Here is a 144179-nt window from a genome sequence, read left to right on the forward strand (position 1 = left end):
CTCCTCTTTTTGCTTAGGAAGACTTGCCCTGGGCTAACATCCATGCCCATCTTCCTCCACTTTATATGGGACGCCACCACAGCATGGCTTGACAAGCTATGTGTCGGTGCACGCTGGGGATCGAACCAGCGAACCCCAGGCCGCCGCAGCGGAGTGCTGGCACTTAACCGCTTGCGCCACCGGGCCGGCCCTCAACTTTCCCTTTTGATACATCCTTTTCAAAAGTTAAAAAATAAAACAGGTTCCAGTTTTAGAGAATTTTTTGGCATCTTCTGAAGTAATTTGACCCATTCATCTATTGATCTTAGTAGCTTTCTTATTAATTTGTATTTATTTTTAACTGTATAAAATAGTAAGCCTTTATCATATTTGTAGAAATAATATTTCTTCGTGAGCTGTTGACCATTTATTTTGGTTGTTACATTTACTGAAGATATTTTGTCATTAGCATGTGGACAAATCTACTTTTTTTTCTTTTCCTTGTAATTTCTTCTCTGTCAGATCTGAAAGTCTTTCCCCTTTCAGGGTGGTGACAAGTATTTAACTCAGTCACTCTTCTTGTTTTTAAATGGTGTCTACAGTTTCTGTCTTCATCTCGATGTTATTTTGATCAAGGAACTAAGTTGATTTTTTTTTTTTCTTAAAGCAAGGCAGACATCTCCTCTGCCTGAATTTATAAAGTGTGTTGATTTGGTTAAACTGGCCTCTTTCCTTTGCTGCTTTGTCCAGGGGATTCCGTTGACTCCGGCTCTTCACTCGGTGTGACGGGCTTCGCCAGGGGGCTTAGCTGAGGGCAGAGACTGCTGCTGGTGGTCTCGCCCGGGGACCGAGGTGCAAGATGCAGGCTGAGGCGCACTTGGTGGGGTTTCATCCGGCACCGCCAGGCACCTGGACAGCGACCCAGGGTGCCCCCACACGATGTGGAGAAGGGCGGGGGACTATTTTAAAAACTAAAAATAAATCATCCCTCTCTTATTATCGTTTCACCATCATCAAAGATATGAAAGATATGCCCTTCTCTTTTTCATGCATATACTTCTTAGCCTGCAAGCTACATCATTTAATTTAACTTGAATTTCAAACAAGGGCAGTACTGAGCACTGAGTCTTTTCTAGGGATGTTGTTAACCATCACAGCAATGCACACTCTTATAAAGTGTCAGTGATAATAAAAGCACGGCTTTTCCCCATTTTCTTTCTTTGAATTCCCCTTTTCTACCATATTTATCCTGTGAGCAGACATGGACAAAGTGTTCTGCTGTTTAAAATTGCATCTGGCTAGATTTAGGCTAGATATAAAGAACTTCAAAATGACGAGAAGGGAATAAACTTGTTTTGAGCACCTCTGCCAGGCACCATTCTTGCCTTTCTGGGACTCGTGGCCTAGAGTGACAGGCAGAAAGATAGGATGATAAATGCCAGATAAAGACAGACAAAGGCAGACAGTAGATTTACAAGTCTAAGATGTCTTCCATGTGTGTTGAATATCTTATAGTGGTCTAATAGGATGCTTAAAATGTTTGAACTTGGGGACCAAAGGGAAGGTAGCGGCCACTTTGGATGAGAACAAAGTCAGACTCAACCAGAAGGATAGATGACAGGGACCACATCCTCTCCACTATATATCTCTTTGCTCTTACAATGACTTGCATATAGTAGATAATGAGTAAGAGTATGAATGGAACATGAATTTCCCAGTCGAAGTGAGAGGGAAGGGAGAGTAATGCTGCCTGTGGTATAAAATGGGAAGCTAGGAATAGGAGTCAGTTAGAGACAAGAGTATTTCCATTTATTTGTAATAGTTGAATTGGTGAGTAATGAATACAGTTCAGGGTCCTGATCCTGGGCTAGTCCATTAACCTCTAAGCATCAGTGTCCTTATATGTAAAAACAGTGAGAGAGATTCATTTCAGAGTTGGAAAAGATGGAGAACCTGGCTCTTTTAATTCTTGAAATTCTGGGAAAGAAATAGGTTGTCAAAATAATTTGGAGCTAAACCTGTAAACAATACTAATATGGGTAGTGTAAAGAGAAACAAAAGGGACTTATGAGCTTGCTAAGACTTTATTTAGGGGACAGGTTCTATTTAGGGAAAAGCATGGAGAGAAGTAAATATAAATAAATAAAGCTATAGACACCTATGGGTTAACAAAGCATATATGTGGCCTCAATAAATTAGAAATAATCACCAGAAAGATTTTTTTTTAAGTATATAACTTTTACATAAGTAGAAATAAAAAGGAAGCAGGGTAAAATACTGCCAATATCAGGACAGAGAAGTCAGTCCTAAAATAACAATATTTAAAGTAAATGTTTAAAAAATCCATCAATGTATTTTCTACAAGAGACACTTAAAATGCAAGAAAGGATAAAAATGAAGAGATGGAGAAAAGATATGTCAGGCATATATGGGCTGAAAGAAAGAAATGGTAACAATTAAATATCAGACAAAATATATTTTTAAAGCTAAAAGCATCCTACAAAGAAGAATGTTGTATAAAGGCTAAAGGGAAAATATATCAAAAAGATGTAACAATTATGAACATAGAGCAACATATGACAAAATAGTGAGAAAAAATATATAAATCAACCACTGTAGTTATTTAAAAAATTAATGAGGTAAAACACACATATTAGTCAAGTCTATAACACACCCACTTAACTCCACCCTAATGAAAATATAGACTATTTCTAACACCCAAGAAGTCTTCCTCATGCCTCCTTCTACAAAATTAACTTCTATCATCGTGGTTCATTTGTCTATTCTCAAACTTCATATAAATGGAATCATTCAGTATGTATTCTTCTGTATCTGTCGTTTTAAAATGATTTTTGTCTGCGATATTTCTTCATGTTGTTGTGTGCATCAATAGTTCATTCTTTTTTGTGTGTGTGTGAGGAAGATCAGCCCTGAGCTCACATCCGATGCCAATCCTCCTCTTTTTTGCTGAGGAAGATTGGCCCTGGGCTAACATCTGTGCCCATCTTTCTCTACTTTATATGGGACGCTGCCACAGCATGGCTTGACAAGCAGTGCGCTGGTGCGTGCCTGGGATTCAAACCTGTGAACCCCAGGCACTGGAGTGTGCACATTTAACGGCTACGCCACTGGGCCAGCCCAATAGTTCATTCTTTTAAATTGCTACATTATATACTACTTTGTGAATATACCAGTATTTATTTATCCATTCTTTTATTGGAGAGCATTTGGGTTGTTTCTAGTTTTTATCTATGAACATTATTGTATACATCTTTTAGTGAACATATGCACTAATTACTCTTGGGTAAATACCAAGAGTGGGACTGCCGTGTCAGTGTAGGAGTGAGTTTAATTTCAAAAGATACTGCCATGTTTTCAAATTACTTCCTACCTGCAGTATATAAGAATTCCCATTGTCCCACTTCTTTGCCAAAACTTGGTATTATTAGTCTTTTGAATTTAAGCCACTCTAGTGGGTGTGTAGTGGTACCACATTGTGGTTTTGATTTGCATTTTCCCGATGGCTAATGATGTTAAGCACTTTTGCTTATTGGCCAGTTAGTTATTCTCTTTTATGGAGAACACATTCAAGTCTTCTGCTCATTTTAAAAATTGGCTTGGGCTGGCCTGGTGGCATAGTGGTTAAGTTCACACGTTCCACTTCAGTGGCCCGGGGTTCACAGGTTCGAATCCTGGGCGCAGACCTACACATGGCTTATTAGGCCACACTGTGGCAGGCGTCCCACATAAAATAGAGAAAGATGGGCATGAATGTTAGCTCAGGGCTAATCTTCCTAGCAAAAAGAGGAGGATTGGCAATGGATGTTGGCTCAGGGCTAATCTTCCTCACCAAAACAAATAAATAAATAGCCTTGTCTTTTTCTTATTGATTTGTAGGAGTTCTTTATGTATTCTAGATACTAGTCCTTTGTTGGATGCATGTATTGTAAATATCTTCTCCCAGTCTCTGACTTGCCTTTTTACGTTATTAATGGAGTCTTTTGATGAACAATAGTTCTTAGTTTCAATGAAATCCAATATTTCAATCTCTTATTTTACTTGCTTTTTTTGGTCCTGTTTAAGAATTTTTTGTCTTCCCCAAGAAGAAAGCATTTTTCTCTGTTTTCTTCTAAGTTTTCTTGTTTTACTTTTCACACTTAGTTCTACGATCCATTTCAAATACATTTTTCTGTGTTTCAAGTACATTTTGTGCATAGTATGCAGTCAAGGCCAAGGTTCATTTATTTTCCATCGGGGACCTTTTATTAAGAAGACCATCTTTTCCCTACTAAACTGCAGTGGTGCCTTTGCAGTAAATCAGGTGACTGTATATATGTGGGTCTATTTCTGGACTTTGTTTTCTTTTCCATTTTATCCTGTGAGCACAAATCAGGACTGGATTTGTGAGGCCAGAGATAGTAATTTCCCAAGATACTATTTTTAGGTTGAGACACGAATGCTTCTGCCTTGGTAGAGTTCTTTTGATTCTTTCCCCTGACTGACTTTCCATTCCTTTATAAGGACAAAGATGGCAGTGAGCTCCAGGACATGCACTGGCATCGGTGACCGCAGAAATTTTTTACTATAAATTCTATTATGTCTACTTTTTCTAATAGAAAAAGTTTCACAATATAAAATTTAATATGTTCTTTAATCCAATATTCAGAAAATAAAATTACGTGAAGGCCTAAGGAGCCTTTATTTTGCATTATTCGTAAGTCATTTTCCATATTCCCGATTGTATGTATGTATACACCTGCGAGAAATATTCTACAAATGTTTTGAGATCTCAGAGAAATAACAGAGTGTTACAATCTGGGATTTTAACTTTTCCTTTTCCTATTTTTATGCATAAAGAAAAATATTACATCAATTTACCTTTAATCTTGGCATTTAATATAATAATTATATTAATGCATCTCAGTATTTGCAATGTATAATATTTTAAATTATCTTTTAATTAGAAAAGTACATTTTTAGCTCTTGCTTGTGAATGGAAACATCAGCTACAAGAAGAAATATTTATGTACACTTTGGCTGTGATATTTTTATAAAATGAAATTCCATATATTCTTCATACACTGACAACTAAAAAAGAAACCTCCTGATCTAAGTATTGATCACAGTTTCTCTGATGCATCCAGCGGAACAAGTATACCAAATTCAATTCTCTACAAGTACTTGGTCACTGAACATTTAATGCCTTATGAAAATTTCTACAGTCCATCTCAGAATGCAGCTGGATTCCATAAAAATAGGTCCAGTAACATGTGCAGCTTTAATTGTGGAATTATGGATTTCTCTTTTCTCCTCTCCCTAGATTCACTCATGCTTCCTCAAAATGTTAGGTGAGCCCCTGTGAGGTCCCGTCTAACACGATAGCTTGTTAATAAACAACAGTTACTTGAATCGTTCAGGCAAGGAAGTTTCTGTTAAGAGAATAAACCTAGAATAAATGGGCCCATAAGCCAATTTTGCATAATTGGCACTGTGGAAAATCTAGTTTGTCTGCATGTACAATATATAGAAAATGAAGACCAAAAAGGGACCATGTTTTTGCCTGAGAGCGTTCTATGAAGACTTCAGTTTGTGAAGATAAGCCAAATAGAGCTAAAGGACAGACACGTGAAAGAGGTGGAGCTGACCACTTTCCCGGCTCAATTATTTTTGAAGCATGTAAACTGACATAAGAAACATTTAAGAGGCATTTTTGTATCAGTCCCAAAAAGGCTCATTTAAATTTCAAGATGGTTAATAAACTTCTCTTATTTAGAAATGAAAAAATAAATTTGCATCTATACTTTAATCCTTTTACTCTGTATTATAATTAGTTCTCTAAAATCTTTAATTTCTATGACAAAAACAACTATTTTTCATGTCATGTTTTTCATGAAAATTATACTTCATTTTAGAGAAAAACAAAATTTAATTGTGAAAATAAAATAGGTTGTATCTAACAAATGACAAAACTGAAACAGATCAAAATATTTAATATATTTGCTAAAATTATTTTAAAATACAAAATACTGATATTAAGTAATCTGGAAGCACTGTTACACTATTAATTTCGGAATGGAAATTTAAATATTTTATTTGTAAATTGTCGTAAAATCTTTATCCCAAGGAAAACATAGGGAAAAGAGCAGAGATATTTTTTTGTGCCTCTTTGTATACTTAAATACATGAATGTCATCTGCTATGTATGTCTGAGGGTGCTGTGATTTAACTTTGGTGGGATTTTGGTGGTCAGCTGGTGTTAGGGTGGGGTGCTTATATACATTTTTTTGGAAAGGAAAACAGAATAACAGCAGCATTGATGTAGATGCCTAGGAAGACCACCCTGCAACTCCTTATTAGTGTTTTGAAATCAGTAGCATCACCTTTTTGAAATATTTCTAGGTATGTATAAATATTTGCACAGCACTTTTCAATATGCAAAACACTTTCACTTACTTTCTCTCATTGCGATCATCAGAACGAGCTGCGAGGTTTCTTAGACAGGGAAATCGAAGCTAAAAGTTACATAGGTTAACCAGTGATTTACTTTGGAGTTGTATTTGAACCCAATTTTGTGAACTAAAAATGTTCTGCCCCTTGTCAGAACGTTACACTGTACCATACCTACAATTCTAAGCAGCAGGATCCGCATAAAACATTGGAATTTCCCAAGGAAACAAGTTCTAAAGATACATTTAAAAGACTTATAAGGATGGCTATGTTCATGTCATGTATTTTGGAAGTTTGTATGGATACTGATGATGTGAGGAGGCCATTGATAAACTTGGGTGAGGTGCAGTGTGGAAAACCTAACATGGACAGAAAGTAGTTGTCTGCAAACACTGGACACAGGCAGCTGTGTCGCCCTCAGAGTGCGCAGGCACTGGTGAATTATCCTAGCGTCAGGCCTCAGTATCCTGCGGACTACTGGGTAAGTGTAATTGATTCATCTGATTTGATAAGGTTCAGAATTTTTCCTTAGAGCAAAAGGTGTATTTCTTTCAAGTACAAAGCTAGATTCAGATAGAATGACAAAGGTCAACCTTGCACACTCTTAGTTTCTTGGGCCTTATCTTTGAAAACGTGGACTACTTACTGTTGCAGGGCAGCTCCCTACAATAAGAGGCCTACTGCAGAAAATAGTCAACACACTCCTTGTCTAACGACCCATACCCTTTCCAGATATGCTTATGCTGTCTCTTACATTAATGTGTAGAACTTGCTCCAGGAAAGGTTGACCAGTAATAACATCAGTAACATCCAACTTTGTTATTACAGTAACCTTGACTATATGGACTCCCCAAAAACTTTGAAAAGAATTTGTGAGAAATAATGTGCAATCTAGTTTTAATGAATTGATATTCTACAGTATTAATCGTTTTCCATTTTACAATTACAGCCTTTGCAGTAACGCTGCAAGTGCAACAGGAGGCATTTTGCTTCGGCCCTTCTAACCAAAATAAAACTTTTGGATTTCACTGTGATGTGAACACACAGAATCATTTTAACATCAGGCACTATTTAATGGAGACTTTCTGATCATAAATTTTTAGCGACAAGCTCTGTAATTAAAAAATTAGAAATAATACGGTAGTGAGCACTGAGCAGGTATTTTAGTATGTCAGAAGTGTTGGAATTTTCAAGATTTATGTAAATAAGCTGGGTATTTCCAATTCCAGGTTGGCTTATTCTAATAAGCACTACAGAGAACATATGCCAGGAGGGACTCAGGAACCCTCTAGAACTTGAGTAAAATTTTAAAAATCTAAAGAGATAATTCAATAGTCATCTGGAGAAATAGTCCTAGAGGCTGTGGATGTATGGCTGGGATTTTAAAACAATGAGTAGTCCGACTAAGACAATAAAGATTTGGCTATAGTCTCAAGGAGACATGACTAGAATTTAACTATACTTTTAAAAAAGCTAACACCTGAACAATTGAAAAAGGCAACACTACCTGAAGGTGGACAAGAGGAGAGCTAGGAATGGGAGCTGGGGGGAGGATGTGCCAGTGTGAGTAGCAATAGACCACCACAGCTGGACCGCTCAGCTATCACACAACTAAACCTTGCTTCAATTTCCAGCTCATGAAGCAACCTTTTGATAACTCTGCTTTCCAACAAGAGAAAGAATTCATGTATTAGTATACTATATTCCCTCGGCAACTATCTTACTTACCATAAATGAGCATGTTTTGGTTTATACCAGAATCACACTCCCTGTGATGTGGCCTGCCTTTATACAAAAACATGGAAAAATTAGTACTACTGATTATGAAATTTTTTTTTTAGGAAACAGTTTGAGTGAAGATATTTAGGCAACAGAGCCACACTGACATGCTTGTAAAAGGAAAGTGGTAATGCAAGTAATGACAACTTATATTTGCCCTGAAAGTGACGAAATTGCTTTTTGACATTCCAGTTACATCCACAAGTCTTACCCACCTCTTAATGTACTGAACTAGGAATTCTCTTAGTTCACAGTGGAAGATTTCAACTCTCTCAACTGAGAATATTCTGATTATTGATAACAGTAAACAGCCAGTTAGTTTTTCAATAAAATCAAAATTTCATTGTTTGCAAAGCCTCTCCGATGTTTTAAGTAGTTCACAACTGCTTGTAGTTATCACTGGTTAATGTGGGGGTGCTTTGGGAAATATCAGGCTCCAAAGCTGGAAGGTGGCCTCTGTCTGGCACTCCAGATCCCCAATGAAATATCAGGATCCAAGTGATGAGAGAATTCTTGTACGGAGTAGAATTTTTGAATGCTCTTATATAATGATACTATTATTTGTAAGGCATCTCAAAATATCTTAAATTATGCACAACTGTTTTTTATGCTAGTTGTTAATAAGAAGAGCCCTCTGGTAAGATTTCTAGAGTATAAATTGCCATTGTCACAGTTGAAAAATTTGCTCACTCATGCTCCCTTGTATTCTTCAATGCTACAGGCTAATTCTGAGGAATATTCATGAAAATGAGTTCTTTTAAAAAGGATCTAATTAAGTATATGGTGGCATAAAAACAGAAGGGAAAAGTATACATTTGTACTAGCTACGTATAACTTGTTTTAAAAGGAATACCTGCATATATGCTGACGTCTCCAGTAATTATACTTCTCAAAAAGCTTGTACTATATGATCACCACTGAAATTGCTGAGAGAATCCAGGTGCTGTACATATTTGTAAGGTTAGGCTTTACATTTTTGTAGAAGTTTAAGAACTCATTCTTTAAGAAACTAAGCAGTTCATGTTAGAAGCCTGAGCTAGTTAAGTAGACATCCACTGGTAGAACAGAATTCCAAAGAGATTACAAGTGACATCTACATTAACTATTCACTGAGTAATATTATTCCTATGACTAGTGGAGGAATTAATTGGTGGCATTTCTAAATCAGTCTAAGAAAGGAGAATTACAACATCAATTTGGAATTAGACTGTCAGAAGTATCTTTGCTATTAGGTTCCACAAAACTGGAGAGATCTTTTTGAAGCAATACATAACACTTGTAAAAATAGCTCCTGAAAACCACTGAAAGTGTAGAAAATTCCTAAATTTCCAACATTAAACTATAGCGATAGTTTACTTAGGAATGGAGAGATTCTTGCTTCTAGCAGGCCTAGCACTCTGCTCTGAAGGAAAAGGAAAGGGTGACATCTGTTAAAAGAGTTTGTATTTTAATGGGCCATGGACACTAGATACAGAGATATCCCTAGGTATATTCTTATGTGACACATACATACTATTATTTCTTTGATTAGAAGAAGAGCACATGGAAGACTCATCTTGCATTTTATTATATTGAGGCTTGCCACCTGTTTCCAACATTAGAACTGATATTGCTACTAAGCCATATCCATTTTAAGGTGGGAATGAAAACAAACATGTAGAGCTCAATCTAAATGGTCTCTGAATCTGAGACAACTAAAAAGTATGTAAACCAAATAGCTTACAGCTGACCGTATAGTCTCATTACCACTGTTAAGAATTGTTTGAAAGAATTTCCATCTTACCCATAAAGATTATAAATTATACAAAGTATTTTTAAAAATTGGCCAAAGACAGCTTGTTTATATTCTAAGAGTATGACTAACATAAAAGCTATCAATTAGTGGACATAACATTTTTAACTGCTTTCCAGTTATCACTAGTAACTGTATAAGTAAAATAGGTAAATTTATGAAAATTAGATTTTAAAGTAAACATTACTCAGTTTTGTGACTTTAGGTATCATTAAATCACGTTTTTTTTTAAATCTTCAAGGATATCTATATCAAATTATTAAAGGGCAACAGCTATTTTAGACCTACTTCAAAAAGAAGTGTGGTCGTTTAAAAAAGAATCATTTTTTCTGTAGCTACTCCTACACTTTGAATCTGAGTCGGCTCTGACTTACTTAGACCAATAGATTGTGGCAGAAGCCTCTGACTTCTGCTGCCAGTCTTTTAGGAATGCTGCTGCCACTGTTTAGAAACCCAGGGTATTTTGACAGAGGCCACACAAGGAACCAAGATATCCCTGATGACAGCCCTAACTAACCTCCAGACACTTGAGGGCATAAGGGAACATCCAGCCTAAGTTGAGTCAATAGATGACTACAGCCACATGAGAAAATAAATGCTATTTTAAGCCACCGGTTTTGGAATGAGCAGTTACACAAGATACACTTGATACAGAAATTGGTACTGAGAGTGAGGTGCTGCTGTAACAAAAACCTGGGACATTTGGAACTACTTAAGGCTGGAAAAATAGCCAACTGTCTATAAAGGTTGGAAAAGAAAGAAATTGATATTGGAAGTTGAAAAGATGATGACTTATGTTTCATAGTAGCAAAATAACTGGCAATACTAACAAACATGTGCTTCTAGCTAAGAAAGTTTCCAGGAAATGTTCAAAAGTGTCAGTTGGTTAACTTCAGCTGTGTATAATGAGGCATGGGAAGAAAGATGAAACAAAGAAAGGGTGCAGTTTGCAAGAATTTAGCAAAAATACGAGACTCAGCACCTACGGGGTTGTGTCCACTCTCCAGCAAGTTTAAGATTTTCAAAGTAAGAAACAATTTCAGGGTCATGATTAAATCAGAGCTGTGACTGCCAAGCCCTTTCTTAAGACAAGAGGTTTAAGTCAGTGCTCATAAATCCTCCTACCTAGACCAAGTAGTTCTTATGAATCAAGTGTTTTCCCATAGCACTCTACCACTCCAGACATAGGTCTGAGTAAATTATGGTTTAGCTTTTAAACTGCATGTAGAGAATTCTAAAGTTTTATAGGAAATCCACAAAACTCTTAAGGGCATTATACTTTGCTGAACACATATACACAAAGACATTTTAAAATGAAAAACACCTCTAGGCCCCCAACTTTGAGCAACAGGGAAGAGGATATAATCAATCTATTGCATGAGTCCACTTCAGAACATTTAAGGTAAATACTGTAGTCTCAATTTCCAGCAAATGCCTATCTTTTGGTGTGTTTTAGTCACACACACTATTCTAACAACAGGAGGAAATCAGGCCATAAACTCAGGGGTTTTTGTCCCTTCCTTAACCAGAAAAACACTATGCTACAAATCAGCAGTGATCAATCTGATTCCCAGCTCAGCTCCTAATTCTGAGACATTGGCCAAATCACTAATCACTAATCACTTTGACCCTGTTTTCTTGTCTTTAAAAGAATCAGGTTAATAGTGATGTCATAAAAAATGGTGGATTAGACCCTCAGAGAATGGATCCCTCCACTTAAGCAATCAATGATGCAAAACTCAACAAAATACTAGCAAACTGAATTCAGCAGCATAGTAAAAGGGTTATACACCATGACTAGGAGAGATCTATTCCTGGAATGCAAGGATGGTTCAACACACGAAAATCAATGTAATACATCATAGTAATAGAATGAAAATAAAAAATCACATGATCATCTCAATTGAATACAGAAAAAGCATTTGACAAAATTCAACTCCCTTTTGTGATAAAAACAATCAACAAATTAAAAATTGAAGGGAACTTCCTTAACATAAAAGCCATATGTTGAAAAACCCACAGTGAGTACCAAACTCAATGGTGAAAGTCTAAAAGCTTTTCCTCTAAGATCAGGAACAACACAAGGATGCTCATTTTCACTGCTTCTATTCCAAATAATATTGGAAATTCTAGACAGAACAATCAGCAAGAAAAAGAAATCAAAGGCACCCAAATTGAAAGGAAAAAGTAAAACTATTTCTGTTTGCAGATAATCTGATAGTTAAGAAAGCAATTCCATTTACAACAACATCCCAAAGAATGTACCTAGGAATAAATTTAACCAAGGAGGTGAAAGACTGTACACTGAAGACTACAAAACATTTCTGAAAGAAATTAAAGAGAATATAAATAAATGGAAAGACATTGTGTGTTTATGAATTGGAAGACTTAATACTAAGAATGACAATACTACCCCAAAGTGATCTACAGAGTCAATGCAACCCTTACAAAAATCCTAATGGCAATTTTTCCAAAATGAAAGTCAATCCTAAAAATCGTATGGAAACTCAATGGATCCTAAATAGCCAAACAATCTTAAAAAAAAAAAAAAAGGCCAAAGTTGGAGGACTCACACTTCTAGATATCAAAACTTATTACAAAGCTTATTATAAAACTTAATACAGTAAACACTGTGGGACTGTCACAAGGAGACACATGCACACAAACCAATGGAACAGAATTGAGAGATCAGCAATAAGCCCATTTATCCACAGCCAAATTATTTGACAAGGGTGTCAAAACTATTCAATAGAAAAAAAATAGTCTCTTCAAGTGGGGCTGGGATTACCGGATATCCACATACAAAAGAACAAAGTTGGACCCCTACCTCACACCATATACAAAAAATAATTTAAAATAGATCAACAATCTAAATATAAGAGCTAATACTACAAAACTCTTAGAAGACAGAGATAAATCTTCATGACCTTAGATTTGGCAATGGATTCTTAGATATGATATCAAAAGCACAGGCAAAAAAAAAAAAAAGATAAATTGAACTTCATCAAGATTATAAACTTCTGTGCATCAAAAGAGATTATCAAGAAAGTGACAAGAGAATCCACAGAATGGGAGGAGATATTTGTAAATCACATGAGGCTGGTATCCACAATACATAAAGAACTCTTACAACTCAACGATAAAAAGACAACTGAAAAAAATGGGCAAAGTGCTTGAATAGGTATTTCTCCAACAAAGATATACAAATGGCCCACAAGCACATAAAACACCCATTAGGATGGCTATTTTTAAAAAAGAAAAATAACAAGCACTAACAAGGATATGGAGAAACTGGAACCCTCATATATTGCTGGTGGCCATTTAAAATGGCCTAGCCACTGTGGAAAACAAATGGGCAGTTCTCAGGAAGGTAAATATAGAATTACCTTATGTCCCAGCAATTACGTTCCTAAGTACCCAAAAGAACTGAAAAGAGGTACCCAAATACAAGTACATGCATGTTCACAGTGGCACTATTTTAACAAGAGCCAAAAGGTGAAAACAAAGCCAAAGCTCAACCACAGATGAATGGATAAACAAATTGTGGCATGTATCTCCATAAAACAGGATGAGGTACTGATATGGCTACTTTAAAACAAGAAAACACAAAAAGGGCTAGACCAAATGATTTCAAGATTTCACAAAGGCTTAAAATTTTTCTCTATTTTCTGGATGGGGTGCAAGGAGGAGTCAAAAACAGAGTTCACAATCAGCTTTTTAATGCTCTACTCTTGAATGTGAGGGGATAAACAAGGAACATCAGACAATTAAGAAATGCTTTCAAAATGATATAAAAACACCAAAATTAATAAGAAAAAAAAGTCTTGGCGACAACAGAAAAGACAGAAGAGAACTATAGGAAAATAACATATCTTCAGAGAGATTTTAAAACATAATGAACCCTATCATAAAAGGTAATCAGAACTCTTGGAAGTTAAACCATAATTGTCAACATAAAAATTCAATGAAGTGCTTTAAAGGAAACATTGAGGAAACTCACAGAAAGACTAAAATATCAATCAGATAGAAAATAGGAAATAAGAACACAAGGGAAACAGAGATCTAAAAGGTTTAATATACAGTACGAGTTTCAGGAGAAAACAAAAAATTAAAAAAAAATTTCCCCTAGTGCTATAGGACATGCATCCTTAGGTTGAAAGTGTTCACTGCTTGCCTGGCAGCAAGAAAGGAGATTGCGAACTGCAAGACATTATTATGCCATTTTATAATACTAGGACTAAAAGGAAGCTCCTACAGATTTCTGGGGAGCATAGGGGTGGGGCAGGAAACAGATAATCCATAACAGAACACAAATGGAATGGCATTAGTTTCCTAAACAATAACCTGGAAGCTAGAAGACAATCAAGTAATTTCTGAAAAATTCTATCTTCAGTTAATCTATCAAGTGTGAGCCATTTATATTTGCAGCGATTGAGAAAACTTGTCTCTCACTGATTCTTTCCTAGGAAGTTACCTGATCATAAGCAACAGCAAGAGCCCAAGAAACAATGGCTTTCTAACAAAAATGTTAACATGTTACTTCGTATTCTTAGAATATGACATCGTAGGCTTAGAGAGCAACCAGATCAATTTGAAGAGCTAATGGTTCCAAAATGGAGGTCTCCAAGAAAATGTAACTTGATAGACTAAAATATGAAGCATTTGAAAAGATTAAAGCCATGGTTATTACATGATAATAGCGCAAGAAATAAAAAAAAAAACCAGAAGCCTCAAAGACTGTGGGTGAGAAAGGAAATGTAATCATAGTTTAGGACTTGACTCAGCAGACAATATTTACAGAGTCATGATAATCTAAATGTTAATGAACCAACTAGAAAGTAAAATATTATATAGTAAAGATAGAAGCAGAGACAGTTCTTATGCAATAACTAAATCTTCATATCACATGAGAAAGTAAATTAATAGTATAAATTGATTTATCAAGAAATGGCAGTAGAGTCATATAATTTGACACCTAAGATAAAAATGGCTAAAAAGTAAAATTATCTTTAGGGCACATTAATTTTTTTGAAAGCATGTACATGTTTTACACCATGATAATTTTTTTAAACAAATAAAAATAAAAGTTTATATAATTTTGGCTCATTCTGTTCTTAGTATATCTAGGTACCTTTGCCAAAAAATATAAAACTATCCACATAATTCATGTATGCTTAAAGTTTACTTGTAGTAAAACATGATTTAAATATTCATTCTTGTAATAAATAAAGCGACATTTCTATTCGAGTTTGAACAGTGAATTTACAGGTTTTGATTATACAAAGAAATCTTTACAATACTTGAGTACTTAATCGGTTTCTTTGAAATTGTTCAAAGCACTTTACAATTTTCATCACTTAATCTTCAAAATAACTCTGAGGTAGGTCCTATTATTACACCATTTTATACATGAGAAAACTGAGGTTCAGAGTTTCTAGAACTTGCCCAAAGTTAAAGTCAGATCTGGAACTGGACCTCGGGCATTCTGATGCCAAAGCTCACAGTACATTGACTTTAACCACCAAAGTAAGGACTCAACTGATGAGTTTTGATTTCCAGGTTTCATTTTTCTTCTTCTTTTTAACTAAAAAAATTGCATTTTCGGGGCCAGCCCGGTGGCACAAGCGGTAAAGTGCGCACGCTCTGCTGTGGTGGCCTGGGGTTCACAGGTTGGATCCCGGGCGCGCACCAACGCACCGCTTGTCAAGCCATGCTGTGCTGGAGTCCCATATAAAGCAGAGGAAGATGGGCACGGATGTTAGCTCAGGGCCAATCTTCCTCACAAAAAAACCCAAAAACAAACAAATAAAAAATTACATTTTCTTTTTGTTTGCTTTATAAAATCATATGTGAACACTGACGGGATAGATATAAAATAGGATATAAGAAAAACTATAAGCAACGAAATCCAATATTAAAGAGCAACATTAATGAGATGATGGATTTGATGTCATGCACCAGCCCATGACAATTCCACAGCACAATGACCACATATTAAATTTGAAGGGCACCAATTAAGTCAAAGTGGCCCACCTGGCAGATTCATTTAGACCCAACCAAATCTGCTTAACAAAACCACTCTCTATATAAAGTAATTTATTGCTTTGGTATTCTTTGCATTACTGTGTCATGGAAGGATTGAATAGAAACATGTGAAATCATTTGTTCATTTATTCATTAATATGTTGTCAAATTCAGTTTTCTATACACTGTGGTGTTTATTCCATTTTCTGTAATATTAGATATACATACTTAAAAAAATATTTAACTTATTTTTATGAAGAAATTAAATATTTTCTGAAAAAGAATTATTTTATTATTGTTCTCTAGCAACAAACCTGAAACAAGTCTCATCCAACTCAACTAACTCATTTAAATACCTCTGCTCCACGGCAATTTGTCTAAAGATCTAGTTTACACAACTCTATTCTACATAACACTGTTTTACCCTGTTACATAATATATAGTTAAAGAACATTTTTGTAATAAACATGTTTCTCTTTTGATATGATACAGAACAAGTTTTTCACACTTCCCAGTAATCACTCAAATATATTAAAAATGTATCCTCCTTTAAAAGGCACACACATTTACAGGTTCAAATCTTTATTGTTTCAAAATTCTACATGTCTTTTACATACAATATTTTGTTATTTAAATGACTTTTAAATGGTTAATGTACAATGAATATGTTTTTTTCTGAAACTGAACCATGAATTATGATTTCATCAATATAATTATTCTAAACAGAATAATAAAGATGCTGGGAAGGTTTGAGTACTGCATTTGAAATTGTCAATAGCACAGACTCTTCCCTTTAGAACCTAAGTGACCAATCTGTTGAAAGTGCTTTTGAAGATTGCAGATTATGGCTGACCTTAAAAATCAGTCAATCAAATTAGAGTTCCTTTTTGTTTTGAAACATCAAAGGGCATTTAAAAAAATAAATGAAACAATTTGCTTTAGTAATCTACAGAGGCAAACTCAAATTTATGATTATCTGCATGCAATACACTCCTCTTTAAATAGTTTTGAAGAATTTATACATTTTATAAAGAATGTGTTAAAGAGTGCAAGTTTTCTCATATTGATTTCACAAAAGGACAAATGCTGGTAATAATAACTAACATTTAATATCTAGGTTCGAGCTTATGTATATGTAACAGGCAATTAATATGGCTAATCATAAGCCACAATGTACAGGGTATGCCCTTTGAGAAAATGAACTAGTTTGGTCCGCATTTCTAGAGTTATTTGGATAAAAAAAACAAAAACAAAACCATTTTAATTCAGCCAAGGGTTGTGATGAATTTATTGTTCCTACAATGTAGCCAGTTAAAAAGTAAATGATGTACACCAATGAAGTATATTGTCATGTTGACTTTTATATAAAAAGATGGCCTGCTGTTTCTGGAGTGAATAATGAGCACTGTAGGACAAATCAGAAAAATGTCACAGAATGTATTAATGTCTTCCATATGTTATACTTTCTTATTCCATGATACCGCTTTCACTCTGTAAAACTTTGTCCCCAAAGGAACTTTAAATCTGTTTTGTGCCTAAGAAGGAAAGAAAAAAGAGAATCACTTACATGATTAAACCAAATTATATAGGTATTGTCCTATTATACTACTCAGTGCTAGAGTATTGGGGAGCAGGGTAGAAGTCTTTATCAAAATACACAAGATCCACTCCTCACCAGGTGAGAATACATTGAGCCACTAAATATTGATGGAAGAAAAGAGCTGGCAATCATTGCTCAAGAATACAGTATAAAGAGAGCCCTAAGTCATTATTTTAAGTATCAAACAAAAGTTCTATTATTTTGGAGCAGAAGGGCCCAAAATTACAGTGAGTTAGAAAGAATTCTTACTAAATTTCACCGATTCTATAGCATTGACATTGCTGACATTACAGTCAGGTGCATTTTTAGCCATCAAATATTTTACATTATCTTTCTTCAATGGGGGTAACAAATGGAAATAAGAAAACATCAACTCTATCTACAAACAGATGCCCTTTTAATCACCAGTTACGCTATGTTCTTTTTTTTTGCAAATGAAAATGCCAATAACTTAATAATCACAGAACAGAAACTTGTAGTAGTTCTCCTGTACAGGTTGATGGATTGTTAGTAATCTACCTCTACTATCTAAAGATAAATAACATAAATACTTACAAAATTGCTGATTCAAACTCACACTCATTAAATTCAAGGTCTAACTCAAGTCAGCTAAAGGCCAAGGATAGCACTATTAACAATTTCTATATAAAGCACTATGAAAATCTTCTTTATAATTCCTAGGTTTGTATTATATGACGTAGTTGTTACCTTTTTGGCTTGACAGTATTCCTTTTCCATTACTTTTCCAAGTACCCAGGGTCTTCTAGATGCACCTGAAGCTATTGAATCAAATTCGTTAATTTCTTTTTGAAAGTACACTTACAATTACTCATGAAAACATAACTAACTGCCAGAATCCAAACAGACTAATAAAGTTCACAAGAATGAAAGAATGTCTAAGACTTTTAAAACTGCTGAAATCACTGAAATGCATAACAATTTATAAAACAAAACTAAATTTATTTTACTTTTCAACCAGTAATTTTGGCTTTATTTACTCATTAAATTCAGATGGCTAAAACACAGAACTAACAAAGTTCAGGAAATACAAATAATCTAAATACAAATCCAGCACATAAATCTAGGAATTCTAGATTAGCTCAATAGTGCCATCTACCGAAAGTGCTAACACAGATGACCTTTTCCATTTCTGACAGCAGATAAAGTTACATAGGCAAAATTTATTTTCTAGGTTCAAAATAAGGGGCAGTGCTTCCATCACCAGTGCTCAAGGAGCAGGAACTGCATCTTTCTCACAGCTATACTCCACAGTGCCTGGCACAGCAATGTGAATGTAGTCAGTGCACAATAAATAACTACTAAAGGTTAAGAACCAAAGAAAGTCTAGAAGGGTAGTACTTGTGTGAAGGGGAGATAGAAAATGTGGAGGAGACAGGATGAAAAAGCTAGTCCTTACAGAGCCAAAGTGTGACAAGCTAAGAAGAGGTAAATATTCATTTTCTTTCTAAATTCATGAGAAGAGAAGCTGTCATAAAAAAGGTGACTTGAAAAGTATTTGGGCAATAAATTATCTGTTCAGGCTAAAGCCTTTGAGATTCCCAAAAGAAGCCAAAACTGATTTTTATTCCATATACACAATTTGACAAGATATAAATGAAAGATATTCTGAATAAACCATCAGAAATGAATAAATCATCAGAAATGAACATATAGATACTATCACATGACAGAAAGATAAAAGCCCCAGGATATGGAAAATATGCTGAAGAATAATAAAGCACTTGACAGACAATTCATCATTTCTGAAAAGAATCATCGAAAACTAAATCCTTATGTTTTATGTCTGAGGAGTAATGAGTGCCACTGTCACAGGCATAAAAACATTCTGGTAATCCACACATTTCCAGGCAATGAAACAGGGGTATGGTAGCATTGGTGTCCTCTGCTCTTTATACCTCAAAAAAAAAGGGGGGGGGGGTTCCAAGGTAAAGTAAGATTGTTAAATAAACTCTTTTCTGCAGGACTTTTGAGAGCCTTTAAAATGGTAATGTGTGTTGTAAATCTCTAAGAATATGAAGTGAGTGTTTCCTAGATTTAAACACTGAACTCTTCCTATTCTTAGAAAATGTACACTGAAATATTTAAAGATTAAGGGCCATGATATAACTTCGCCTCGTATGGTTCTGGAAACAAAAATGTGCACACATTTGTGTACGTAGTTATGTGCTGCCTAAAATGTTTTGTTCAACAACAGACAGCATATATGACAGTGGTCTTGTAAGACTACTATCATATAATTTAGCTGTGTGGTAGGCTATACCATCTAGGTTTGTGTAAGTACTGTAGGGAAGGAAGAAATTTTCCTCTACCCTTCTAGGTTCTTCTGGCTGCTCTAAGAATTAAACTGACATGAGACAGAACAACAGGAGAAAAACAAACAAAAATTTAATAACATGCACACATGGGAGAAACTCAGGAAAACCGAGGAACTCACCAAAATGGCCAAAAGCCTAACCTTAAATACCCTCCTCAGCTAAAAATAAAAGAAGATGCTGGGGATGGGGAGAGTCAGGGACTTCAAAGGGAAGGAAAGCTATTCACAGGTAGGTGAAAAAGAGGAAACATTTGGAAAACAAGTGTTTGGGCGCACAGAAACAGAAGAACACAGAGGGGAGCCCAACAAACAGGCTTTGCTAGGTTCCTCCCTGTCTACCACCTAGTTCATGTTATGTTAATGTGATAGCTCACTTCCTGAGACTGGGTTTTTACCTGAATACTTTCAGGGAGTTAAGGGGGAGTTAACGAGAAAAACTTTTGAGTCCTTTGTTTCTTAAAAATAGCCTAAAGTAATCCTCATGTTAAAGAGATACATTTTGGGGTGGCAAATTTTGTTCCCCTTCTGTACACTCTATAATGTTTGAACAACGGTCAAATTGTCTAATGACGCATTTCTTAGAACATGTCCCCATCGTTAAGTGATACATGACTGTATTTATGTATTTGTACGTTTAGACAGACACATGTAGAGATAATGCAAATGGGGCAAAATGTTAACAATAGGTAAATCTGGGTAAAGGTATATGGGGCTTTTTTGTATGTTATGTAACCTTTTGGTAAATTTAAAAATCATTTTTAAATAAAAGGTTTAAACAAATGAAAAACAAAAAAATCAAAGAAATCAAGTTGTTTTCAAGATACAAAACCAATTAGTTGTAAATTTATCTTTTCATTTTTCATGGTTACATAGAAACTGTACATATCTATAGACATTCTATATAACCCCCACCAACAGCCACGGAGTAATCACGTGACATTGGCCTAGTTCAGGAATTGGTATTTGACTATGTTGGCAAGTCATTCCAAATAGGAACGTCAATCTAAATGGACAAATATTGTCCATTATTATTTTGTAATAATTCTATTTAGATTAAGTATTCCACGGTATCTATTCTGTTCTTTTGGAATTCTTTAAAGATCAAAGTAATACAAAACAGACATTGTAATTTAGTATATTTTAACAAACCTTATTGCCATTTTTATAAAAATGATATTGACAAGTTTAATGAAAAACAAGGTAGGAACACAGGATGATAAATAGGATAGAAAAGACATTTTATAATTTAAGAGAAATTTTTGTCTTTTTACCAAAAAAAAGGTAATGCCTTTATAAACAAACAAGCATGTATTAAGCTTAAAGAGGTTGTATTTATATGAGAATTTTGACAATATAATTCTGCTACTGCTAGGGTATGAGATATCTGACCCAACTGCATTAGCTACATTCTAATTTTGAATTGTCAATAGAATCTGGGAAAATAATCTAGACATGTATATTTATAAAAAATAAGCAAAAACAATAGATTAAGCAGAGTTCCCTCTTAGTGATTTAATTCTGATATAATTAGACAACAGGGGATAAAAATCTTTAATACAGTCTCTCCATTCCAGGTTTATTATTTTAGTTATGGATGTGACACTTACCACCCTCACCTGGTTTGAGATCCAGGGCAGGCAGAGACTCTGAATGCAGAAAATATAAGGTTGGACTAACAGTAAATAATACATAATTGTCGTGGCGTTCATCTAGGATGATGAGTACCAAATCTCCCACCTGAAAACTAAAAAAAGGAAAGTAATTTTATTGCCCTAAAGAGTTACTATCACCCTATTCTGAAAACATTAAGTATATATTCTGCAATGTTCAACTATATATTCAAATATCAATGCAACATTAAATTTCACATTTACATGATATATTTTACTCTCCCCAGCTCCTAATGGGAGTGACGGTCATATACAGTAGATGTCCGATGCCAGCGACTGTGAAAGACCAAAAATATTTTAAAATAAAATTTCCAATACTATCTATCGTTTAAAAAAACAAAACAAAACAAATACTTGGATGAGGGGGAGAAAAAACACCCATTATAGCTCATCTAGTCATAGAAAGAAGGTATTCATCCTAATCTTCCATTTTACAACAAGAAACATAAATTCAGAGGGAGTGGACTTATTTATAGTCACAGTGGCAAAGAAAGAACTATATGCTATTTTTCCAGTCTCCAAGTATAGTGTTCTTCAATTTGAAAGAAAAACCAACTGAGCTAGCTTCACGTACTTCTAATCAGATAACAAGTCAATGGAAATTACTGGTTTGGGGTGAAGGCCTGAAAGAAGGGAGCAAGAAAAGAAGTGGGTACAACTGCCTATGTGCTTTAAGTGGTGTCTGTCTCTTCAGAGTCTTTTATAGAAATGCTGTTCAAAATATCAACAGGCCTTGAAAGTTAAAATCTCAGATTTCTTAGTTGTCGAGATAACTTAATTTAATAGGTCCTACACCTGTTAACTCATCAAAATCACTGGAGAAGCTTTTAAAAGATAGCAGTGTTTTATTCATTAAATGTTTATCCAAAAATACTTGTTGCCTACCTAACAAGATGTGGCAGGCACCGTTTTGGCTAAACACCAGATGATAATACCTTAAAAAAGGTAGATGGGGCCTCCCTGAGGCAGTTTTTTTCTTAGCTCATCTCTCCCTAATCTTTGAAAGACCATGATTTGACTTGATTTGACATACAGCTGGTAGGTAAAGACAGCTAAAACCTAGCCCTTTCAAATCACTGAGAAAAGATAAAAATCTAATGAGAAGTTAAAGGTTAGTAACCACAGATATCATACAACCAAAAGTTTGATCAACAAATCTATTATAGACAAAATAAAGGTTCTTTTAGAAATATTTAGTTTACTAATTTTTGTATCAGTCCTGACAGGTATAGAAGACTGACCAGTATTCATGAGCTGCCAACAATGCTTTTCTTTATTATTCCAGAGACCCTCCTTTCAAATAACCCATGCCCCAAACCAATACATTACTATGGAGTAATTTGGTCTAGGAAGACTATTAAATTATTCAACTAATGAATTAAACAGTGTATTATGAATTTGTAGCATATTAATGAAATGAAGTCTGAAAAACAAAAATGAGGAAACCCTGCAACTTAAAAAATCGAGACTCTCCAGTCTAAAATGAAAAAGACTACGGAGATAAATGGGATTTAAAAGAGGTGGCACCAGGTGAAAGTGAAACAGAGTCAAAAAAGCTTTAGGAATACATATGTGTAAATGATAATTAAAGCTGTAATAAGAATGACTTGGAATACAATCCTAATGTTCCCCGAATAATTAAGAAAAATGCTGCTTTGCAATAAAAAATTTCACTACCCACAAGTACACAACACTCAGCCCAATGAACCTGGATCTGAACGATTATAACCACTGAAACACACTTTCATTAACAATTCAATACTATCCAATTCAGTAAATTTTTTTTTCACAGAAAAAACAAGAAATATAAATAAAATACTTACTCTCTAATAGCTATCTTTTCAGAATGCCTTGAGGATACTGAAGACATGCTCTGAGACATCTAAAAAAAATGAACGGTTCAGAAAGCTTATACAATTAAAGCACTACCCGTATTTACAGTTATTACCTGTATTTTACAGTAAAGACTACTAAGTCTTTACTGTAAAAATTTCTTTCAGTGTTACACACATTCACGTCTGTGTCCCAGCTTTTTTAAGTCTAAACTTATATGGTTCATTAATACAATTCCTTTCCTTCAACAATCACTTTCAGTGGACAAATTTACCTACATTTTTACTTATGTTATTTCCTTAATCAAAGTTGGCTAGATTAAAAACTGAATAAAGAATCATATTTTATTTATGATTACATATTCAATGTTAAAAATATCACATGGAAAGAGACTGACATTTTTCAAGAAGAGTTTGAAAATTCTAACACATCAGTTTCGAATCTTTCCTTTTGGCAAAAGAACAAACAAACCAAAAAACTCTTTAGAAAAATCTTATTCAAAATCCAATATCTAACTAGGAAAAACAAACAGAAAATACAACACTACTCTGGTTGAAATAGGGGTGGGAGGATCAAGTTCTGAGAGTTGGTAAAGTTCCTTCTCTCTCACTTCCAAGGTAACTCCTGAGATGCCTCAGTTTAAAAACCCACTATTCTGAGCAAGCACTAAATAATGAAAGGTGTGATTTCCACCCATTTCCTCTCCTGATGACAAGCACAGTAGAATGGGTACATGCTAACTTATCTGCTGTTGCCTTAGCTCAGCTGGGACTGCTTGCTCTTCAAACAGGCTTCCATCTATTTCTCACACCATCACATGATACATGGGATACTTGTTCCAGGTCTTGGGGCCAGAAAGGATGGCAGGGACCCCTATACTTCCTAAGCAGAGTGGGCCCAACACATGGTCAGACAAATCAAATTCAGATAAATGGAATTCTCTTTGTTTAAGTCTAATTTTGATGCTCAGAATTTCTTCCACTTCCCTCTGAACACTATCTGGAAAAATGTAGGGTCTCAATTAGTATTTAAAACAAAAGAGAAAGAAAAGAACAACAACAACAACAAATACTGAACAGGAAGGCCTAAAAGTATATAGCAACTTATTATCAAAATCATCCAAATGGCATATATGCTGCAAGTGAAGACCTTTTGATCAACCATTTTCCAGACTATATTCAACTTTATTTAGATTTTTAAAAAAGCTTAAGTTTTTCATATATTTACCATAAACGTGGGCTTAGATTTGAGGAAACACTATGTGAATACAGTTGTAAACTGATATATATAAGCATGATTTACATTGAGATATCGTTCCGGGTGGGAGTGGGATCCTCTTTGGATCTGAAAGGGCAAAATTCTTTCATTCATAAGTATCTCCCAGGCATCTACTGTGCACCAGTTACTATTCTAGGTGCTAGGAACACAGCAGTGAACAAAACTGACTGAAACTCTTGCCCAATAAAGCTTATATTCTATTGCTGATACTGCATAAAACACAATATTGAGTAAGTCTAGGATAGGCAAGTCTTCTTCTAAGTCTTCTTGAAAAATGGTTTGTTCTACTTACAGTCATAGCAAATGGTCTTATGCTTATTTTGGTGATAAATTAATGATTGACGGTCTAATGACTACAGGATATGTAATTCTGGCACAAGAAAGGCATCCGAAAGAAAGCAGATGTTTCCCTATAAGATATTTTATTTTTAAAAAGCTCAATTCTAATCAGTATCTTAAAACTTTTCAAAAGTACTGAACACACACCTTAAACTGTTCCTATTTCCTTATAAATTAAATGATAAGAATTTGAAAAATGAAGTAATTGCTTTATTAAAGCATGTAAGATTGATTATAAAACTGACTGTTCAAGTAATTGGTTAAATTCACAGGTTAGAGTAAAGCCAAGATAATTTAGAAGACCATACAGGGTCTCATGCAAGGTGTCAGGTTCAAATACTTTCAGTTAAAATAAAAAAAGATTTGTAAAAGGATATATTAAGTATGCACACTTACGAGTGAACACGTGAATCTTCAAAAGGCTTGTGAAGAGTAGCTCTAACTTATTTACTGACTTAAGAATCCTAACTTGAGGGGCCAGCGCCATGGCTTAGCGGTTAAGTGTGCATGCTCCGCTACTAGGGGCCTGGGTTCGGATCCTGGGCGCACACTGTCGCACCACTTGTCCGGCCATGCTGAGGCAGCGTCCCACATACAGCAACTAGAAGGATGTGCAACTATGACATACAACTATCTACTGGGCTTTGGGGAGAAAAAGGGAAAAAAAGGAGGAGGATTGGCAACAGATGCTAGCTTAGGGCTGGTCTTCCTCAGCAAAAAAGAGGATTGGCATGGATATTAGCTCAGGGCTGGTCTTCCTCAAAACAAAACAAAACAAAAGAATCCTAACTTGAGGGGCTGGCCGCGGTGCAGCACTTAAGTGCACACACTCTGCTTCGGCAGCCTGAGGGTTCTTGGGTTCGGATCCCGGGCGCACACCTACGCACAGCTTGTCCAGCCATGCTGTGGCTGCGTCCCATATAAAGTAGAGGAAGATGGGCACGGATGTTAGCCCACGGACAATCTTCCTCAGCAAAAAGAGGAGGATTGGCATTGGATGTTAGCTCAGGGCTGGTCTTCCTCACACACAAAAAAAAGAATCCTAATTTGATAGTACAAACACATATAATTATGGAATCCTAAGAGATTATAGCTTATTAATAATCAGAAAAGATTGTCTTGATTTTATTGAGTGCTTTTAAAATTATAATAGTAAGGTCGTCCACTTGGTCAGGTCTACAGGCACAGATGGTAAGTCAGACCCAACGTTATCACTCTAAGAATCAACAGTCATCAATGACCAACGTGGCTCAACGAAAACTACTAGAAATAAATCAATCAAACCATACATTCTTCTGATGGTAGATCTTTATAATGAAATATAATGCAAAAATTTTTAAATGTTAAGATCAACTGGACAAGAGAAAACCTTACCAGTCTTTGATTTAACCGCTTGTTTTCTTCTTCTTTCAATTGTAATGTCTATGGGGGAGAAAAAAAGGATCTATGGTTTATCCTTATATCTATTCAAATCTAAACATAATGATTGTCAAATTTTCTTAATCTTCAGATTAATGGTCGGTTCTAGTATGAAAGGTCAGTGGGGATATTCTTTTTTATGGATCCTTTCTGATTGTTTTAATTATTTACAGGCTAAAAAGAGAATTAGAATAATTTTAGGTACATTTACCTCAGCCAAGTGTTCTCAAAATTAAAATGCATTAGAATCATTTGAGGAACCTGTAAGCATGCAGTAAATATCTGAGATCTATCCCCAAAGACTGTTATTAGGTCTGGCCTAAGAGGAGGAATCTGCAGTTATAACATACACTCCAGTTGATTCTGACGTAGATGATCACACAACCCTTTAATAACAAAAGAATGCATGCTAGAACACAAACTTTTACAGTTCTGACTTTGGATTCTTATTAGACAAGCTTGTAAAGAACAAAAGATTGTTGATAATCTTAAAAGCCTAACGAATGAAAAACGTTCTATGAACCAAGATATGTTAAATTTGAATCAAAATTACGTATTATCTGATAGTATGACTGGGAGGAGACCTCTTACTGCCGATATTTTCCTGTTTATTTCAATTAATCTCTATAAAAAATAACTTTTCTTCTTCATTTTCACATATTCTATTTTTGTCCAATTCTAGAAAATATTTAATACATTATTTTTGAAATAAATATGTAAAATTCATATTTATAATGTTTTGCTGAATTCTGAACTGCACTGAATAAAATCATTATTCTATATTTTTACTTTATAAAGACCACCACCATTTTTCTCTAATACAGACTTCATTTATTGGAAAGATATGACAAATAAGAGGCCTGAAATACTATTGCCAATTGTTTAGCCACCTGAATCGAAAGTGACCGAACTTCTCAAAACATCAACCACAGAAATAACCATTAAAAAAAGATCCAATTTATAAACACAGAGTATGTTTTCAACATAAGGTTTATTTAACTGCATCCCCAGAGTGAACATATTAAACATTGTATGTCAAGAAAACAATTTACTCACTCGTTCTAACAGCATTATCCTCTGTTTTTCTTCAGATAGCATATGGATATTTTCTCTAAGAGAGAATGATTTATTTTAGTTTAAGTCTTTTAAAATTTTGGACTTTACATTCTTCAATAAGATTTTGGAAATTTAACTATTAATACAGAGCACTTAAAAAATTTAAGGGTTTGTACTAAATTTTCAAAAGCAATCTGTTTAAGTCAGGATACATTTCAATGGTGTATATTCTTTGTACCAGAGGTCCTGAACCTAGATTTATAAACCTTTTAAAAGTAAAAGCAAAACTGTGTGTGCATTTTTCTAGGGACAACGTCTTTTAAATTTCAAGTTTTTTTTTTTCAGGGATTAAGAACCACTCTTCTTTCTATGCGTGGGTAAAGCCATGTTACCAAAAAAGTGGTTGTTCTTGGGTGGCTTCACCATTAAAACCAAAAACAAAAAACGCCACACGTCCTTGAGCTACAGAGCTCAAAGAGTCAGTTTACACAAAAACAAACCAAATCTCAATAAAGACTTCAAACATATTACTAAGTGGCTATAATGTGCTAGTTACTGTGCCACGTGTGAATTTGCCCATCACACTAAAATATTCAAAAATTAATTAGAAAGAAAAAAGGAAATATTGTGTAGGCTTTTATTTTATATTTTTATTATTATTTTTTATTGAGGCATAATTGACAAATAAAATTATAAGATATCTAAAGCGTACAACTGCCTGGGGAGGGAAGAGGGCAAAAGGGGTAATAGGGCACACGTATATGGTGATGGATGGTAATTAGTCTTTGGGTGGAGAACATGATGTAGTCTACAAAGAAATCGAAATATGATGTACACCTGAAATTTATATAATGTTATAAACCAACGTTACCTCAATAAAAATAAATAAATAAAAAAGGAAACAAACCATTCAAAAAAATAAATAAATAAAGCATACAACGGGATGGTTTGATATACATACACATTGTGAAAGGAGTCCCTCCATCAAGTTAATTAAGACATCCATCACTTACCTTTTTGGAGGCTAGGGGAGAGAAAACATTGAAGTTCTGCTCTATTACCAAATTTCAATTATATAATAGTGTTATCACCTATAGTTACCATGCTATACATTAGATCCTCAGACCTTATTCATCTTATAACTGAAAAGTTTGCACACTTTTACCAACCTCTCCCTATTTCCCTACCTGCCAGCCTCTGGCAACTACTCTCCTACTCTGTTTCTATGAGTTTGACTTTTTTTTTTTTTTTTTTTTTTTTTTTTAACATTCCACATATAAGGGATATCATGCAGTATTTGTGCTCTAGGTCTGGCTTATTTCACTTGGCATAATGCCCTCCAGGTTCATCCATGTTGTTGCAAAGGGCAGGATTTCCTTTTTTCTCAGGGCTGAATAATAATCCATTACATATATATATATATATGTTTATATGTTTATATATGTTTTCTTATCCATTTTCTTTATAAATTCATCCATCAACAGACACTTAGGATGTTTCCATATCTTGGCTACTATGAATAATGCTGCAATGAACATGGGAATACAGAAATCTCTTTGAGATAAAGGCTTCGTTTCCTTTGGAAATATATCCAGAGATAGGCTTGCTGGATCATATGGTAGTTTTATTTTTAATTTCTTGAGGAATCTCCATACTGTTTTCCATAGTGGCTGTATCAATTTACATTCTCGCCAACAGTGTTCTCTCTTCTCCACATCCTCTCCAGCATTTGTTATCTCTTGCCTTTTTGATAACAGACACCCCAACAAGTGAGAGGTGATTGATATCTCATCATGCTTTTGATTTGTATTGCCCTAATGATTAGTGATATTCAGCACCTCCGCATGTATTTCTTGGCCATGTGTATCTCTTCTTTGAAGAAATGTCTATTCTGGTCCTTTGTCCACTTTTTCATTGGGTTATTTATTTTTTTGTGAGTTGTGTGAGTTCATATATATTTCGGACACTAACAACTTATCAGATATATGATTTGCAGATATTTTCTCCCATTCCATAAGTTGCCTTTTCATTTTGTTGATGGTTTCCTTTGCTGTGCAGAAGATTTCAGTTTTAGTCCCATTTGTTTATATTTGTCTTTGTTGCCTTTACTTTTGGCACAAAACTCCGAAAAAATCACTGCCAAGACCAATGTCAAGGAGCTTACCCCGAAAAAATCGCTGCCAAGACCAATGTCAAGGAGCTTACCCCTTATATTTTCTTTTACAAGTTTTATGCTTTTGGGTCTTATATTCAAGTCTTTAATCCATTATGAGTTGATTTTTGTGTGTGGTGTAAGATCGGGGCCCAGTTTAATTCTCTTGCATGTTGGCTATCCTGTTTTCCCAACCCATTTTTTGAAGAAACTATCCGTTCTTGAGTATTCTTGGCTCCTTTGTCATATATTAAATGACCCTACATGTGGGGGTTTATTTCTGGCATTTTCATTTTGTTCCATTGAGTCATGTGCCAAGACCATACTGTTTTATTACCATAGCATCATAATATAGTTTGAAATCAGGAAGTGTGATGCCTCCAGCTTTGTTCTTGCTCAAGATTGCTTTGGCCATCCAAGGTCTTTTGTAGTTCCACATGAAGTTTAGGATTGTTTTTTCCTATTTCTGTGAAAAATACCATTGGAATTTTGAAAGAGATTGCATTAAATCTGCAGATGACTTGGGTTAGTATGGAGATTTTAACAATATTAATTCTTCCAATCCACGAACATGGGATACTTTTCCATTTATTTGTGTCGTCTTCAATTTCTTTCATCAATGTCTTATAGTTTTCAGTGTACAGATCTTCACTTCTTTGGTTAAATTTATCCCTAAGTATTTTCTCCTTTTTGACACAACTGTAAATGGGATTGTTTTCTTAAATTCTCTTTCTGATATTTCATTGTATAGAAATACAACTTATTTCTGTATACTGATTTTGAATCCTACAAATTTACTGAATGTATTTATTAGTTCTAACAGTTTTTTGGAGGAAACTTTAGGGTTTTCTATATATAATGTCATGTCATCTGCAGAGAGGTAATTTTACTTCTTCTTTTCTGATTTGGATGCCTTTTGTTGTCTTTTCTTGCCTAATTGCTCTGGCTAGGACTCCCAGTACACTATGCTGAATAAAAGCGGCAAGACTGGGCATCCTTGTCTTGTGCCTGATCTTAAAGGAAAAGCTTTCAGCTTTTCACTGTTGAGTATGGTGTTAGCTGTGCCCTTGTCACATATGGCCTTTATTATTTTGAGGTACATTCCCTCTACACCTGCTTTGTTGACAGTTTTTATCATGAAAGGATGTTGAATTTTGTCAAATGTTTTTTCTGCATCTATGATCATATGATTTTTATTCATCATTTTGTTAATGTAGTGCATCACACTGATTGATTTGTGGATGTTCAACCATCATTGCATCCCTGCAATAAACCCCACTTGATCACGGTGTATGGTTCTTCTAATGTATTGTTGAATTCCATTTGCTAATACCTTGTTAAGGATTTCTACATCTAAGTTCATCAGGGATCTTGGCCTGTAATTTTCTTTTCTTGTAGTGTCCATGTTGGGCTTTATTATCAGGGTAATTCTGGCCTTATAAAATGAATTTGGGATTGTTCCTTAGCCTTCTATGTTTTGGAAAAGTTTCAGAGGTTTAGTTTTAATTTTTCTTTAAAAAACATTTTGTAGAATTCACCAGTGCAGCCAACTGGTCTTGGACTTTTCTTTCCTGGGACGTTTCTGATTACCAATTCAATCTCCTTATTAGTAATGGGTCTATTCAGATGTTCTCTTTCTTCATGATTCAGTCTTGGAAAGTGGTGTTTCTAGGAATTTATCCACTCCTTCTAGGTTGTCCAATTTTTTGGTGTATAAATGTTCATAGTAGTCTCTTATGATTCTTTGTATTTCTCCGGTATTAGCTGTAATGTAGGCTTTTAAACACTTCTGCAGGTATAATTCTCCAATTATATTTTAAGCAACTTGACTGAAGGCAGAAACTGTGTTTTCTTCTAAAAGTTAATTCTTGTAGAAAGACACTTTTCCTAGTCTAAGGTTATGAAGATTTACACCTATAAGAGTTTTAGAATTTTAGCTTTTACATTTAGGTCCATGATCCATTTTAAGTTAATTTGTGCTGTATGCTAAAGATCCAATTTCATTCTTTTGCATGCGGATATATAGCTGTCCCAGCACCATTTGTTAAAAAGGCTGTTCTTTTGCCCATTGAATTGTTCTGGCACCCTTGCCCCTAATGCAAGGGTTCCAATGACTATAAATATAAAGGCTTATTTCTGGAATCTCAATTTTATTTCATTGATCTATACATATGTCAGGCTAACATCAAACTGTCTTGATTATCTTAGCTTTGTATTAATTTTTGAAATAAGGACATGTGTGTTTCCAACTTCATTCTTCTCTTTCAAGATTGTTTTGGCTATTTTGGGTTCCCTGCATTTCCATATGAATTTTAAGATCAGCTTGTCCCTTTCTGCAAAACAGGCATGTTTCAATAGGAATTATGTTGAATCACAGATCAATCTGGGGAGTAGTGGATCTTAACAAGATTAAGTTTTGCAATCAATGAACACGGGATGTCTTTCTAGGTCTTCTTTAATTTCTTTCAACAATGTTTTGTAATCTTCAGTGTACAAGTCTTGAACGCCTTTTGGTAAATTTATTCCTAAGTATTTTTGATGCTATCATAATGGGTTTTCTTAGTTTCATTTTTGGATGGTCCACTGCTAGACAACTGATTTTTGTATACTGTTCTTGTATTGTACAACCTCACTGAACTAGTTTACTAGTTCTAATAGATTTTTAGCAGAATCCTTAAGATTGTCTATATATAAGATCATGTTAGATATGCAAAGAGATAATTTTACTTCTCTTTTCCAATCTTGATGCCTATAATTTCTTTATCTTGCCTAAGCGCTCTTCATAGAATTTCAAGTGCAATTTTGAGTACCAGCAGTAAGTGGACCATCATCTTCTTGATTTTAGAGGAAACGCATTCAGTCTTTCACCATTGAGTATGATTTTAGTTGTGGGTTTTCATAGATGCCTTTTATTAGGTTGAGAAAATTCTCTTCAATTCCTAGTTTGTTGAGTGCTTTTTATAATGAAAGGCTGTAGTATTTTGTTAAATGCTTTCTTTTCATCCACTGATATTGATCCATCCATACTGATACGACATATTACATAAACTGATTTTCAGATATTAAACCAATCTTGCATTCCTGGGATAAATCCAATACAAATTCCTTTTGTATGTTGCTGGATTTGGTTTATTAGCATTTTGTTGAAAATATCTGCATCTATAGTTATTAGAGATATTTTTAATGTAGTAAAAATGAATTTATTGATATGGAGTTTCTGATTCAGTAGGACTGGGATGGGTCCCAAGATTTTAATTTCTAAGAAGTTTAATGGTAATTTTGATGTTGCTTGCATAGAGAATGAATCTGAAAAATGACTGTGCTAATCTATTGCTTCTAATTTTTCTAAAATGAACAGTTCTGTTCTGTAACTTTAGAAACACAAAAAGAAAATTAAGGGGGATTTCTAAACTAGATTGAAACAGGTAGAAACTCAGCACATGCAACAAACAATCAGAAAAGGACCAAGTCTGCATTACTAGCCCTAGCTTTTTTTTTTTTTTTTTTTAGCTCTATTGAGGTAAAAATGATATACAAAAAATTGCACACATTTAATATATACTTCTTGATGAGTTTGAATATATGCACACAGCCGTGATACCATCACCACAACCAAGGAATCCATCAAATTAAAACATTTCCTTGTGTTCTTTTAAAAAAAAAAAGATGGGGCAAGCCCATCTTTTGGTGGCACAGCGGTTAAGTGCGTGTGCTCCACTGCGGTGGCCTGGGGTTCAGATCCCGGGCACTCAGTGACGCACCACTTGTCAAGCCATGCTGTGACGGCATCCCATATAAAGAAAAGGAAGTGGGCACGGATGTTAGCCCAGGGCCAGTCTTCCTCAGCAAAAAGAGGAGGATTGGCATTGGATGTTAGCTCAGGGCTAATCTTCCTCACACACACCAAAAAAAAAAAAAAAGAGATCTTTTCTTTTCTTGTGATGTATTTGTTTGATATCAGTTGAGAAGAGTTCTCTCCTCTTCTGTTTTTTAAAAAAGATTGTGGAGAATTGGCATTAATTATTTAAATGTTTAATTCTTTTATCTTTTATTTGTTTAAAATATTAACCACTAGTCTTTTGCACTCTACGGTATCTTTTGTCGTACTCAAGTTTTAAATTCTGATGTAACAACATTTATTAGTCTTTTCCTTGTGCTTCCTTACCCCACATTCCGAGTAGTCTCCTATTTTAAGAAATTCTATAGGTTAAAAAATTTTTAGTCTTTAATATATCTGTAATATTTTTTGGTATATAATGTAAAATATGAGTTACCCTCCACCAATGGATAAACAATGACCCCAATGTCCCATTTCTTTTTCCAAACTGATTTAAAATGCCATAAATAAATTTCCAAATATCCATGGGTTTATTTCAAGACTACCAATCTCAGTACTCTATTTGCCTGTGACTTTATCAACAATATATTGAATTAATTACGATCTATATAGCTTAGACTATATCTTAACCCCTAACAGGAGAAATTCTAACTCAGTTATTTTTTTTAAATGTTATTAACTATATTTGCACATTTATTTTTCTACATAAATTTTAGCACCCAACATCAAATTTTACCTAACTTATCCTGGTGAAATTTTAATTGGGTATAGATTAGATAAATGAATAAATCTCATGAAAAAATGGTATCTTTGCAATACTATATTTCCATCCATCTTTAACTTTCAGGGCTTTTCATATATTTCATAACATTCTATAGTTTTCTCCACAAGGATCTTGTATATTTTTTGTTAAATTCATTACTAAGAAATTATTTCCTTAAATTTTTATTGGGTTCTTTTATATATATATTCAAATCAGCTTTTGCCAGTAAATACACAAACTGCTCTTTTTTTGATATACCTATGACCTACGCTGTGATGTAGTCTTATTAGTTTTAACAGTTTTTTAGGTCTTTGTGGGCTGAAAAGGATATTACCTTGAAATGATGACAGTTCAGACTTTACTTGCCAATTTTTATTGGATATTTATTGTCTTGCTGAATAGTGAAGGTGACAGCTGGCACTCTTTTGTTCTTCCTAAATTTATGGAAAATGCTTCTAAATGTTTCAACACTGAATACGATGTTTGCTATAAGTGTCTCACATATACTCTCAAACTATGCAAGTTGCCCTCTTCCTAGTTTGCTAAGTTTTTTTAAAATAATATTTTTAATGAATGGGCACTAAATTTTATCAATTGCCACTTCTGTATCTACTGAGATGATCATAACCCTTCTCATGTGATCACTGAATATGGTTACATTGAGAGATATTCTAATGTTTAACTATCATTACTGCATTCCTGAAATACTCCACTGAGTCATGACGACAATATCACCTTAATACTCCATTGTATCTGATATACTATAATTGTCCTTAGGATTTTTTACATCTACATTCACAAGTGAGATTAACCTATATCTTATTCTCTATAATTTTTAAAACCACACCTGTGGTTATGATTCTATTCATTCCACATATTTATTTTTACCTGCTTTTTACTTGATCATATTTTTTTATCATAGCTCATTTACTTTTCTAATAAATACACTTGAGGTTATACAGTTCTCCAAGTGTACCACCTTGATTATATCCCTCATTTTTTGATACTTTTGTTTAGTGTTAAGTAACTCAATTTCCATTTTCCTATCAATGCCTATGTATAGATATGAATATATAGGTATCCAAATTTCCAGATGGATAAACTCCTATTTTTGTTACTAATTTGTAATAATATTGGTTATGTTTCATGGCCTGAATTATATCAATATTTAGAACTTCTGAAACTTCCTTTGTGATTTGGTATGTAGTTAATTTTCTTAACTGTTTCTCTATTGCTTGATTTATTTTTTACTTCATTGTTTCCTGAGAGGAAAAAGTGTCCTAGCCAAATTGTGGCTCTGGAAAGTTCTCATTCTAGTTTTTCCTCTTTTTGCTTGAGGAAGACTGTTGCCAAGCTAACATCCGTGCCAATCTTCCTCTATTTTGTATATGGGATGCCGCCATAGCATGGCTTGATGAGCGGTGTGTAGGTCTGCGCCTGGGATCCAAACCCGCAAACCCCAGGCCACTGAAGCAGAGCGTGCAAACTTAACCACTATGCCACTGGGCTGGCTCCCCATTCTAGTTTTAATCCATTTTTAATTCAGACACAACTGACCCAAGTCACATTTTTAAGCACCTACAAGTTAACAACTAATTGCTTATGGTCAACTGGGCCCTCTCTCATAAAAGTTCCTCTTTAATTTTTTAAAACTTTTTGCTCTGAATGGCTTATGTATTTTTTCCTCATTATTTGCCTTATATATCTTTTTCAGTCACATGATATTAAAGGTTCTGTATCATTTTTCTTTAGGTGCTTGTCTTGTACACAGAATGCAGTTGGATGCTTTTTTTTTCCTGAGAAGTTTTGCTGTGATAGGTTGGTTTACTTTTTCACACATATTTGGACTTATTTCTGTCATTTATGTTTTCTAGTTCCCATGGTCTCTTTATATGTATACGCCTTGCCTTTTTGAATTATTTTATTTGTTCCACTTTTCCTAAACATTCTTAAGCCTTTTATCTTTCCAAGACTCAAGTTAACCAATTTCTAGTCCTTTCTTTGAACTAAACAGAAACCTACTTACATTTTTACTTTCAAAAAACTCCTCTGCCTTGCCCCACCCAACACACCCTCACCAAAATGAATATATTTGTTGCTGTAGTTAACACCTTTTCCTCCCATGTACTGAACCTCAAAGTTTAAACACTCCCTGTAAATAAGAATAGCTCAACACTACTGCAGTGATCCTTATGCTGGCAGCCTATGAAAATTTTGGTGCACATATAAAGTATAGTATGAAAACATGCCAAAGCGATTCATATAGACACACAATCTGTAACGTTAAAATATTTCTCACATTTATAGCTTAAAGAATTTAAATGGCACAACTTCCAGATATACAATCAGTAGTGCTAAATGTATTTCCTATCTTCAGAGCTTCAGGCTTACAGAAGTGCACTAGTGGTTTAAAAGCCTCTGTTCTTTAAGACAGTTGAAGACAGATGTACTTACTGTACAGACATCATGCTTGTCTCCATTGCTGAATCCACTCTTCCTTCATCTTGTGTTTCCACGGCTGATCTCTCTGTGTCACCTGGGAGTTCAGGGGCGCAAGCTCCATAAAGCTCTGGGGCTGCAGCTACACACGGTGAAGGAACAAAACTGCTGCTACGCAGCTTACTGACTTCTTCTTCAAGTTTTTTCTTTTCCTCAAGCAAACGAGCTCGATCTTCAGACAGTGACTCTATCAAATCTGAAGCCCGCCCCCAAATTGAAATAAGCATTACAAAACATTTCATATGATTTTTTTTAATTTTAAAAAAGAATTAAAAATATGGTATTACAAAAAATTACTAACCTTTATCTCGCTCTTGCTGTTGCATTGTACTTTTCAACTTATCACTAAGATCATTGATTATGTTTTCTTTTCTCATTTTCTCTCTTGTTAAAACAGTGTTAAAATTGGTCTGGAACAACAGAATGACAACTGCTTAAATTATCTGCACATATACAGCAGCTAGGGCTAAAGAAAATAAACTTGCAAATATTTTTGCATGGTGCATTTGTATATGGAGAAGATAAAATTCACAAATGATGTTTATTTTTAAATAAAAATGCTATACTGTGGTAAATACAGTGTGGTTGTATTTTCCTATTTCCATATTAAGATATGTTCCCATTTAATATCTTGAAAATGAATTCTATTTCTCATTATTGCCCACATATTTATTTACTGTCAAAGGAAAAGCATTAGCAAATGATTTTAAAATTTTAGGAAAGAAAGGAATAAAATAATCAACTTAACGAGTGGTGTTATACACTTTACCTTTTCTTTTAGTAATCTTCCTGCCTCTGGAATCTTCCTTTTGTCTTTAGCTAAATCATAAATACCACAGTAACATTATAGTGATGACTTTATCCCATTGCCTCCACTTATTTGGACTTTTGTAATGGCCACTGCACCTCTGGTTTATAATGGCTAGACTTGTTACTCCCCAGCTTTTATAAAAGCTGTCTTACTGCAAAGCTCATATATCCAACTGCCTGCACAGATCTCGAGTCAATCTGACAATAGTGATGGCACAGTTTCTTTTATAAAGAATGATGAACAGTCAAAATTTCATTTATAACCTCTCCATTAAGATGTTCTTGAAACTTAAGAGCAATAGATGAATGAGGAAATGATCTAAATTGACTCTTCCCATCTACTGAGCATTTCTATTTCCAAAATTGGAGTCTATCATCCTTCAATCAATGCATTATGCCAATAATGCCAGAAACAGGGAGACTGAACAAGAAGGTGGCATTCTTAGATGAAAATTAGTGAATTTATTCAGTATTGAGTTAAATATCATTTCTAGCCAGAAAGCATACAGGAAGATCTCTCAAAAGGAACATTTATGATATGTTTTTGTATTAAACCATTGCTATATATATTATGTATAGAAAATTAATAAATATTCATAATGGTATATTAGTCATTTTGCTCATTTTCATGATCTTTGCTGTTTCTGTAACATGAAATGAATGTTTAGAAAAGTTAACACAATTTATAATAAGCACATTAGAGACAAGGGCTAGTTAAGATAGGAACCAACTATGCCCAAGTCACCCATATAAAACCAGCTACAAATCAAGTTAAATAACTACGACTTAATATCCAAACTATTTAAAATAGAAAGGCACCTTAGAAGTTGCCTCTCCTAATCTCCTTTTAAAAATATTAAAAGAGGCCTTAAAAGAAGAAGAACTAAATTTAAATTAGATACCTGTCCATTTTATGCTTTTGGTTTCCATCAGCTAATTCATCCTCTACTTAATTTTGGAAATCTGAAAGTGCGTATGTGCTCACAAAGGAGCACACCAAGAGAAAGAAGGCAAGAGAATGAGAAAGAAAGCCTGTTTTATGTAGAATGAATCATACAAAAGAATGGACAAATTCAGATTTCTAAAAACATCATTACTGACCCTGTCATTGGTAATTCTTACTTAAAACTGGTGGCTATTCGCCCTCTCTAAACTTGGCTTCTATGAAGCCACACTCCTCTTTTTCTTGGTTACTCTTTCTCCTTCCCCTTTTTCAGGCTCTTCTTTCTTTTCGCAGGCCTTTAACTTTAAAGTTCCTAAGGGTTTTGAACCACACTTCCGTATTTTCTTTCCCTTCCCTGATTGACATTTTTTCTAAACTTTAAAAAGACATTAATCAATTTAATCATACCATTTTAGGAAAAAGAAAACACCAGAAAATGTTGTGTACCAGTTTCAGAAATCTATTCCTCAGGATAAAAAAGTATGTCAATATTATCTCCAGCCTGAGTTACAACAGCGCGCGTTCAACTGCTCCTACACCTGCCTGGATCTTGCAGTCCTCTACTCTTTCTCCACAGCCCAGTGGGCAATCTTGGTTAAGGAGAAACCCAATCCCTTTATTTCCTCTTCAACTGTTGTCCAGTACTTTAGGCAAAGTACAAGCTCCCTAACAAGGTATCCTAGTCCTTAGTGGCCTGGCCCCTGCTTACCTCACAAGCTTCACCTCTTGCCACTGGTCAATAGTAATAAGTGAATCAGCAAACTTCAACACTATTCCTCCTTAATCTACCACCTGCCTATCATAGGGATAAGAATTTATACAAAGTACGAGAAATTTGTACTGATCAGCACGTAATTTGGAATAATAAATTTTTAGAGCTTAGGGAAAAAAAATACAAATATCATTTATGTAGTAGTATAAACATTTTCATTTTACAAAAAACTAATTGGAATTGTAAAGAAGTTCAACGATGTAACCAGCTCACACAGGTAGTTAAGAAACCAGAAACAGAATTCACATTTCCTAATTTCTAATCTAGGACTATTTCATTTTGAAGCACCTGTCTATGTGACATAATGACCATTAAAAAGAAAATGTTTTTATCATGAAGAAGATATTGAATAAATATTAACAAAGTCAATGTAGGAAAATCACATTGAAGATAAAAGAGACCCTCCGCTACACAAAGAAATTATATTTGTTAATTTATGTTTACCTTTTTTTAGGCCTAAAACAAACGAAATGAGGGCAGGGGAACATACCTGTTGCTCAGCAATCAAAGAGGTTCGAACATTTTGCATTTCTTCATTCTTTCTTTTCTCTTGCTCTTCAAGTTGTTCTAGAAACTTAGCTTTTTCTTCCTGAAGCTTTTCTTGAAGTTCAGCAACTAGGCTTGAAGAATCTTCTCTGGTAGATTCAACAGTAGGACTTGAAAATTAAATACAGTATTAAAATTTTTCTCAAAATTACAGATGTAATCACAAATATACCAAATATCATAATTCGTTAACATCAAAAGGCTATATATCTTCCTAAAACCTAACAGTAGTTACTTTATGTTAAAGATATTTCTATGCGAACCCTCTCTCTTTTTATCTACCAAGGAAAGGAAACAAGTAAAAGGGTAAAGTTTAATACAGATTATAAACTCTCTGACACCAACAGGATTAAATGATTTAATCTGATAAATTCAGGATCTGCTTCCAGCAGCAAATAGTAATGTTTTCAATATAAAAATCAATATACCTGGCAGGAGCTTAGCTTCAAATTTCAGTTTTGTTATTCCTACAAATGCAATATACATGATGACTGAGAGGTGAAAAAAGAAATACCTGAAGATTACATATGTTAACAAGTTTTTAATTTTTTAAATAAGTTTTGGTTCATTTTGTTAGCTAATGAATAAATAACACAAACCTAAAGCTGAACTTAAATGCTCAAACACAGCATACACAGATGTTCCTGAATTCATATTCACTTCCCTCAAAACTTGCTAACGCCTAAGGTTAGCACCAGAGAAGTGAAGAGGACAAGGCAAGGAGAAAAGCACCAATACAAGTTAATAATTATTTTAGCTTCTGGTATAGAAGTTAATCTTACCTACTTTCAACCTAATAATCCTTTACATCAAAAAAGTTTGTCCAAGAAGTAGATAATTAATCCCATCAAAGGTGTTAAAAATATGCTAAAACCACAGGAAAGAGACTGCCATGCTAGTAAATATTCCCAAACTATTTTAGCAACTAAGTCAACAGATTGTTTTAAATGTACATTTATTCCATTTTTTTTCTTTTTATTGAGAGACGGAGGGCACTTGCAGTGCCAAGTGCTTTGGTTTTTGATTAATTTTGTTTTGTTTTGTAAGGCTATTTGACTTAAGCTTGTTTATTTTATTTTTGCAGGGGAAGACTGGCCCTATGCTAACATCTGTTGCCAATCTTCCTCCTTTTTCTTCCTTTCCCCTGCCCGCCAAAGCCCCAGTACATAGTTGTGTATAGCTGTAAGTTCTTCTAGTTTTTCTATGTGAGCTGCCTCCACAGCATAGCTACTGACAGACAGGGGGTATGGTTCCACGACTGGGAACCGAACCTGCACCACTGAAGTGGAGCTTGCCGAACTTTAACCACTAGGTCATCAGGGCTGGCTCCTCTTTTATTCAATTTTAAATGACACTTTAATGTTTTTGGAATTAGGATACATTTTACAATCAACATGGATATTAAAAGTGTTTGCTCTATTTATTCCATATGTAATTTCCTCAACTAATTATAAAATGATCACACTATTAATATTGTAGCAATTGATAATCATACGGAAAATTGTTAATTGTGATTCTTTTATTCATACTTCCAAATTAGATAAAATCTAATACTTCAGATAAACTTGCTGCCTGTTTTCTCCTAGGGGATCGCTTTCCATGGCCAAATATGGAATATGCAGTTTGAGACACAATGCCTCTATCCAAGTCTGAGACTTCTTGCTTTGTTTCCAGAAAGGCTTGAATGGGGAAACCCCTATTCCATATCACAATTAATTAAAAGGACAAGTTAAAGAATTTGTTTTCAAAGTTTCACCTTTAGGGGTAGAGGTGAGAAGGGTATGCAAGATAAAAACTATAGTCCAGATGGAAATCTGACAGACTGCATAAATCAAAGTGTTACTGAGGAACTAGAATATAGAGATTCAGTATAATAACAATAAAATGCTTCAGATAAAATTAGGTAGTCATGCACTGGCATAACAATGTTTGGGCCAACAATGGAGCACATATAAGACAGCAGTCCCATGAGATTAGTACCACATAGCCTAGGTGTGTAGTAGGCCAAATCATTTAGGTTTGTGTAAGTACACTCTATAATGTTCAAACAAGGACAAAATCACCTAACGACGCATTTCTCAGAACGTAACCCCATCCTTAAATTACACATGACTGTATGGGCAGGGTTATAAATTAGTTTCTCTTCAATACTGTTTGGCTAATGTCTACCTTTTGCAAGTAAGAGACACACCTTGAATTATCCCTATAGTTACAAGGTAAGCGAAGTGGTATGGGGAAAAGAAAAAGCCAGGTTCAAGGCAGGTAAGCAAGGCAGAGCATGGTATGGAATGAGTTAGAGAAGTAGGGGGAAGTCAGACCATGAACAGTAAACGTTTTGGATTTTATTTTAAATACAGTCATGCACCACATGACATTTTGGTCAACGAGGGACTGCATATACAAGGGTGGTCTTATAAGATTATGATGGAGCTGAAAAATTCCTACTGCCTAGTAAAGTCATAACTGTCATAATGTTGCATATCTGAAAAAGAGTCAAGAGAAAAGGAAATTGCAGAAGAAAAAGAACCCTCCAAAAAACTGACAGGGAAGGGGTTAGCAGAAGCTTTTGCAGACCTCACCAAACTCCTTTAAAAATTTAAAACATGGACCCCAACGCCGAAAGGTTTTCATTAATAGAGAGGAATGTTCATGGTGCATTATCTGCTTATAAGCAAATCTATGATGAAAAAAGGAAACAAACCAAGCAAACCACCAGCGACATATTTCTGAAAAGAGTGACACCTCCTCAAGAAGCTCAGACAGGTTCTTCAGGAGGTATTCCAGAAGAGGGCATTGTTATTATAGGAGATGACAGCTCCACGCATGTTACTGCCCCTGAAGACCTTCCAGTGGACAAGATGTAGAGGTGGAGATAGTGATAGTGATGATCCTGATCCTGTGTAGGCCTAGGCTAATGTGTATTTGTGTCTTAGTTTTCAACAAAAAAGTTTAAAAAAATTTCAAAATTTTAAAAATAGAAAAAAGCTTATAGAATAAGAATATAAAGAAAATATTTTTGTACAGCTGTACAATGTGTTTGTTTTAAGCTAAGTGTTATAAGAATCAAAAAGTTAAAAAAATTAAAGCTTATAAAGTTATAGTAAGCTAAGGTTAATTTTTTACGAAAGAATACTTTTAAATAAATTTAGTGTAGCCTAAGTGTACAGTGTTTATAAAGTCTACAGTAGTGTCCAGTAATGTCCTGGGCCTTCACACTCACTCACCACTCACTGACTCACGCAGAGCAACTTCCAGTCCTGCAAGCTCCATTCATGGTAAGTGCCCTATACATGTGTACCATTTTTTATTGTTCATACTGTATTTTTACTATACCTTTTCTATGTTTCGATACACAAATACTTATCATTGTGTTACAAATGCCTACAGTATTCATCACAGTAACATGCTGTACAAGTTTGTAGCCTGGAAGCAACAGGCTATACCATACAGCCTAGGTGTGTGGTAGGCTATACCAAATAGGTTTGTGTAAATACACTCTGATGTTCACACAAGGATGAAATCACCTAACGATGAGCGTATGCACATCATTAAGCAACACATGACTGTACAATGTAAAGTCATGAAGAATTTTGTCTATAGAAAAAGATATAGTGTGAATTTAGGTTTTTAAAAGACTACTGTGAGGATAATGGTCAGATCACTGGAGCACAGTAACAAAGTCTGAAGGAGGTTTCAGCATGAAAAAGGACGCTAAGAATCCCATAAGAGAGAATGAAATAGTGTGGTCAAATTGCATGTGTGTGCGCCTATGCATGCACAGGTAGGTAGTACTTATAATTTCTAGATGTCTTGCATTTTTGATTACCTGGTGCACTCTGGGAGAGTGTTGTCTTTATTTCAGGGTCAGTGCTATGCTGCGATGAAGCAGGTAGGGGAGGAGACAGTTCCAGGCACGTAAGAACGTACAGACTCCACTGTCTTAATAAACACAGAATCATCCCCCATACTCAGAATGAGCACATTAGATGGTTAGCACAGAGAATATGCTGAATTGTAAGGTAAAAGACTTACGGTAGTAAAAGCAAAAAGAGTTTATGACATGAAGAACAATCGATAATCATGCTGTCCTGGGGACAGGGATTTCTTGTGGTTACATTATTAGTCTGACCAAAAGTCCATACTATATCATATTGTTTGAGGCTCCCACTAGAAAATGTTCCATGTGATCATCAGCCACGTCATTGTTTTATTTTACATTACTCTAAGACCCAAAACGGCTCTGACATCAGGGGGAATGAACCCTAGCAATGAAACAGTAACAGCTAAAATAAGTTTTGTTTTTTATAGCACCACTGCCTGCCTTTCTTTAGGGAGTAAACAGCTATGTGTGTGTTGTGTGGGAGGGAAGGCATGAAGAAAAGATTACAGTATCTCACAATTCAGTTAAAAATATATTTGATCTAGCAATGCTAGCACAGAAATCTAAGAAATTTATCAATCAATTTATCAATAAATGCCCCCCCAAAAGAGAAACTTAGATAATCCTGTCTTTGCATATATTGATTTAATACCCTAAAAGGCCTAGAGATTGGAACTCAATTTGTTATCAGCTGGGAATTTTTCATACCATTACATAGAACTTGAAATAAAGCATCTCTGGTTGATAGTTCTCCCCACCATTAATAAATTAGTGTGTGCTAGCAAAAGGTTCTATTATACCCAATATTTCTAGTAACTAGAAAATTTGCACTGAATAAAAACTTGACTGTCTTGATGCCTGAACTCTCTCCTGTCAATGACTATATTAGGTGTGGGCCTAGTAAACAAATACTGTTTATCATGGGTTTTTTAAACTCTTCTGTTGAGATTAAAAAAATAAGAGATTAAAATTACAAAATTCAAATGCTCCATACTCACTCAGATCCACATCAATTACTCATTGGAAGCATGACTATGAATAGTGTAGTAGGTAGATTTCCAGACAGATGCAAACCACAGACATATATTCTGCACTCATTTTCTTTGTACACAAGTGTATGAGAAAGTTCTTTCCCCTAAATTCTCAAAAATAATGTATACTATTGATTTAATTTTTCCCAGTTATATAAAGGAAAAAAGGTATCTTAATTTTGCATTTCCTTAATCCCAAGTAGACTGAACAGCTACTCACATATCTGCTATTTGTATTTCTTCTTTGATCTGTCTGTTCATAGCCTCTGCCCATTTTTCTAATGGATTGTTTGCCTTTTCCTTATTGACATGTGGGAGCTCTTTGACATTACAAATATAATTAATACTCTTATTTACATCTTACAAATGTTTCTCCTGGGCAGTTGGTCTCTCAATGTGGCTTCTGGCATATGTACCACCAACCAAACTGGAAGGCAGGGAGATATACTGGATCATGTGTCATCACATCAGCATCATTTCTTTTCAAAGGTTTCCTCATTCCTTTTCAAATGTTTCCTCTGCATGACAGAGAAGCCAAGAACTACATTATCCAGAATCCCCTTCCCAGTAAGCTCTGGGTTCAAGTTTGCCAATGAAAGATACCCACACAAGTCCTGGAATGCGACAGAGAAAGAGAGAGTCTATCAATCTCCAGAAGTGGCTGTAGTCAGATATTTGGGAAATGTTAAGATTCACAAAGGGTTTCCAAGTGAACTACCTGCATTAGTGTCTCAGTAGACAACTGGCAGGAATCTCTCAAGAACTGCAGCCATTTACCAACAGCCACCAGCTTCAGTACTTCAGATGACTGCTCAGGTCTTTGGCTGCAACTCCCTTACCCTTCACTGCCCCAGCTCTCCCCAAATTCATGTAAGTTCTAATTCTAATATTAAACCTTTTAATTGTGGAGTATTTAAAATAGGTTCTGTTTTCTAAGCTCAATCCAGACAAAAACAAATATAATCCTAGGGGAAAAAACCATAAAGACAGGAATCTGGAACTGATTCTCTGATCTGCTTCAACCTGAAGGCAGTAATGACCTTACCACCAGTGCAAAATAAAACTCTGGTAGACCAGGGCATTCCACTGCAGAAGAGCTGACAATTGTAGTTGTCTGGGATCCAGTGACTATAAGAGGCAAGGTTTTGGAGATGTCCCAGCTGTCCCTCCAAATCTCATCAAGCCTCCCTTGCCAGCAGCAGCAGCCTCTTCTCCCTTATCTGAGATTAGTGTCACCTTGCCTGAGGTTCCCTTCTCAACAAGCTGATCCTTCTCAACAACCTCTCCCAGCACTGCATTACTCACAGACCCACTGCTACTTTCAAATCCCCAGATCCCAGGGGAGTTAAAAAATCTACCCAAGGAGAAATTGTAGTTGCCAAGATTGCACTTATTTTGGCAGAAACGTAGTAAATATGTAAGGGAATGGATCCAATGGGAGTCAAGAACAGGAAGGACAAACATAATGCTGAATAAGGCCAAAATTATTTGTATGGATGTAATGACTAGAGATTCTAGACTCAATGTTAGCTATTAACAGTTTGCTAGGTTGACTGTCTGAAACCCGGACCTGAAGGCCAACGTTAAAGGAACATAAGATGCCAAGATGAGACACTGTAGACCACAGGAAGGCAAGTAACAGCCTGCAGGCCAGATGTAGCCTGTTACCTGTTTGTGTCAAGTTTCACTGGAACATAGCCACACCCATTTATTTATATTGTCTCACTAATCTTTTGCTAGGATAGTACGGTTTAGTAGCTTGGATAGAGACCATTTGGTCCACAAAGCCTCAAATATTTACAATGTGGCCCTTTACAGACAGTTTGCCAACCATTCTCTACACCAATGATTTTCAATCTGTCCTCCACAGAATCCTGGGGATGACTGGAACACTTACAGAGGATTGGTAAGGTCTAAACTATTTTCATAATACTAACATGAGATTTGTCTTTTACACCTTGTTGAAATTTGCACAGATGATAACATAGTTGAAACCTTAACATAAATTAAAGACAGTATCACCAAACTGTAGTTTTAGTCATTGTATCCTTTACTTCAAGGCACTCAAAGTGAAAAAGAAAAAGGCAGGTTTATTTTGGAATATCCTTGATATAGTAATCAAATCTTGACCACTGAGTACATATCTTTTTAATATTCTTTGTGACGAAATGAGAAGTACATATAAAGCACTTCTGCCACTTACAAAGTATGTTTGTCTCATGGAAAAGTACTTGTACAATTGTTTTGGCTGTGTGCTGAACTAGCTACTCTTTTCACGGTACATTATTTCTATCTGAAAAATGACACTGTGGTTATTTAAGACTTGGGTTTTTGACATTTTCTCAAAAATGATCAATGTGAGCCTGTTACTTCAATGAACAAGTGACAGAATTTGTTACCTATGATAAAATGTGACTCTCGAAAAAGAAAGTAAAACTTTAGAACACTTGTATCTGCCACTATAAGCTTGAGAGCTTCCCGCAACCTAGGATCTTTCTAATAACACTGGTAGCTATATTAACAAATGTGATTTTTCTATTTTAATAAAATGTATCAACATTTCCAAGATGTGCATAATTCAGTGAACAAGTGCTTTTCAAATGATCAATTCAATGGATACTAGCATAAAGAGTATGAAAAAAATTCATTCACACAGTTCCATACTGTACAACGAAACTAACATTTAAGAAATTATCATTTGTTGGCTTTTGATTTAGTATCAAGGAAAAATATCCATAAGTATCTGAAAAGGCTATTTAAATATTCCTCTCTTTTCCAATTACACGAGTGAAAGGCTGGATTTTTGTCATATGCTTCAATCAAAAGATATTGCAACAGATGAGACGCAGAAGCAGATATCAGAATCCATTAAGCCAAACATTAAAGATTTGCAAAAAATGAAACAATGCCCCTCTTCTCAATAACTTTCATTTTAGAAAATAGTTTTCAATAAAAAAATCTTATTTATGCTAACATGTAGTAGGTTTATTATTTTAAAATGACTAAATATCTCAAATTTGTTTTAATTTCTAACAGAAAATATTGATAGATATAATCCATATAAACAAAATCACTTTGGGGTCCTCAATACCTTTTGAGTATGTGAAAAAGGGTACTGAGACCAAAGTTAGAGAACCACTTGCTCCTGGTTTTTACATGTTTAAAGGGTGGTAACACACATGCGCATGCGCGCGCGCGCACACACACACACACACACACACACACACACACACAGGGAAAAATGTGACAAAGACTGCATGTGACCAGCAAATCCTAAAATATTTACTATCTGGCCCTTTAAAGAACAAATTTACTGACCATTTAATGATGCTGAATTTAGTGACCTTTGAATCACCCAAGAATGACGGTGATGATAGGTATACTGGAAGGGATTTATTATGTATACCCTGGGAGGGTCCAGAGAATACTCCCTTCACCAAGGCTTTGAGAAATACAACCTCAAAAGGCTCTGTAGTAGTGCTCTGCAGGACAGGGAATGAAGACAAAATTTAATGGAAATGACAGGAATCGGAAGTGGCTGAGGTCAATTAGCAGCACTTAACCAGAGACGTGATGTGGTGCCATTACAGGCAGCAGAGCCAGAGGAAACAGAAGGTTTGACCCAGAAAAAATTTTGGCAGTGGCTGCCCCTAGGGCTATCATAGAACGGGCCAATAATGGCTTATTAAAACTGTTTTTTTAAAAAACAATATCTACCCACACATCTATGGACAGCTTCTTTTCAGCAAGGGAGCCAAGAACGTACAAGGGAGAAAGGCAAGTCTCTTCAACAAATGGTGTTGGGGAACCTGGTCAGCCACACGCAAAAAAATGAAAGTAGACCATTATATTACACCACACACAAAAATTAACTCAAGATGGATTAAAGACTTGAATAAAAGACCTGAAACCATGCAACTTCAGAAGAAAACATAGGCAGTATGCTCTTCAACACTGGTCTTAGCAACATATTTTCAACTACCATGTCTGACCAGGCAACGGAAACAACAGAAAAAATAAACAAATGGGACTATATCAAACTAAAAAGCTTCTGCACAGCAAAGGAAGATCAACAAAACGAAAAGACAACCTAACCAACTGGGAGAAGATATTTGCAAACCATATATCTGATAAGGAGTTAATCTCCAAAATATACAAAGAACTCATACATCTCAACAACAAAAAAAAACTAACAACCCAGTTAATACGTGGGCAAAAGACCTGAACAGACATTTCTCCAAAGATATACAGATGGCCAACAGGCACATGAAAAGATGTTCAACATCATTAACTAGCAAGGAAATGCAAATCAAAACTACAATGAGATATCACCTCACGCCTGTCAGAATGGCTATAATTAACAAGACAGGAAATAACAAGTGTCGGAGAGGATGTGGAGAGAAGGGAACTCTCATACACTGCTGGTGGGAGTGCAAACTGGGGCAGCCACTATGGAAAACAGTACGGCGATACCTCAAAAAATTAAGACTGGGGGCCGGCCCCGTGGCTTAGAGATTAAGTGTGCCCGCTCCGCTGCTGGCGGCCCGGGTTCGGATCCTGGGCGCGCACCGACGCACCGCTTCTCCGGCCATGCTGAGGCCGCATCCCACATACAGCAACTAGAAGGATGTGCAGCTATGACATACAACTATCTACTGGGGCTTTGGGGCTTTTATAATTTATAAATAAAATTATAAAAAAAAAAAATTAAGACTCGAACTACCATAAGATCCAGCTATTCCACTGCTGAGTATTTATCCAAAGAACATGAAAACACCAATGCGTAAAGATACACGCACCCCTGTGTTCACTGCAGCGTTATTCACAATAGCCAAGACTTAGAAGTAACCTAAGTGCCCATGAAGGGACAAATGGATGAAGATGTGGTATGTAGACACAATGGAATACTACTCAGCCATAAGAAATTATGAAATCCAGGGATTTGTGACAACATGGATGGTCTTTGAGGGTATTATGCTAAGCGAAATAAGTCAGAGGGAGAAAGTCAAATACCGTATGATCTCACTCATAAGTAGAAGATAAAATCAACAACAAGCACACAGAGACAGAGACTGGATTGGTGGTTACCAGAGAGGAAGGGGGCAGGGAGGATGGGACAGGGAGGAGAGCGAAAGGGGTGATTAGGCACGTGTGTGGTGCTGGGTTGTAATTAGTCTTTGAGTGGTGAACATGATGTAATCTATACAGAAATCGAAATATACTGATGTACACCCAAAATTTATATAAGGTCATAAACCAATGTTACCACAATAAAAAAATAAATAAAAGCCTACAAAAATAAAACAACAAAAAAACAGTACCTGGTGTTCAGAGATCCAACTTAAATCAAGAGAATCACTACCCCTCACCCAATTCCAAGACCTGAGTCAGTCACCAACTACAATGCTAAAATTTTATATTGTTACATATACTTTCTAGTCTTCATCAAAGGGACCTGTGGCCATTTTCCAGGCTATGTATTCAGGGAAGGTAACTAACCACTTTTTTGGGATTACTGAACACTGGCTCGGAGGGGATTCTAATGCCATCCTGGAGCACCAGGAGATTATTGATAGTCAGGTCATAAATGGACTTTGGGCCCAGTAGGTCTCTCACCACAGCTAAGAGATATATCCTTACACCCAGAATCTCAGTGGAATAGACATAAAAGCAACTGTTGGGGAATTCCTGTTGGTCCTTTTACCATGGAATGAGTATTATTATGGTAGATAGAGCCAAGTGAAATCCCTCCAACTATCTCTCATTCCAAATGACAAAGGAGAGGAGATTCCTATTGCATTCTCATTCAAGTTAAATATGTGTCCTCTAGAAAACATATAACAACAATCAATGGATTATCATCAATTTAATCAGGTTGACTCCAATAAAACTGCTATTTCACCTATGATCTCTTTGCTGGAGCAAACCAACAATGTCACTACTATCTGACATGTAGCTGTTGATTTGGTGATTTCTTCCCCCTCTTTTCCTGTTAATACTGTATAGACCAGGGGTCAACAAATTTTTTTTGTAAAGGGACAAATAGTAAAAACATTAGCCAGATGATCTCTGTCACAACTAGTCAACTCTGCCAAAAGCAGCCACAGGGAATAGGTAAAGGAAACGGCATTGCTGTATTCCAATCTAGCTGTATTTATAGAAATAAGTGCTGGGCTGGATTCCCACAGGCCACTTTGTCAACTCTTGGTATAGACCACAGGAAGCAGTTTGATTTTACCTACAGGGACAGTAATATACTTTCACTGTCTTATCTCTGAATTATATCAACTCTCTAGTCCTCCGTTAAATCTAGTTGGCAGGGATATTGGTGTTCTTGCTATTCTTCAAGATATCACACTAATCCAGTACATTTATGGCAATATGCTTCTTAGCCCTAGTAAACAGGAAGTAACAACAACCTGAGCTACCCAAGCAAGACACATGAGTGATAGAGGGTGAGCAATAAGGCCCATGAAAATTCAGGAGCATATCAGCACAGTAAAATTTCTAAGTATCCAGTGGTCTGGGCATGTGAGATGTCCCCTCTAAGGTAAAGGGACAAGCTGCTGGTAGGTGAGTATCTCTGAATTTTGGAGGCAATATATTATATATGGGTATGCTGCTCTGACTCATTTACCAAATAACTTTTAAGGCTGCCTGTTCTGTGTAAAGTCCAGACCAAGAGGCTCTCTTCCAGAAGGTCCACACTAACATGCAAGTTGCTCTGCTATCTGGGTCATATTTCCCAGCAGATGCATGAAGTGTATGCAGAAGAAATGGATATTGTATGAAGCTTTGGCAAGTCCTAAAGGAGAATCATATCTGGGACCCTTAGGATTTTGAAGCAGGTAACTATTTTCCTTTTGTAAAAGAGCTTATGGCTTGCTACTAGATCTGTAAAGAGAATGAAAGAGTGAATGGTCTCCCAAGTTACTGTGTTACCTGAGGCTGCCCATCATAAAGTGGATATTGTCTAATCCATCAAGCCATGAAGTCAGGTACAAGAGGTTCAGGTTCACAAGGTACTTACTCCTGCTACATTGCATCCTTTTCTTCCATCACAACTCTGGCATTCACTAAGAGGGGAAAAAACTCGCAGGCCTGGTTTCCTGATGACTGCACAATATGCCAACACTATTCAAAAGCACAGCTGAAGTATTAGAGCCCCACTGAGGGTTTTGGAAGAAATTAGATTAAAACCTAGCGACAAGAAGATTTGCAGAAGAGAAATATAGGTGAACATCTCAAAAACGGGCACAAAGTATGAGGATACATAAGTCTTCTGAGTATATACGTCCCACTGCAAGGAACCTCTTAATCATCACATGGGCAAGCTGAACATTCTGAGAATATCAGTCAACTTCCTTCCCCAGCCTCACCAGTCCTGTTCAAAAGGCTAAGGAACAAACTGTTCATTGCGGCAGGGAGTGAGGTTATGTATGGGCTCAGCAATACAGATTTCTATACATCTAGTAACTAACACTGAGCCCCTGATATTGCAGTGCTACCTCGGGTGACTAGCCAGCCACTTGGTGGCAGACTGATCATAATCAACAACTTCCATCATGTAAAGGACAGTAATCTGTCCTAACCAGAACAGTCCATTATTCTCCATATATATTTACCTGCCATACCCACAATATTTCCACAAAAACCCCAATTCCTGAACTTACAAAATGCCTTATTCACTGCTATGGTATTCCACTAGAATTGCTTCTGAACAAGGGCTTTCATTTTACAGTGAAAGATGTATAGCCATGGCCTCATGCCCATGGAAGTTACTGATCTTACCAAATATGCCAATCTCTAAAGCAAGCTGTCCTGATACAACCGTGGACCAATCTACTGGAAATTCCGTTACGGTACCAGATGGCTGACGTTTTGCATAGCTAGGGTAAATGCAATACATGCTCTGAACCAGACACCACTTTGTGAGACTAATTCTCCCATAATGAGAACACATAAGTTGAAGAACAAAGGACAGAAATTGGAATAACTACTCTATTACCTCAATGGGCCATGAGCAAAAATTTTGCTTCCTGTCTCTAGAATTTTAGGCCATGTGATGTAGACAGCTGACTTAGTTTCCCAAAAAAGAACTCCTTTACTAGGAGACACAACCAGGGTCCTACTGAACTGGAAGCTTAAACTACCAGTTGGCTACTTAGGGTGCCTCATGCCACTGAACCAATATACAAAGGAGGAGGCTGCTGTATGTATTGATAAAACTGAACTTAATTACTAAGGGGAAACAGTCCTATACAATGAGGGCACGGAGGAATATTACTGGAAGTCAGGTGCTTTTCTAGGGTTTCCCTTGGCACTGCCGTGTCCAGTGATAGAGCCAAATGAAAAATGAGAGCAACTGTATTACAAGAAGGATCATTAATGGCAGCCTCTTCAGGTGAAGAAGTAAAATCAGCTGAGGCAATGTCTAAGGTAAAAAATGGAGTGGGCAATAAAAGAAGGTGGAAATACTTACTAGGATTGCAAGGATAGTTATAGAAATAGACTATTAAGCCTGTACATATTAATTAACTTTTTATCTTTATCCCCTTCTCCCATTCTTCTAGTATGTAATATTTGTTGTGATAATGGTAGTTAACCCTATATTTCAGCATTCAACCGACAGAATATCAAAGAGAGATTGCATCTGCACAGAAAGATGAATGAACATCAATATGTTCATTCTAGAATGGCTAGAATGACATGTTTCAGTCTCACCTTTTGAAGAGAGGGTGAGGATATCTGAGGTGATGTGAGAAATAGAAGCTGAATCATGTTAGACAGAAACATATCGTAAGGGTCTTTATTTGGAAGTTCAATAGGGGCAAAAGACATACATTAAGACTGCTGAGTTTAAAACAGGGTGTACAGTGCTGGATTGTCTGCTGTCATCTTGCCATTGTTCTCACCCCTCTTCTAGAATCTGATCAGCACTGTAATGCAGAGATTCTATATTTTCCTGAATCCCCTTTATAACTTCAAGTTTGCCAATGAAAAGAACAAGTGCAAGGTTTGGAGTGTAGAAAAGCAGCCCAAGCTTACTCTCCAGAGGTGTTTGTAGCAAGATGCAGTTTCACGGTAGCTTCCTGTCAAGTAATTGAGAACTACCCATTTCGTGCAGATTGAGCCACATCATTGGGGCTTTGAAGAGACTCTGGAGTGTTGCAGCAGCTTCCTAGTGAGCCATGGAAAACCATCAGCTTTGGTGGGTGCTTCAGCGTCTGTTTTCCTGAAATTTATTTAGAGCTTTCCTGGCTTTCAGCAGTGACTCCCTTGACCTTAGCTACCCCAGCTCTCTCAACATTCATGCAGGCTCTAATTCCTATATTAAACCCTCTAATCCCCTCAGAATACATAGAGTTTCTGTTTTCAAAACAGAAGGGGAAGTTTAACTGTACACCAATACATGAACATTACACAGCAGAGAATCAATCACGAGACTGTAAACGTGATAAGGTAAGAAATGGAGGTCAAAATATATGATATATACCTACCTATAATTATATTTACTTGGAAGAATTAATGATAGAACTGATAATATTCTAGAAATTGTTTATTAGGTCACAAAACCCCTCAATAAGTTTTTTTTTTTTTTTTTAAAGATTTATTTATTTTTTTCCCCCCAAAGCCCCAGTAGATAGTTGTATGTCATAGCTGCACATCCTTCTAGTTGCTGCATGTGGGACGCGGCCTCAGCATGGCCGGGAGAAGCGGTGCGTCGATGCGCGCCCGGGATCTGAACCCGGGCTGCCAGCAGCGGAGCATGCGCACTTAACCGCTAAGCCATGGGGCCGGCCCATCAATAAGTTTTTAAGAGTAGAAATATTGAAGACTATTTTTTCTGATCAAAAGGCAGTAACATCAGACAGTAACAACAATAAAAATGCAAAAAAATCCACCAATGTATAAAACTTGGAATTTAAAAACATTATCTTTTGAACCACAGAAGAAATAACTAAAATTTTAACATCAAGAAAATAACAACGATGAAAACTATATAGCCCCAGTCTAGGATTTAGCCTTTACTAAGCAATGTTCAAAGAAAACTGTTATCTTTCAGACATACATACACAATTTAACAAAAATAAAATAAGTAATTTTCAACTAAAGAATTTAGGGAAAAAACTTCAAATAAACCAAAAGAAAGAAATTTATGAAATAAAAAAGGCAAAGAAGCTCCTGAAAACATTTTTTTTTTTAAAAAATCACTTCTCTGGAAATCTAAAATACTGATCCATTTTTAAAAGCCACTAATGGACTTATGTAGTCTATGATTTTTAAACTGTTCATAAGAAACATTGATTATTTAAAAAGTAAAAGTTTTTACTTCATAAAAATATCTCAGTTCACCTAAGATAAACGAGTAAATCAAGGTACTGTGATTACACACATAATTAAAATTTGAATCATCTTTTCACTTTTATAGTTACAGACTAAAGTTAATTCTTACCTTTTTGCTATTTGATTCTCAAGAAGTTTAACTTTTTCTAATAACTCTTTCTCAACAGCTTCTCTCTCCAATTTAAATTCTTTTAGGGCAGTCTGAATAGCTTCTTCTTTTTCACAAGTAAGCTTCTGAATTAACTGTTCTCTGTCCTGTTCCCAGCTCAAGACAAATTTCTCTTTGTCTTTCTCAAGTTTCTGGATAATAGCTTCATACGTCTCTTCTTGTTGAGTGATTTTTTCATCTTTTTGTTTTTCAAGAGCACTCAATTCTGAGTCCAATTTACTCTGCAGTTCAACTATTTCCTCTTTCAGGTGTTTTTCTATTTCAAATGCTTGGTGATGCAATGATGTTACTCTGTTTAATTCAGCTTTAAGCATATTAGATTCTTCTTCATGTCTACTAATTAACTCTGAAATGCACTGATCTTTTTCAATTGTCATTAAAGTTCTTAGCTCTGCCAAACCCACCTGATAACTTTCATTATTATCCTGAATCTTCTGGTTTAGATTACTTATCTCTGTTCTCAAATTTTCTGTCTCTTGTTCAAGGAGAGATTTTAAGGTATCCTTCTGCTGGGCTCTGCTTTCTTCAAGTAAAATTTTTATTTCATCAGTTTCTGCTTCCTTCAGTGCAAGTTCAACCTCTAACTTACATCTCATGTCTGACAAATCAGAAACCTTGAGTTTTAATTCCTGTAGCTGTTGTTCTTTTTCCTGGATAACTGTGGCATGAGACTCTTGTATCTGATCAATTCTCTGCTGATTTTCCTTTTTTAATTTCTCCAAAGAAATTCTGTGGTCTGTCATAACTTTCTCAAACTCCTGTGTGTGCCTGACATGCAGTGTGTCCTCTAATTCCTTTAGATGACTTTGCTCTAAGCACTGAAGTTCTACCCTCAACAAGTGGATCTTCTCATCATTTTCAACATGGAGTTTTTTTAAGTCTTCTAACAACATCTCTCGTGACTGTTTCAGTTCTTTAATTTCACGATTTTGAGTATGCATTATATTTTCCATCTCTAACAACTTCTGATCCTTTTCATTCTGCAGGCAGATAACGGCTTCTTTTTCATGTTTAACCAAAGCAAATTCATTATCTTTATTTTGTAAAACCTCCTCAAGGCATACTAAGTCTCCTTTCAGCTTTTTGATTTTGTTTTCATTTTCTTCACTTTCCTTTATTAGTGCATCAAATTTGCCTTCATATTCACTTTTTAAAGACTGTAGTTCTTTTTGATGTTTTTCATTTAGTGTTATTTCCAAAGAATATTTTACTTTTTCAATAATGTTTCTTATTTCTACTGCTGTACATTTTAAAGAATTTGAGAAGTCACATTGTTCTTTTTGTACAAATGTTCTGAAGTGGCAAAGGTCTTCCTTGATGGTTTGTATACTGAAGTGCGAGTCTTGGGCAACAACTCTACATTTTTCCAATTGGACATTTAGAGAAGCATGATCTCCTGAATCCTCTTTACCACATATATTTGTATCCTGCATACGTCTACTGTCTATTGCATTGATAACTGACGAATAAAGTGATTCTACCATCATTTCTGGACTTTGTGGATCACTTATAGGATTAGGAGATGATAAATTTTCTTCTATTACAAACTCATTCACAGCAGACATAAAATCTGATTCAGGACTTTCTGCTAATGAATCCAAATCTAATGAAACTTGGTGAATAGTCTGTTCTATATTTGGATGAGGGATAGTTTCAAAATCAAATGTATGTGCATCGATGCTATCTGGAGATAATTCTTCTAAGGGACATACTGCAGGACATAAAGGATCCTGAACAGTGAGTGGAGGAGGCGTTCTTGGTGAGGTAGTAGTTGTAATTCCTGTTGCACTTTCTATTCTTGGTGAGGAAGCCGACTGTGGGGATGTCTGACTCATGGATGCCTGAAAAAGAAAGAGACAGGGTTATAGAGCTGTAGCAACATAAACATTTTACACTAATGAACGAAACCATTTGAAAGAACTTAATTTGCCTTTTGTTCACTCAGTAGATCTGTAATGGTCTGTGACATTTCATCCAAACTTTGTGCTGCTTTTACCAAATTATGTAGAGCAAGTACATGCTGGTGTAGAGGTTCAAAGTCACAAAGTAAGGGAACCCTGAAACAGAATGCAATAAAATTAGATTTGTGATTTCTTAATGAAGATTGGTAACTACCACCAAATATTTTAATCTATACCAATAATCACTAATTATCATCTTTTCAATCAATACCAGGAATAGTTTAAGAAGCCTAAGACATAATCTTTTTCTTTTTGTGAGGAAGATCAGCCCTGAGCTAACATCCATGCCAATCCTCCTCTTTTTGCTGAGGAAGACCGGCCCTGAGCTAACATCTATTGCCAATCCTCCTCCTTTTTTTCCCCTTTTTCTCCGCAAAGCCCCAGTAGATAGTTGTATGTTACAGTTGTACATCCTTCCAGTTGCTGTATGTGGGACACCACATCAGCATGGCCAGACAAGCGGTGTGTCGGTGCACACCCAGGATCTGAACCAGGGCCACCAGTAGCGGAGCGCACGCAGTTAACTGCTAAGCCACGGGGCCGGCCCCAAGACATAATCATTAAAGTGATAAATCAGAAATCTTCCACAGTATGCAAAGTCAGAGTAACTACTAGAAAAGAATTAATTGCATGTAAAGCATTAATTTCCTTCTACTTAATCTTCATTTTCTGATTATTTTTACATTCCCCAGAAATTTCCTAAAGGAGCCACTGGAGAGCCAGTCTATCATAAAATAATTCTCTATTCTGGGCATCTCCTAAGAGTACTGGTGCTACTTTCCATACCTCCAGAATAATGAAAACATTAACATGATAACTAATGACAAAGTTAAAAATACTAATGACATTTACCTGAGGAATGGTTGAACTTCTGAAGGACAAAATGATTGCAGAAACTGTAAATCTTTTAATGAAATATCTGGAAGTTCACAGTCAAATTTTCGAGGCTTCTGTGTCTGTACAAAAAAAATAATTTACCAAAAAATATACAGGACAAATTTATAAAAGGTTTCTTACTATAATCAGATTCAATATAGCAAATAAGAAAAAATGCTTCAAATGATCTAGTCACATGTAAGAAAAAGAATAAAATAATAAAATCAAATGAAAGACTATTCCATGACAACATGGTATACTATTTTTTTGAGTCTTAAATAACTGAGACACATAAGCTGTTGGTGATTAACTGATGTGCTTGTTCCTCCCCTCTCTGTTTATGGGAATTCTAATATTCCTATCAACATTAAAGGAATTCATTTGTTTCACTAGTACATACAGCTATTCCCAAATTTTTCTTTGACCTATATAGAATGATCATGAAGATCTCTCCAGCCTTAGCTCTGTATCTATTCCTATCACCTATTAGCATGCTTTCTTGTTTTAACATGGTAAAAATCATTTTTTCCTATGTAACACACTTCCTTGCCCTTCATTTGATCTTTCCATTACATATTTTCCAAATTACAAACTATTAGTCAATTTCAGCTTCCTTAAAAAATAATTATCTAGTGAGTCCTACCATTTCTTTATAATATTACCAAGAAATGTTATCTTTTAAAATAACTCCAATTGTTTCAATCATTACTTAAGTAGATTTAGAGATGTCAAGATGCTCTTCATTCAACAGGGTTCCCAAATAAATGAGTGTGGGAAACCCTTCCTATGACATGGCTGATTCTCAGATATTAAAAAATATATATATTTAAAGCCCTAAGAAATCCTGCAGTACAGAAACATGTTTAACAGCTAATTAATATGTCTGAGGAGAAATAAAAAAAAAACTATAGCATTTCCCAAACTTCTATGACCGTGGAATCATTTTTCTCATGTAATAAAATTAATGGTCCCCAGATAATCCTGGCTTAGAAATATACTATTTTTCATTGTTTCAATGAAGACTACCTGAAGAATCACCCTATTCTGACTTGTCAAAACACGAATGAAAGGAAGGGAGGGGAGGGGATGATAATAGAATGAAAAAGGGGAGGGGAGGGGAGAAGACAGGAGGAAAAGGAAGGGCAAGGAGAGGGAGGGAAAGAGGGAGGGGAAAGGTAAAGAAAGAGGGAGAGGAGGAGGGGAAGGAGAAAGACAAAGTAAGAATAAGAGAATGTATTCCCATCAATCTTAACAGTGTAGTATGACTTATCCTCCTGCATTATGAAGACTCTTGATCAAAAACTATGACTATTTTAAAGCTTTACGACAACTGGCTTTTAAAGTCAAAAACATTTTTATGTAATAAAAAAAAACTTCTGTAAGTTTATGATAAATATCTCTATTTCTGAAATAAAGGTTTGAATACATACAGAATTTAGTCATGGTTAGAAAATAAATACATACACAAAAGGATGGGGGCCAGGAGTCCAATCCCCTAAACAGACGATTTCTTAAAAAAGACTTCCCTGTTTAAAAAAAAGAAATGATACGGTTATTTTACAATTTTATTTAAGGTAAAAAAAAATCTCCATTAAAAAAAAAAATTTGACAATTCTTCATATTTAAAATTTAACAAAGAATTTAATCCTATAGACTTCTTTTTTTTTTTTTTGTGAGGAAGATCAGCCCTGAGCTAACATCCGTGCCAATCCTCCTCTTTTTTTTTGCTGAGGCAGACTGGCCCTGCGCTAACATCTCTGCCTATCTTCCTCCACTTTATATGGGACGCCGCCACAGCATGGTTTGAAAAGCTGTGCCTCGGCGTGCGCCCTGGATCCGAACCCAGGCCACCAGCAGCGGAGCGCGCGCGCACTTAACCGCTACGCCATGGGGCCAGCCCCAAACCCTATAGATTTTGAAAGGAATGGCTCTCTTGCTAATTAATAGTACACACATGTTATATAATGCTACATTCGTATCTATGAAATAAAAAGAGCATTTTTTCTTTAAAAAATAAATTTAAGTTATTAATGAAGAACACTTACTAAATAATTTCCCAAAGGATTCCCTTTTGGACTTTTCAGCTTCATATAATCGCTTTCCATCTTTGACTAAAGCACCAGCCCACTAAAGGAAGAAAGCTTATGTTAATATCACACACCAATCATTAAGGCTCATACACAATTAAAATAGAATTCAACTTGCATACCTCCCTGTAGTGTTTTATGAACATTTTTCTCCTTACAACCTCAACAACAGCTAAGCAGTACATCTGAGGAACTGTACTAAGAGCTTCAACAATTTTGACTCTTTCTAAGAGCTCTATTACGAGGCGTAGCAAAGCTTGTAATTTCTCTCCATCTTGATCAGCATGAAGCATTACAAAGCAACACCACCTATAGAATGAAATCAAGACATACAAACTCTATAAAAATAATCTAATGCCAAGTTAATCAACCAATCAAGTATTTCAATATAGTGACTAGAGAAAATTACTCTATCACTTGGGAGAAATAAAAGCATCAACTCTAAACACCCTAAATTAGATATAATAGAATGACTTACTTTAGTCTGACATGTAGGTTATTTGCTAGTTCTTGTTTGGCAGTGGTACACTTCTGTTTAATATCCAACAGTTTTCTATGATTTTGCAACATAATCATCAACTGATTTGCATGACTCAGGCACAAATCAGGTAATACAGATGCATCCTTCAAGTTTTCAGCTCTCATCTGATTAGCTAAAAATCCCTTTGAGAGAAAATATTTTAAAGGATATTAACTTTGTTTCATGAAAGACATGAACATTCATTTAAGAAGAAAATCTTTATGTTAAACATAAACCGTCCTACTTTCAAACAAGATTTTAAAATCTCCCACTTTTCTGAATGTAGTAGATGTGTTCATAACAAAAGACTCAGAGTTTTTAAGAAATCTGTGCTCATCTAATTCTGTTCCATTTTCAGGCTAGGAAAAAAATGAAACCTAGGAAGATAAAGTAACTTATTTAAGGACACACTTCATAGCCAAATTAGAACTAGAACCTATGTATCTACCCTCCCACTACAACAGCACGGGTCAGTCAGAGCATGACATTAAATAAAAAATGATCAATGATTTTAAGCCATGAAAAAACATAACTAATTTAATCTAACCAATGATATTCAATAGTATATGATATACCCCCCCCCAAAAAAAATCAATCAATTGACTTTGCACTATTTATGGAAAAGTCATTCCCCTCTCTAGCATTTGTGGACTATATTTTGTTCCACTGATCTGTGCTCATATCTTCAGAACAATGACTGAATTGTGTAATTTTACAGTACATTTTATTATTTCACAGGAAATATTAGACTTTTTCTTAGCTATCCTTACTCATTTATTATCATAAGTGGACTCTGCATATTTTGTTAAATACGGATTGTGTTTACTCTATAAATTAATTTAGACAGATGTGCCATATTTAAAATAGTCTTCCTCTGTACACTCAGCCAAACAAAAACTCAACAGCAAACACTTTAAAAAAAAAAGTCCAAAGACACTTTGATGAGGTTATTACTAAGTATTTTTATCGTATTTATAGGGTTTTTTTCCTACTCTATTTACTAGTTAATATGTTATAGAAGTTTTAGGATTTGCACATCTATCTGACTGCCATACTTGCTACTGTAAATAATTATCTTTCTAGGGACCCTAGCACACCATCAGCAAAGGACAGCAAGTGTGTCTTCCTACATTCTGGTAGCTCTCACTCTCTCGTTTCTATTCCATGTTTCATGCTTTTCTAAATATCATGAAAATATTTAAATTTAAATGATGTATATTAAAAGAAAGTCAAAACGGTTCAATATCTGAAAAATAAGGCAATTTCAATTTTATATCTTATTTTTCTTTCAATATGCTACACGTTCAACTATATATGTACTTTTTCTGTAATTCAATCTATTTAAAAATAACTTACTGCTTTTATCACCTTTCTTAAAGTCTTAACAGGTTTTCAATTACTTTTTACTGAATCCAAGAAAAATTTAGACTCAATCCCCAAATCTAAATTCTAGAACACTAATAAAAGGATTTCCTGACACCAAAAGCACATATTTTATGTGTTGCCAAAAGAAAAGATGTAAATTTATTTCCAATAAAATAAATTCTATATTTGTTAAATCATCCTCAGTATAATTTATACGAAACAGAAAACTCTTGATGTCATTTAGTACTAATATTTTTATGTGTAAATAAGGTTAGCTACATGATCTGAAGTTTAAAAGAAAAATTTCACAGCAGACTGAGCGAAGATTGAGAGCAGAGCTTCAACTATACCATATCCTAATTCTGAATTTTGCTAGATTATCTAATAAGAATTAAATAATCATGGCAGTATTATAAGAAAAGTTTAACTACTTGCTAGTTACTACAGTACTCACAACTTCCCTCAAGATGCCTTCTGTAAACTTCTAGTTTAGGAAGAAGATTCCCTGTTATTTTACTTTGCTGATAATCCTCAAGGATAAGAAGATGACTAGAGAAATAAGACATATTGAATAAATTTTCTGGACTCCAGTATTACAAAGCTTCCTAGGTTTGGTGAAGTTTCTCTGACAGAGCAGGTAGAAAGGTCTTCAAACATCCTCATAAATGTTGTGGTTTAAAAAAAATTACTCTCTCAAAGCTGTCTGAACTGGTCTTTATCATATAAGATGTTCAGATAATAAATCTCTTTCCATTATTTCTTTTCCCTGCTCTTTAATTAGGACTGCTTAGAAGATTTCATTACTATGTAAGTAGAATGAACAACACAAAATTTTAAGTGTTTATGCAAGATTTAAAATCAACTCCCAAAATTGACTGTCAATTTATCTACTTTCACCAACTACATTCTGAAGGAAATATTGATAAGCAAAGAAAATAACTGCAATGGAGAAAAAAAATAAGCAGTAACAAAACTAACCGATTAGACTTCTGTAAATAATCAAATGTGACAGATTCCAGACTAGACTAAAGTGAAGTCTAACATTTCTCAAACTCAAGGCAACACTAACCCAAATTCTTGTTCTATAAGGATTGACTGTGTACTTACTAAGTGTCAGGAACTGTCGTAAGGTATTTTGGATAGAGCAGTAAGGAAGATAGACTAGAGGCCTGCCTTCTTGGAGCTTATACTCTAAGAGAGGAAATTGTATAAAAAACATGTAATTGTTCAAATATAGTTATGACACAGGGGAAGTACAGCATGCTAAGAGAAAATAAACCTGATCTGATCAAGACTCCAAGATCAGAGAAAGCTGGTCTGTGGAAATGATATTTCTTAAAATCCGCTGGCAGCCAAACACAAAGATATAGGAGTGAAAACAGTCTCCAGTGGCCCCATGCTACCTAACTTCAACAGGTTATCTCCCGTCTCTCATGAGCATAATCGTATTATTCATGAGAATAATCTTATTATACCCAATTTCTCTCACAGCCAGATTTACTCAGGCAAGCCCAGCTGTAATCCATCTACCTTAGGGCTGCCTCCCAATAAGTAACCAGGTCATCAAGATGATTTCTAAACACACTCATCTTAAGAAGTACATAGGGATATCAAGAAATATTCACCGAAGAATAATTAAATAAGTATTTAACAGCCTCTCATTGTCTAAAAGGACTATACTATTTCAGGTATCAAAATCAAAGAAAGGAAAATATTTTTAATAAGTAAGAATATTATCTTTAGTTAGGATAAGGTGTCCTAAAAGTTAAACTCTATGAGCTACTACTACAGTTTAAAACATTAGCAAAAGCTACACATAAATTAGGGGAAAGAAGATGTTTCTATATTCACAAGACATCAAAAACTATTTTTTTAATTTCTACATGAATAGTATAAGGGATGTCCACTGAATTTTATTTCAGTTTGGGTTCAAGAAGGTTTAAGGATCAGTCCTGGAAAGCAAACAAACAAGGCTCAAGTATAAAAGAAATGCTTCTTTTATTATTTTGATAAAATAAAAAAGTAATACTATTACCCTCTTCATCACAGCAACTATACTCCCAGAAAAATGACTTCTCCTTGTATGACAAAACTCTATTTGCTGAATCCAATGCAGCTTTTGAGGATAACATCGGCAACAGACTTTATAAAAAACAGGATCAAATGTAAAACCATTCAATGTGGCCTGACTACAGTAGAAATATTAGCAATATTTTTTAAAAATCAAGTGATTTGCAGGAGCAAAGAAAGAAAACAGATTATCTAAGATAAGAGAATTGGAAGTTCTGGTTTATTCAATCTGAGAAACAGTTATAAAGAAATCTGGAGGGGCCAGTCCCGTGGCATAGTGGTTAAGTGTGCACACTCCGCTGCTGGCGGCCCGGATTCAGATCCCGTGTGCGCGCCGAGGCACCGCTTGTCAGGCCATGGTGTGGCGGCGTCCCACATAAAGTAGAGGAAGATGGGCACAGATGTTAGCTCAGGGCCAGTCTTCCTCAGCAAAAAGAGGAGGATTGGCATGGATGTTAGCTCAGGGCTGATCTTCCTCACAAAAAAAAAAAAAAAAGAAAGAAAGAAATCTGGAGATTTTAAAGGAATTATGGGTTCATAAAATTAAATATGAAAAAATAACTAATATATTTGAGTACATCAAAATTAAAAGTTTCTGTATAACAATCTTTATAATACTATCAACAAAGAAACAGTATATGTCTTACTCATAATAGAGGATTATCCAGACTATATATAATAAATTCTCACAAAAACATTACAATAAAGAAAATTTGGCAAATGACAATTCAGATGAAACATATGGCAAACAATGATAAAAGGAAAATTGCTCTTCTCATTAATTACTGGGAGTGTTCACTGATTTTTCCTTTTTCCTTTCCTTATGGAGCTACTAATTAATATTAAAAATGCACAAACAGCCTAGTCCAGCAATTCAATTATTAGAGATTGTGCCTAAAGAAATACTAGAACATGCATGTAAAGATAGATGTATGGGGACATTAAAACAATGTTTGTAATAAGGAAAAATGGAAACAACCTAAATGACCATCAAAAGAAGTATGGTTAAATAAATTATGTTTGATTCATTCTATGGAGGGTTAAAAAAGAATGACATTGAAGAAGCAGCAAAAGATCAGGAATTCAGAGTTCTGTCTCTAGTAACAGTAGACTGTAACGTAAGGATAATGCAGACCAAGCTTCCTGTGGCATTGGAGATCTAAGAAAGCAGTGAGGAGTCAGGATCTAGCAGGAAACCTAGAGACGTAAGTTAGACAACTGGGAATGCTTTGCCCTAGAGACAACTGCTGATGCCTGAAGAGGACCCCAAAACTAAGAATAAGATCAGCAATCCTTCTGATATTCCCATGGAGCTAGGAAATAAAAAACTGGAGACCAGGGGCTGGCCCGGCGGCATAGTGGTTAGGTTTTTGTGCTCCACTTCAGTGGCCTGGAGTCTGTTTGGATCCCAGGTGCAGACCTACACACTGCTCAGCAAGCCATGCTGTGGCGGCGTCCCACATACAAAAATAGAGGAAGATGAGCACAGATGTTAGCTTAGGGACAATCTTCCTTAGGCAAAAAGAGGAAGATTGGCAACAGATGTTAGCTCAGGGCCAATCTTTCTCAAGCAAAAAAAAAAAAATTGGAGACCAGTGCCAGCCAAGGGAAATGACAATGGAACATACTATGCACTACTACTCCAAAAAGCTATAGCCTAGGAATAAGAGTCTACAAAAGTAGACTGGCCATCACAAGGACTGGAGGACCAACTTGCAATCACCTAAATCTCTGACCTTGGACTAAGGTGATCTAAGATTGTAACTGCCCCTACCACATGCCAGAAGCAAACAAATTTTCTCTAGAAGAAAATGTCATCCTGGGCTTCATATTTCTTTGGTTTTTCTTATCAAATATAATCAGGCACATGAAAAGACAAGACTATGCGAATTAAAACTATAAGAAACAAGAAATATACACAGGCACACCAGCATAGATAACAGAGTTAAGAGATATAGACTTATTACTATATGCTTAACGTGATTAAAGAGATGATGAATAAGATGAATATCTTGGGAGACAATCTGAAACTAAACAAAAGAACCAAATTGAAATTATAGAGCTAAAAAATAAAGAACAAAAATAACAAATCAATAAATGGGTTTACTCACAGCTGAAAAAAGAATTAGTCTGAACTGTTAGGTCAAAACAAAATATCTAGGGCTGGCCTTGTGGCCTAGTGTTTAAGTTCAGCGTGTTCCGTTTTGGTGGCCCAGGTTCGGCTCCTGGGCACGGACCTACACCACCCGTCGGCGGTCATGCTGTGGCAGCGGCCCACATACAAAATAGACGAAGACTGGCACAGATGTTAGCTCAGGGCAAATCTTCCTCAGAAAAAAAAAGAAAATATAAGAACGAAGCACAGATAGATATAATGACCGAAAATACAGGAAACAAGGGTAAATGGAAAAGATGAAGTAAAAGGTCTAATACATGTGTAATTGGAATCAATGAAAGAGAAAGTAAAAAGAAGACAAAGACAAGATTTGAAGAGAAGCTGATTGGGAATTTTCCCAAATGATATTAACTCTTTAAGCCACAGGTTCAAGTAGTACTACAATCCCAACTCAGGAGAAATACAAAGAAAGCTGCACCTTGTCATAATCACAGTAAAACTGCTAAAAACCAAACCAAAGGCAAAGTGCTAAAAGTACATCGCTAAGAGCCTACAATTATACATCAAAAGAAAATATCCTTCAGAAATAAAGGTGATTTAAAGAGATTTTCAAATGACAAAAACTGAATTTGCCACTAAAAGAAAATACTAAAGGAGATTTTAATGTATATTAGACTATAACACATCAAGGATGCATGTATTACTTAAAAGGAAAAAAGCTAATAGGGGGACAGACTAATAAATAATTAAAAATAAAATAACACAATTTTTAAAATAAAAATAACCCAAAAGGCAAAAGCAGAAGAAAAAAAAAGACACAGAATTGAAAGAAAAATAGAAGGAACATCAGAAATGACAGATTTAAAGACAAATAGTAATTACCTTAAATAAGTGGACTAAATGTTCCAATTAAAAGATTTCTCAACTTATTTTGAAGCCATCATATCCCTGATGCTAAAACTTGACAAATACATAACAAATGAAAAATATATACAAACAAGTCAATATAATTCAGTTTGCCAATATGTTAAACTAAATCCATGGGGCCGGACCCGTGGCATAGCGGTTAAGTGTGCGCGCTCCGCTGCTGGCGGCCCAGAGTTCGGATCCCAGTCGTGCACCGACACACCGCTTGTCAGGCCATGCTGTGGCGGTGTCCCATATAGAGTGGAGGAAGATCGGCACGGATGTTAGCTCAGGGCCAGTCTTCCCTCAGCAAAAAGAGGAGGATTGGCATGGATGTTAGCTCAGGGCTGATCTTCCTCGTACACACACACACACACACACACACACACACAAACACACAATAAATAAATAAATATTAAAAATAAAAAAACTAAATCCAGAAATACATAAAAAAAAAAAAGACAATATATTATGATAACATTGAGTTTATCCCAAGAATCCAAGGATGGTTCAATATTAGAAGTAGAATGTAACTTTCTTAATCTGAGAAAGGGTTTCAGTTAAAAGAAGCAGAATTAAAAAACTACTACAAACATTATAATGCTGGAACGTTGACCAGTTTTTACAGATCAGGAATTAAACAAGGACACTCACTATCAGATCTACTCAGCATTGTACTGGGGTTCCTGTCAGTGCAAAAACACAAGATAAAAAAATTCAGTTCACAGTAATGTAACTGGGATCCAAAATCAAGAGAGAAAAGGAGAGAGTCTGGGAATTAAAAGATGAATTCAATTAGGAAACTATAAAAATGCAATGAATATTGTAAACTTATTTAAAAAGGACAAAGCAAGGCTATACACATTTATCTACCTACACCACACTGTATATACTCTGCCATGCAAGTGAAATAAAACATTTGTACCCATTAAAATGATTATTCATATGTTCTTATGAAAGAACATTTAGAGGGAAAATACCAGCAAAGGAAAGCTAAACTAGAAAAGTGTGTGTTAGTCAAGATAAGTCAACTCTTCTGCTACAAGATGTTTTACCAGAGTACTTGCTAGGGTGGGTGGAAGACAAAGCAGTTATGAATTAAAGAAAATCACCACTGTGGAGGAAAACATTTAGGTTAACCACTCTTCTCAATTCCATCACCTTCTTTTGGTTATAAATCTAATTTAATGCAGTGTTCCAGGAACTTTGTTATTAAATTAGACCTAAAAAATAAGTATTAGTAAAGTCTTTTAAGATTTCATATTTTCCTGGGCCGGCCCTGTGGCTTAGCAGTTAAGTGCTCGTGCGCCACTGCTGGCGGCCCGGGTTCGGATCCCGGGGGTGCACCGACGCACCGCTTCTCTGGCCATGCTGAGGCCGCATCCCACATACAGCAACTAGAAGAATGTGCGAATATGACATACAACTATCTGCTGGGGCTTTGGGGGAAAAAATAAATAAATAAAAATTATAAAAAAAAAAAAAAGATTTCATATTTTCCTTCCGTCTTTCATAAATTTCATTTGTTTTTTATTCCTTTTAGTTTTTTGAGGGGGGAGCAGGAGGTATTCAAATGTTTAGTACAATGACTGTTTTACCATATTCTTTCAACATGTTTCCCCCAGATGCTCACAGCACTTCCCTGGTTTATCTTTCAGTTGGGCTGGTTTATCTTTCAGTTGGCATCTAAAGTAGCCTCGGCTCACTTTATTTTATCAAACCTTAACATTAAGAATATACCTTCTTCTTTATTATGTGAAACACTAATACTGCCTTAAGAATATCGAAGGATGAAGTGAAAACATGGTGCAGAGCAAATTGATACTGCACATAAAATACTTGTAGAGAAAAACTAAAAATTCCTTTTCCTGAGAGAAGTTTCAAGAAAATAAATACCTGAGCAAGTTCTTTCTGTTCATTCACCAGTCGGCCACAGCTAGCAATCATCTGGTCCAGGGCATAGAGCCGATCTTCAAGCCCTTTGATGGCTTTCATATTCTGATTATCAAGTTTGGCAATAGTTTGACGGCACTCTGCTATAAATGGTCGAATAATCCTTGGATCAAGCTAAATGTCAAGAAAACACATATGAATGAAATTTTCATTAAGTAGTTTAAAATATATTTCACACTACTTTGATACACAGCTTCAGAGAAAAAAAGTAATAGAGAAAAAAAAAAAAAAGCAAAAGCATTGGAAATCTAAGTTATATTTCCCCAAGAAGGTCAAGAACAGATTATGTTAATAAAACACCATTATTACTGATTATATGGGAATACATAATTAATATAGTTCCAGGAATTACACCTTTAAATCAACGCCACAATTTATTCAATTCTCAATATCCCACAGAAAATATTATTTCCAAGGTCTTATGAAATAAAGCAGCGTTAAAACACATTCTTTGGTCATTAATTGTCTTATCAATCTAACTTCCCTCTAAAACACATTAACATCTTCAAACTTACCTTCCTTGTGGAGATATCTTTATTCTATCTCTAGTTCCTCAAGGAATCTGCTTGTTAGCTACACTTACTTACTCTTCAATCTCTCCTGTTTCCTGGCTTTAATTCTACAAATTTTCTGGAATTCACAGAAACTAAAAAATTTCCCTCAACATTGCTCCCATTTTCCTTGAAAGTATACTTTATACTGGCAGTCTTTCTGTACACACTTTCCAAAAAAACCATTCGGCCTAAGATCACTAATGACTGCGCTCTACCTGAGGTTCTTTTTTGTTTAGCACTGAAGACAACCTTTTCCAAGCTCTACAGCATTACCTCTGCTGGTTTCTTCACAGTATCTTCTTTGGCTCTTTTTCCTGTCTAATCCATAAATATAGATGATTTAGAAGGACACTGTGCTTAGCCCATTTTTGCTATTCCTTTATATAATTTCAGCATTAAGCATAACTTCTATGCAGATAACTCCCAACCCTTTTCAATTCTTGATCCTTCTCACATATTTTCAGTCTGTTTCTGACTGCTTGCTAATATCTCCATGAGGACATCAACCATGATATCTTCTATTACTAACTCATTATAGTTGAAAACCCTTTGAATAGCAGTGGAGCATTGTCTGATACAATGCCAGAAGGAGAGGGGATGGTGTAAAAAAGACTAAGCAAGATTCCACTCTGCTGTACACAGGGTTGCTAGGAGTCAGAATCGACTTGACAGCACTAACAACAAATAGTTATCTCCTTTTGAAATCCTTAAATGGCTTCCTTCTGCACACATCATCCAAAAAACACAGTAAAGGCTTCAGTGATCTGATACCAGTAAATCCTTCCAGGCCTACCTTCTTTTCAAACTGAATGAATTGCCTATTACATCCAGACAAACCCTGTGTTCTTCTAGCTCTGATCCTTGTTCACACTGATTGTTCTGCCTACCTGTTTAAGCCCATCTCTGCCTCTATGTAACGGTTCTAGTCAAATAACTACCTCCTTCATGACGCCTTCCCTGATCTCTACAATCTCTACAAATGGTAAATTATTTAATTTACATACAGTGTCTGGTACACAGAGAACATACAAAAGCAGTTAAAACTGAACTACTCTGTTGTTATTATCAAGAATCCAGTGCAGTTAATAAGACGCTGCATTTCTAATACCATGAAAAAAGTTAATAGTGCCATTATTTAAATATAAGAGAGACTTGCTTTCGCACAATATTAACTATAACTTGTGCATATGTGAATATTTTCTCACTTTTCTCAATGTTGTGGTAACTCAATCCAATGTGCACATATTTCCAATCCAAAGTGTTATACAAACCAAAGACTAGCTATCAATCATTAACATGATAAAAGGTCAAAAAAGACGACTAAAATAGATTCAAATTTTCAACTTGTGCAAAATTATAACTATACATAAACTTAACACAGTAATAATTCAAAGAAGAAAAAACAAACCCAAAACCAGGTCTCATTATTATGATGTTTCTGTATTTCATAATTCACTGAAAGTATAATACAACTACACTGAGCATGGAAGAATATTTTGTTACTCACTAAATACAGGTTACACAACTTGACCTAAAATCTTGTTCTACTTAATATTTTATTCCCTTTGTCCATAGGTAGTGAAAATTAAAATTTCCAAGTAAAGTCTCTGAAGACATTTTTTAAATTATGTATTTTAAACCACAGAATTATATTAATAATCATTTAGCAAATTTTCAATAATTAAACAGTGCTACACTTGTTTTTTACTCTTGGGCTCTTTCCTTGACATCTACAAAGATTAACACTATTGTTGACTTAGAGGAGAACAAACTATAAAAAGTTTCTCACCCTCTCCATTCTTCCCACTCCAGCTCTAAACCTGTCCCCACTGCATAGAACAAACAATAATATTCCAATAAGATCACAAATCTCCTGGATGAAACATGAAGATGAGATTCAATAAATTATGCTAGCATTATTCTGGACAGCTTAGAAATGAGCTAAATGTACATGTTTCTAATTATTAATCATCAGATATACAAAGCAGTTTGTCTTTTGTAGTATAATTTGAAATAGAACATCCAAGAGTTGTTCTAACATGAACACACTGCAATCTAAGAAAATATGTGAGTATACAGAAATGCAGCAACAAGTCTAAATTTTTCTTGATATATGAGAGGAAGAACTAAATAGTTCATGAAATTAGCATCAATCCACACAAATACTATAAAACAGGGGATTCAAATGACTTATTATGGATGACAGAGGTAATAAATGAATGACAGTGCCAGGATTTGAGTGCTCATGATTCCAAATCTTAAGCAAGTTCTATAATACTTATGTCTTGACTAATTTCTTGAAAGAGATATTTGACTTTGGCAGTTGGAAACACGTTACAAATACTGCTAAAATTGGGATTAGTCTGTAAAAATGATAGCTTTAATCAGAATTTGCTTTTATACAAGAACATCAACATCAAAACGGGGCACATTTTTTAATTACTACATTGGCAAACAGCACTACTGCTATCAGATAATCAAGCAAGTAGCTGTAATAAATGTGAGACAAAAAGAAGGCATCTCTGACGAGAAAGATAAATCCCATACTCAGTTCAATCAATCTTTAGAAATGCCACTAGTAGTATCAAGAATAAAACTACCTGGAGAGGAGAAGAATACTCATCTAATAAAAACATCATGGCAAAGAGCTATTTATTATGTGGTATATCCCATTAGCAGAACATCCTGTTATTGTGTAAAATACAAGCAAAAACACATGAATTCTTCAAAATGAATTTGTGTTGCTTTTGAGTAAATACTATTTTTTTAATCTAATGTCATGTGCAACTGATGACAGTGCTATATTATAGGTTGTATTTTAAGTCATGTTAACTAATTTTATAACAAATGAAAGTTTACATTTTGCTTTCCCAATATAATGGCCATGTAAAATATCACAAAGACTTTAGATATTGTTGTTGTCCTATGAAAGTAACCATCCACCTCTGAGAAGTCAACAATGTGATCCCCTAATAATAATACTATAGCTAACTTCTGTTTTCTATAGTTATAAATTCTTGTGAATTTTCATTAGGCCAGAAAAGGATCACTGTTTATTCCCTCTTGTCATATAAAGTGAATAAAACTTAAGGCTCTGCTAGATTTCATTTAAATACGCAAACACAAAGCCAATTTCCAGTCCTTTAAAAAAGCAGTTCTCAGAGTTGACAGCCTTATTCTTAGACTCATGAGAAATTATCAAAAAAAAAATGCACTTCAATCATTCTATTCACAATCATGTGGCTGATTTTCCACAATCACAGAGGGAGTTTTTAGGCTACTAAAATGTCAATAGTTTAAACAGGAACACCAGGAGTCGGCACCATAGCATAATTGTTAAAGCCAGCGCACTCCGCTTCAGCAGCCCAGGTTCACGGGTTTGGATCCTGGGAGCAGACCTACACCACTTGTCAAGCCATGCTGGGGTGGCAACCCACATACAAAATAGAGGAAGACTGGCACAGATGTTAGCTCAAAGCGAATCTTCTTCACCAAAAAGATAAATATATACATAAATAAATAAATAAATACACAAGAACAGTAGTTTTCATTCATATTTGGCAGTAATCATTGCATAATATATTACATACTTTCCTGCCCTGGCAAATTTCTTTCTCTGATAACAAATAATAAATGGGCAAAATGAAATGCCTACTCTAAAGGAAGTCATCCAGGAAATGGATATTGAAAGAATTAAGAAGAAACCCAGAATTTATTTTTACAAGTTTTCCATTTTATTGTCCTACAACTTAAACAAGAAAAGCATGTGTTATTTTCCAGGCATCCCAGACAATGTGCTGCCTTTCTCTCAATAATCAATTAAAGATCAAGTCTCTTTTCCAATCGAGTGCCCTTTTAGAAAAGTTTATTCTGCCCATTATCTTGAGACAATAGCAGCCTTCAAAATACTGTTTCATCTCTCTGCATCACTGACACATGTGCCCCATCAACTTCCTTTCTGGCTTCAAAGATTTTCTATCAGTTTATGGATCAGATTTGAAGATGTATTTATTCCCCAGGTTTAAAAGTTTTTGTAAGTGTATTTGGGGGAGAACTTCATCCAAAAAACAAGCTCACTATAATTACAAAATACAACTAAAAACACAATGCCTAAGTCTTGAATTTTAAAATATCTCAGGCAGATGCAGTATTTAAAATTTCTTCTTTTAAATGTCAAAAAGAGGGGTCAGCCTGGTGGTGTAGCGGTTAAGTGCACACACTCCACTGCGGCGGCCCAGGGTTCACAGGTTCGGATCCCGGGCGCACACCGACGAACCGCTTGTCCAGCCATGCTGTGGAGGTGCCCCACATAAAGTAGAGGAAGAGGGGCACAGATGTTAGCCCAGGGCCAATCTTCCTCAGCAAAAAAGGAGGATTGGCATCAGATGTTAGCTCAGGGCTGACCTTCTTCACAAAAAAATAAAATAAAATAAATGTCAAAAAGAGATTCCCTCTAGGGACATGGTGGTTAGAAGGAGGCACATGGGAATTTTCTGGGAGATGGAAATGTTCTATATCTTCTTTTGGGTGGTAGTTACTCTATGAATTAACCACTCAAGACTTGTATATTTCACTGAATGTAAATCATCTCAGTGTAAAAAAAATTTTTTTTAACTGTAAAGTAAAAACAAAATTATATCTTTAATATTTTTCAAAAAAAAACCTTGAAAGCACTATAGCATTTGTAAATGTGAACATCTTACCCATGATTAAATTAATGTAAGAAAAAGGGTAGGCTAGAAGTGGCCAAATATTGTCATTTTGCCTATTTACTTATATTTAGAGAGCGCCCAGAACTGAAGGCACAGGAATGAAAAATAACAAGACTGTTCAAGTTTTACCTAGCAGATGAAAGAGTCTAACTGTAGTAACAAATTAAAGAATAGGAGATAATAAAACACCCAAGCAATATTACAGAGTCAGGAAAAAAAATACTTCAAAGTACTACTACCACCAAAACTATCACTGTTTGAGTAGACGCTTCAAGGATATGCATTGCAGTAGAAATTTTACCTATATTATAAACCTTCACAAATTTATTATCAATTCATAAATAAGGTTACAAATTAAATGATTTGATTTGTCCAAGGTCATAAATTTGCTTACGAAGTTTCAATCCAAGGTTCATTATTTCTACTATAACATAACGCCCATTCTCTCATTAATAAAATGTTTAGTAAAAAGAACATAATTTCAAGTAGTTAAAATGACAGAAGAAATACCAAATTAATATTACTTACCCTGCTCATGGAATCAAAGCACTTCCTGACCAATGATTCCACATCATTTGGTCTATCTTGAACATTTATCCAGTCTAACAAAGAAACATTAAAAAAAGGTAGATCACCGTCTTTAGCATCTACTGAAGTTTCATCGGACTGGACAGTACTTTGACAAGATTCCCTAATTTCTTTTTTACTTTCAGCATCTGTGGTATCTGAGGATACATGTTCCACTGACTTGTGAAATGAGGTTAACAAGGATTTGTTAGTTGTTCTAGGCATATCAGGAGAGAGCACCAGTTCAGTGGAGGTTTTCATCTCGGCCTTTTCTGAGCCTTCATGTTCAGGTAAAGAATCCAGTCTTCCCAAACATTCCCTGTAACTATGTCTGGTTAGGCACTCCAACAGCGGAATCTTGGCCATTACTGAAACCGCAGTTCCTAAACTTAAAATACAAAAGATCTGTTAGTAAAATAATGGTTCTGCTCCAGTTAGAGATTAGCATTTTGAAAGAAATAACATTTTATTATTACACACACAATCTTACCACCTCTCTATTACATTATGCATGTATAAAGTAGTTTACGAAGTGTTCTTTAAAAGAAACCTAGTAAGATGGATACAGAAGGATATCATAAACACAGTAATATCCCACTCTAAAGTAAACGTAACAAGTTTATACTAAACAAGTAGACACTGGTTTTTATCAAACCTTAAGGTATAAAAATTCAAATTTACAAAATGATTTACTATATCAGTCCCTTAAAGTTTAACTTTTTGTTTCTAAGTCAATCAAGTATTTTTGATATACTGAAAGCAGAGGATAAAATTAACAATCCTATTAAAGATTAACATTAACTCTTGCATTCATCACACCCTGAAATAGACAGACAGGTAGATGTATGTTGTCAAAAGGCAAGGGGAAAAGGTGAAATTGTGATAATTTGACTTCTGTAAAAACATATGTAAAATGATTCAGGCTCCTACATTAAATTAACGTATTTGAGAGAACTCTCCAAAAAAACAATTTCTTGAAAAGGTTATTATAAAAACTTTTAAAAGCTCTTTCTAGTTTTAATCATTCCTTCCCTTCCTTCCCAAGATTTGTCCCATTGTCAACTTAAGGCCAAAATCTAAATATTCATACCACAAAACAGAGAAACTTGAATTAATAAGGTTCACTTGAATTACAAAAATAGAAAAAAAGAAAAGAGAAAAAGAAAGAATACGCTACACTTCCCTCCAATTGAAGTTAATAAAAAAATATACAAAAACAGAGTAAAAAAATGAACACAAAAAATTGAAAGAATACACACAAAAGGCTACATTCATGCTGAATTATTGCTATATTTTTACATTCTTTATAGCCCTTTTAAAAAAGAACCAGTGGGTAGCAGATGTGCTTATATGCAAAGAACCAGAAAAACATCTAAATGAGAGCTAGAACACAATGGCTTTTTTCCATCTTAGCAAGCCTCTATCATGTGGCAATATTTAAAAAGGAAAATAAAATTTTCCTTGATTGCCTAATGTTTGAAAACGTTTCCATTTCCATTAGATGTGTTATTTTTACATTTTGCCTTTACTTTGTTAGAAAGTTGGTAGCAAGGCAAGGAGGAGGCAAAGACTCTTGGGTTTATAAGTGATTTCAAAAGTATTCTGAGCCTTTTACATACAGAAAACAACACGAGAAGAAGAAACGTGGGCGATCCATAAAATATGTGGTAGATAAAACTGACCATAAATAAAACTGACCATAATTTTCAAATTTTAGAGTCCATAAAAGTCCCAAAAAATGACCCTCAATTATAATAAATATACAGCCTATTAAAGGTATTTTAAACAAACATCTTATTATCCATTTTAATGGCAAACATACTGAGTAAGTTTTAACTTGATGTCTTCTATGGATTGCAGATAATTTGAATAAATACTTTCAAACTTGAAAAGTAGCTTTTGGTATGAATTTGAACAGTCCTCCAGATTGGCCATGATTGCAGCCCAGCCTTGGTGTTGAAGATGTTCATCATGGACCAAACCTTCACAGAAAGAGCAAAGTTTCTTGGCAACTTCATACATTTCCTATATTAAGAAAGAAGAAACTAATGATAAAAGAAGGTAATGTTTCTGTGCACGTTTGCATATGTGTACTTACACATACGCATGAGTGTATTCTAAACACATTTCAAAGAAAGCACTGTTAGAGGAGTGTTTTAGTTTATCGTATTGTTCCTGCTTGTTGTGATAATGAGGAGGAAGAGAAACTCCCAACTCATTGCTGCTGGGAGCATATATTGGTAGAGCATCCATAGAGGGCAATTCAGCAATAACTATCAAAAGTAAAATAGTATCTATCGTTTGGCACAGTGATTCCTCTTCTAGGAATTTATCCTATAAAAGCTGAAACAAAGAACACTAAAAGGTTATTTATTTCAATACTATGAAATGAAATGGAAACAAACTTCAACGTCTATCAAGAAATCATTTACATCTATACAATGGAATTTATATAGGATTATATAAGATGAAATATCTTTACATACAAAGATATGGAAAGATGAATATACAGCATTAAATTTAAAAGGCAGGGTGATGGATTCATAAAGTGAATTTTCTATTTTTATACAATCATATAAAAAATCAATTACAGGTGACCTACAGATCTAAATGTGAGAGATTTTTTAAAAAGATTGTGTGTGTCTGGGGGGGAGGCAGGGGAGATAGCATACCAGATATATTCCAGGGCCTCTACATCGGCTGTTCCTTTCATGTCTTTGAGATAAGCAAACATTTCTTAAATAAGACCCAAGAGAAAGACTATTGATAAACCGGACATTAAACTAAGAATTTCTGTTCATCACAAGACACCATTAGTTGAATGAAAAGGCAAGCCACAGGATGGCAGAAGACATGTTCAACATACAAAACTTGCAACGAAGAGATTATATGAAAATTATATGAAGGCACTTATAAATCAATTAGAAATGTATTAGCAACCCAATACAGAATAATCAAGAAACTAGAAGAGTAACTTCACAAAAAGCATATACAAATGTCTCATAAATGTATGGAAATCTCCTCATTTTGTTAATTATCAAAGAAATACAAATTAAATCACAATGGCCTACCACTACACACACCCATCAGAATGACTAAAATTAAAAGTACCAAGAAAACCAAGTATCAGTGAGTTTGCTGAGCAAGTAGAACAAGGACACACTGCTGGTGGGAATATAAATGGATAAAACCACTTCAAATAATATTAGCAGTATGTAAAGTTGAAAAGAGGCACACTCAAGAGAAATGCAAAAGGTGCATCAAACAGTGTACAAGAATATTCACAGCAGCTTTAGTCCTAACAGTTTAAAATCGAAAACAATCTCAATATCCATCAACAGTGGAATAAACTGTGACATATACAATGGATTACTAAAGGCAATGAATACAAACCAGTAATACATGAATCTCAGAACATAATGCTGAGTAAAAGAGGCTGGGCACAAAAGAAAACAAACTATATGATTCCACTTATTTAGAGTTCTGAAAGAGGCAAAGTAATCTGTAGTTTAGAAGGCAGGATACTGGTTAACTTACATAAGGAAGAGAGATGATTACTGAAAGGGAGAAAGAATGAAGTAGGGCTTCCGGACTGACACCATATTTTAAAATTTGTGTTCACTTTGTGAAAAGGCACTAAAGATTAATGTACAATTATGATTTGTGCATTTTCCAATATGTATATATCTCAACAAATAAAATCTATTATTAATTTTACCAGTGAAAGTAACTGAGTCCAAGGTCACACCACAAGCAACTGCAGTGACCAGATTTAAACTTGAGCAATCTGACTCTAGAGACTACGCTCTTGACTGTTAAATTACAGCACCTCTAATTCCTTATATAATGGATTCTCTGAATTATGTCGCTGTTTTGGTTCTAGTAGCTTTTGCATGTGAAGAGAAGATACATTCCTCTCTCCACCTTTCATTCTTTCTCATAACTTTCTTGCCTATTCCTAGACACTGATCCTTCCACATGAACTTGAAGTCCATTTTACCGAACCAAAACAAAAAAACCCAAAGGTCCCCCTCACCGTCCTAGACAAAAATGTTTCAGCATGGCAATTTTAACTATAATTCATTAAGTTCATCAATATATACATACATATTAAGAATGTGATCATGAATATTAAGAATTATATTAAGAATATGTCTTTTCATTTGTTTATAATTTGTTTTATGTTCTTGAATAGAATTTTACATAAATTTTTTTGTTACTATTGAGATTACAATATATTTTCCATTTCTATTCCAAAGCAGGGCCAACAGAGGGAAATCCAAATAACATTTATCACATATCCAGTCACCTTACCCAAATTCCTTCTAATAGGTTTTTATTAAATTCTCTTGAATTTTCCAAATATGCAATCATATCATCACCCAAAACGGATGTTTTTCACTTCTTTTCCATTAATTTCACCATTTATTTCATTTTCTTATTTTAGTACATTTCCCACAAGCTCCAAAAGAATACTAAATTGATTGTTCCTGATTTATGCAAAACTGGCTCTAGCAATTCACTGATTTGAAAGTTTATTATTTCATATTTGGCCAAGTCTCCATTACACTTATTTTATTTCCATCTAGGGCTATTTTATTTATTAGGAACAGCCGCTGAATTTTAACAAATGCCTCTCCTGGACAATATTAATATGACTCTATATGTTTTTTCCTGTAAAGTATTAATGATTGAGGCAATTAATTATACTAATACATTTCCAAATATTGAACCATTCTTGCATTCTTATAATATATACTCTTTGCTATTAATATATTATTTTTTTGATACTCTTCCGGGTTTTATCTATGAGGAAAAAAGAGAATATTCTGTATTTTCAGAATACAGCATAGTAAATCTAGTTCACAACAGCCCTCTGATTATGAAAGATGTATTAAAATTTCCCTTTTTCAAAATTATTGTGGTAAAATACACTTAAAATTTGCCATTTTAACTCATTTTTAAGTGTACAGTTCAATAGCATTAAGTCATTCGCATTGCTGCACAACCATTACCACCATCCATCTCCAGAATTTTTTCATCAGCCCAAACTAAAATTCTCTATCCATTAAACAATTAACTCAATATTCCCCTCACACTCTAGCCCCTGGTAACCAAAATTCTACTTCCTGTGTCCATGAATTTGACTATTCTAGGTACCTCATATAATTAGGATCATACAATATTTGTCCTTTTGTGTTTGGCTTATTTCACTTAGCATACTATCCTCAAGGTTCATCCATGTTGTAGTTCACATCAGAATCTCCTTCCTGTTTCAGGCTGAATAATATTCCATGTGTGTATATACCATATTTTCTTTATCCATTCATCCGCTGATGGACATTTAGGTTGTTTCCGCCATTTGGCTATAGTAAAACGATGCTGCTATGAACACTGGTGTACACCATTATGTTTCATTAAATTATTTTCATTAAGCCTGTGCTGATAGGCAAATACAGATTTGACTTATCTTTTTCACAAATTAAAGTTTTTATTATTAATTTCACTTTGTTCTGTTTAATGCTTTGTCTACTCTGTCAAATATTAATTTTGCCCTTTTTACTTTTTCTACATTTATCTACTAGTTTTGTGCATATCTTTCTATTTAATACTTCAGCAACTTGTTTTAACTGTATTTATGATGATATAATTGTGTATTTTTAACTATATCATAAAATTTATCTTTTAGTAAGGAAAAAGCTGGCTAAATTAATTAAAAACCAATATATTGGACTGTATTAATCTCATTGTTTTATGTTTAGTATTCACTTTAACTTATTGTTTCTATTATATCCTTTCTACAGTTTTGCTAGACTAATAAAGTTATTATTCATTCCTAGTTCTTCTCTTCTACTCTTTATGCCCTCTCTTTTCTAATTTTGTCTTGATCCTTGCCTGGATGAAACCTTTAGAATTCTGTAACTTCTCACCTTGCATCACTAAATATTGCCAGAATTGTTTATTTCTAGATTAAACCTCTTTCTCACCTATTTCATTTTTCAACCTTTTTAATATAATACATGTTAATATCATGCCTTTGTTTAATCAAGTTTTATTTGTTCTTTTGATTTCTCTCTAATCACTTAAAAATTATATATATCCTATTTGGTTCTCCTTTAGTTTTATATCTAATATTATATTTTTCTATTAGCAAGTAGTCTCTATATTTTTTCAACCAAATCAAAAGTTCATTACTTTCTAAATGGCATGCGATTGTGTAGCCTAAAGTTTTATTAGTTTATCTGCACACTAATATTCTTGCTTTGTTAGTAATCAGAAAACAAATCCTAAAGGGCTCCATTATATAAATTCAGTTTACAAAATTTGCGTTTTTTTAAATAATTTTTCTTCTCAAAAACATTTCTGGACTCTTCAATGCTTATTAAATATGTTCCAGAAAGACGAGGCTCTTCTCTTTTTATGTTGTATCCTATACGGAAAATGGGGTAGTTTAACAAACGTATATACTACATTAAAACAAACTGCTAACAGATTTACTAAAAAGAGCAAATGTTAACACTAAATAATTTATTATTTTTATTAATTTGTTTATTTTTATAAAAGGTAAATACTGTTATTTGGTTGATTCTAACAGATAACAGTTTTTCATGTCTGAAAGCAAAATGTGTCTCACTAACGACAGTTTAGAGCCAATATTACAGAAGAGCACTAGCAAGTCAAAAACCAAAACCAACTGACTGGGAAACAATCCACAGGGATTGCAAGCAGCAATACAAAAATGGATTGGAAAGAAACTTGGTGCTCCTCCAGGACCTAAATGTGGATATGGGAAATGAATCAAACTTTTAGAGTTATTTAAGCTCTCTTTGTCTACGTCTACTCTAACACAGGTACTTTATTGATAAAAGCAATGTTCAAAAGTCATTACCTGCATACCATCATCTAGAAAAGAAGTTGAACAAATCATGTTTAAGATAGCTGTTCCACTCTAGGATCTTGTAACTGTTTGCAAATGTAGAACGACTAACAATTTATGGGCCTGAAACAAAAACCAGACATACTAACCACAAAATATTTCTTCAAAAAAGTTTGTTATTTTTCATGTTTTGGGCATGCTTCCTCTGTAATTTATACTATACTGCTATTTAGATTTGAATGCTTTTAGGAGCAATCAATTCTTTAGATCGTTCACTGATGCCAAATAAGCTAAAAGTTCATGAAAATATTACCAAGTATATGAATAAGACATCATTTTGTTAAATACACCAAATTTTAATTTTAAGTTGTACTAGACATAAATAAGTATTATATCCTCAAAAAATAACTGTTTATATCTTACCACTGCAAGTTGTGTCCTTGAAGCAACAGTGTGAAAAACTGCAGGCATCATAAGAGACTCTTCAACTTTTATTTCCATGTCATTTTCTGTTGAAAAGGTAGTTTTAGGAATAGCAGGTGGACGATCACATAAGATCATTTCTTTGTTAAAAAGAAAAATTGGATTTGTGTCCTATAGAAGTAAAAATGCAAAAAAAACCTGAAAATGTTACAAATACTGAATATGCACATTGCCCTCAAGATATAAAGCAAATAAACCTTACTTCCAACTGCTGAGTTCCCACTTCCCTCTCTGATGTGAGTTGGAGCACATTGATATGAAAGGACTCCTGGACACCTACCGTCCCAGCACTGTAGGTGCACACTCTTCGATCTGCTGCCATGCATTCTCCTCCATTGACCACCAGGACCTGGTGCTGAATAGCAATCTTGTATTTGCTATGAATGGCATGCTTAAGGTCTGCCACACTTTTAAAAAGTAAAGGCAAAAAAGTCAGTTATTTACATTTGCCCAACGACAAACTTTTTTATTATCAAAGTAGCACTATATAAAAATATCTAATAGAGAAATGAATTTCACTCAAAAATATTCCCCGAAAAAGCAGTAAAAAATGTAAGCTTTTTGTTTTTGGAATTGGATACCATAATCAACTGGTGGATCTTAGGTGAATAAATCACCCATGTGCCACAGCTAAAAGTAAGTCTATGAAGCATAGGCAGTAGACACATTTATTTTTGTGCTTTTTATATAACACAGCAAAGGAATATGCTCAAATTAGCATCAGGTCTGTTAAAATCCTCAGAACACAGGATGTGTGTTAAAATTTCCACATCACATTACACAAAAATACATAAGTCTAAACCATATAAAAATTGCTTCCTTTTCCCATCTTTCAAAAAAATCGTTCCTTTACAGGTAAAATCATATTTTATAAAAATTAGAACTTTTTAAAAAGAAAATAATTTCAAAATTCCATTTTTAAAACTAATATTATTTATTGCACAAACTATTTATAATGTTTTCAGTGGCAGACTTAATTGTTCTATATTGCTATCAAGTCTTTGCTATTATGACCATTATAAAAATATAAGCAGGTTTGGAAATATTTGCTACTTCTCTTTCTTTCTTGTGTGGCCTCAAAATACACCCGCTTTCCCCGGAGACTTCTCGCCACTTTTCACAAATATAAGACGGCATTCGTCAAATATCCGAAACCCCTGCAAAGCTGGAGAATTATGAGACATACGAGTCTCTCTAATTTGGCTATAAATATTAAACTGATTTTATTCTATCATTAACAAACAAAACAAACACTATTAACTTTACTCATACAAGAGAATAAAAACAAATGACCAAAAAACATGGGACTGATATATGCTGCTCTATCTAGCTAGCAATAATTCCCTGACCAACGTCCTATGAAACTTGGAAGAGCAATCAGCTATGAAAACTTACTCCTATTTGACAGCTTTAGTTTGAAATCAGTTTGTCTATTTGTGGTTCAGTTCGTTTATTGTGAATAATATATTCAAGCAAACACAATAAAGCACAACGTAACGAATTCAACTTTAGCATTTTAGAGGAAGATGACAATTGTATATGTAATATGCTAGGATAAAAGACTTAAGACTTGCCATATTGTTACTCTTATTTAACAAAGGAATAGCTTTCTCAAAATCAAATAGTTCGTTAACTTTGTACACGCACAAAAGGCAAAACTGATAAGAATAAATGAAATATGGCTCACGTTTGCACTGTAAGTTCAGTGTCAAATGTCAGGGTAGTTCCAGTGTTAACCAGAAATACGTATAACTTCATGATGATTTCTCTGGATTCTGTGAGCTTATACCTCACACTCTGATACGGTTACTAAAAGAAATAGACAAGAAAAGTGGTTAATTTTACAAACACAACTACAAATACAAATACCTCACATAAGCACAGCACAGTTATACTACACAAACAACAAAAAACCAAAATAGGTTTTGATGTCTAGGATGGTTAACTGGACAATTTGGTAAACTTGGTCTTAAAAAAAATAAATAGTAATGAGACTAGTGAAAACCATAACTGTTCTACCATGAAAAAATAATGTTTTAAGGAAGAAAGAGGCCAGCAGTTAGAACAAAAGTTATGCGTGCATTTCACAGTGTTCTCACATACCCCTCTACATTAAGAATAAAAATAAAAAATTTGTTCAAACATCTTCCTAACTCCAAAAGTTCTTCCCCCACCTCTTCGTTATAACAGTAAAAAACAGTCTTGAGGTTTAACTTACTGATAGCAAATAAGAGTAGCCATCACTTGCAAGTTAAGAGAAAAGAGTTAGTCCCAATTCCTTCCATTAGCTGCCTCTTAATCTGAGTTCTCCCTCCATAGTGAGTTAGACATGCTCCATATAAGAAGCTCTGAGCCTAACACTTATATCATCTCGTGGAACAGTAGCAAGTGCACAGGTCTGGAAATTAGAATATTCAAAACAGCTCTGCCATTAGCTAGTTGTCCAAGTCAAAATCTCTCAGATAAAATAAAGCTTCCCCAGCTATAAAATAAAAGGACAGATTTCAAGATCGAGCATTTTATTTTTAACAACTGGAGGTGAAATCCCAAAGATTAATGAAAGTGGAGAAAGACAACAATAAATAAATTCCCAGAAACCAGTAGACATCTTTCTTTATGATCTTTCCACATGAGCTTAGAGTAAAATTATCAGGGAAGAAGAAAACAGTAAATAAGGTATTAAAATTAATGTTTCCAAAATCATTATTTTAAATGCATTAGATCAAAAACTTTGTTATAATGGTAGGAACTGTGACTTACCGTCAGGCACTGTGAAAAGGACTACCACTTTTCTTAAAAAGCAGATTATAAGTGGCTTATGTTTTCTTTGTTTGATATTGGCAACTGAATGGCATTACTGGTTAAACTCAGTGAACTGGAAAAGAAAAATTTCTGGATTATTATTATAGACAGAAATAATTCAATATGTGACAACAACATATGGTTAATGTTCTCTTCCTTTTAAAATTACCTTCTGAAAGAATAATCTCTACTCAGTCTCTTTTCCTATCTGCACCTTCACTGAAAGCACAAGCATATGACTTTGACCTACACCGCTCCATTAAAAAAGCATCAAACAAAAGTCCCCAGAGAACTCCAACACTGCCAAACCCTACAGCCATTTTTCAGTCCTTAAAATATAATGGTAAAAAAGAGCCCGGGCGGTGGAGTCAGACTGCCTGCATTTAATTCTGGCCCCATTACTTGTATGTGATCTTGGGCAAGTTACTTAACTATTTCAGTTTCTTCTCTCGTAAAATAGGAATAAAAATGGCACCTATAGCAGACAGCCTCTAAGATAGCCCCTCTATCTCCAGGTACCCACAATCTAGCGAAATCCCGACCTCCCTTGGGTGTGGGCAGAGTCTGTGATCTGTTTTTAACCAATGAAATATGGCAAAGGTGATAGAATGTCACTTACATGATTGCTACTCAAGATCATAACTTCCATCTTGCTGGCTGACTCCCTCCCTTGCCAGCTTTGGTGAAGCTGACATATGGAGAGGCCCATGTGGCAAGAAACTGAAGTTGGCCTCTGGCCAACAGCTGACAAGAATTCGAGAACCTCAGTCTGACAACCCGCAAGGAACTGAATCTTGACAACCACCAGTGAGCTTGTAAGATCACGCCTGTCGAGCCTCAGACAAGACCCCAGCCCTGGCCTACACCTTCACTGCAGTCTTGTGAGAGACCCTGAAGCAGAGGACCCAGCCAAACTATGCCCAGAAATTGTGACATTAATACATTTTTGTTATTTTAAACAGCTAAGATTGTAGTAATTTCTTACTCAGCAGTAGATAATATAGTACTCCACATCACAGGGGTATTACGAGAATTAAGTGAGAAAAAAATGTTAACGTATTAACATGGTGCTCAGCAGATGATAAAACATTCAATAAACAACTCTAGCACCCCCCTTTTCTTGGGCTCTTCATCCTCGGCTAACTCTCCAGTATTTGGGTGGGATCTCAACCTTCCGTATTCACCCTTGGATAGTAGCTCACCTACTCGCATGGCTGCAGCTACCACCACCACTGTTGACTGCTGACTCCCAAACCTAGCCCAAATCTCTTTGTAGACTTGAGTTATCTATCCAATCCCTCTCCAACTCAACAAACCCAAACTAATTTCCTTTATGCATTTCATTATTACTGTTTCTAAAACCGAACTCCTTATCTTCTCTGCCCCATAAACCTACTCCCTTTTCATTTTTGTTTCTCTTTGTTGGTGGAATCTACGTTCACCCAGTCTCTCAAGTGCTATCCTAGATATTTTGTCTTCCTCACATATATAAACATCAGTAATTATTTATGTCCAGTCAATTCTAACACAAATATTTATTGACTATCTATCCCTATTCCTATTGCTACTGCCTTAAATCAGGCCCTCACTGTCTCTGGATTTTTACAAAAGCTTCTCAACCTGCTCCATATCTCCTCTATCCCTAGTCTACCATCCTCTACTACGTGGGCAGGCGTCCCACATATAAAGTAAAGGAAGATGGGCACAGATGTTAGCCCAGAGCCGATCTTCCTCAGCAAAAAGAGGAGAATTGGCAACAGATATTAGCTCAGGGCTAATCTTCCTCACCAAAAAAAAAAAAAAGAAAGAAATGCTTTCATTTGATCCTCACAAGAATCTCTGAAGGTAGATATTATCATCCTTATTTTATAGATAAGGAAACTGAGAATTATGGACTTAAGTAATGTCATGGTTAATGAGTGTGGATTCAAACCCAGGCAGTCCAATTCCACCTTCTCATGCCTTTAACCACTATGATAACATCCAATAAGACAGCAAACATTATATGGCTTCTTCCTCTCTACCACAACTTCTCACCCTCATTCTCTCTACCACTCTCCAACTTTTCACTCCCAAACACCACACTGCTTAAACTCGATGAACAAAACAAGCTGTTTAAAAGTCTCTCAGCCTTCAGTGGGGCTGTTCTCCCTGCTTAGAATCCTCCTTCCTCTACTTGCTATTATCACTCCTTCCTCCTGCCCTACTCCCTCCATACACATTTTCTTCCACAGATTTAATCACACAGTCATATCATTAGCTGTGCCAACTACGTACTCTCTGTGTGCTTCTATGCTTGAGTGTACTGTGATGTTTCTTTTCGTATGCCTCACTTCTTTGAATAGTAAGCTTCTTTAAAGCAAGAACCACGCATTCCTGGGAACTACCTCTAAAATATTTTCTATATAAAATGAATGAATAATCCTACACCAGTAAAGGATTATCCTATATCCTTGTGAAGACTGCTAAAAAGTCACACGATTGACGTTTACCACAGTATTTCTTCAGCTTGTTCTCAAAGGAAAATCTCCAGATTTTCGAATGTCATTATTTACACAACAACAAATAAGGCTCCATTTCATCCATAACCAACACCATTTGCCCATCACTACCATTTATGGATGATGCAGATACTCTACAAATGCAGCCCCAATGGCTTGGCCCAACTAAACAGATACTAAAGTTCCACCTAATTACCATATACTAAGATATATGTTCCTGTTATACTACAGATTAGTACCAAATCTTTTAATGAACAAGGGAAAGTGACTAGAAAGCCAATAGATTAAAGTGACAAAGAGCTGATTATCAGAGCCTCCAAGCAACAGAGCTGGGTCCCTGGATGAGTACAATAAGCAAAGCCCCCTGCTAACCTCTGTAGGGCTTGTAGTGTATCAGAGAAAAGCCTAAGTTAAAAGTCACTAAAAGTTTGAGGATTTCATACTAGAACATTATCCAGTATATCCTGACTCATATGTTTTCTTGTCGTTCACTTAATAATCATCTTTCCACGTTATTACAAATGCTTCATAAACATCAATATTGATGGGTAAAAAGCATTCCAACTTGTGAATTCATCATAATTTATTTCCTTACTATCTCTCAGGTTTTTGTTTTTTTTCTTTTTTCTTTTTGTGAGGAAGATTAGCCTTGAGCTAACATCTGTTGCCAATATTCCTCTTTTTGCTGAGGGAGACTGGCCCTGGGCTAACATCCCTGCCCATCTTCCTCCCCTTTATATGGGACGCCCCCACAGCACAGCTTGACAAGCAGTGTGTCGGTGCGCGCCCAGGATCCGAACCCTGGGCCACCGCAGCAGAGCGCGCGCACTTAACTGCTACGCCACCAGGCAAGTCCCAGGTTTTTGTTTTTTAACCTCACACATTTTTCTCTTACGTTTAGGATTATTTCCATAAAGGAGATTCCTAGAAGTAAAATTGCTGGATCAAAGCATTCAAATATTTTAAGGCTATCAGGGTTGCTTCTTTTACCAATTTAAACTCCTCAGGCAATGCACACAGTCAACAAGGTCACTATATGCTTGCCAACATCATATTTTTAAATGTTTGCTAATATTATTTTATATTTAAACGTTGTCATATTATTAGCAAGTCTGAATTTTATTCATTCATCAACTGCCTACTATGTACCATACACTATGTTAGACATGAAATGTAACAGTAAACAAGATCAACATAGTTCCAGGACTACTACGAACCAGAAAAATGAAAACCTTAACTTATAAGGTTAGCTTAAAGATTAAGTAAGACAATGTATATATACAAGGCACCCAACACAATCCCTAAGACAAGCACTCAATAAATGTACTCAACAACCACTGATTTCGTACACTCAAGTGCCAAACACTGAAGATATAAAAACGATGAAAAAAGTTAATATCTGCAGGCAGAAAAAGTAGGCAGAATTATCATAAATGTGATATTTTCTAAGTGTGCAGAGAACGACAGGGAAATTATAAAAGGCACACTTAGATTGACAAGAGTAGCCAGAGGGTATAGTCCTAGAAAAGGTATACAGATCTGAAAGATGTTGGCAACAAAGGAAGCTAGAGAGATAAGCAGGGAATCACATGGCTGTGTTCAATAAAGGTTTGATGAATGAAGGAGTGAATGAATTCATAAAAAAGTATAGACTTTACCTTACAGGTTAAAAGGAGCCATCTTGTTTTCTGAAGGATTAGACAGCTAAAGTATAGTAACTAAAATGGAAGGAATATTTGTGATAGAGATGATTAATCCAAACCCAACAAACATTTATTGAGCTTATGTGCCAGGACTGGGTATTTTGTGAACAAAACAGACATGATCTTTGCCCTTCACAGTCTTGAAGGAGAAAAAGGCATTAAACCAAAAGAAAGCAAACATGATATACGTTGCGATAAATGCAATGAAAGAAGAGTGGGTAGGAAGAAGGACCTACTTTAGATTTGCGTGATCAAAGTAAGCCTCTTCTCAGGTTACATATAAATGGGGTCACAGGGATGTGACAAAGCCTGTCCTGCTAAGGTGGGGTAAAGCAGTACAAGAAGACAACATTTTCGTGAGACTAAACATAAAATCTTTATAATAATCATCACTATATTATTTTAAATTTTTTCTTTTCTTTTGTTTCCTTTTAAATATTGTTTACTTTTTGTTTTGACATAATTTCACACTTACAGAAAAGTTACAAAAATTGTACAAAGAACTCCCTTGTACCCTTTACCCAGATTCATCAACTGTGAACACTGTACTCCATTTGCTTTATCATTTGGGCCAGTTCATACTCCATGCATACTCTTCTCTCACTCTCTTTAGATAGAGAGATAGATAGCGTAAAAATCAATAAAGGAAACCTCAACTAAAATTGGAATTGGGAAGGCCTGTACAGGGTGCTTTCACATCCTACCACTCATCAGTCAATTACCCCAAACAGGAAGAAGTGGCAATTACAGATCAAACAGGAAGAGACAAGCCTTGCACTCCCAATCAGGAAAAGCAACTACTTTATTACTCCAGCAGGTGGAAGATTTTCTTCTTGCCCAGCAACAAGCCCAGCCAACAGAAATGCCACAGCTCAGCCCAACAGTCGTTGTCATTGCCTGAATTCTTAACTTTCCTCCAATGAACTTTCACTTTTCTCTTGCTGATGACCTCCTTGCCCTACCCTCCTTTCTAAAAAAGCGTTCCATTTTGTATAACCCCTCTGAGTATCTCTTGCCAGATAAGATGCTGCCTGATTCATGAATTGTTTAATAAAGCTCATCAGATCTTCCAATTTACTCAGCTGAATTTTGTTTTTTATCAATAGGTACATAGGTATAGACACAGATATTAGATACATTTTTTTCTGAACTATTTGAGAGTAGTTTGCAGACAGAATGTCTCCCTATCCATCAATACTTCAGAAGGTGTATTTCCTAACAGCAAAGATTTTCTCATACATAGACAAAGTACATTTATCAAATCTTGAAAATTAACTGATACAATATTATTATCTAATCCATAGTCCATATTCAAATTATTGCCCCAATAATATCCTTTAAAGTTTTTTCCCCGCAACCCAGGATCCAATTCAGGATCATATATTGTATTTAGCTGTAAAATCTATTTAATCTCCTTCAATGTGGTACAGTTGGTTGATCTTTTTCTTTTCATGATCTGGGGACAAAACTGCTTTCAATCATCAGAGGCATCAGAAATTACCAAAGAGCAGAGCCAGCCCTGACGGCCTAGTGGCTAAAGTTCAGCACTTACAGCTTTGATGGCCCGGGTTTGCTTCCCGGTCGCGGAACCACACCACCCATCTGTCAGTTGCCATGCTGTGGTGGGGGCTCACACAGAAGAACTAGAACGACATACAACTATGTACCGGGACTTTGGGGAGGAAAAAAAAACAAAAAAAAAGAGGAAGATTGGCAACAGATATTAGCTCAGGGTGAATCTTAAAAAAAAAAAAATTTGAAAAAAAAAAAAGAAATTATTAAAGAGTAAAGATGACCTCAGTGCCATTCCCCTCTCCCATAATACTTATAGTAAATGAGGGAAACTCAGACAAGCTGTTAGCAGCTACCATGTAAACAAACACCAATCTCTTAATCTGGTATTCACCCTAAGAAACAGCTCAACCTAGGAAACCACAATCATTAACAATGCTGACAAAAAAAGGTGACTGAACAAAGCTTATTTGAGAATTAGTTTGTATACTTCACGAACAATGAGAACAATTTCAAGGACAGTTTTGATTGCAGTGGCTCTAGAACCTGGGTTAAATTTGACTCCACTCTTTAGGTACACTTGATACTACCATTTGTCATTTAGTTCATTTCTAACAGTGCCTAAGTGATGTTAATGATATCATTTTGAGAAGCAACTCCTGACCTACCCTGATATGACATCCCACGTTTTTACCCATTATCAATTGTTTACAGCCATCAAACTGGCAGCTTTAACCAGAAGCCACCTTCTGAATCTTCACTCTCTACATCCTCATTTACTGTGGGCTACCATCAAGGGCCTACCCTAGAAGAGCATAGAGAAAAATCTAAATAGTAAGATCAGTCATTATTTCCTCATGGGTCTAGTAGTGCTGGTGGTCCAGGAGTAAACGTCAGGCTATGGCTTCCGTGGCCACAAAATGCTTTTATTTATTCCACATGTCCTAAGTATCCGGCACATAAAATAATCATTGCTAACACTTACTGAGTGATTCATTACATGCCAGTCATTATGCTCAGTAGTTTTATATGCATTACTTCACTTATTTTTCATAACATGTTAGATATTCATATTATTATGTTTCCCTTTGCAGATGAGGAAAAAGATTCAGAGGTTACTCAACTTGCCTAAAGGCCAAAACTTAGTAAAAAAGATCCAGGGGCTTGAACCCAGGTCAGTTTACAACATTCATTCAATAAAAATATCACCTGAGATTCTAGTATGTCTTAGGCATTTTCTTAGCTTTGGGAATAAAAGAGAAAACATGATAAAATTGCCTTCTCTCATGAAGCTTACATCCTAGTGAGCAACATGAAAACTTTACATTTATACACAAACGCCATGATATCTACTTTTACAAACAGCTACAAAAATACATTCATTTTTAAGTAATAATTCAAAAATATATGCTTGCACTTTCTATGTTTTATTTTTAGAGATATGGATATTGTTGGCTTAACAATAGCTATCATTAATTGGAAACATAACCTAGACTATACCAGGTACGTGATATCCTCACAATTCTTACTGTGAGAAAGGTTAGCATTATCCCTATCAATCAAATGACAAAACCATGGCTCAGAAAAGTTCAATTATTTCCCAAAGTCATGTAGCAAGAAAGCAGTACAACCAGAATTAAAATCCATGGCTGGATCAAGGAGGAAAGAAGAACATGAATGTAAACTAAACACATGTAGTAAACACTAAAACACATGTAGTAAATAAGCACATTCTATGATTTGCCCATTTTACTTAGAAATCCCAATACTTCTCTTTTCTTTACCCACCAATTTTACCATTTTTCTAAATACAATACAGAAAAACTTTCAAGATTAAGTAAGGGGGGGCGGCATGGCAAAACACTTGGAAATGTGACATGGTAAGGTTTTCAAATGAAAAGAAAGTCACCAACCAAGAACTGGCATGGATCCAGGTTCTGGGAAAACAAGATTTCCTTTGGTCCATAGATAAGATGATTCTTGGCATGTAGCAAAGCCCGGAAATTCTTCCATACTCTGGTCATGTTTGCATTGTGGGATTCTCTGAAAACTTCATAGCTAAAGAAACATACAGAAGAGAACTTACCTATGGTAGCCAAGAAGAACATGGCTCAGTGTGAAACACTGACAGGGGCCTCCTTTGCTCTACAGCCTGCAGGCTGTGTGGGCACCGTTCCAAGGGACGGTGGATCCCGAGTGGATCCAGAGATCCACTCCACTTCCAGTACTGCCTTTCGCTACCCAGTGTACACAATGAGGGACACCTACACGTTGGGGACTCTGCTACTACTGTTGGCAGCAAGGAGCAGAAGCCCAGCCCTGGAGTGTGAGACCCAGCAGGGTCTTTCAGAAAGGAGAAGGGCAACTCAGGATCTGGGAGTCTCTGGGCAGAAAGTAAAACTTACTGTGGTGGCCTCTACCCTCAGCCTGCCAGGCCCATACCCCTCAGGTGGTCCCGATGGATCCAGAGAAAGTCTCCAACTGACAGCAACTGAGCACAAAGCATGCCCACCACCTGGGTAGCCCATTCTGGACAAATGGCACAGAGCAGGGCAGTTTTTTTCTCTTGTTACATAAGCACCTACATAAGAGCCTCAATTTTGCCTCTGAACCAGCAAAGCCTAAATACTTAACTATCTGGTCCTTCGCAGAGAATGTCTGCCAGCTTCTGCTCTAATGCTTAAGCAACTGCAGCCAACTGAGTGAGAGCTGCACATACCTCAGTTATCACCAGGCATCTAATAGTCAAGGACTGAAGCCCCATGGTGAACACAGGCTGTGTGCAACAGTAAAACCCGTGGAAATGACAGCAATAGCAGCGGACAGGAAGCCCTGCAAGCGACAGGTCCAATTTCCCAGCTTCCTTTCTAACAGATGATAGGACTCAGGATGGATCACAGAAATGACTGGTTTTCTGACTTAGAGGGGAGAGGAAAGAGCAGAAAACCAAAAAGAGAAAAGATGAATCTTTCCATTACCTGTCCCATCATTTAATTTGAGTATTAAAAGATGTGACTTTACTTTCTCCTCAAACTGGTAAGTGGGACAGTACAACAACAAGTGATTAAGAGTTAATAGTCTTTAAATAAGAGTTCCTATGAATTAGTAAGAAAATCACAAAGATCCACAATAGATAAATAGGCAAAGTGCATAAGGAAGTAATTCAAACAGCTAACAAATGTGGAAAATATGTGAAACCTCTTCAGTAATCAAAGAAATACAAATCTAAAAAAAAGATGTTATTTCCGGGGCTGGCCCTGTGGTGTAGCGGTTAAGTGTGTGCGCTCGGCTGCTGGTGGCCTGGGTTTGGATCCCGGGTGTGCATCGATGCACCGCTTGTTAAGCCACGCTGTGGCGGCGTCCCACAGAAAAGTGGAGGAAGATGGGCATGAATGTTAGCCCAGGGCCAATCTTCCTCAGCAAAAAGAGGAGGAGTGGCATGGATGTTAGCTCAGAGCTGATCTTCCTCACAAAAACAAAACAAAACAAAAGGATGTTATTTCCAATCTGAGATTCCAAGCTTTTCAGCCTAAACGAAAAGAGATAAAATACCTAAAGTAAACTACTTTAGAGATGTTAGCATAAACAAGGAATTTTTGTCTTTCCAAAAAATGCATATTCCATAACCCCAGTGGAAAAAATGCAGTGATAATCCTACTGTAGTAAGTACTCACAGCACCCTGTGTAGCAAAGAATTAACCTTATCCAAAGAGAGGTCTGGCCTTTGCCTTCAACTACCGGGAGGGGAACTTTAGGCTCTGGAATGTCCTGCCTGACAGGAGTGTCTCTGCTTGCCTGGGAGCTTTAGGACAGTCTAACAACGTGATTTATGATGGCGACTTTGTGACACACAGTATCAATTCCCATCTCCAGAGGAAATGGAGACTAAAGATATTAGTTTGACCTCCAGGAAGAGCTAGAGACTAAAGGTTAGCTACAGGGACATTAGCTGATGGAGCCCCAGTTAAAAACTCTGGACACCCGAGACTCAAGTAAGCTCCCCTTAGCGATACTCTGTGTATTATCACACATCCTGGCCAAGAGGAGGTAATCTCGTCCATTACTCCATGGGAAAGTATGACCAGAAGCTCTGCATTTAGAACCCTTCCAGACTCTGCTCTATGCATATCTTCCTTTGCCTGTTTTTAATTTGTATCCTTTCACTATAATAAAATTATAATTGTAAGTATAGCACTTTCCTGAGTTCTGTGAGCTTTTCTAGTGAATTCTTGAACTTGAAGGTGGTTGTGGGGACCCCTGAATTTGTAGTCAGCTGATCTAAAGTGAGGGTGGTCCTGGGCACCACCAAACTTGGGGCTGGTATCAGAAGTGAGAGCAGTCTTGTGGGGACTGTTCCATCTAAATATAGAGTTGACTAAAATCATTGCACACCCATATTGTGGTTTCTAAAAGGACCCTTTGGAGAAGTGGCTGATTCCAAAGGTCTAAGGTAGAAAATGTACCAATCACATAAGCTTGGAACATCTTAACGTGCCATAAAGCTCGGAAGCTATCAAAGACTAATGAGACTATGTCACAAGGGCGAAGAAATCAATCTGATGGGGCTTTCACTGACTAAGATAGGATAGTTTGAACTTCAAAAGAAGGATTACAAATAATTAAGTAGTATAAAATACATAAAACTGGGGGCCGGCCCAGTGGTGCAAGCGGTTAAGTGCACACGCTCCGCTGCGGCCGCCCGGGGGGTTCGCGGTTCGGATCCGAGGTGCGCACCGACGCACCACTTGGCAAGCCATGCTGCGGCGGCGTCCCATATAAAGTGGAGGAAGATGAGCACGGATGTTAGCCCAGGGCCAGTCTTCCTCAGCAAAAAAAAAAAAAAAAAAAAGAGGAGGATTGGCAGATGTTAGCCCAGGGCTGATCTCACACACACACACACAAAAATACATAAAACTTCATATGTTCAGAATGTGGGGGAAAAAAAGAAGAAATGCTCAGTGAGCTAGGGCAGCAGCCTAGCTGAAAAAGGAAAATTGAAAAAGGAAAAAAATCAAGCACTTATTCTCTCTTTCCCACACGAACCACAGTTCCAGATAACCAATATGTGAAGAAGGCATGTCCTTTTTTATAGAAAAACTCCAGCTAATACTACAGACAGAATATAGAAGATGATCATTTTGCAATGAAATAATGGATCTAGACATGAATAGACATTAAAATAATTAGGAGAAATCTGACAGATACATTAGGCTGACAAACAAGAACACACTGATCACCTGTTACTCTGCTATCGATATAAGTGTCTTGCCACGTTTCAAGTGAAAGTACACAGCCCATCTATAAGGTATTCTTGCTCCTCTTCCCGCCAAAAAAACTGAATCTAAATTTAATCAGGTCTACATCTACCTGCAGTCCCAGTTTATAAGTAATATGGGGTATAGAGAAAAAACATAAACAATATTGTAAGAAAATAATCAGCTAAATTCAGAAATGAGCATTCTACAGGACAATCACCTAGTACTTTAACAAACGGCTTCAAAAAGAAAAGGGAGGAAGAATTCTATCTACTAGAGGAGATGTAACAGGCATAATAACCAACTGCAATGTGTGGACCTGTCTGGATACTGCATCAAACTACTGTAAAAAGACATTTTTGAAATAAACGTGGAAATCTAACTATGGACTAGGTACTAAATTATACTGGAGAATTACTATTCCTTTTGGGGGAATGATAATGGCATTTAGTTATGAAATAATGAATTTTGAAAAAGTAATGTGTAAAATGATATTTGAGACGTTTTAAAATAGTATAGCAGGGGGCCGGCCCCGTGGCTTAGCAGTTAAGTGCGTGCGCTCCGCTACTGGCGGCCCAGGTTCGGATCCCGGGCGCGCACCGATGCACCGCTTCTCCGTCCATGCTGAGGCCACATCCCACATACAGCAACTAGAAGGATGTGCAACTATGACATACAACTATCTACTGGGGCTTTGGGGAAAAAAAAAGGAGGAGGATTGGCAATAGATGTTAGCTCGGAGCCGGTCTTCCTCAGCAAAAAAAGAGGAGGATTAGTACGGATGTTAGCTCAGGGATGATCTTCCTCAAAAAAGAAAATAAAAAAAATAAAATAAAATAAAATAATAAAATTAAATTAAAATAAATAAAATAAAATAGTATAGCAAAAACAAACAAATGAAGGAAGGGAGGGAGGGAAAGGTTAGTTGGGCCAAGGGATAGATAAGATCAGCAAAATACCAGTAACTATTAAAGTACATGGGATGGATAGATTAGGTTCACTACAATATTCTCTCTACTTTTGTATATGTTTGCAAATTTCCATAAGATATTATAAAAAGTATCACAATTATTTTAATAATTATATTCAACATTTATATATTATAGGTGGGAATATACTATAAATAATTACAACCTTTTTAGAAAGCAAGGGGGTTCATGGGGTAGGTAAGCAAAAGTTTTATAACACACACCTCTCTTGACCCAGTAATTCTATCATAAAAATCATCTTAAAGAAATAATTTGAAACATAGTTGAAGTACATACAAGATACTTCACTACTTATAATAATACTTGGCTACTCATTCACCTATTCATATGGTAAGGTAGGATACAAAATAATTTTTAATAAGGCTTACAACGTTGAGTAAAAACAGTATGTACATGCAATATGATCACAAATGTATAAAAAGAACGCAGACGAAAAAAGATTAGAGGAAAAAATATGCCAAAACAGTAAATGCCTCTAGGTACTGGAATTAGTAATAATTTAGCAAAACAATTAGCTGCTGCCAGAATACACCACTGCCCTGATCTAAAGTAAAGGAAAAACAATTGACTTTTATAAAGGAAGAGTTTAAGAGGCCCGTTTTAAATCCCTATTCTGCCATTTACAAGCCGGGTGATTTGAGAAAAGTAACTTATACTCTCTAAGATGCAATTTTCTCATTTCAAAAGCAGAGATAACATCTTTCTCGCAGGGCTCTTGTGGGCATATCTGTTCTTCAAAATTTACAGGACCAAGTAGTGAGAAAAGGGGAAGCAGAGGAAGGTATCACAAGATTGGCCATGAGATGATAAGTATTGAAACAAAATAATTATTACTTATGGCTCATTACTCTATGCCTATTTTTTGTGTATGTAAGCACTGTATGTGTGTGTGTACGTATGTATTTTTCTAGACAGTCTCTACAAGTGTTTCTCCCTGTGATTTAGCTAACCCATGAACTAATTGAGCACATACAACTAGGAGAAAACTTAAGTATCAGAAGGCAATTTTTCCTAGGTGTTTTAGTTATGAATTCATCCACTCATGTTCAACTACTTCCTATTACAAAACCAGGCTACATTTGGACTTCATAATTTTAAAACCTAAGTCAGATCATGGCATTTCTCTGCTCAAAACCATAAGTCAATTTACAAAATAACTAAATATAAAAATATAAAAACAAAACAAAACAAAAGAATAATGTCTAACACATAGGGACTCTGTGACCACCTTGTACCCATGGTAAGGCATAAACATTATGCTTTACTAAATAAAGGAACAGTAACATTTGCAAATACAGTGAAAATCACAACTTCCTACAAGTAAGCATGTATATACAGAAACATACAAATCAAATTTCTATTTTGCAAAAACACCTAATCAATATAAAGGATATTTAAGGTTTTCTTATTCTCAAACTACACTCTCAGCCTTAATCTTTCAGCAAAAATCACCATAGACATGAAAAATGAAATTTACTTTTGAGTTAAGAGTTCCCCTGGACTTGTAATTGCACTGAGAGGAAAGCTCAACTGGATGACACCCAAAGTGCCTGCCTACTCAAGATTCTATAAGATAAATATTATATATAAGGCACTCAAGTCATCTATTTAGGGAAACAGACAAAACTGAGTCTCTGTCTTGAAGGGCTGTACAATCTTAGGGGAGTAACAAAATGTAAATAACAATTCAAAGTGTCAGCTCTGAAATAAACAGTAAATGGGAAAGGAGTTCCACCATTCTCTTACGTAAGCACTCTGTCCCAGACAAACTAGAGTCTTTTAAAAAAAAAATCTATTTCTATCTTGAGCTGTTATTTCAACCCTGGATTACTAATTTTTAGGTGGTCATGTCACAGTTTCACAGAAAGATAAGTTTTTTTTGGTACCAGAAAGATTTTATTTCTACATTTAATTTTAATTTTTTTTCATATTTTGCAAATTGGACACAATAAGGAATGGAAATTATAAATTTCTGTGTAAATAAAGTAAAAGTTCTGGTCAGATTCTAACTGAAAAGGTTTATAACTTTTATAAAATTTTTTTTATAAATTTCTAAATGAAATGGTTAATAAAATTAATTAAATGCTCTAAATAGGTAACAGAATTAACAAAATATATTTACTCATGCTACTGTCTTAAATTTTCTTATTAAAAGAAACATCATAAGAACTATATAAAGACCAATTTTGTGTAGTCTAAGCCAAAGTTACAAAATTTTATTGAATTACATCTTCTGCAGCCCATCAATGAGCCACATGGCTTTATTATTAAGTAAAAAAATTGAAGAAAAGGGGCCGGGTGGGTGGTGCAGCTGTTAAGCGTGCACTCAACACTGCAGTAGCCGGGGTTTCGGATCCCGGGTGCACACGAACGCACCTCTTGTCAAGCCATGTTGTGGCGGTGTCCCATATAAAGTGGAGGAAGATGGGCACGGATGTTAGCGCAGGGCCAGTCTTCCTCAGCAAAAAGAGGAGGATTGGCAGATGTTAGCTCAGGCCTGATCTTCCTCACACACACACACACACACACAAAAATGAAGAGTTAAAACAAAATTTTTTCATCAGTGCACATCTGTCTAAATTTCCATTTCCTAATCTGTAAAATGTGGATGTTCATGAAACTTGCCTTGCACAGCTTTTGTGGAAAACAAGTAAAATAATCCATGCACAGGAGCTTCTTTAGCACAATGCCAACCTAACAGTAAATAACTTCAAAATGCTACCTAGTGACAGGAAGTATCTCATGACATAACACAAAGTACTCAACAGTGTCTACTGAGTGAATAGTCTCTACAGACAAAAGTACTTTTAGGATACTACTAGCAGGAAGTAAATGACAAAGCAGAGTTCAAAATAGTAACAGAGATCACATCCAAGTAGCTTATTTTTGGTAGTTTGTTTATTAGCCAACGTATTCCAAAGCTCTTTAATTAAACAAAGAAACAATAATAATCCTCTGTACCTTAAACATTTCTTCCTCCCCAAACTATTCCTCTACTGGCCTCTTTGGTTCTACCAAAAAAATCAACTTGCTTTAATATGTCATATGTAAGTAAGTACTCCCTGGTCCCAGATCTACCAGTCACTAAGTCTGTGTACCCCTCTCTCCCACTTAATTCCCTTTAAGCTATCTAATTCAGTGCTTACTACTGCATACCTGAACTCTGACAATAACCTAACTGAGCCTCTCCTGACTACAGATTTCATCTCAAATCCATCTTGGAGGACAGCACCAACTAAACAATCTTAGGTCTTATTTAAATGTCACTTGATGTCTCCCAAACTAAAAATGCTTCATAACATCTACTCAATTATTTAAATTCCTCAGACTAACACTCCAGCACTGCCCTTCTATGCCTCAATACATGAGGCCCCACACCATTTAAACTGACCTGATAAGAGATGAACAAGCCTTGGTCTTTTGTGTCTTTACTCATGTCATTTCATTGCTTCCATTTTGTAACCAAGAAGTCACAACATCCTGTCAAAAAGTCTTCACCAACCTACTGGCTGTCAAGGATCTTCCTTAAGCATTTAAGACCCACACTTCAGATTTCAACTAATCAAATAATAGTGTTTGTATCCAAAAAATAAATACATATCCTGCTATACTTTTTTTCACATGTCAAATGCCTTACATTCCCCAAACTGTATTGTAAATGGCCAGAGAAAACTTGGCCATATCTTACACCTCTCTTTCAAACACCACAGTACTGACATACCACCTAGACATTGGACAGTCAATAAACAAGGCCAAGGCCATAGATAAGGACCAGAACAAAAACCAAAGCTGTAAATCAGAAAATTAAAAAAGACCGCTCAGGGCCGGCCCTGTGGCTTGGTGGTTAAGTGCGCGCGCTGCGATGCTGGTGGCCCGGGTTCGGATCCCGGGTGCGCATCGAGGCACCACTTCTCCGTCCATCCTGAGGCTGAGTCCCACATACAGCAACTAGAAGGATGTGCAGCTATGACATACAACTATCTACTGGGGCTTTGGGGGGAAAAAATAAAATACATAAAATCTTTAAAAAAAAAAAAAAAAGACCGCTCAAAGAGAATCCACAGGAATATCGTCTCTGTTTATTTATAAGAATGTATAGCTTATTTTCTTATTCCTATATGCCTGTTATCAAAAGATGATCCAACAAAGCTGAATTTTCTCCTTCGTATGCAACTGTTAAAACATTAAGCAAAAAGGGACATTAGTAACCAAGCACATATTTGGTTCATCCTGAAATAAAAAATACTTAAACAGAAGTAAGAGAGACCTGAGTTTTCGTTCTAGCTTCACATTTTTACTTCTATGACCTCGAGAGCAAGTTACCTAATTTCTCCAAATCTCAGTTTCCTCATCAGAAAATTGAAAGGGGTGCACTGGCTGATTCCTCCAAACTTCTATACAACGCTATATAGTCAGCTTGTACATTAAACCCAGTTCTAACTTATTTCATGTGTCAGTCGCCAAAGATTAAAAAAGTATACGCTATCTGCCATCAAAGAGCTTAATCACATAAAATGAACATAATATAATGTAATATATAATATTATGGAGAGGTATGCAAAAGTCATATTGGGAAGGAATGAGCAAGAATTCACATAAAGGAGAGGTCATTCCAAAAAAAACAAAAAAGGATATGTAAAATTGAGTTCTAGGTAGAAACCTATGATTTACCCTCCTTGATCACATTTACTAAAACTTAAGAGGATAAGCATAGTAAATCACTAATTTCCTTTAAGAAATCAACCACTAAAAAGAGCTAATCCTTTTATCAACTTAAAACATTGGAATTGCTCATTATATACATTTTCCCTTAACTTATATAAAATCTATTAAACTTCATAAGTGAGTTGAGTCTAAATGATCTAGAACTAAAGTTATCACATGTAATTTTAAAGTACCAGCATAGAAGTCATCTGCTGCTGAAGGAATTACAAATTAACTTGTATGACATATAAAATACAAGCGTAGGACATAATCTAGTTATTACTTTTCACTAAATAGCCAAGGTTTTCTAAAATTTGGCATGATGCTCATTTTATACATAAATTTCTCTTAATTTCTACAAAATGAAATCATACTTAGTATGACACAAGTTAACACAAACCAACCCTAAATTAAAAGCAATGGGTTAGTAACTCATCAATTAACACAGATTTACCTAAAATTATTACCTGGTCCTTCACTTAAACATTGTCTTTAGTTTCTGTCCATTGAGACAATAATTATTAAGTGCCTATTATATATATAGTGAGACACTGCAGGAAAGAACATTTATCAAAACATGTCAAACATACTATAACAGTAATTGAAACTGGGATTCTGGACCATTAATAGATAACATATGGAACAGAACAGATTCACACATATCTTTGTATGTATATACATAGATAAACAATAATAGTAAAATTTCAGATTGGGGGAAAGGATAATTGTTCAAGCAATATTATTATGACAAATGTCTATCCATAGCATGCATAAAAATAAAGTCTATCTGAAATACCATTTTTACCTTTCAGATTATTATTACTAATGGTTAGAATGAAAGTCAAAATGTTGACAAGATAACAGTGAGCACACTGGCACAGTTCTGACAAGAATATAAACTGGTACAACTTTAAAGGAGATTTACTCTGGCTATATGTACCAAAATTTAAATGTGCAAACCAGCAATTCTAACTCTGGAAATGTACTGAAAGTAAATAACCAGACAAGTGTACAAAAGTATATATTCAATGATTTCCATTACATCATTATTTTTAACAATGAAAAACTAGAAAACTGACTATCAACAGGTGTTGGTCAAATAAATTATGGTGCAACTACATAATGTGACATTAGTCTTTTAAAAACATCTGTTAGATTTATACATATTGATTAGTGATATATTTATTATTTTGTAAGAAAACCAAGTTACAGAATGTATCATGTGATTCTGGGTGTGGATTTTATTTTTATTTTATTAACTACCGCAGAGGGAAGTACATGTATACACAACCATTAAAAAAGTCTGGAACGGGGGCTGGCCCGGCAGTGTAGCGGTTAAGTTCGCCTGCTCCGCTTCGGCGGCCCGGGGTTCGCAGGTTCGGATCCCCGGCGTGGACCAATGCACCACTTGTCAAGCGATGCTGTGGCAGTGTCCCATATAAAGTAAAGAAAGATGGGCACGGATGCTAGCCCAGGGCTAATATCCCTCAGCAAAAGAGAGGAGGATTGGCGTGGGATGTTAGCTCAGGGCTACTCTTCCTCACACACACACACACACACACACACACACACACACACACAAAGTCTGGAACAATTTAACATCAATCTTTTTAACAATGGCTATCTCTGGATGCAAGACTTTCACTTTCTCTGGTCTCCTTAAAAATTACGTCTAGAATCATACTTGATTCTAGATCTAAGGGGAAAAATACTTGCTATTTTGAAAAAGAAAAAAAGACAACACTCTATGCATTACAAATAAAGAACCTGAATATGCTGCCCTAGAAGAGTTGGTCCAACTAAAGGAGTAAGACAATGATCCCTATCTGCCGTCCGAATTCTAGCCCCCAATCTGAGGTCCCAATGAAGATCTGCCTCCCCACTCGACAGTCTTCCCTAAATGTTCATTCATATTCAGTTCTCCAATTGCGATCTTTATGTACACATAAGGGAGAGAATAGAACTGTGAAAAGAACATGAGGTTTGGAATCAGAAGACCTATATTCAATTCCTGTCCCCACTATTGACTGTGTGACCCTGATTGACCTCACCTAACCTAAACTATTTTGATTACAAAAAGGAAAGAAACTACCTATCTCATAGGGTTGTTGTGAGGATGTAAATACAGAAGAGTTATGCAAACTAAAGTGCAATACCAACATCAGTTACTATTATTAACTAATCCAGATCTGCCCTCAACTCAAGACTAGCACTTAGCTGATGCTAAATATCTCCAATCAGAAATCACACCGTTGCTCAAACTCAACATGTCTAAATTTCAATTCAGTGCTTTTCCTTTAAAACTATTCCCTAACTTCTTCTGTAAACAAAACTATCATTTTCTTGTTACTCAAGACTTCAGTTATTTCTAGCTAAATCCTAACCATTTTTCCTGTATAATCCAACCCCTCATTTTCCAGTGACATAACCCTTATTTTAGAGCCTGGCAAGTCTTTTCACTGCCTTTAAGTCTCCATCCTGTTCCAACTCTTCCTGAACACTCCTACCAGTTACAGCCACTGTAGTCAGGCTGCTTTCCTCCTGAAGTATCTTTCCTAGAGCCTCACTGTTGCCTATAGCAAGACACAAACCAATGGCCCACCATGCTCTGTTGTCTGTTTCTTTGCAGCTACTTCTCCTATGACCTCAGAGCAGTACCTGGTTCAGTACCCATATGGTTTCACTTAATTTCATTATCTTCCTGCCCCTTTAAGCACGCGAATTTGCCAACTGTGGCATAAAGCTAGATTAGCATTAAAATGGCAGACTCTGGAGCAAGATTTATCTGTATTTGAATCTCATCTCTCCCAGTGAGGCTCAGATAACCTCTACACATCACCTTACCATCTATAAACCGAAATGATACCTTTGCAGAATGGATGAGAGGGATTGCAATAATGTAGTTCAGATTCCTTTACAGTGCAAGGAATACAATAAAAGCTTTAAAAATGGTGGCAATTATAACTTTAAACTCCAACATTCGAGGACTTCATAATTAACCCCAGTTTATCTTTCTAAAAGTATCTACAACTACTGCCCTACATGAAACCTATATTCTCACTTTACACAGTCTTGCCAAATAAAACTGCCCCCCATTTCTGCTTATCTGAATTTTACTCATCCAAGTATGGTCCAAGAGTATGGTCCTATTAGCACTCTAGGAAGTCCTCCCTAATCACAGGTGGCCCACAGTATTCTTTCTCTCTCCTCTGAACTTACAAAACTCTTAACTAGCTACACAAGTTAGTATGAAATATCTTATGTGGGGGGGGGGGGATCTCACATCATGAAAGGACATCTGTTCCTCCTGGATCCCTCTGGGATATAGTCAGCTACAAATGATAGGGAAAGGGAGAGAGTTATTTTTTAAAATACTGATTCCACTGCATTTATTCCCAGATATACAGGTGTTAGAACTGGATTTCCATGCCCGTAAGAAGAAAGAATCTCCTATACTCATAAAAAAACACTGTCTATTCAATTTATCAATTGGAGATTAATTTACAATTTCCTGTTTGAGAGATTACCACCCTAATGATTAGATCAGTCATTCCAGCGCACTGTCAACTAGTCTAATCTATTCGAAACTTAGAATTAGCTTCTTTATATGGGGAGAACACAGGGAAAAACCCCAGGTGACAATTTCTGATCTCCAAAATTGAACACATTCAGTCATTATTCACCTTACCTTTGTTGAACACCCAACATAAGCCAGACACTGTGCCAGGTGCTGGGAATCCAAGTACCCTCAAGTTGCTTTCAAGTCTAGTAGAATACAGGAAATTTGGATGACACTAGATAAGGTGGACCAAAAGCTTCATAGAGAAAGAACAAAACTGGGAATAATTTTGTCTGATTTGCAATTCTGCAAATTGCAATTCATAGCAATTTGACCTCATTGAGGGATCACTGAGTGCTGCATCAATGAAAATAATGTTCAACACAAATGAGAGTGTCTAGGTTACCTGGGGAGCAAAAACTGGGCTTCAATCTCTTCAAATTACATTTATTCCCATCTGATCCTACCCTTTCTCTGCCAAGAGGAAAAGAAAGAGAAAAAGAAGGAAAGAGTAGGTCAGCCATCTTCCTCACATTTCCCCAAAGAGAACCTTTCCATAAAGGTTATGGGCCTCCTAAATGAATGCCTTGTCCACAACTAGACAAGCCACTTCATGTAAGGGCAGCACCAAAAGAACAGAGATAACAGGAATACTTTTAACAGCTTACAGTATGTCTTTCAGGTTTTTTTCCTATGTATACAGGAAGCACATGTGTATATACAGACTGTTTGGTTTTACTAAAAGATAATATCATGCATATTGCTACATAACTTGTTTGAGCTGAATAATATAACGTGGGAATCTTTCCATATGAGTACATATAAATGTATTACATATTTTGGTGTCCTGCCATTCATAAAATCTGTGTAAAATGTATGACAAAGATAATTTGGATTTGGAAATATTAGTAAATAAATAATCTAAAAAAAAGTTGTCCCAATTGAAAATACCATTAGACTTTATCATTTTGTGTTTTTTATTTATTTTTTTTTTTTTCCCCCAAAGCCCCAGTAGATAGTTGCATGTCATAGCTGCACATCCTTCCAGTTGCTGCATGTGGGACGCGGCCTCAGCATGGCCGGAGCAGCGGTGTGTCGGTGCGCGCCGGGGATCCGAACCCCGGCCGCCAGCAGCAGAGCGCGTGCACCTAACCGCTAAGCCACGGGGCCGGCCCTAGACTTCATCATTTTGAATTAGTCTTACTCATTAAAACGAAATTCACTTTATAAGTATTATTGCTTTTAAAAATTTTTTTCATATATGTCATGTCATTTGATAGTTTCTATCATTCTATCATTTGAACAGAAACTCAACAGAAGCATTAAAATGAATTTAAGTCAAGTCTACTAAAAAATAGCTCTCCTGCCTCAAAGTATACCAAGTATGGAAGCCACATCCATTTTTCCTGTGTTATCGTCACCAGTTGAAATACAACATCCAGGGCTGTGCATGGTATAATTTTTTAAGGGATAGCAATATCAAGTTGTGACACTTCCTTTAAATGAGAATTGTTTTTTTAATTCTTAATACTCACATAATTATATCTGTAGCAAAAATTTTCTACTTCTGTTTCATCTTATAATACACAATAAGAGTTAAAAAAATGAAACCAAAATTATCTACATAGCAAATGTTAAATTAGCTTCATTTATTAAAGCAAGACTATATGTAAACATATAGCAATATCAAAAAACAATGTGCACATCTGGAATTTTCAGTATAATGGACAACAAAGCCAGGAAAATATTAACAGTATGGCACTGACTTGACTATTATGACTATTATTTCAACAGATATTCTGGATAGTTACTAACCAATTATTATGTGTGGAATACGAAGGAAAAAATGATGTGGATAGTGCCAAACCAGTAACAAAATAAAGGGTCACAATTATTTTCCTCTCTTAGCATAATTACAAACCAATAAAATATGAGAAATCAAAAGAGAGCAAAATCATGGGGGAGAGAGGAGTGTCATTCCATAATCATCAGAGCACTCACTAAACAGCTGTGAAAGCAGAAACTAACCAGTGACAGAAAGGGTGCTGGAGGCACTCGAGTACTATACTCACAAAAACAGAACCTCAACTTCACTGAGGGATGGAAAGAAATGCCACCCTCTCAGGACCCTGGACCAGTGGTCCAGTTTATAGGCAAATTAGGTTTATTATGTCAACAATATTGAAAGAATCAGAGAAATGTGATAATTAAAATTTACATACTTTTATCTATGACAGCAAGTACAAAATCTTCAACCTAGCACTCCACAATCTGCTTCTCTAGCATTGTACCTATTCCAGCATCTTAAAGCAGTCTACATTTGCAATTTATCTTCTTTAAAATTTCCACTGGTTCACCATTTCCTACAACTTTATATACAAAGCTTACATATAAAGTTCCTCTTGTTATTGTTCGTGTTGCCAGAGCTAAAACTGAGTGTTGCAGGGTTTAATTAACATTTCATGAAAAAATAAATGAATCTACCTCCAAGTTGATTTCTAGCATTGCTGGGTTTACTAGAACAAACCTCTGTGCCTTCGCACATGCAGGGTTAGAGTACACTGCAGTTTCCTTACTATGACCCAAAAAGCCTGAATATCTGTAGAGGCTCCACTACCACCACATTCTCCTACCATTCTCCTCCTCATTCACGCCAGTCCACCCTCCGTAACCTTTTCACTTTTATATGCCGAGTATCTCAGAGCCTTTGCACTTACTATTCCTTCTGCCAAGAACGTTCTTTCCCCGACAGTCACACAGCTAGCTTCCTAGCTTCTCTTAGGTCTTTACTCAAGTTACTCATCGTTGAGGCCTTCCCTGGCCACTTTACCTACAGTTTCAACACTCCAATCCTGATACTTCACCTCCTCCCTTCTCTGCTTTATTTTTTTCTCCCTAGCATGTATCTCTTACTCCACATTTTCCTTTAATGAGTACAGGGATTTTGGTTTGGTTTGTTCACTGCCAAATCCCCAGTATTTCTAGAGCAGTGCCTGGTACATAGTAGGTACACAATAAATACCTGTCAAAACTTGCTGAGACGGCTAGGACTTTTTTTCTAAAGAGAAGTGAAGTGACTTAGCATGTGATATCGTTCTTTTTCTTCTTCTGGAAATATCCTCCTATATTTAAAAGCCCAAATCCCTTCAAATAAATTTCCTTTAAATTTCCAATAATGCTCATATTATAATCATTTTTATACAGGACTCCAATTTTCTTTCTTTTATAAGGCAAGAACAGTTTCTTATATTCTTATATTCTTTATATTCCTCACAGTAACTGGTTCAATAGTCTGTGGGAAGTAAATAATAACTGCATGAATCAATGTGTGTGGCAAGGGACTGATAGATTTTCACTCGAGTCACTTGAGTCAGTATTTTTTGTCCTGTGAAAGAAAAGCTTAATTGAGGTTAGAGAATAGCATTACCCAAATGAGAAAATTTTACTAGCCATTCCTTTTTCAAAAAACAATCATAAGTTATACACATCTGCAAAGTAAAGCACATAGCAGGTGCTCATACATTTGCTGAATGCATGAAAATTTGAAGGCAATCTCAAAATTAGAGGCCAAATAAGAGCTCCTCTCAAGCTTACATAATAAAAATTTAGGTTCTAAAGTGTGGCTTTTCAAAAACAAAGGTCGTGGGTCCTCTGCCCTTTCCGATGAATTTGATTTGCTAAAAGTCAATCTGCCATGCATTCTGACCTTGCATTTGTTAGCAAGGGCCAGAAAAATTTTCTCAGAGACAATAGTACTGCTTCATCGTCTTCCCTGACATCCAGTAATACCATATAAGAATTAGGCCAATAACTAATCCTAACTTTGACTAACATACAAGATTCAAAATAGACTTAAAGAAATTACTTTTTAAAAGTGATCTGAGTCAATATCCAATTTTCGTCAACAAATATTTATCAACATAAAGCATGCCTTTTATAAAACTCTATCTACGTTTTAAACATAATGTAAATACTAAAATAAAAACATGACAAAAATGTTACTGAGAAAATATGTTCATTCAGGCCATATTCTGTTATCAAATACATTAAATTACATTTATGTACATTAAATACAAACAGCAAAAATATCCTCACACCCCTAGCAACGGTCTGCTTATAAATCAAATAACCCAAAAAATCAAATCAGCCACCTTCTTTAGTGGTCCTTTGCTTCTCATAGTAATATCAGAATTGGAAGGACCCTATTTGTATCAAATATAATGAGATGCTTGATTAAACACAGATCTATCTATTTAAACTAAAAGAAGTCTCCTCCTAAGTTGCTAACTTTCCCATCCTTCGGATAAATCATACAAGCACCATCAACACACAAAAACCTAGAAACTACACGATGAAACGGTTAGCAAGATAAGCACATTTTCAAACGGCCGAAATCATTGCTCTATAGTAGACTTTAGGGGAACATTCCTATCTAGCTTAATGTCTTGTAGTAACGTGACTCTTTATCAACAAAGAGCACATTAGTCTTCCTTGGCACCCAGGCCAACACCACTTCGTGGTATGCCCACACTTTAAAGAGGCATGATGGAAAAGACTAGATTACGAAACCATAAACAATAAACAGCACATCCACCGGGCGGTGGAAGAAACCAGCGAGAGTCCCCTCAGAAGCTGCCATTTCTCCTGTTTCCACCAAGAAAGTTGTGAAATCCGCAAACACACTCCATCCCAAATCTATCAGTGGGGCGGGAGGAGGCTGAGTCATTCCTAGGAGTAACTTTACACCGATCCTCGCACTCCGGGGTCGGGACAAAGACATCTCTCCGTTCCTCACACTGCGCGCTTCCTTCAGCCTCGGCCCAATTCCACGCTCCGGTTTCTCAAGTCAAAGACACCATTAGGGTGAGCCCGGCAGCGGTGACCACGCGCGCGGAGGAGGCGTCCGGGTGGGTTTAGGTCCCTCGCCCTCCGCCACTCCCGCGACTCGGCCGGGGGCGCGGACAGGGAGGGGCCCTGGGGCCGGGCCGAGGAAGCCGCAGGTAGGCCCGCACGGGCGAGCCCACCTTACACCTCCCGCAGCTCGTGGGGCTTCGACTCGAACCGCGTGTCTCCACCGCGGCTGTGGCGCCAGGGAGGCGGCCGCCGGCAACACCTGCCGGGCCGGATGCGCGGGCCCGCGGGCGCACACACCTGCGCGCGGGCGGAGCGCGGGCCGCCGGGCCCCCGACCCCTGTGCGGGGCTGGCCGCGCGGCCGCCGCGCCGGGGGGGAAGGGGACACGGCGGCGACGGCACCTACCTGTCAGCACCTCCTCCTCCGCCGGCGGCGACAGCAGAGCCGACAGCCCCTGGCACCATCTTCCGCCGCCGCCTCCTCGTCGGCGGCGGCTACCAACCGCCCATCCGGCACCGCCAACGGACACAACCGCCGGCGTCCCGGTGCCTGCGCGGCCCCGAACTCCGGGAGGGAGGGAGCGGTCGGGGCGGAGACGGGACGCGGTCAGGCCCCTCGGCTCTGGGTAAAGGGCCGGGAGACAGCGGGCCGCGGCCTGTCAGAGCCGAGGGGCCGGGCGACAGGAGGACCCCGAGGCAGCGCCGAGGGCTCGGCAGGGCCGCGGACACAGCCGCGACTGGGTTTGTTATTGTCGACTCTGTCCCTTCCTCCGCGGGGCAAGCCGGGAAACGGCGGGCGGGGGAGGGGCGCGCCGGGCGGCCCGGCTGCGCAGAGAGGCGTCGCGCAGGTCCGGAAGTCGGCTGGCTGCCGGGAAAGGGGCGGCTCCGCTTCCTGTGGTTGCCCGCCGGCCGGCGACTTGGGTGTCCTCTCCTGACCCCGGGAGACTGCGGGCGCGGCCTGTTGGGTGCTAGCTGCCGTCCAGGCGTGGGCAACCCTAAGATGAGCTTAACCTTCCTTGCTACGGCGAGTTGGCCTGAGCTAGGCAGACCCCGCCGAATTTTGGGTTAGCTGCCGGTGAAAGAGCTGGTCTCCTCGCCCTGTCCCGCAGGAGCGGGGCCGGCCGAGGGTCCAGGGCCTTCGTCGCCGCCCCCGGAGCAGCCCGCAGACCGGACTAAGATCTGTGAGAGGATGGCGTACGGGAAGGGCCGTGCCCCTCCCCCACCGTACCCCCACCGCGGGGGCCGCACGCCGCCGGAGAGGGTCTCTGGTAACTGCAGGTGTGGGGCTGCACGGGTTTTCTCAGACCAGAGAAGGCGAAGAAAACATCCAAGAGACGGGAGAGCCAAGGCTAGGTCGATTGAAATGAAAATGTGAGCGCCACGACCGCCAGTTTTCAGCTTTATAAGTAGGTACTGAGTTCTCTAATGGGTTAGCACGAGTACTCTATTGGGTGGGGAACAATTTCAGGGGAATCCTGATTTTGTGAAGATGATCCGTCACAGGCAATGACTTGTAGCCACAAGCCCTGAGTATTAAAATCTGATGAGCAGAAGTTATACATAGAATAATCATCTAATACTTTTAGAATTCCTGTTATATGCAGGAATATCTGGTATGAGTAAAAGCTCAGGGCTTTAGAGTTTTATTTGCATAAAAATGAGTATTTGTCACCCTTTTCAATGGCACTAAAACAACAAATACTATTAGGAAGCAAAGTTTGCAATCCTTCATTTGTCAAGGTGGAAACTGGTTTAAAAAAAAAAAAAGAAATCATTGAGCAACTGGTAAGCATTAGGGATTTTCAGTTTGCGTCACACAGATCCAGTATCTGAAAGTTACCTTTGAGAAGGACTTATGTTTTTCCACTTTGTTTTTAATTTTACACTCCTGCATATCCCAGAGAGATCTTGTCTTTGGCAAGTCATTTTACTTTAGTTTTTTTCAAGCTGGAGTTTTATTACACTACCCCAGCAAGATACAGCAGAGGAGTGAAAATTAAGAGACTAAATTGTTATTATGCCTTGGGGGAAGTTGTGAACTGGCAAGACTGAAGAAAGGAGCTGATTTTATTAGACATAGCATAGTAATCAGTACACAGAAAATAAGTAGTGAGAAGGGATTTGGCCAGAAAATTGGTACACTAAACACAACGTTAGGCCTGTGAAGAATATATTGGTGCTTGAACTTCCTGTTAGTTATCAATGACATTCATCATTACAAATATGATACAACTTAGAATGTAAAAACATCAGTGGAATATGACAGATAAGCTATTAAGTAATAAAACGTTTTAAACGTTACTTGTCTCGCAGACTTTTTTCTTTGGGGAAAAAATTAATTCAGTCCTGATCTTCTGTCTTAGTCATAGGCTGGAAGGAATGATTAGAAGTGATTGGTTCATAGCTTAAAGGTTTACACCTTCTCCAGAGTGTAAATGTTAGGGGTTTATATGCATCTAGTGTTCTTTCCTAGTGATAAGTGAAAATATATTAACGTTAGTTCTGTTATATATATGCGGGTATTTATGGGATATACCATTACAAGTTACTAATACTACATGTATCTATAATAAGTTTTAACAAGTTACATTTTCCTTCAAACCAAAGATATTGAAAAGCCTCTGTACTCTCCCTTCTTTAATAAATAAAAACAAGAACAAACAAAAAAGCCTCATGCAGCATTACTTCTCAGCCAAGTTTCTTGATAGGAAGTCCTCAATCCACAGTCTCATTGTCATCTACTGTGCTTTTCTCACTGAAATTACGAACAGATTAATAGGGACCTCCAAATTATTGTGTTAAATGGACAATGCTGAGACTTTATTTGAACTTTCTAAAGCATTTGCCATTTTATATTATTTGTTCTTTTTATCTCCTCCTTCCCTTTTGTAGTGTCTCCATCTTGGCTCTTAAATCTTAAATCTGTCCTTTATTTCATTTGGTCCTCTTCCAAATTCTCAAGTAATTATAATACAATGTAAATGATGCAAATATAAATTGCTGTGGAAGAAGAGATGAAAGAGATTTAATCTTGTCCTTATCACATTATTATTTTTTTTTCATTTAGTAAACGCTTAGGTCCTTTGATTTACAGTCAGCGCAAAAGAAGTTGTTCGGTTTAGGAGGAGTATGTAGGGATTATATAAGTACTTAAAATGAGTTCCAATCTTTAAAATCCTGTTTTTCCTTCCGGTGTCAACTTCAGTGTTTTTTCAAGGAGTTCTTCCATAACACGCCTGTAGTTCACCTAGATTCTTATGTTGTATCTTTCAGTATCTGTCTAACCTGCTGAAATATGTCTCTTTTAAATAGCAGAACTGTTTCCCCAATACCTGGTGTACAGTGGTGTGCACTCAGACATTTGTTGACGGTGCCCTACACCTTTTTCAGGCCCTTAATATATATATATGTCCACTCACCTCCCAACTACAACTAGTCTCCGTTATATATTCCATCCAAAGCCAATCTGATCACGTCTCTTCCCTGCCTAACAACCTTCACTGGTTTTGTTTAAACTTCTTAACATGGCATAAGAAGCCTTCGTTAGGTACCAACACATCTCTCCAGCCATATCTCCTGGCACTTTTCCTCTTTACACATGCCTTACGTGAGTTTTCTCATCCAGGAATGTTCTTCACCCCTTGTTTACCTTTGAAAGCCATCCTTTAAAACAGAGCTTGGACATCAGCCAGCTTCCAACTTCTAGACGATATAGTGATCACTCACCCTTCTACTACCTCTGCTCCATATCACACAACTATCAATTTTTGTCTCCCCTCTAAGTCTATGAAACCCTTAAGATTAGGAACTATGAATTATTTATAAGTTCTCAGAACTTGATAGAGAGCTTGGCACATAGTTAGCAATTAAGAAAATATTTGTTGGATGTAATAAATTCTGCAAATATTTATATTGAAGGTTGACTAGGTAAGTTGCTGTGGAGAATTCCTGCCCTCAAATATCCCAAAAACTTGTACAAGGGACCATTCAAAAATCTTTGTAGTGACAAGTTTGTATGACATTAATCGTTTACCCAGAATGTTACCAAATTGACCTCACTCCAGTGGGACTCCAACCCACATTTGGAGAGGCTCTGAGGAGGGACCCATGGGTGGGCCTTGTACCCACAATCCGTCCCCTCCCCAGAGGGTTATTTTCTGTTCGGAGTCACGGATTTGAAACAACCAAAGCTGAGCGGTCAACAGGACAAGCTTTTATTCAATGGCCAAAGTATGGAGAAGTGGGAACTAAGTTCACAAGTCAACTTCTCAGCTCATGGGGCACGTAAGAAGCTGTTATAAGGGGTCCAGGTAATCAAGGGAAGGAAAATTCACAGTTTTCAGAGAAATGGGCAGGCTTTTCCGGGGATCAAGGGTGCCACCTCTTCTCTTTCCTTATTTGGTCATATCCTGCCATTGCCATGGCAACTGTAAACTGTCATGGCTCTGGTGGGTGTGTTATGTGGCATGGTAATGCATTACAATGAGCGTATAATGAGCTGCAGGGTGTATGTCAGGTGAAGTCAGACTGCCATGTTGCCTTCAACCGGTGTTAATTGGTTTCGACTAAGTGTCTCAGCCATCTCCTTCCTCTCGTTGTGGTTTCCTGTAAGCTAAAGAGAACGTGTCAGGCAGGGCTGACGGTTCTGAGCAGGGCTGCGGTTACTGGCCTATGGGGTCGGTGGGCCAGCTAACAAGAATACATCAGGATGTTGGGAAGATCATGGTACACAGGTTAACTTTGTTAACTCTGCCTGATTTAAGGTTTCATTCCACATATATATTAGATATTTCTCAAACATCTTAGTATCATTATCCTAGTTTTCTTTTAGGTTATGTTCAAACAGCCAGTAATCATGATAACATAATTTGACTTTATTTATATTTTTATTTATTACTTTATTTCCATTTTTAAAAGTTAACCCCTTTTTAAAAGTTTTGGACTTAGTTTTTAAGATCTTAGCTAATATGGTGTGTAAAATATGGTCATGCACTACTTAGAGGCTTCTGGCAGTTTGATTATTAAGTTAATGTTTTCAGTAGTATTTGCAGACCTTAAAGCTGCCCTACTCAGTTGGTCTGTTGGTACTCACACATATTATTAATGATAATGATGGTGGTTAACTTCAGAGTGACCATCTCCAAAGCTAGTGATGAGCCAGTGAGCCATACTGTTTCTAATGCTGCAACACGTACAACAGAATACTTCTAGCGTGCTTAATTTTCCAAAGATTTCAACCAATAGATTGAGACAAAACATTTTTAGTCATTTTTGCATTTAGTTCTCGTCTTTCGTTATTTTGAAAAGGCTTCTTAGCAAAATGTCCAAAAATAGAGCTAGAATGTCTTAAAGCAGAAACTTATCAGTCCTACAGATACAGATGTGGATTGAACTTAAACATCAAGTGGTAGTTGGACTTCAGGTGGTGACTTTCAAACTTCTGTGACTGCGACCCACGATAAGAAATACATTTTAACGTTGTGAACTCGTACACACGTACAGGCCTCTGTAGCAATGAAACCATGTGTTGTGAAAAAATACTGCTTGTGATGCACTCTGATATTTACTATTCTATTCTGTTTTTTCCAATACTAGTTTGGACCCACTAGATAGATTTTACCACCCAATAATGACTTGAAAGACATTAGATTCAGTGATTTAGGCCCCAAACCCTGAGTTTCTTTGCTCCTGGTTTTTCTATCGGTGGCTTCCTATTTTGACTATATCCCTCAATAGTGAAGTTTGTGATTATGTTTATTTAAAAAAGGCATTATCTAACTGAAACCGCAAAACACTTGTGAGTGTGTCTTAGATGACAAACATAGGCTTCACATTCATAAGCCTATCTAGTTGTCTTAATAGCCCTATCAGGTTTATATTAATTTTCTCCATTTTTATAGATGGGGAAATGAGAGGTTCAGTCACTAATTCCTTCTAGTTAATGTTCTTCAGCTAGTAACTGTTAGGGAGAAGATTTGAACCCAGATAATCCAATTCTACAGGCTGTGTCCTTAAACACTACACTATGCTGCTCCTTAATTTAGTGGACTCCTGAAGCAGGGAGGGGAGAAAACTGTAAAGTCTACTGGTAGGCTACACAGTTTCTTCATCTCAGCATTATTAGCATTTTGGGCCAGATAATTCTTTGTCGTAAGCTGTCCTCTGCATTTCAACAACATCCCTCGTCTTTACACACTAAATACCAGTGGCACCCCCAGTTATGACAACCAAAAATGTCTCTGGACATTTTGTAATGTTCCCAGAAAGACAAAATCACCCCCCTTCCCAGAACCACAGGCTAAAGTATGGTACATCTATATAAAGAAATACTATGCAGACACTAACATTATATTCTAGGAAAATATTTAATGACAAAGGAAAATATTCTAAATTATAGTACCAAACTGTACTATTTTTAAGATACATTATTTTTTTCACATTTTAACATCTCTGAAATCTGGATGCATTTAACAGTGGATAGAGTCCTATAGCACTACCAATAGCCATTCATTGCCTGTGCATGCAAGACTTGAAAAACACCAGCTTGGAAAAATATCCTAAAAAAATGGTGGAGCATTCTTTTAAACCCAAGGTACCAAAAGTTTGAGAGAGATGAGGAATCAGACATGTTGGGCAACATAACCAAAGATAATCCAAAGCATGCTATCTCTAAAGAATCGTAAAGCTAACTTAGGAGACTGGCCCCAGGACTTCTGTTCTGTTATGGATTCTCAGGAAATACTGCTCGTGCTTTCAGTGGTGAAAGGATAAATTGTTTGGAAAAACCCAGACAACTTCTGAGTCAAAACATAATTAGAGGAGTTGGATTTTGAAAGATGAAATTTTAGAAATAGCTTTACCAATGTATTTTTCTTATATATTTTTATGTATGCACAAAAGCAATGATAAAAATGTGTCTAAGAGGGGCTGGCCCCGAGGCGTAGCAGTTAAGTGCGCGCGCTCTGCTGCTGGCGGCCTGGGTCCGGATCCCGGGCGCACACCGATGCACAGCTTAGTCAGGCCATGCTGTGGCGGCGTCCCATGTAAAGTGGAGGAAGATGGGCACGGATGTTAGCTCAGGGCCAGTCTTCCTCAGCCAGAAAAAAACAAAAAAGGAGGATTGGCATGGATGTTAGCTCAGGGCTGATCTTCCTCACACACACCGAAATTGTCTAATGAAGTCTAACAAAGCTTTTTAAATAAGTATAAAGTAAAAATTATAGGTGGTTTTTCCTTTATGTACATTTTTCTGCACTTGCCAAACTGCATGTCTTTTAAAATGTATCATTAGTTTTTTGCAACTGAAAATGGTTTCTGTATTGCTTCACATAAAATCCAACATTTTTTTCCAATTTGCTAAAGTCCATTTATTTTAACAACATCATTTGTTTTTTGTTGTTACTTTCTCAGCCTGGTGTCCAGTCCTGCCTCAGCCTTCTGTGTTACATTTCCCTAGTAGTCAATTCTTTCTGCTCTCCATCAAACTGTCTGCACTATTCTTAAATCCCTACTCTCCACCCCTTTCCAGTTCTCTCATTCTTGGTAAATAATCTCACTTCCTACATCACTGAGGAAACAGAAGCTATGAGAAAGAACTTCTTCACCCTTCTGCCATAAATTCTGCAAACCTATCTGCACTTATTTCTAGTCTCACTTTCAGTCACTATCCTGTCCCTGCTGTTGATGGTAGTTGTGGCCTTTTGACTCTGTGCCATAATCTCATTGTCATTTTGTGGGACCACTTGGTATGTGCAAAATTTAGTTCATATGTGAAATATTTTACAGAACTTAAATAATATCTTTAAAATTGGAATTTATCCTTAATTGCTTATTGGTTAATTTAAAATTGAAAATAAATTAAGAAATAAAACATTACATCAGCAGTATGATTTAGGAGTTACCTAAGATATCTTGATATTTCAGTCTTATTAAAATTCACTTATTACCTGCTAGACAATTATTTACATAAAATGTATTGATCTGTTAACAAGATTAAAGATAGATATAAAAGGCAGATAAAACTGTTGAAAATTTTTTTTCCTTTTTGTTTCTGTAATATTTTTTAACTTAATTTTTGACTACCTTGATTATATGAAATTTCAACAAAAATCTTCACTGTCTCTTTTTCTTTTCTGGCCATTATTGTTACTGTTTCTCTATTGTTACTAAAACTGATTTTGTTGTATAGAAGAACAGAGTGTTAAAAAGTTATCCACTCTGAGTGTCAAATACACTAGATATATACCAATGACAGGGCCTGGGACTCTTCACTTTTTAAACAAGCTTTAGGGGGAATTCTAATGCAGAAAATGGCCTTGAGAAACAAAGGACTAAATCTCTAAACATCAGTCTGCAAGGAGACAGGGGACGTGCTCTTAGATCTGTCTCCCCGATTCAGGATTTGTGGTGAAATTTAAGAGGTTAGGGAGAACAGGTTGGCATACAGAAATGCTGGTGGGACAGGTTTTGATTGTTGAGCTTTAAGCATTTATGGTAAGGTTCTAAACATTTATGGTAAGGTTTTAAACATTTATGGTATGATGGGGAAGGAAATTTAACACCAGATCTTCCTGGATGACGGACCCCTCGCTTCGGATAAGAGTCCAACTTTTAAGTTTCAGTCATGTCCTGGTCCTTTGGTTCCATGGGGAGGAGAATTTTTGTTTCCTTGGTGATTTCAGATCAACATTTCTTCTCTTTTGCATACTGTGGCTACATGACTTTGCAAATTTTCTGAAAGACAATTCTTAATCGCTTTGTTGATAAAAGGTGGGATCTGTTCAAACTGTGGTTACAATTGTACTCCTGGAGAAATAAAAACATATGTCTTCACAAAAACTTTTACACAAATGTTTATATTGCATTATTCATAACAGCTAAAAAGTGGAAACAGTTCTAATGTCCATAAACTGATCATTGGATAACCAAAATATGGCATATCCATACAATAGAATATTATATGTGATACAAGAATTTCAATTCCTCACATAGTACACAGAATTACTATATGATCCAGCAATTCCACTCTTAGGTATATATCCAAGAGAATTAAAAACCTGTGTCCACACAAAAATGTGGTCACAAATATTCGTAGCAGCATTCTTAGGAGCCAAAAAAATGGAAGCAAACATCAGCTGATAAATGGATAAACTGAATGTGGCCTGTACATACAATGAAATATTATCTAGCAATAAAAAGGAAAGAAGTACTGATAAATGCTACAACATGGATGAACCATAGAAACATACTAAGTGGAAGAAGCTAGTCAGAAAAAGCCACATACTCTGATTCCGCCTGTGTGAAATATCCAGAATGGGCAAGTTCCTAGACAGAGAGTAGATTAGTGGTTGTCAGGGGCCGGGGAAAGGGAAGAATGGGAAATGACTGCTAATGGGCTTGAAGTTTCTTTTGGGAATGATGAAAATGTCCTGAAATTAGATAGTGGTGTTGATTACACAACCTTATGAATATACTAAAAACTACTGAATTGTACACTTTGAAATGGTGAATTTTTGGTATGTGAATTATATTTAAATAAAACTGTTACTTAACATTTTTAAATTGTATTTTAAAAAATTGAATAAGATAAGTAGTAAACAGAAAATAGCCACATAAATCACCTGTTGCTAAGCTCTGGTTCATTTAACCATCACTAGAGAGATTTAAAAATACTTTAAAAGTAGAAATCTGATTTAACCCTCACTTGAAGTGGCAGTCCGTTGGAAGGAGAAATATAATGGAAATTGAATGATTAGACCTGGGTGCAGGCAATAAGGTAGTGAGTGCATCGTCTATGTTATTGTTTAACAATCATAAATATAACTATAATCAGTCTGCTTTTATTATCATAATGTGCCATCAATTGTAAACAATGCCAATGAAAAGATACTCTTCCTGAAAAAAATCTTTTGTTAGTCCAAGTCAGGGTTTCTCAGTCTGTTGTCATTTTGAGCCAGATAATTCTCTGTTGTGGGAAGCTGGTCTGTGCATCTTAGGATGTTTAGCTCCATCCCTGGCCTCTACCCACTTGATTTCGGTAGCATTCTCTTCCCCCCAGTTGTAACAACCAAAAATGTCTCCAGACATTGCCAAATGTCCCAAGAGGCAAAATCACCACAGCAGAGAACCACTGATGTAAATTCTAAATAAATGCTGTGGTTTCTATTCAATTTTAATAACATATGTATAAGCCTCAGAGTAAAAATGAGTAGATTTTTATTACTTATCTTTTAATCAACATTATATTCTATGGGGAAATTAATTTGTATCTCCAATTACTGTGGTAATATATAAATCCTACCTGTAAAGAGTAGACTCAAAATATACAATGATAGCACCATGATTGTGAAGATGCCTAAACAGAAGTTGAATCGTCTCAGTTCTTGGGGCTGGCCCAGTGGCGTGATGGTTAAGTTTGTGTGCTCTGCTCTGGTGGCCCATGGTTCTAAAGTTCAGATCTTGGGTGTGGACCTGCACATCACTCATCAAGCCATACTGTGTCTGCCTCCTATATACAAAATAGAGGAAGAGGGACAATCTTCCTCACACACATACATACATACATACATAATAAAAAAAGAATAGTTTCAGTTCTATTATTCCATGTGCAGATCATTCTCTGAACCTTACATGGTTCTTTCTTTGGAAGCATTTCTTCATATTTTTCCCCTTTTAAAAAAAAAAATCATACAATGAAAAAGTGTTAATCTATTTTTTCCTTCTTTGAAATACAATGATTTTATTTAAACTTTTGTTTAAAAAATTTTAATAGCATAATTACATATTTGAAGACCAATAAAATATTTTTCAATCTCTACATTTCTATCTGGCCTATATTATTTTTCATATCATGATTATTAATAAAAATAATTTTCTCATTTAGAGGAAGGTATTAAGAAGGATCTATATCAGGTGTCAGATGTGCTAGGTACACCACTGATTTCAGAGACAGAGGAGGAGCTAACAAACTTGATTTAGGATGTGTGAGGTATAATGGTAGGTGCTTTATATACCTTATTTAATCTAACACAACAAACTGCCATTTTTACATATGAGGAAACTAAAGCTTAGGCTTAATTAACTGGGTGTTTTTCCTCAAATTCTATTTAAAATTCTAAATAGCATGAATAATTTGTACTGGCAGATTTTTTACTATCTTGGTCTTGAGCTGGTTATTGCTCTCTCAAAACCAAACAATATAATGACATACTATTTGTATAATATAATTAATAACTTTTAAACTTGTGCACTTTTGTTCTTAATTTAATAAGAATTCCTTTTCAGGACAATAGTATACTTCATGGCAAGACTACTGCCTCAAATTATGGAACAATTAGTATATACATATATTTTAAGAGGAATCTTTTTAGACAAAAGTACTTGCGTCTCTAGTAGATGCCTAGTCTTGTTCTGTGCATTCAATTAATTGTTCTGTGCATTGTTAAATGAATAATGTATTAAGTTTGTAGCTTGCCTGGTCAATATGAAGTCTGCTCAAAGAAAAATTGTCCAGAAATGGCTCTATCAGCAAAACCTTGGTGCACAATTTTAACTTGAAAGACAGGTAAATAATAAGAGGAAGTAGAATCATTAAGATAAAGTCCTAGTCTAAAACATAGGACAGGAGAAAAACAAGACTGGCATCTTTTAAAATATTTATAAAACGTTCTCTCATATCTATAACTGTAAAACTTTTGGAGTGAATTCTATTGCTGTGGTAGAAAGCTAAATACCAGAAGGAAGTATGTGTGGCATTTTTCCTTGGGATCAGAACTTTCTAAGCATGGCCTCAGCAAAATTAACCATATTAAGTGCTTCTTTGCTCCAGCCACAAAACACATCAATCATACTCAAATATTACATAATGCAATATGCCAAAACTTGCCATCAGTGGATAGTCATTGTGATAAAGTTCTCACCTGGAAGCTGCTCCTTTGTCATGATATGAAAACCAACTGAGGAATCAGAATATATAAACTTGAACTTGAGCTTTGAATAATTGGTCTGTCGTTGTAACAACAAAGCAACCTAGCCAGATTTATTCATAGTAAATACAGACAGGGTGTGGTGACTGTCGCCGGCTGGGTGTATCTGCAATTCAAAAGATGACTAATGAGGTACTGCTTACATTTAAAAGTAGAAAAGTTATCTCTGATGTACACTGCTTCTTTAACTGATGATTGAGGCTATTTTCTTTTTTTTGTGAGGAAGATCAGCCCTGTGCTAACATCCATGCTAATCCTCCTCTTTTTGCTGAGGAAGACTGGCCCTGAGCTAACATCCGTGCCCATCTTCCTCCGCTTTATGTGGGACCCCGCCTCTGCATGGCCTGATATGCGGTGTGTCGGTGCGCACCCAGGATCCGAACCCGGGCCCCCAGCAGCGGAGCGCGCACATTTAACCAGTACGCCGTGGGGCCGCCAATGATTGAGGCTATTAATGCAAATTATGAAAACTGAAGAAGTACACAGTTTAAAAGCAGTAAAAGGCTATTCTTCGTCAACCCTTCCCATTTACCTCTAAGGTCTTCAAAGACAGTGGTTGGATTTCCCTGGATTCAACAAGTTTGTCTAGTCTTCCTTTAGACACTGCAGTTCATAGTGGGAAATATCAACTGCATTCCCTCAGAGTCCATACCAGATGTCTAGCATGCTTTGCAATGTTTCTTATTACTCACTGATTCATAGTTCATTCATTCACTCAGCAAACATTTATCATGGACCAGGCACTCTGACAAGGATAAAGTGACATGGGAAAAGAGTAATTGTCTATGAGTGGGTATGGGGATAAGTAAATTGCAGCCCAGATCTTGCTCGACTTACGATGGGGTTACATCTCGATAAACCGATCATAAGTCGAAAATGCATTTAATATATCTAACCTACTAAACATCATAGCTTAGCCTAGCCTCCCTTAAACATGCTCAGAACACATTAGCCTACAGTTGGGCAGAATCATCTAACACAATGCCTATTTCATAGTAAAGTGTTGGATCTCTCATGTAATTTATTGAATACTGTACTAAAGTGAAAACAGAATGGTCTGTGGGTACAGCATGGTTGTAGGTGTATCAGTTGTCTACCCTTGTGATCATGTGGCTAACGGAGCTGTGGCTCGCTGCCGCTGCCCAGCACCACGAGAGAAAATCGTACCACATATGGCTAGCTTAGGAAAAGACTGAAATTCAAAATTCGAAGTGCAGTTTCTACTGAATGCATACCACTTTCACAACATCATAAAGTCAAAAAATCATAAGTCCAAATATCGTAAATAGGGGACATCTGTGTATTCAATTCATACAATTGAATGCTACCCAGTAGTTAAAAATGCATGAACTAGAGCCACATGTATCAATATGATATCTCAAAAACATAGTATTTAAGTAAAAAATAGAAATGTTTGATAATATGCAATATTGGAAAGAGTGTGAGAAAATGGGCACTTATTTATTTCAGGGAGTGTAAATATATTACAACTTCAAGAAAGGACAATTTGGCAATCCGTTATGATTAATATTACCAAAAAAGTGTCAATTCTAATTTATTCTATAGATATAACTACATATATGGGAACTAAAGTGAACAAGAATAGTTATTGCAATATTGTTTGTAGTAGTAAAAGATGGATTGTTCATTAATAGAGGACAGGTTAAATAAATTATGGTCTATACATCCCGTGCGTCTGGGACAAAAGAATAAGCAATCTCTTTATACACTGTATGAAATTATCTCTAAAATGTGTTGTTAAATGAAAAAAACCAGATGCATAAGAGTGTGCTACTGTTTAAGTAAAAAAAAAAAAGAAGAGAGAGGAATATATATGTATTTGCTTAATATCCATAGAACATCTCTGGAAGATGACAGAAGAAACGGGAAACATCAGTTGCTTCCAGGAAGTGAAAATAGGTGCTGTCTGGGCACCTGTGTGGAAAAGAAACTTTTCACTGCATACTCTTTTGAATCATTTGAATTTTGAACCACATCTACTCAAAAAGAAAAGACTATTGGAATTTTTTAAAAATAACGTTGACAGAAAATAAAGTACAAATAACCAAAATACAAACACATGCATTGGAATGAAATACACCAACATCACGATGGTGGGCAGGGAGAGAATAGAGTTGGGATAAGAGAGGCTGACACAGGGAGCTTCTACTATATCTGTAATGTTTCTTTTTAAAAAAACCTAAATACATATAGCCATATATTAAGATGTATTAAAATTGGGTAATGGATAGCTGGTGTGTTTATTATCTTGGTATCTATACTCTTGTGTTTGTTTGAAATATTTTGTATTTTTAAAGAGAAAAAGGTGACCAGATATTCAGGACACAGGAATATATGTTTATATTAATTCATGTTAAATATTTATTTGTTGGCAGTAGTAGGGATCATAAAAATAAGTAAGAAATGATTTCTCTCCTCTCTTTTAGGAGTTAATCCTGATTAGGAGAAATAAGAATGTCATTGTACAGACCACAGAGCTGATGAGAAAGCAGGACACCTCACCTAGTCTGAAGAGGCCGCTCTCCCTCCGTGTGGAGGGAGGGAGAGAGGCATGAAGAATTGTCACTTCTCACAGAGCTGAATTTTGGCTGAATTTAACTTCTCACAGAACTGGACAGCAGATGAGGAAACTGGCCTGCTCGCTTTAACTCTTCCCATGATTTCTCATCTGGACCATAGTGATGTCTTACTGCCTACTCTAGTTTAAAACGTCCTCGAGTGGTCTCTTAGGCCCTTCAAATTAAGAGCCCCATCTGCACGAGGCGGGACTGTGGGGAGACTAAGCTCAGGCTGGCTTTGGATCCTGCCAATGCCTCTCATGGGCTGGATGATCTTAACAAGTACCTTACTTTCTCTGTGCCTCAATTTCTGCATTTCTAAAGTGAAAACCATCATACCTACTTTATAAGAGTATTGTGAAATAACACGTGTAAAGAGCTAAAAACACCACCTGGAATGTAGGAAGTGCTCAATTAATATTGTTTCTTATTATTAGCTCTAGAAATAAGCTTCCCCTTCCAGCTTTATTCCTCTGCTCTGTCTGTTACTTTTCGTGGAATTTTCTCGGCTCACCATCCTGTCAAAACGCTACCAATTTTTTTTTCTGTGAGGAAGATCAGCCCTGAGCTAACATCCAATGCTGATCCTCCTCTTTTTCGCTGAGGAAGATTGGCCCTGGGCTAACATCCTTGTCCATCTTCCTCCACTTTATATGGTATGCCGCCACAGCATGGTGTAACAAGCAGGGCGGCTGTGCGCGTCCGGGATCTGAACCTGTAACCCCGGCTGCTGAAGTGGAGCGCACACATTTGACCGCTTGTGCCACTGGGCTGGCCCCAAAAGGCTACCAATTTTTTAAAATTCTTTTTCCATTTCTACCGAGCTGAATGTGATTTGTTTGTCCTCTGAACTTTCATGGAACTATAAACCCTTCCTGTGGTTCTGAAGTTATCTGGGGACTTGTCTTGTTCTCCATTTATATATATATATATATATATATACTGATCTAGCAGGATTCTTGCTGAAGGCAGGCCAGGGTGATCAGACATCACTTGGGGGTTGATAAAGGAGATATATATCTCCTTCCAGATGGTTTTCTAAGTATATAAATATATATATGATGTCATTAGACATAGATTTTATTACATTTCTTTTAATGGCTTTATAGTATTCCATTACATGGAATGGACATAACACCATTTATTTAACTTATTTAATTGGTCCATTATGGATAGATATCTAGAATTTTTCAGGTTTGCTCCTACAGTTTACCATCACACAATTGTCATTAGAAAATCTGTTGTTGTTTTCTTTCCTTCCCCTCGCTCCACATGAAGTCATGAGTAAACTCCGATGTACAATCGTAAGGTCGTTCCATGTAGTCAGAGGTCTTAGGTAGAGAAAACACATTGTTATGATTTCCATCTCAGAGAAACCGATGACTGGGAACACTCTAACTCAGCACCCTAGATTCTCTCCCTTTGCTTGCTTCTGTTGGAAGAGGTCATCAAGAGGACATGACCACCAGTTGACCCGAGAGCTGGACCCAGACAATCAGAGGCTGCTCACCCCCTCCTCTGTCCTTGGAATGTAGGGTCAGCCCATTGTTCCCACAGTGGAGCTATTTCAAGGTCATAGCCTTGAGGGAGTAAGGTGTGGCTGAGACCATCTGGACAGTACACGTGACTGAACCCAGTGAAGGCCTCTCCATAAACTTCTAAGATGTGGCGGGTGGGTGCAGGGATCTACCCATCTTGCAGCCACCCAAGACAAGCCTCATAAGTAAGTTCCCTTGCTTATCAAACTGCCACCTACCAATCCAAGTGGTCTGCCTCTTTCTTTGGTCTCTCCTTGCCCTCTGTGTAAGGGGACCAGTTTGTAAACCAACTGCTTCTGATGGAGTATTTTTTAGAGGCCTAGCTTTTAGGAAAACTGTGTAACAGAAAGTTACTTTTTTTTTTTTTTAACTTTTTTTTCCTATTTTCTTTGTATTGTGAAATTTTTGTTGTACATTATTGTTTATCAGTCACCATATAAGTGCATCCTTCCACCCCTTGTGCCTAGCCCCCACCCCCCTAGCCCCTGGTAATCACTGAACAGTTCTATCTGTGTGTGTGTTGGTTTATCTTCCACATATGAGTGAAATCATGCCCTGTTTGTCAGAAAGTTACTTTTTATTGTCCCCAGCTTTTGTTTTCAACTTTTTTTTTCCTTGTCTTAACCTCTTCTTTCCCTTCTCTCCCATCCTTCAATTTCAGGCTGTTAAGAAAGGAAATAAGTGCAATCCTAGACTTTAGTAAAAATATTTGCATTTTATATTATCTCCTATATTTTAGTAAGAACCCTGTGTTCTATTAAGGATTTTCAGGAATCGTCTAAGCAACTAGAGAAAACTTTTTGGGCTGAGGAACATTCTTATAATCCCAATTTAACAGCACATAGACCTATTTGCATGTTTTACCTTATTGCTGGGCCATAATCTTTACACATCACCTTACCACTGCTGTGTTTCTCCAAGGGCTCCATACCGCCATCATGGTGGCATAATATTTTGCAGTGATGTACAACTTTATAATATCCACACAGCTAGTGGATGGTGAAGCCTGATTAGAAAGAAGAAATTCAGACTGAGAGCACTACACCCATCTACCTGATTCTAAACACAGTGGGCACGAAATATATGTGTTAAATTACACATTCCACATAGTTTTAATCAGTCAGCTTTAGAAAGTTTAACTTACGAAATTGCCAGTATTTCACGGGCCTTTGACAAAGAGTCTCTCCTTGACCAAACTTTAGTCAGGCTCTTGTGAATCCTCTTCCCAACTAGGCCTCAGCTTTTGGGCTTCTGTGCTTGTCTCGGCACTGTCCAGTTTTAGGAAGAATCCTGCTAGGTCAGTTTAGTTAGAATCCCCCCTTACCCTTGATGTTTCCTGCTAGTAATTTTCTACCCACTGCCCCCACCCTACTAGTTGTCCATAAATTCCCACTTTTCATTGTGGTATTCAGAGGCGAGCCCAATCTCTCTCCCCTACTGCAAAACCTCATTGTAGTAGTCCCTATACCTATCACAATGGTCCCCTAAAGTCAGACTCACCGTTCTTGAACAAGTGTCATTGAATACTTGTTTCTTTAACACCTTGGGCAGTGTACTAGGCCCAGTGGACTCAGTGGTGATCAAGGCTCCAGCCCTCAGGAGGCAACAGTTCACCCAATATATAATACGTTTCTCTCCCCTTCCTTTTTCTCTCCTTTCTTCTCTCTCTCTCTCTCCCCTTTTCTCCTTACTTTCTGGGGTTTTTTTGTCACTTTGTCCTTCTCTCCTTTTTCATCCCACCATGTTCCTTGAAAGATTTGAGGTGAAAACTTGGTTTTCATTACAATAGCATATTCAGGGTTAAATGTTCTGGTATGCAGTATGAGTTACTTAGATTTGTGACATATTATTACATAGGCAACAAATTTCTTAAATTTGGCATTCTTGGGGGAACACATAATTCTGCATAATTATGAATTTTAAGACTTGAAAAATATCTATTTTTTATGTCTCTCTTTTTGGATAATGCCTCCCACTACATTAGGCTATAGATAAGTTCGAATTCCTATAACCACTTTTATTTTTCCAATTGCTTTACTAGTTGAGATTTGATAAAATGAATTTAGTTCCCAAACGGTTGGATTATAAACTGTGTGTGTGTGTGTGTGTGAGAGAGGAAGATCAGCCCTGAGCTAACATCCATGCCAATCCTCCTCTTTTTGCTGAGGAAGACCAGCCCTGAGCTAACATCTATTGCCAATCCTCCTCCTTTTTCTCCCTTTTTCTCCCCAAAGCCCCAGTAGATAGTTGTATGTCATGGTTGCACATCCTTCTAGTTGCTGTATGTGGGACGCCGCCTCAGCATGGCCGGACAAGCGGTGCATCGGTGCACACCCGGGATCCGAACCCAGGCACCCAGTAGCGGAGTGCGGGCACTTAACTGCTAAGCCAAGGGGCCAGGCCCAGGGATTATACACTTTTTAAATAGCATGTACAAGCATTACCTAAAACAATGTTGCTCTTTTGTGTATTTAGTGCACAGAACCTAATTTCCTGTGGAGAAATTTGCTATTTACCCTGTGGGCCACTGGGAAGGAGCTGCTTTATATAGAGTTTGCCCACTCCTGCTGGTAGCTATTTCAGTAGATGGTCTTAAAGATGAGATATGAATAGCATACTGCATGCTTTTCAAAATAACACCAGGGGTCACTGTAAGCTAGAAACCTTCAAATATGTTTAGAAATGTTGAGTTAATGTTAATCAGATGATTTTTATTTGAATACTTGATTGTTGGTGAGATCATTTTTTTAAATCTCTGGTTTCATAACAGCCCATAATATCTTTAGTCATCTTTAAACTGCCCAATTTTAATTTGACTGAAAAGAAAGTAAAAATTTTTCCTTTAGGATTTTTAGAAGAAGCACTGTCACAATCAGATCAACAATGACACAGTACTATACTTCCAAGAATGTTGGGAATCCTTTTTTCCAATAAAATTAGGAATGATATCATAGTTCACTAGATAAAGCTGAATTCTTGAATTTGTTGCATGTAATATAACTTTTCTACCTAAATTTCCATATGTTAAGAAGAGACTAGATGATGCCTAAGATCTTATCAAGCTCGTAGTTTTTCACTGACAATTGAACTTGAGCCAACTATTGGTTTTAAATATTCTAATACTATATAGAAGGTCACAGAACTTTTCTCATGCTCCTAGAGGGCCATTTTGTTTAGGTAGGCCTTAGGGGAAGACCTAATGCTGTTTTAGAGATTTAAATCCACTAAGAAAGACACAGTTCTGGGACTCATGACCACAGAGGACAAAACTAAGTTCTTTCACTGAAAGGAGCCAAATCTCCAGACAGCCTGGGTTTAATGCTTTCTGTCATATCCTATGTTCACACATACCTCAGTCAACTTCATTCAATACTAGATAACTCCTTTCCCACCCAACATGAGATTAGCCTCTGCTCTCCAACACTCCCTCAGACACACCCAAGCCAATCAGTGCAACTGATGAAATGTTTCTCTGTATCAAGTTCTTGAACCAGGTGGTTTAGGGGACTTCCTCCTGTTTCTTTCAACCTCAAACTCCTCCAGCCTTAAATCTTTGCTTAAGCCAGTCCTAATACCCAGCACCCTTGCTTTCCATAAACTGATAAATCACTTCCATTTCGTTTCACTGCTTATGCACCCTCCCCTCAGAAAGCCTTTTGCTCCTCCTTCATTACGCTATTCCCACAGCATGGATTCATGTGTTCAGTGAGGTTATTGTGTCACTAAGCTATTGTCTGTGCCTGTCACTCAACTTACCACTCTCACATTCGTTTTCTTGAACAGTAATCTAGTTATCATACACAGGCATATTTTGCATCTCCAGTAAATTTTTAGACTCCCATGAAATGCAGCCAGATCACATTATCTAGCACAGACCCTCAACAACCTAGCATGAAACAACTTTCAATAGATCAGTAACTAAATCTGAAGAACAGAATAAAATATTATTCTTTATTTTTACCTCATAAGACCCCTTTATAGTGATACTGAACCTCTTAATGTCAAGTTCATGTGCCTGATGCACAGTAAGCCAAACACTGAGACATTGGTGCTTGGAGATGGAGAAAGGTTTATTTGAATTGGCCAAGATGAGAAGCCAGGAGCATGAGTTTTCTCAAATCTACCTTAACAAGAGAAGAAGGCAAGGGGGTTTTTAGAGCTAAGGGGTGTGGCGGGAGGCGTTTTGGAGAAACAAAAGGGTAATCCATGTTTATTTCACTCCAGATAAGCCCCTGAGCAATCTGACTTCTGGGCATCAACAGCAGCTGGGGGCTGGTTATCTGGTGAGCCTTGAAGGCACTCTCTTTCTTTTCTTTTTTTTTTTTTTTTTGTGAGGAAGATCAGCCCTGAGCTAACATCCATGCCAATCCTCCTCTTTTGGCCGAGGAAGACTGGTCCTGGGCTAACATCTGTGCCCATCTTCCTCCACTTTATATGGGACACCGCCACAGTGTGTCTTGACAAGTGGTGCCTTGGTGCACGCCTGGGATCCCCAGCAGCGGAGTGCACACACTTAACCGCTACCGCCAACAGGCCGGCCTCAGGCATTCTCTTTCTTCTATAAAAACAAGCTCATAAATCCTTGAGTTACCCCTCAGGTTAAATAGGAAAACAGCAATTGACAAGATTAACTTCTTTTCATAACAAGGTCAAAAGGTAATCTTATTGAAAATTTACAGTAACCTTCAGGTACCCAGCTTCAATAGCCTTGTGGATTATTATGTGGATGACAGAATTTCCTACATTTTTTCACCACATCTAAGTTACTCAATGTTACTTAAATCTGGTTATATGCTTCTTTGGTGTTAGATCTTATAAATGCTAAACACTTCTTAATTTTTGAAATGCATAATGACTCATTAAGTGAACAAAGAGGCTATGCCTGGCAACACATTAGTCTATATATATAAGTGTTTAACAATAAATGAAAGAGAATCACTGTCAATCTTACAATGCGTATTTCTTCTTAGTCTTACCCACTTAAAAAAAATGGCGTGGGGGGAAAAGGTTATTGAAAAACTAACAGATAGTCCTGATAAGAGTCTGGATTTAATTTTGGGGTGTCCAAAAATCAGAGGAATACCTATATCTGGTTTCATTCCAATGAGAGAAATAATTTCTTTATCTCTCCTTTCAATAAGTAAGTATTTATTGAGAAATAACTAGTGTCTTGGTAATTTTATAGTGCTTAGCCTTGAGTATTTTATAAAATCTCACTACCCTCTTCCTTATAACAAAGTTACACCTTATCTGAATGCTTGTTTAACCACTGCGTTCCAGTATGGAATTCCACTGCAATTCCTACATTCCTAATCTACCTATTTTGCAAATCCTATTGCTGACTCTAGAAACAAATTCCTGCAGTTGGAAATTTAGTATATGAGAGGTGTAGAGAAACTATTCTGTTTCTGATGTTGGGACCTTAGGGTGTTCACACTGATGCTCATCTCTCACTATTTTTAAACAGAATACAGAAGGATTAAAGGTCCAAGTAACAAAACCATAGAAGTACTAGAAGACAAGTCTAAAGGAAAAACCATTCCTGCATGCCTTCTCTGCTCAATACCCTACTACAACACTACTTCACCTCTGACACCAGATGTGTGGATGTTCCACAATTCAAGCAAGTCCACAACAGCAGCTGAGTGTCCTACAATTATGACACTCTCTACCTGGAGATGGCATCAGATCCCACAAGTTAAGGGTTCAGTTCTACAAGACTGCCATCTCCCGCAATTTCCCCTCCATGCAACACAGATATACAAGTGAATTTTCCTAAAGGCCAAGAGATGTATGATATTTTGAGATTCCATCTACTTTGGCAATTCTGTAATCAAGAAAAGATATCTGCACCCCCATGTTCATTGCAGCATTATTTACAATAACCAAGACATGAGAACAACCTAAGTGTCCATTAATTGGATGAATGGATAAAGAAAATGTGGTATATATACACAATGGAATATCATTCAGCCATAAAAAAGAAACCCTGACATTTGTTACAACATAGATGGACTTGGAGGGTATTATGCTAAGTGAAATAAGACAGACAGAGCAAGACAAATACTGTGTGATCTCACTTATATGTGGAATCTAAAAAATCTGAACTCACAGATATAGAACAGATTGTTGGTTGCCAGAGGTGAGGGATAGGGGGTGAGTGAAATGAGTGAAGGTGATCAAAAGGTACAAAAATCCTGTTACAAGATAGATAAGTTCCAGGGATGTAATGTACAATATGGTGACTATAGTCAACAATACTGTATTGTATATCTGAATGTTGCTAAGAGAGTAAATCTTAAAAGTTCTCATCACAAGAAAAAAAATTGTAACTATGTGAGGTGATGGATGTTGACTAAATTTATTATGATAATCATTTCACAGTATATACATATATTAAATCATTATGTTGTACAACTAGAACTGATACAGTGTTATGTGTCAATTATATCTCAATCAAACTGGGAGGGATAAATATATAAATAAATAATAAGAAAAAGTATGAAAGGATAAATACTAAACTGCTAACAGTGGTTATTGCTGGGGAGTGGAACAAGGTATTTGGGATTGGTAAAGAGTTCTTCTTTTCATGAATACCATTTTGTAGGCTGAAATATGAGCCTGGCACTGTGCCTATGCTGGGGACACAGCATGAACAAGGCCATCTCTCCTCCTTTAGCTTGAAGCCAGCTTGCAACCGAGGGGACATAGTCGGTAAATGTATCGCAGCATCATGAGCACTGAGACTGGTGACGTTAAGTGCTGCATTTCAGAGTCCAGACTTAGAAATCTCCTACTATAGTTATTTTTTAAACACTGGTATAAAACTGCTCACTAAATTACTACAGTGACTCAGATTCAGGTCTTAAGTTAATATCTATAACAGACACACCATTCCAGCTACATACCAAATAAAATAAAAATGTTAATCCACAGCAGAATAAACTCAGTATTTATTATTCAAAATGAACAGGTAAAATGAAGGATGAAGACAAAAGAAAGAGTAAATGCAGGTTGAAGATTAGGTAGAATACTTTCAATTTTCGGGCCAGATGGGACAGGGTAGATAGAGGAAACAGAGTTCTTGTTACTAAACTACAGGTCTTAGCATTTTAGAGGGTCATAAACCTCTTCTGGAATTTGTTTAAAGCTACAGACATTCTGATCTAGAAAAATGCACAAAAGTCAGTGTTTGCCAAAAGGGAGCCAAGCGTCTCAGGCTGAGAAACTCTTCATAAACATTTTAGTCTTTGGTTTCTCTTATTTGTAAAAGATAAGTAAGGATGGCTTGCATTGTGGGTTTGCTTTTAACCACAGTTAGATCTGTGCTGGGAATGGTACGGTGCCCACCAAAGTTGCTTCACAAAAGCCATTGTCCATTCTCAGTAAGAACTGCAATTCTATTTATAAGCAGCCAAATCTAATTGTCAATCAGTACCTTCATCCAAAAGAACCAGTCATAATGAGGCTGAAAACTTGCCCTCATCCTTTGGATTATTTATGAATTGCCCCTCCAAAAGTCTATGAGTAAGGGGGTGACAAAATTATGAAGGAAAATATGTGCGATTTCAGTCACAGATGATCATTACTATAAAGTTCATTTTAAATGTGATTTTAGGGCCGGCCCCGTGGCTTAGCGGTTAAGTGCGCGTGCTCCGCTACTGGCGGCCCAGGGTTCGGATCCCGGGCGCGCACCAACGCACGGCTTCTCCGGCCATGCTGAGGCCGCGTCCCACATACAGCAACTAGAAGGATGTGCAACTATGACATACAGCTATCTACTGGGGCTTTGGGGGAAAAAAAATAAATAAATAAAATTAAAAAAAAGAATGTGATTTTATTTCATTTGACTTGCTATGTGATTGCCATCATGCATATTTTCTCATTCTTGTGGAACGTAATTTGAAAAGATACTGTAGACTTATACTAATACACTGCAGAAATATTGTATATTTCATTATGATGTAGACAAGGCATACATTTATTACTGCCTTTGCATACTCCATCCTTCCTTCAGGTGAAAGCTAATCAGAAGATGAAAAGGACTTGTTTGATTTCCATCTGTTTGGAACTACTGGGGAATCAAAGAGGTTTGACCATGTAACAACTAAAATTTAGAGTGTATTAGAGAGGACAATAAGCTTAATTAAATGAAGAAAAATTCTTTGAATAGAAAACATATTTAAACTTTCCCACCACCACAGGGAATAATTTGTATACAAAATTTGTGGGATTTTGGGAATGACTAAATAAGGGTGGAGAGGTGAACTATGGATAAAGTCAAGTTAATCTGTTTAGACTTTATTGTAAAGGAGTTAAGGCTTTTAAGCACAATATTGGCAGAATCAGATTCAGCTTTACGGAAAATTGCTCTGGCAATTGGGGAGGAATAGATTAATGGGGGCAGGAGATCCAGGTGGGAGCTAAGACAATGGAACTGGGAATGAAGAGGGGAAATACTTGAGGTTGAAGGATGACTAACTGGATGTTCTCTATTATTTTTTATTTTTTTGCTGAGGAAGATACACCCTGAGCTAACATCCATTACAGATCCTCCTCTTTTTTTGCTTGAGGAAGATTAGCCCTAAGCTAACATCTGTGCCTATCTTCCTCCATTTTTTTGTATGTGGGATACCGCCACAGCATGGCTTGTTGAGTGAAGTAGGTGCACACCCGGGATCCAAACCCATGAACCCAGACTGCTGAAGCGGAGTACACGGAACTTTAACCACTCGGCCATGGGGCCGGGCCCTGGACGTTCTTTATTTTTTGTCACTCCAGTGTCCTCAGTGCCCAACAGTGACCAGTACTAGTTTAGGCATTAATCTAAACTTATATTTTAATAATTTTTATCAAATAATGAGTAGCTTTTATATAATGATATACCTTTCAGGTTTTTGGTTTGGCAGTTGAGCCATTCCTTGAATTAGGTAAATAAATCTTTCTAAGCATCAAAGCAGTGGAAGGCCTCAAAAAAGGAAAAGACAGAGATTTGACTATATAAAATTTGAATGTCTCCACATCACCATAGCTGTAAATAAAATTAGAAGGTATGGAATAAAGTAGGAAACATTTGGAAAAAATGATTGTATGCCTATTAGCTAAATCGCTCATACAAACCACTAAGAAAAACATGAACAACTCAAAAGGAGAAAGTAAGACAAAATAACACCAATGGGTAACTAAAGAAATACAAACAACTAAGACTTATCATATGATCCAGCAATCTCACTTCAGGGTACGTATCCAAAGGAAATGAAAGCAGAATCTCGAAGAGATATCTGTACCCACATGTTCATTGCAGCATTATTCACAATAGCTAAGATATGGAGACAACATAAGAGTCTGTCGATGGATGAATGAATAAAGATGTGGTGTATATATATATATATATATATATACACACAGTGGAATATTTATTCAGCCATTTAAAAAGAAGGAAATCCTGCCATTTACAACAGCATGGATGGACCGTGAGGACATTGTGCTAAGTGAAATAAATCAGACAGAGAAAGACAACTACTGTATGATCTGACTTATATGTGAAATCCAAAAAAGTGGAGCTCATAGAAACAGCAGAGTGCTGGTTACCAGGGGCTGGGAGGTGGAGGAAATGGGGCGATGTTGGTCAAAGGGCACAAACTTTCAATTATAAGATAAATAAGTTCTGGAGATCTAATGTACAGCATGGTGACTATAGTTAACAGTACTGTATTATGTACTTGAAAGTTGCTAAGAGCATGGAACTTAAATGTTCTCACCAAAAATTAAAGAGATAAATATGTGAAATGATGGATGTGTTAATTAACTAGATGAGGGGAATCTTTTTACAATGTATAAATAAATCGTCACAATGTACACTTTAAATATCTTACAATTTTATTTGTCAATTGTACCTCAATAAAGCTGAAAAAATGACTAAGATGATTTAATGCATTTTTGTAAGTTGATTATTTCAATTATAAATTTTATTAAATCTAGATATAGATCAAGTATTTTGATGAAAATTTAGGAATTGAAATGTACTTTTAAGTGTAAAACAATGGATTTTGAAGATTTAGTCTGAGTATATGAGTAAGGTTTTTTATATTAATTATACATTAAAGTAATATTTTGAATAAATTGTGTTAAATAAAATATATTAAAATTAATTTCAGCTTTTTAGTGTGGCTATGAGAAAGTTTATGACTGCATATGTGGTTACCATTATCTTTCTACTGGACAGTGCTTACTTAGAGTCATGCATAGAGGAGCTCATACGCTTTACATATTTTTGCTATAGTTTTGGGCATCCTTGGACTAAACAATTTTAGCTACATTTAAATGTGAAGGGAGGTATAGAGATTCAAATTTTGTGGTTTCCCTTGGGATATTTAAGCATATGTCTTATTATTTGATTTTCATGATTTTGATTAGAACACAAAAGTAGGTTGAATTCAAACAACACCTTATTTTGGTTACATGCTATTAAGTTTCCAGGTTGACTGAGGCTTTCCTTTTATATAGCTCATTGATTTTGTCACCTACAGATCTTTCCAGGATGCATTAGAGTTTCCTCCCAAAGGGTCAGGGGGCCGGCCCGGTGGCGCAGTGGTTAAGCGCACGCGCTCTGCTTTGGTGGCCTGGTGTTGGTGGGTTCTGATCCTGGGCGCGCATCATCGCACCACTTGTCAAGCCATGCTGTGGTGGCATCCCATATAAAGTGGAGGAAGATGGGCATGGATATTAGCCCAGGGCCAGTCTTCCTCAGCAAAAAAAGAGGAGGATTGGCATTGGATGTTAGCTCAGGGCTAAATCTTCCTCACAAAAAAAAAAGCCAAAGGGTCAGAGCAGAGGCACATGACTACAAAAGAGCAAGAAAAATGTCCACAGCTAAAGTACATATTACTACGATGATGTGACTTCCTGTGTGCTTCAGGGATAGAAATCACATAGATGAAAATGTGTTAATATGGTAACCTGATCACAGTTATTCCCTGTGTGGCTCTACTTTTTTAAAGATTAAAAGATTACTATTTTTTAAAAAGTGTTTCTAAACTATTTGTGCTAAATATATTAACAGAATTATCTTATAATATTTAACATATAAAGTTTATTCATATTAGCAATTTAATACATCCATAAAAATTATGCAATGATTACTTTTGTTTCCATCTACTAGACTTAGATGAAGTTAACATATTAATTTAAATTCAATTTCTGAATAGGTAATATGCACATTTATGGAAGATCAAGAAATATAAAAAGTTTAGTGACAGTCTCTTTTCCAGTCCTGTTTTCTATCCACCCAGTTTTAAACAACCCTCCATACGCATATGGATGACCACATACCCAATGTTTTTATTTTTGGTGCATGTGTACAGTTTCTTTAGCAAATACAGCAAATTCTGATAGTCTTAAATTTCTCTTTTTACGCAAAAGGTAGAATATTGCCAACACAGTATTTCTTGGAGGTCTTTTTGTATCAATAAATAGTCCCCTTCCATTTTCTCTTTTTTTACAGCTGTATAGTTTTCACTGTGTAGTTATACTATAATTTATCTAACCAGTCCCCTACTAGTGGACAATTGGGTTATTTCTAGTAACAATTCTAACAATTCTTCAGTGAACAACCTCATGCATGGTCATTTCCACAGAGGAAATACTTCCACAAGTATATCCACAGAGCTAGAATTACTGCTCAAAAGATATAATCATTTGTCATTTGGGTATATATTACCAAAGTGTCTTCCAAAATAGGATTTGGACTTTCATTGGCAATATATGAGTGTTTATTTCCGCACTGGTGTTTTCAAACTTACTTTTTTGGTTTGTTTTTTTTACATTATCACAACCAGGATACTAACGTTCATACAATCAAGATACAAAAGATTCCCATCACATCAAAGATCCTTCATTTTGCCCTTTTATAGCCACACTCACTTGCTTCCCACTCAAAAGCCCTCCTTAACCCCTAACAACCATTAATCTGTTCTCCATTTCTATAATTTTTTCATTTGAAGAATGTTATAAAAATGGAATCATGCAATGTGTAATGTTTTGGGGTAGTTTCTTTCACCCAGAATAATTCTCTGGAAATTCATCTAGATTGCTGTATGTATCAGTAGTCCATTCCTTTTTATTGCTAAATAGCATTCCATGGTCTGGATGTACCACATTTTGTTTGGCCATTCACCCATTGAAGGACATCTGGGTCCATCCTAGTTTTTGGCTATTATGAATAAAATTACTAAAAAAATTCATGTACAGGTTTTTGTGTGAACACAAATTTTCATATTTCTGGGATAAATGCCTAGGAGTACAATTGCTGGGTCATATGGTAGTTGCATGTTTAGATTTTTAAGGAACTGCCAAAATGTTTTCCAGAGTGCCTCTGCCGTTTTTATATTCCCACTAGCAATGTATGAGTGATCTAGTTTCTCCACATCCTCATCAGCATTTGGTATTGTCACTATTTTTTTTTTATTTTAGCCATTCTGAGAGACGTGCAATAATATCCCATTTTGGTTTTAATTTGCATTTCCCTAATGGCTAATGGAGTAGAACATCTTTTCACATGCTTATTTACCATCTGTATATCCTCTCTGGTGAAATGCCTTTTTATGTCTTTTGCTCATTTTCTAATTGGATTTTTTGTTTACTGTTAAGTTTTCAGAGTTCTTTATATATTCAAGATAGTAGTCCTTTGTTGAATATGTGGTTTATAAATAATTCCCAAGATCTTCTCTTGTTATAACATCTTATGAATTATATTTCTAATCCGGTAGACTGGAGATAAACTAGTGGAGGTGAAAAGCCCAGATTGTGTCTCATTATTTGTTAGTAGTAATAAACAAGTCATTATTTGTTTCAGCACAGTCCACTGCCCACTCATTGCTTAACCATCTAAACTGTAGAATTGGATATTATGACAGAGTAGTTCATGTGTTGATTTTTAATCAGTATCCAATATTTAGTTAGCATTCTTGGTAACAGTTACAAGTTTGTTTTTAAGTTTCTCTGCAAAAAACCTATCTGATACCTGACATATTTAAGGAATCTGATGCTTTAAGTTATGATAATGGCACTAAATGTGCTGTATTTCTTATTTCATTTAATTCTCCAACCCCTGGCAGGGTTATTATTATCTTTACATTACAGATGAAGAAATCAAGGCCTAAAAAGTTTTACTAGCTCAGGTTGCATAGCAGCAGAAATAGGATTTAAACCATGTCTGAATCATTCCAGAAAATCTTAGCTACCATTCAATATTGTCTCTTTTATGTTAGGATTTGTTGCAAAATAGTCTGGCTTTTTAAAAAATCATGTGGTAAAGTTGTTACATGTCTTTTACCTAGAGAAGCCCTGAGAGAACTGGCTATTCAAAGAGATTCTGAATGAATTTCTGCTTCTGGCCGTGATGGAATGAGAGGGATTGGATTTGCTCTCAGGCCCACCCTAACAAAGCTTAAAATAAGCCTCAAAAGGATCAAATAGATTTCAAGTAATTTACCTGTATTTTAGAACTGAAACTCAAAAATATTTAAAAGAATTAAAAAAAATCCAACATCCAATAATATAAAATTGACATCTAATCATAAATTACCAGGCATACAATTAAACATAAAACATGTCTCAATATCAAGAGAACAAAAAAATCAAAACACATATCTAGAAATGACACAGCTAATATAATCAGCAGACAAGACATTAAAACAGCTATTAATAGTATACTTCATATGCCCAAGAAGGTTAGAGAAAAGCATGAGCATAAAAAGAGAAAGGGAAATTGTAAAAAGATCCAAGTTAAACTTCCCGATGTCAAAAATATAACACCTGAGATGACAGAAACTTGAGTGAGATTAACAGCAGATAAGACACCATAAGAAACAGCAGAAAAAAGACTTGTGAAATCGAAGACAAAGCAATTGAAAATAACCAAAATGAAACTCAGAGGAAAAAGATATTTAAAAAATGAGTAGAGCAACACAACGTGGCTTAAAGTACATCACACATATAATTAGTCTTAGAAAGGAGGGAATGGGGGTTCAGACAAAAAATGTTTCAAGAAATAATGCCTGAATATTTATCAAATGATGAAAACTATAAACCAACAGATCAAAGCTCAACAAACCCCAAGTAAAAGAAGGAGGAAGGTAAGTGCAACTAAGCATATCTCACTAAGAAGTAAAGGACAAATCAGCACATGAAAAGATGCTCATCATTATTAGTCATTAGCGAAATGAAAATTAAAATCATAATGAGAAACCACTCCATACCCACTAAAGCTAAAATTAAAAAGACTTCCCATATGAAAAGTTGGCAAAGATACAAAACAACTGTAACTATCATACATTTCTGGTGGGAATGTAAAATGGTATAGCCACTTTGGAAAAAAAGTTTGACAATCTCTTATAAAATTAAATGCTTACCACGTGACTTGGTAGTCCCACTGTTATATTTAGCCATGAGAAATAAATTCCTATGTCCACACAAAGACTAATACAGCAGATTCTTAAAGCAGCTTTATTCACAACAACCAAAAACTAGAAGCAACCCAATGTCCATCAATAGGTGATAGATAAATAAATTACAGTATAGCCATTCAATGGATTTAGTGATATCAAAGGACCAAACTACAGAATCAGGCAACAATTGTCAGGCAGAAGATTCTCAAAAGTATTATGCACAGTGAAAGAAGTCAGACACTAAAGCACTCCCCCCACTACTCCTGGCACTGAACAAATTACATACCGTAGGGGTCCACTTATATGAAATCCTAGAAGGAGATAAACCATAGTGACAGAAAGCAGATCAGTGGGTTCCAGGGGTGGGGGAGGGAACTGACTTCAAAGCGGCACAGTGGAACTTTTTAAGGTGATGGAAGTATTCTATATCATAATTTGGGTGGAAATTACAAGAAGGTATACATTTGTCGACATCAAATTAGAGCCTTAAAATTGGTGTGTTTTATTTCTTGTACTTTATAGCTGATAGAGCGAGAGCAGAGAGGATATTCTGGAAGCTAGCACCAAAACAGCAAAATAGGGGAAGCCACAGTGGGAGCCTGAACTCTGGTAAGAACCGTGTGCTCTGAAGTGCTAGTGAGACATTCAGACTGAGAATGGGAAAACAATCGTCTGTTTGTACGGGTGGAGTTGAGTTTGTTAACTCCTAACTCTCACCTTGGCAGAAGAGGGGAGTCAATTCGGCCAGTAAGGCATGGGGCAGAGAGAGAAAAAAGAAAGAGATCCCATGAGTTGTTAGGAGAACTGCAAGCAGATCACAACAATTAAGCAAATTTTTAGAAAGAAGCAAATACCAACACAAAGAGTTGAACTGCTGTTAACAGAAAGCAGTAAAGACTCGGACTCCTAGTCATAGTACATTTCCTTCAAATGCACCTTTCTAAAAGCATTCACAATCATGTGAACTAAAACATTTGTATTAAACTTTAAAAGTAATAACATTTGAGGTAAACATACTGCCTTTCTTAAGACACTCTAGTGAGTCAATGATTTAAGAATTAATGTAACATCTCATTTCTTAGATAAAACCAGATAGGATTCCTTTGGAGAACAGTTAATAAACTGTAGGGGAGGAAGAGAATTCCTCTACCCACTCTAGGTCCTTCTGGCTGGACTATGAATTAAATTGACATGAGACAGAATAACAGAAGAAAATCAAACAAAGCTTTATAACATGTATACATGGGAGGGACCCAGGAAAACGGGGTAACTCACCAAAATGGCTGAGCTGCCTGCTTAAATATCATCTTCAGCTAAACACAAAGGAGGATGTTGGGGATAGTAGTTTGGGGCTTCAAAGGGGAGGAAGGCAATTCACATGGGGGCAGAAAAGCAGATGTTTGGTAGACAGAACTTTGATAAAAATGGGCTTAGCAAGGACCCTCACAGTCTACTGATACCCAGGGTTATCTATGGTGATGGCCTGTCCTGGGGACAAGCCTTTTATCTTAAATACTTTTAGGCACTTAGGGGGAAGGTCAAAGTTTCTTTCAGAGTCATTTGTTCTTAAAAATAATCAAGGCAAAGAGACACATTTTGGGGTGGTCAATTCTGATCCCCCACAAAACTAAGAATAATTCTAATAGAAACTGCTTTTGACAAATTAGAAATCCAACTCACAACAGCTTATTCTTCTGGAATAACCCCCTTCGGTAGAACTCTCCTTAGTTTTGATTTGCAAAGAAGTTTCCAAATCAGACGTGCCTATTTATGTTTATATCTACCCGGACATATTGAAAGATTAAGAAGTCACACAGCACAGGATAACCAAAGCAACTTGAAGAAATTTCAAGTATTTTTAAAAGTATGTAATCCGGTCACAGAAAATTTATTTCAATTGTCAAAATTCTTACAATTCCTTGTGGGGGAAGAGGGAGAATCCCCCTCTGCCCTTTCCCTTAAGGTTCATATGGCTGGCCAAATAATTAACAAGACAGGTTAGCAGGAGAAAATAATACCAAGTTTAATAATATGTATACATGGGAGAAACCAGGGACACTGCATTTCTCAACACAATAGCAGAAATTCTTATCTTAAATACCACGTTCAGCTAAACACAAAGGAGGATGTTGGGGGTGGGGGGAGTCAGTTACAGGAGATTACCACTAAAGCACAGTAAACAAGAGTAAGGTTATTATACAGATTTAAGGCCTCATCTTCCACACTGATGAGTTTCTAGAAATGAGGTCATCCCCCCTCTTCCCAATACAGAGGGAGATACCTTTACAAATGGAGATTTCCCTTATAAATGTAAATGTTTGTCTGGCAACTCCTCGTGCAGGGCCATCCAGAGAATGTGGCCAGAGAGACAGAACTTCTGATAAGATGGGCTTGTTGGTACCTTTTCTATTGTAACATCTATTTTACATTATATTACAGCCATCAGATAGAAGATCTGTTCCAGGAAGGAGTTACTATGTCAAATTCTTTAGGCAGTGGGAGAGGTCAAATGTCCGTCAGAGAAAACAATCAAGGTAAAGAGAGATATTTCAGGGTGGCCAAATCTTGATCTCTCACATCGTCAAGTGCAAAAATACTTTAGCATGTTTCCACTAAAGGCTGTTCCTTTCTAAGAAGGAAAATTTCCCTCTGCTCTACTTCCAGGTTTGTATAAAGACTATGCAAAAGTTAATTTTATTTTGAAAACGTTTGTGGTTTGAGTATGCTTTGATCCAAAGCATGGTCAGTTAGCTCTCACATACAAAGAATAAATAGTTTTGTTTGAAAATTATCTAATTTGCAGTTAAATAAAATAATCTACAAGGAAAATGTTTTTAAAATATTTATATATTTTTAAATTCTTTTGATTTAATAGCAAACTAAATGTTCAAAAAATTATTAAACTATTTTCATTTTTTATGCTCTTAAGAAATAAATTCAGTAATTTTTGTTTAGTATTTGAAATACAAAGCAATCGGAAAAAACATCTCAGTTAAGTTTTAAAAATCTAACCTCACTCACCTTTTCCTGGTAGATGTAAAGAGGCAGAAGAAAGCAAATGCTGTAGAAATGTTAGTGTAAATTCATAATCTTTAAATTCTCTTTGGGGTATTTATGTATACATCCCACATCTAGCCATCTAATTTAAATTTAAAAGAAGACAAAAGAGCCTTTTGGTCTTCAGGTAAGAGTTACTTACATCCCTTCAAAGATGGGATATAGATTTATCCCAGGAGATCACCTTACCTTGTGGCACTTTGCAAAAGGGCTTCATCAAGTTTTATGCTAGAATAGATGAGATTCATTCATCGACTCAATTAATTGTTGTTGGGCCCTTCCTGGGTTCCAACCAGTACTAGGCACTGCAAATGTAAAAAAGAAAATCCAATCAGACCAGGTTTTGTCC

At 36.3% G+C, this 144179-nt stretch overlaps 1 protein-coding gene and 1 long non-coding RNA gene across 4 annotated transcripts; both read right to left on the bottom strand.

Annotated features, from left to right (window-relative positions):
* Positions 1-16150: 16150 nt before the first annotated feature.
* Positions 16151-110719, bottom strand: RB1CC1 (RB1 inducible coiled-coil 1). 3 transcript variants are annotated; one of them, XM_058528692.1, is made up of 25 exons: positions 110632-110694; positions 92780-92924; positions 85109-85223; positions 84036-84157; positions 82629-82755; positions 82289-82459; positions 76811-77013; positions 74950-75376; positions 69099-69269; positions 60704-60888; positions 60348-60534; positions 60184-60265; positions 59603-59664; positions 58115-58218; positions 57232-57358; positions 55242-57142; positions 39819-39984; positions 37105-37213; positions 36759-36999; positions 27552-27606; positions 26451-26498; positions 23450-23508; positions 21564-21700; positions 18330-18400; positions 16151-17556 (listed from the first exon to the last, which is right to left on the bottom strand). In XM_058528692.1, the coding sequence occupies exons 4-25, from the start codon at positions 84104-84106 to the stop codon at positions 17479-17481; spliced, it is 4782 nt and encodes a 1593-aa protein (XP_058384675.1). In that variant the 5' UTR covers positions 84107-84157; positions 85109-85223; positions 92780-92924; positions 110632-110694; the 3' UTR covers positions 16151-17478. The 3 variants fall into 3 exon arrangements, with proteins under 3 accessions (XP_058384675.1, XP_058384677.1, XP_058384674.1); XM_058528694.1 differs by lacking the exon at positions 92780-92924 and having other exon boundaries at positions 21573-21700; positions 110632-110719; XM_058528691.1 differs by lacking the exon at positions 92780-92924 and having other exon boundaries at positions 110632-110719.
* A 7521-nt stretch (positions 110720-118240) lies between these two features.
* LOC131396472 (uncharacterized) lies at positions 118241-122319 on the bottom strand. The gene is made up of 3 exons (XR_009216570.1): positions 122144-122319; positions 120792-120893; positions 118241-119030 (listed from the first exon to the last, which is right to left on the bottom strand). It is a non-coding gene; the product is annotated as an uncharacterized LOC131396472 (long non-coding RNA).
* Positions 122320-144179: the final 21860 nt, after the last annotated feature.

Source organism: Diceros bicornis, chromosome 33 (assembly GCF_020826845.1).
Source record: "Diceros bicornis minor isolate mBicDic1 chromosome 33, mDicBic1.mat.cur, whole genome shotgun sequence".
Classification (NCBI taxonomy): Eukaryota; Metazoa; Chordata; class Mammalia; order Perissodactyla; family Rhinocerotidae; genus Diceros; species Diceros bicornis.

Bases quoted from the DNA above. Each gene is read 5' to 3' on its own strand.
- RB1CC1 (XM_058528691.1), bottom strand. From the start codon at position 84,106: ATGAAGTTATACGTATTTCTGGTTAACACTGGAACTACCCTGACATTT. The intron at 82,460-82,628 runs GTAGGTGTCCAG...TTACTTCTATAG, and splicing joins GCACCTACAGTGCTGGGACG to GACACAAATCCAATTTTTCT. The intron at 27,607-36,758 runs GTAAGTACATCT...ATTCTCTCTTAG, and splicing joins ACAAGCATGATGTCTGTACA to AGAAAATATCCATATGCTAT.